A 132,854-nucleotide genomic window follows, 5' to 3' on the forward strand; every position below is an offset into this window, starting at 1 on the left:
TTTTTTTCCCCATTTATAAATATGAAACTGCATTATTCCTGAATGTCATGGAAGAGATCATCTATCATCATCCATTCTTGCTGGGCTTTTTTATTAAGCCATATACGAAAGTTTCTCTGTAAACTGATTTCTATGTGCTGATCAGCTGTGTGGCTTTGGCTGGAATATAGATAAGTGCATAGACGTTTTAACTTATGATGAAAAAAAGTCAAGCTTTCTAGGCTCTGTAAAAGCAAGTTAAAAAGTATCATCTGGACCATCTAGAGCTTTTGAACTGCCAAAGATTTGGTATTAAACATGTTTCTCTCTTGGCAGTCAAAGTCACAGATTACATGATCAGGAAAGTAAAAATTGGAAAAGTTTGAAAAAGGTGTAAGACACAAAGGGGAGATTTTCCAAAGGTATAGTCTGTGGTTGATGGTCCAACTATTATTAAATCTATAAGAGCAGTTTGCAGCTATTTGAAAACTCTTCTTCACATTTATTAATATTAAAACTGGAAGAGATTTCCAAAGGAAAGGCATACCCAGGGTCAGCTGAACTTTTAATGTTTGAAGCTGGATTTTAAAGCTGTATAGCTTTCCAAAAGCTTTGATGCTTGAAGCAGCAGCACTGGGCTTCATGCATCCTACCTGTATGGATGCATGAAGGCCGTAGTGAGCAGGCAGGGACCATTCAGACTTCTATTTATATGACTGGAAGCTCAGGGCACCAAATCATACCAAGCCCTAAGTTGCGTTATTGGATTACTCTGTGAGAAACCAGCCATACGTATAGTCTGTGCTACCCATGTCCTAATCCTGTTCCCATTTAAATCTGTTTTAAAATTCTTACTGATTTCAGACAAAAAGGACTAAGCCCAAGTAAAGAAGAGTTGTATGTATGGCTAATTGCACGTGGAGAATGGCAATATGCTGAAGCAAAAAGCAGTCACCAAACAGCTGCCCAAATCACTTGGGGTAGGATTTAACCATTAGCCATACTGTTTCCAATGTCATGTTTGGAGGCAAATCAGAAGACCCATTTATTTATTGACATTGTTCTATGCATTCAGACTCTACCCACAATAGAAAGAGGATAAAAGCTCCTTGCAAAGGACCCTCCAGTGTCCTGAAGGGTACAAAGACTTCTTGTCCCCCAGGGTACAAACCCTTTAGCATTTTGGCTGTATCAGGCATCTTCTTTTGACACGGCTCTAGCTCTGGGGAATGAGGTAGGTGGAGTGGAAAGAATGGGGAGGAAAATGGGGAAACAACAGGGAAACTGAGTGGGTGAAACGCTAAGGTAGGTGAGGGAAGGGAAGAGGAGGGCTAAATACAAAATAAAACTTTGAAACTCACAAAACATTTACCTCGCTTGGTCTCGTCTTTCACTATTGCCTTTCATGTCCTGATAGCAGGGCCCTGTGGACAAGGGATGTATTTTATGTGGACCCTACACAACGCGCTGCTCAATTCTGGCCAAGGATTAATACAAGTCAGTTATTGATGATAATATCTTTGTGCTTCAGATTGCCATCAACAACTTAGAGATATATTTTTCACAGGAATGTCAAAGGTTAAACTTGTCAGTGTTTAAGATCATTTGGAAGGAAGACATAGATAACAGTATATTTATCGTATTTCCAGTCACTGGTCCAAGGTCTTTTCACTCAGGCAGAATTATATTTAGGCAACTCAGATCACATCAGTTTTTTAAACCTTCACAGTTTTCATATTCTTTGTATGACAGAGAACTACACTGCCATATGGCCACAATGGATTGCTAGGACTGCAACACCTCTGCAAGAACCAGTGAAAGATTTCTCTGAGAATAGCTAAGCAGTGTAAGAGCAATCTTGAGCTACTGATTAAAAATTACAGTTATTCTGTATTGCACTATGTGAAACTGAAATAAAATTTGCTTGATATGAAGAGGCCAAGCACGTCTGAACAAACTTGTCAAGGCCTCTGTGGAGGTTCAATCCAACCCATGGCACTGGCCAGCAATTTGAAAATAGATTGATAGCCTCTGGATAAAACAGTGCTGTGATGTGAGCTAGTTCTGGTGGTAAGTATATAATCACTGAGTTCCTCCCGACTCACCTCTTAGCAGTGTAATTACTTGACAGCAGCTTGGCATAATAATCTGCTAACGATAATGTGGGATTCACCCATAGTAAACATCTTGCTTGCCTCTGTGCTGACAGAAAATGGCTTGAGAGATGTAAATGGTACATAAACAGACCGGTATCATACTGAGCATCACTTAGAAATTAGTGTTGGTATCAGCTTCTTAACTGAAACAGACACCAAAAACTGGGTTATTCAAGGGCACACTGCTATAGAAGATATGAATCTGTTCTAGCCTCTTTGTGCAGCAGAAATGTATTAGAAAACAAAGAACACTTTGATTTGGTAAAGCTTGTCCTCAAGAGGCTGCAAATGTTACAATGACAATTTTTATCCATTGGGGGTCTGGCCTAGATACTTTATGTAACTTTCATCATTTTTTTCCCCCTAAACAACTTGCCATGGAAAGGCTGGAAAACAAAAGAGTAAGTCAGAAACAGCATAGAATATGCTGTAAACTACTCCTTAAAGACAATGGTTCTGCTTTCAGATACATTTGTGCTGTGCCAATAGATTTCAACAGACGAACACGGTGTGCCCAAGACAGAACTGTTTTATTTTCAACAGAAAAGAAAGAGAGAGTAAAAAAGAAAATTCAATTAAATGAAGCAATAAAGTCAGAGAAGTTCTATTTGAAGAAAAATTGCAACATTTATCTCTAGCTCCACATCATCCATGAGTCAACATTTCAGAAGGTAGTTCTGTTCAGCTTACTTAAGAAAGAATATTGATGTCTACATTAGCGTAAGCACAAATCATGCGTTAGTAAATCGTTTACTCTATCACTACCTTCACGTTTGGAGTGCTGGAGAACATCAAGAACTCTAAAATGCAGTCCTTAAATAAGGGAGTGGGTTGTTTGTGCAGAATTTGACCACAGGCTGTTTTTGTAAATGTATCTGGAAGTCCTTATCTATTTATTTAAGGAAGGTGGCAAACCATGGGTAGATGCTAAAACCTTTACTCAAGCCATTCTGCCATTTGCTTTATGGAAACCTAACAACTCTGTCCCACAGCCTATAATGACTGGGCTGCAGTAAACTGGTTCAAAGCCAGCCTGATCTGTCACACAGACATTTGTTTTTTCCCTTCCAAGACAGTATGCAGTGTCTTGAGAGGAGATGCCTGTCTGTGATGTTCTCCTCCAGACATGCTCTCACTAGCCCACTTCTTCCTTGAAGCCTGATACCCCAAACTGGACCTAGTATTCCCCCTCAAGTTTTCCCAGTACTAAATAGCCTGGAGGGATTATCTCACGGGCCTCTTGCAGGCTATAGCTCCTATTTTTATGTCCAGATATGGCATTTGCCTCTGTCATGCTGACCTTCATGATGAATACTTTCCTGGATATGCCTTCATGAAAGGCCTTATTTGCTCTGTATTTTGAAGTAAGATATAATTGCAAGCTTGCTCACCATATCTGCTGTCGACAAAAGAAAAGGTGAAGGAGACACAGGAAGCCTCAGGCAGGATTCAGATCTTGTCCCTTCATCACAATTGGAATAAAATTATTCCCAAGTGAATAGAAATCACCGCATTAGTTTGGTTCCAAGGATTGTATATCAGTTTCAAATAAGTAGAGAGGATAATAACACCTAGACAAAAAGAGTTTTTCATCTGTAACTTCCTACAGATGGGAAAAGAAAAGTACTTTAATGCGCTGGGCAGAAGTGCAACAGAGACTTAAAATAACACCCAGTGAAAGTGGAAGACTGTGTTTCTAGATACTTTTAAAAGTAAGGCCCAGATGCCCTGAGACATTTGGTCAGTTCATCAATGCAGTAACCCGTGACTCCTGAAATGAGCTGTTTTATATGTGCCAAGTTTATATAGAAAATGCATTGACCAACTTTCCCAAACCATTAGCAATGAGCAATCTGTGCTCAGTTTTCTATGAGCGGTTCTCTTTTGGCCTCTCAGGGTTTTTGTTTCCTCTTAATGTGGCGTGTAAGAAGAGCTGTGTGCAATGAAGTGATACCACAGCTTCTAAGCTACTGGATAATCACTTACGAAAAATTTACACTGTTAGGTATGCCTATATTGAATGATTGAACTTGGTAATTTTCAAATCACATGAAGCTGAAGTACATTGACAGTGATGAGTGATACACACTTGTCAGCATCATTGTGCTGGTATATTCAGCTTGTGAATATATTAAGAATTGTGGATGCATATACCATAATACATTTGAATTTATAATTGCATGTTATATGGCTGAACTGATGTTTGCATTTCTGTCCAAGATAGTATAGAGCAATTCCAGCTATAGTAAGTGTTAAACTTTGTTCTCATTAAAGACAGCAGCTTCAATAGGAACTGAATTTGTCCTGAGATTATAAAAACAGTTTGATTTTGATAGTCTTTCCTCTTCCTTTTTATTATGTTTTCTTTCTTCTTAGAGATAACAAAGCTGGCAAAGCATCTTATTAGCTATAGTAAAGGTTAAATACAAAACATTTCATTTTTGAGAAATGATGATTTATTTTTTCATCTGGCATTATCTTTCAATCATCTTCTGATACTATCCTATCATTTAGATTCTAATTGCTACATATTGCACTAAGTAGCTTTTATCAGTTATGGATCAATAGGAATTTTAGACTTTGGACTAACGTTCTCTCTGATATTGTATATCAATGGCATTGCAGATGCTGATGTGTGGACACATGATTGTTGTAAACTGACCTGGGACCACTCACTCCCTCCTTAGCAAAGATGAAATGAGCAGCACTGGTTGCCTAGATAAAAAGCTGCATGCCTCAGAATCAATACCACTCCCTTCATTGTCGGAGCAAGGTGGCTTTTCGTAATGGGCAAGATACAAGGAGCATAAAATATTATGCTCCTAAATGATTCCCTCTCCTCTGTGCCCTTAACATATGCTCTTGATTTTGACTGTGGCCTTCTGCAATACAGACTATGACATATCATGGCATCATGGTGTAACCTGCCTGTTCGTACACGCTCTCTACCATCCTGAAAATAATCCAGCTTTAATGTTTTGTCCTAAATCTTGCAAAAACACTAGGGTTTCTTGATGCTTCAGGCAATCTGTCAGCGTTTTTTCACAGCTCCTGATGTTCTTTTTGGATGCTGGGCTTTCTCATGCCCATGGGGCACCTGCTTCCTCAGTGATGTTGAGCACAGTTTGCTCCAGTGAATAACCATCAGCCTAGGCTTAAAGTGCGAAGGATTGCTACAAAAGGAGCAGTTTCTCTTTATTTCTGAAATCTGGTGTGTCAAACAGCCGGTTTTATTACCAGAAGGTTAAAACGGGCTATGGGTTCATTTCTAAGGTGCTAGCCTCGTCCTTGAACAAGCTGGGTGCAATTGGCTGGTGCCTGGAGACACCAAGGAATATGGGGACTGTTGGGGCTCCTCCAAGCTCCAGAGGCTTCTCCTGGCAGGGCCCTGCTGGCCTCCCTCAGAACTGGGACTGCTGCACACTGGACAGGGCCATGACCACCACCTGCAAGCTCTGTTCCTGCTGAGCAACAGGGGCTCTCCGACCTGCTGCCCATCTGCTGTGTGTCAGTACTGGAGAGGAAGAGCCAGCCAACCCAAAAGACTGAGGCCCAAGCGGAGGCTGGCTGCTCTCACGTGCCCTCCGCACTGGAGCTGGCCCCCAGCCGACTCAGCGCAGGCAGGATGGGCTGTGCCTGGCTGCAGAGGGGCAACGTTTTTTTTGTCCTCTTTGCCTCCACACAGCTCTGCTCTCTACCTAGACAAAGTGGTAAAGAGGATCACGCCAAAACCCTCTTTTGTAAGAGGTCTCCGTGTCGAGAAAGCCCCGTTGCACAGGCTGAGGGCAGCTAGTGAGCTGGGGAATCAGCACCGCCGCTGAGCTCCTGGTCCCAGCTGTGAAGGGAGAGCTTTTGTCAGTGAAAATGAAGATGTCACATACACAGAAGAGTTAGTCATGTGGGAAAAAGGCTGCTCTAGGGATTAAAAGGGATATTTGCCCATCCACCCAGTTCAAAGCATGAGGAAGGGAGAGAGAAACTGCAGTTGCCCCACAGTAATGCCTTGGCATAGCTGAGGGAGCACAGCACTTCTCCAAGAGCGACCGCTCCATCGGGGGCTGAAGCTACCCCAGCTTTTTCACTGCCTCCACAGAGCTACATAACAGGGAGCCAGGATTTGCCAGGTAGTAAACCGACGTGAACAGATCTTTGGCAAATGATGGAGAAGCCAGGGCAGATGCAGCCCTGCGCAGACAGTGAGAGGCAGCCCCGCTGCAGCTGTGTCCTGCCCTGCAGATACCCCATACCACTCAGCACCCGGGCACTGCCGTAGGGGAGCTACAGCCCTAAAGAGCCCCCCCCTCCTTTTGTAAATCTGTCGCTGAATAATGCTTACGTCTGTGTTTTATGCTCTAGGCAAAAAGGCAGAATGGCATAATAAAACAGAGAGCTTAAGCAGTGCCCTAGCCTGGAAAATGGCCTGATAACAGTATTTTAAGCTACATGTCTAGGGTGTGGTGTCCAATACGCAACACACCAGTTTCTTACTGAGGCATGCCCCAAAGAGAATTCTCTGTTATTGCAGACCTAGTTTCATAGCACAGCTCAGCCAGCGAAACAAGTGATGGGACAGATACTGCTCTGACAGTGCCAGCAGACAGCTGGGCATTGGTGGGCAGCTGTTTGAGCAGGTGTCAGACAGCTCAGACCATGAGGACTACTGGATTGGAGACATCAGGTAGGAGCTGGGAGCTGTCACACTGCTGATTTGGGGGGGGGGGGGGTGGAGGGGACAACTGGCAAACTGAGGAGAAAGAGCCTTTGCTTTCATGTCAGGATACACCCACCCTGTGCACTCTAACTGGTAAGCTGTATTCGTTGCCTTTACTCTGAGCCAAGCAGACTGGCTGCATCTTCATATAACAACATATAACAAATGAGATGAGATTTTATCTCCCAGTTCCTCTTCTTCTCTCATCCAAACCCAACAGCTGCTGATTCCACTGCCTTTGCTGGAGCTTTGGATTTCCTGAAGAGGTTCAAGGTATTTCATTTTCTCAGTTGTTTGCCGTTGCCTTTTTACAGCAGCACAAGCTGTCTTAATGCTCTCAGCCCACTTTCCAATCATACTGAAGGTCTGTTTCAAAAAAACTTCCCACCTCATCCTAGAATAGACAATATCGTCTCTCCCATAGACCTGCAGTTACTGTCCCAGGCTACACAGCCCCCTCATAAGTGTGTTCCCCTAATGAGCCCTACAGTTCTGTCAATTCTACACTTTTCTGTTTAACGCCCAGCTCAACTTTTTGTACAGCACCATTAAAAAGAAAGCAAAGTGAAACAGTAACTGGCAGAACGCAGAAGTAGGTGGCAAACTGAAGGAACAAGTGGAGAAGGGTGTATAAGGGCTTTGAAGCACTACACCTAAGGCAGTCCCATGCACCAGCACCGTCCAGTCACAGGCAGGCAGGGGAGAAGGCCTGCCATGGAGTAAGAGCTGCCACACATAGGTCTATATCCAGTGGTCTCCTGTGCATCTGCTCCATGGAAACAAATTCATCTGCCAAAGTGTGATGTGCATGGAGTACAGTGGATGGCCCCACTGTTATAACAGTGGTTTCCCGAAATGTAAGTCTGCACTAAGTCATCTCCCAATTTACTGTTCTCTCTCATGGCAATGCAACAGCAAGATACATGCAGTGAAATTCCTGTATTATTCCTCAGATACGCTGTCAATTATATCACTTAGATATGCAGTAAGAAAGAACTAACAACAACAAAAAAGCAGAAAATTAGTGGCACAATTCAGTTTGACTCCCTGCTACATTTTCAGCTCATCACAACTCATGCATACATACTTGCAAGCAGGAGCAGAAGCACTCCCTATATGAAATAAGTTGATGCTTTTCTCTTTTCCCCCGAGGTGCCCCCCAAATATTTCACTGCTTGGGGACCCCTTGGTTGTACAGGCACTGCTTGGGATTTCAGGACTGTGCACAGCCTGAAGGCAGCCACAAGCTGGAGTGAGGAGCACAAGCAATTCCTGCCCCACGGCAGGGAAACGAAGGCTAAAAGGACTTTTGAGGAAGTCACCAGGGCATTGTATAAAGGGAAAAATATGCTTTAGGTAAGAGGGGAATTATAGATCAGCCAGCCTTGTTTCAGTACCCTGAAAGGTGCTGGACCCAGGGATTGTGCAACCAGCTTATCAGCAGAGATGAGAAAATAAGAGTGAAAGCAAATAGTCAAGATAGTACCTGTTCTCCACCAGAAAAGAAGAAATCATATAAAGGTAATAGACCTAATTTCCCTGCTGTGACACATAATAGGATTAGTGGATAAGGGAGAAACTGTAGATGAAAAGAAAAGCCAACAGCAAAAATTTTCAACATGTCATCATGTGACAGTCTCATAAGCAAATTAAGGAAAGATGAGCTGGACAAGAATCATAAAAGGCACCTAATTACTTAAAAATCAGGATCTATAGTTCTCAGTCAAGGATAGGAGCCATTTTAATTGGTAGCTTTCCTGGGCCCTATTGCATGATTGGGATATTGGAATAGAAAATCTATTAAAAGGTTTGTGCACATTGCCAAGCTGAGAGGACTTGCAAATCCTTTGAAGGACAGGATTACAATTCTAAATGATTTTAAGAAATTGGAGAAATGGTCTGAAATCAGTGCAATGGACTTCAGCTGAATGGAATTCAAAATGCTTTAGATTGTGCCACCTTTGAATCAAATGTAAAGAGACAAAATGAGAAATGGCTGAACAGGTAGCAATGCTATAGATAGCAGTGCTACCAGGAGGGACCAAAGTGGGTTACAACTTGAGTGTGAGTTAATATTGGGTCTTGTTGCAAGAAAATAGGTGTGTATTAGCAAAATATTGCACATAAGATACAGACAGTGATTGCTCTACTTATCTAAGTTTTCAGTTATATTCAGTTTTGGACATCATCTTTCAAGAAACACGAACTAGGGAGCATTTGGATGGCACCAACAAGAATAATGAGTTTTAGAAATCATGACCTCTGGGGAAGCATTGAATGAGTTTTGTTTGTTTTCCCTTGAAAAAAGTAAGATTGTTACAGGATTCTTACAAGAACAACAATGATCCCTTGTCTTTACTCCACAGGACACAGATATCAGAAGATATCAACTTACTTCATACCAAAGAAAACTAGGAAAGAAGCTTAGCTGTTAGAAAAAGCATTGGAATGAACCCAAGAGAGGCTGGGAATTCCCCTCTACCTTAGGTTTATGAGAGAAGGTAAAACGAACATCCCGGAAGGAGAGAGCAGGATTAATCAATATTGCTTTCAAGGAGGTGCCTAGGTGAGATGCTTTCTCAAGATCCCTTTTCTGGCTCTGCCTGCTGGAGCTGTCTGTGGCTGTTGGGTCAGCTGAGGTCATGCCATGCTCAGCCCTTCACCTGCGGCAAGACTGGAGCTCCTCTCTCAGTGTTTGGCAATGAAGGGGCTGATCTTGCAGGTACCTCCACGTAGACATGCTTGGAGCGGTTTCAGCAAAGCTCTGCTGGGAACTGGAAGCCCATGTCAGGAGCATGGCTGCAGAATCACATCTCAAAAACCAAACACACAAACAAACAAAAACACGAAAAAGAATCTGAGATCTAGAGTAGAACTAGGCTAATTCAAAAAGTATTAAGGTATCATCTGATCAATAACACTCAACCTAAAGTGAGGGAGGAACCCAAGCTGTATTTCCAGAACTAATTCATGCATTGATTTTCTCATTGATTTGCAATAAGTACCAGGCTCCTAGCTAGATTAGCAGAGGTATTTGGATATTAAGCTGGAATCATCTAAGTAGTTTCAGTACATAAATCCAATTGTTTTGTATGTATAGTTGGTTTCCTACACAACATGATGTGATCCCAAGAAGTCTCTTTGCACTTTTTGATAGTTCCCTGAACACCTTTGAAAATCTGGTCTTGTATGCACCAGTCATTTTGAAAGTGAGGTAGATACTTCAGATCACTCAGGCTTTGCAAGGTCTTTTAAAACATGGGCCTAAATATCCAGTCAGATATCCTATGTTAGGGCTACATGCAGTTTTCTTTCTTCCTAGGAGAAAAGGCTGTGACTTAGTGTTTCAGTGAAGTTTCTAAATATTTTTACAGCTTATCACCAACCTGTTAAAGGATTCACAGATTCTAAGCTACCAAAGACACTGGCAGGCTATAGATAGAATGACCAGCTGTATCATTGACAGCACATTCGGGAAACATTAACCAAAAGTAAAAGCCTTTTATAAGAAGGCCATAAAATGGTAGGAGTAATTATATTTTTCCCAAAGTTAATCATTGACTTGTTTATTTATAAAAACTTTTTCCTTTCTCTCCTACAATGAATAAAACCTATAAAAGGTCTGGCAATTTGGATTCAGTCTCTTCTCTTCGCACAAGACATGCATAAAGGCTGATGAGACAGAAGCTGATAAAGAAGCATACCTGAAGAAATCTACTTTGTTGGGAGGTTCTCAGCCCAGATAAAAATATGTTGGTCCACATCTGCCTTCTCTGTGGTCTGAGTATTGTTGTGACCCCACAGGATGTCACACAACAAGCCCAAATGTTTCTGACTGAGTTTAATATAAAAGCGGAAGATATCAGCTATGAAAGCTCCCTTGCCTCATGGAACTACAATACCAACATTACTGAAGAGACATCAGTGAAGATGGTAAGTGCTCATCCTTTCTGCTTTACTATTATTTTAAGAGTTTGGTGGTTGTATTCTATTTTATTCTCGTTCCATGAAAGTTGGCAGAAATTTGGATCCTACCACATTAGTAGCTGCAGTTTAGCTTCATAAAGGGAGAAGGGCTTGTTTTAGCACAATGATGCCTAACTCTAGGGCCTCAGACCCCTACTGCCCTAAGGCTGGTGCCTGGGCTGCCTTCACAGTGCATGAGGACAGCCGGCCATCTGAGGATGGACTTGCTCCAAACCATCACCCTGAGCCACTTCAGGGAGTGGAGAGAGAGCGCTATGCATTTGGCCTGTCTCTCCTAGGAGGAGAGGTTCTCCTAGGAACCTAAACCTAAGCTGGAGAGAAATACCTATGTCCATTCAGGATTTGCTGCTACAAACTTATCCTGGCATTACGTTTTGAAGGCCTTTCCTTTCGGAGACAGTGTAGCCCAGAGATGATGGCCTTCTCCCAAAGCTCGAGGTTATGTACACCCTGAGATAAGTATCTGTGGTGTAAGAAAACTAGATTCAAATCACACATCCACTTGAGCACAGACCTCTCACCTCTCATAAGACTAAACTAACCACTGGGCATTTTTTTACTGGTCCTAGCCATGTTCTCCCACAGAGAATTCTTTATCATTCTCTGTTGCTGTTTACAGCTTTACTTCTCACTGAATATGTAAACATTTTCTGAACATGAGCATTTTAAAAAATGTTTTCTGTTGCTCTTGTAGTGGTCTGTATCCATTGTACAGTGGGGAAAATCACTTATCCCCATTACTGTCATAGTCAGTGCTGTTAGCAGACTACCTGAAATAATGGAGAAAGATGAAGTGAGATCACAAATTTCTAAAAGCCAGCAGTCTAGTTTGTAGTACAGTAGTCTAGTACACTGGTTTGAAAGTCAATCTATAACTGCAGGAAAGGCTATAGCATTTGTACTTAGAATACCTTGCAACACAGTTTGTCTTGTCTTTAAATACCAGTTTCTGGTTATCCCAGTCAACCGGGTCTCTAGGAAAGTATCATATTTACCAAGAGCATTCACCCATGATCTGACTGGTTAGTGATACTGCCATACTGCAGCCTAGCATCTCATAACCTTGGAGCCCTTTACAAATGAACAACAACCACTAAGAATTTTATAGTTACGTGTATTTCAAAGTTAACTAGATTAAAAAAAAAAAAAAAGAAGGCAAACCAGAACAATTTAGAGCATAAAAACAGAGCTTAATATCCCACATCTACTTCTGTATAATAGTGTAAGCCACCCACTTTATGGTCATATAGCTTCATTAAAACATGGTTTAATTATAGCACTTCTTAATTAAAGCAAGAAGACTGGTTGCTGGAAGACATCCTAATGACTAATCATTGTCAATCTGGAATGCTTTTGAAGGCACCAGGTACTTACACTGTAACATTTCCAAACACATAAAATGAAAGCCTCATATAGTACTTTCAGCATTAATGAGAAGATAATAAAATACATGAGGAGATACCAGCAATAAGAAGCAATTAGTTCAGTACTCAGGGAGGATGTATTCTCTAGCTTGATCTCTTTAGTAGCACCAGTAATAACCCATTGCTTCCCCTCCTCCCTTTCTGCTGGAGGACCAGAGTTAATGTATAGTGTCCCTTCTGGCTCCTTGTCATGCATATAAATTGGTCACAAAATCCATAACTATTCCTCCAACTTCTCAACTGTTTCTTCTAACTAGGAGGAAATAACATCACGTTAACTTCTTTCCCCTGGCTTTTCTAACAAAGGAGCCTCTACTTCTGCTCCTAATGCACCTCTCCTGCTCTGCACAGGACAAGTAATTCAAAAACCATATTTATACAGGGATGCTGGTGCTCTGGGTGAGTTCTAGGCTCTTGCTCGCTGACTTTTGTGCAGTACTGAGCAACGGCGGTCCCTGGGGGCTGGTGCAGAAGAGGGGGCAGAGTCCATGAAGCTGCTGCTGGGCTAATGCCAATGCTTTTGCCCTCCCGCAGAGGTGTGGCACAGGCAAAGTGAGGTATGGGCCGGTCTGGAGGGGTGTGATGGCAAAGGGCTGGTCTCTGCAGCAACATCTCTGCTCCAAAGCCTGCAGCAGTGGGCAGGGGGTTCATCGCACACAGGGCTGGAAAACCCAGGAGCAGCTCTGGTGAAAGCATTGACCTTGCATTTGCACAAGGGTGACAGGTTCAAAAAGAGAGGAAAGGAAACTGCATCCATTTCATTGTTCCTGAAACCTTTCTAAAAGTCTGATGCTAAGAAATAATGTACCTGTGCAGTGTTTCCTACATGACTTTGAATGCAGGCCCAATACGGGAGGGATATTTGTGTTTTCTGGTACCTCGGCCAGGAGGGATAAATGTTACAGGTGCCCCCTCCACACCTTGGAAAGCTCTGGCATGTGCAGAATTAATGTGAATATCTCAAGGACATTGGTTAATTAGTATTGTTCTTGTCATCTTCGACAGGTGCCGATGAGCTAAACAATGTTCAAACACATAAAGGAAGAGGAAAGGATAAAAATGTTTTTTCTCAGAGATAGTCCCAAATACTGTTCTTATGGTACCGCTTTGTGCACTGAAAACTGAGTTTCATGTGTCACAGTATGCAATTGCAGCAGCGGCAAAAGCAATTTCATGTAGGAAATTCAGGTTTTGCATGCCCAATTTAAATATCTGTTTAGAGTCTTCCATGCCCACACAAAACTTTTATTTACCAAAACTTCAGGAGAAGAGTGGTATTTGCTTAATCAAAGGACTCAGTATCAATATCTTGGGTTTTGGCTGCTACTACTACTGAAGCAGAAATGGGGAATGTGATCTAGATCATACCCGTGGCTTGTATCCACATTTTGCCTGGTACAGGTGGAACAAAGAAAGCACTAAAGGAAGAATGCATGGTGAGCTGGACTAACAGGGAACACAGGTGATGTTGGATCAGTTATAACAAGCCTGTGGCGAGAAGACAATCTTATTTTCTTGCTGTTTCCAACGAAAATTAGTTATCTGGATGTGTGAATAAACTAAAGTCAAAGTTTCATGTGTTTCATTGCACAGTACAAGTACTGGTAAAACTTGAAATCTGCGAGCAGATCCCACAAACAAATTGTTCATCAGAAAGAATATTTTGGCCCAATAAATATATCAGGCTGCTGCAATCTTTCAGATGAGTAATTCAGACTTTATGTGAATTTCTTTTAGAATGAGGCGGGTGCCAAGTGGTCTGCATTTTACGATGAAGCCTCGAGGAACGCCAGCAATTTCCCATTAGCCAACATTAAGGATGATCTCATCAGATTCCAGATTCAGTCTCTCCAGGACAGAGGATCATCTGTGCTATCACCAGAAAAATATACTAGAGTAAGTTGCTAAACATATCTCTCCATTTTTTTTTTTTTTTTTTTTGCTGTGCGAGTTGAGCTACGCTTCAAAATACCCCTGAGAAAGACCACAGTGTCATCATGAATCTTTTTCTCATGATAATACTCTATCTCAAAATCAGTATGGAGAACATAACTTTACTAGGTGATTTTAGCAGTATGGGACTGGAGGGGGTGTTATTTCTGGCTTATGAAGTTAGGTTCCCACTTAGGTAGGCAGCTTTGCTGCATAATGCATGTGATGAATTTCAAGCTTACACATGTCTAACACTTGTCCTTGCACAAATGGCAGGATTAGTCATAAGAAGAAAAGAATACATGGGCTAAGCGCTTAGCTAAGTCAAAGTGTAGTGTAACGAACAGAAAGAAACAGGGGAAAGGACATTCAGTGAGACAAAAAGATGGAGATAGGGGAGGTATTTCTTTCTCTGTACGTGCCAGGTTATCCGACTGAAATTGAGGATGTGTTTCTACGTACCTTTTTCTCCTTGATGATGCCAGCATAAGATATCTCTCTACCTGCAACAGTTTGCCCACAGCCACTCGATCCAGGCTCTCTATGGGGCCCCACAACCAAGGGGGGAACACAAGGGTTGCAATAAGCACCAGGTGCACTGGCATTCCTGAGGTCAGAGCAGGCTGGCAAGCCGGTTCCACAGAAGTGTGTTGAAGCCCAGCATTTAGCAAGAGTCAAAAAGAGATCTGACATTTCCATTCACAAATACATGTAAAACGTATGTATATGGATAACAAGTGTCTGTGGAACTGGAGTGAGCAGCTATACAGATTCAAAAGGGATTTATAACCAAATGCTTTACTGTTTAAATTAGTTTTCTGTTAGTGGAGATCAAATTGACACATAGCATTGGGTTAGGATATGCTACAGTCCTGATTATGGAAGGATCCTTAGCTTTTTCTACTGAAATCAGCAGTTTTAACCACCATACAAGAAATGCAGCAGACTGGCTGGATCTCCTGTGTGATCCAAACAAGATTTATTTCTGAAAGGAGAGATTACCTGGGTGGGAATGCCAAAGGTTCATAAAATTATGTACTTATTTTAGAGCACAGTGGTGCACTGATGGCTTTGCTACTTCTGTTGAGGAGATACTTTCTTCAATACCCTCCATGTTTAGACACTTTTAACTTCCTAGATAAGTGGCCTTTGCACCTGAAATTGCTGGCTCTTATCTAAAAAAGTGTCTTTGCAGTTTGACAGAATTCCATAGGAATATTTAAATATTTTTCAGTGATATAAAATTTCCCTGTTTTCCCACTCATTTTAATGCTGACATAGAAAACTGTATCTGGTCATAACTATGCTTCCTGTTTGACAGCTCTAAATAGTTCTGATTTAAAACTTAAACATGGTGCAACGTAGTCCTAAAGGAAAAATAAGTATGAAAAGTTAAAAACATAAACGGAAAATAATAGAATATAATGCTATGTAGCGTAGCTTCTGAGATGGAGCTGAGTAATTTCAGACGCATTTGGCCTTCAGCTAATCCAAGACATGAAAAGTAACTTCTCTATAATAATGTATAAGCAGATCTTTAACTTCACATCAGGATGATGCGAAGTTAAAAAATATAAGCAACAATCAGCCTGGCAGCATCTGCAAAGGGATCTATCATTCGTTCCAACCCATAATCTACCTGGAAACTTCAGGTGGGTCCACATTCATAATAATGTATTGCTGAACTTTATTGTTTTATTGCTGCTGTATATTTGAAAGCTGTCTCGTGACAGTCAATGTTCATTAAATCCAGAGCTCTGCCTGACTGGATATTAAGGATCTGTAGATTATGTCATGTATCTGAGAGATTACCTGTCTTTTCCAGTTAGGTCCTGATTCAGTAATGCATTTAGGCAAATTCTTTTGTTAATCTCTATCGAGCTTAAACATATGCTTAAATGTTAAGCCTGTGGGTGAATCAAGTTCTTAAAGAATTAGCATAATTGACTGCTATTTTGTACAGAGCGTGTTTCTGATGGGCTATCTTGCATCTAACTTGCAGCTGAGCACTGTGTTAAATACAATGAGCACCATCTATAGTACTGGGACTGTCTGTAAACCTAGCGATCCATCTAACTGTTTGGTGCTGGAACCAGGTACAGTATAAACAATTGTCTACACTATATCTTTTATACTGCACATTCAAAAAGAGGAAAGCCCAAGAGTGGCTCTTGATTGCGAGAGAATAGGCTGTAGTTTTATTAAATAGATCCTACTATCTAAAGCTTAGTCATTATTTAAATGCACTTTCAGTTCCGAGATCTCCAGTGGGCCTGTTCCAAATGCAATGTACCATCCCCTAGATGCAGGAGATGGTAGGGCTGCTCAGCTTCTGTGATAGCCTACCAGTCATTTGGGATTTTCCTGCACCATGGAACTCTAATTTTTTCCCCAGTCACAAAAGTCTTGTTGGACTCAATGCATTGAGACCAATCCCAAGGACACCACTAATGTAAGGAAAACTAATCTAGAACAAGGTTATTTTAAGCGACTCATGATCTGCTCCACGCCCCCTAAAGTCAAAAAGTGGAAAATCTTAGATCAAAAAATGATACAATAAAAATATTGGATTTTTTTAATGTATCAGACTAAAAATTTTAGCTCCTTAGTTTGAGCAACTACTGCTTTGGCTCTTCTGCCTACTGTAAAAACAAAAAATTCTATTTTACTAGGCCTGATACTTATTTTTTTGTTCTGGTAGGTCTGGATGGTATTATGGCTGACAGCACTGATTATCATGAGAGACTTTGGGCGTGGGAAGGCTGGAGAGCTGATGTTGGCAGGATGATGAGACCATTATATGAAGAGTATGTTGATCTTGAAAATGAGGCTGCAAAGCTTAATGGTAAGTTGCTTTTTTTTTCTTCCTGGCTTCTAGAAATTAAGAAACATACCACAGTCTTGCACGTATTAGACAGGAATTCAAAACCCATGATTTTATACACAATGATGAGCATTATGCATGTATTTTGCTCTCAATGTGCATAGTTGCAAAGTGAAAAGTAGTTCAGACAGATGCCAAAGATCAGACAGAACTCTCTCACCAACTTGGGACAAAAGGTAGATGTTTTGTTGATACTTTTCTCAAACCCCCAAATGTATCAGTGCCCTTCATTAGATACTGGACTGCTTGTGACTTACGGACATGTATACTCAATTTATAGACTGCTGAGTGGGTCTCTGTATTCTTGATGACATCTTTTCCACTGGACTTTACCTCACTATACCAGCCATAGGCAGTGTTACATTTTTAAGTGTTCTGCTCTGATTGGAATGATCACAATTTTTTTTAGGCCCGAGCCAGCAGATGCAGCTGGTTGTTGAAAAAAGATTTTGCACTAAGGTAAACGTCTTGCGCTGCAAATCAGAGATCTTACAAATCAATGAAAATTGTCTTTTCAAGAAAAATTGGCATACTGCTACCATTTTTCTTTGGTGGGCTTCTAAAATACAGCATAAACACCTAGCATGAAGTGGCTACATCATCTGTCTTTTGGCAAAACAACAGCTGTATCACCTTACTCCTTGTTTCCTGAAAGTTATTAAGCTGAAGCTAGGGAGCAAGTATGAGAAATTATAGTCCATATGATTAAGCAGAGGGAAAAAAGTATTTTGGTGGAAAATCTCAAGCAAATGTGGGCAATGTCATGACTTTCTCTGCCAAAAAGACCTCAAGAAAGAGTGAGGAGGAGACCTTACCTATGAACCATTTGTTCTTTGGGCTTAATGGAGCTAAGCTTAGTGAAACTGGCATTTGACTTTCAGTCATGGTGTTTACACTTGTCCTAAAGGTTTGTTCCTGAAGGGCAAGGCTTTTATTTCATATCCACCATTTTACGTCTTCTTTGAGAGCCCCTTAAGATCCAGGCTCCTGCCCTCCCTCAGATCTTGAGGAACTCCAGTCAGGAGTGATGGTCTCCATGACCTCCACTCCAATTAGAATGACCCTAATTAGCAGATTACCATGATTGCAGTTTTCACTACTCTTGGAAATCTGTATCCCCATGCCAGTGGAACAGAGCCTTCATGGAGCACTCTTCTCCCTCGCAGACAATTCGAGGTACTATGTCCTGATATAACGTGTCCTTGTTTTATAGGTTATTCTGACTATGGAGATTACTGGAGAGCAAACTATGAAGCAGATTATCCAGAGGAGTATAAATACAGCCGTGACCGGCTGATTGAAGATGTGGAGAAGACATTTGAGCAGGTAGAGGCTCCATGTCAAACTGGGAAATAACTCTTACCTATGCCACAAGGTTGTATTTTGTGATGTCTACAGAGATGGGCTCCACATGTCAATGTTGTGAGGTAACATTAGACCTGCTCAGAACTAGCTGGTCTCAGTTTGTGCAGGGTTTGCAGATGCCAATGGATATTCAGGACATTTTTACTTCAGCTGCACTTCCAGGCAAGCCGAAAAGAAAGATGCAAAGAACACATAGACCTGTACTCTTTGAGGAAATGTCCTTCTCCCCTTGATCCTAAAGGCCCTAGATTTGTTGTAAAAATTATCTTCATAGCCAACCTTTTTGGAGCCAGGCATCTTTTCCTAAAGACCCTCGACAGCAGTTGTGTGTAGGAACAGTGCAACTTGGCCCTACACAGGGCCAAAGTCTGAAAAAGAAGGTATTCTGCAGAGCCTTGACTTTCCCCTCCAGGTAGTGCTCATGAGAAGGCATTTTTCTTATAGGATAAATAGCATCTTTGATACTCTAGGTCTAAAATTAGAAATGCTTGTCTTGTACAGAAACAAAACTTCTGGGACCAGAATCGAGGCTCAGAGTTTGAGCCCTTGGGAGAGGGGGCAAAGCTCAGTTGCAGGTTTCGGGATGCATTTACTTGACAGGTGACTTTAGTCAGAGACACACCTTTGAAGCTGTCTATTCAGGGGGCAGGAATGCGATAGAAGAAAGTAGTCTATTTCCTTCTCCTCCTCTCCTTGCAGATAAAACCTTTATACGAGCAGCTGCACGCCTACGTGAGGCACAGGCTGGAGCAGGTCTATGGCCCAGAACTCATCAGCTCAACAGGATGCCTCCCTGCTCATCTGCTTGGTACGAAAACGCAGCCTTATCACGCAAGCTTAAGTTGATACACAAGACAGGCACTTTTAAGGCACACAGGAACAGAGTAATCTGTTTAATCAGTTATTAACAAACAGATTACAGATGAGGAAAGGTGAGAGGAGAAACAGAGAAGGAAAGTACTTGCAGAGATATCACTGGTGCTTAGCAGCAGAGGCAGGCAAAGAGGGCACCCAGCACAAAACTGCAGTTCATCAGCACTTAGACTGGGACATTTCCCTCCATTCTGCAGCACTTTTCTTCCTTAGAGGTAAGAATTTCAGGCAGGTTTTTTTTCTAAATCCTATTCTTAGCTCTGGCGCTCCATGGCTGCTTTCAAAATATGCAACTTCAAACTGCCATTGCTGTAATATATATGAGCAGTCTAGCTCAATGACAGAGTAACAGCACAGATGTTCAGTTTTGATAGACCTTTCGAAAGGTGATCAGTCCTGAAACTGTATCATGCAAACACAGCTTATCTTGGGGAGTAAAAGAATCTTTGGTCTGACTGACCCATGGATGATTTCCCAGAGCTGCTCCCCTCCACTTCAAAGACATCTGGATCAGACCTGTTTAGGTATACAAAAATATCTGTTTATGTTATTAGAAAACTTACAGAATTGTCTGGCGCTTTTGAACAGTATAGAGTCAATTGTTTAAAGTGTATCTAATATTTTTCTCTTTTTTTTCAAGGTGACATGTGGGGTAGATTTTGGACAAATCTGTATGACTTGACTGTTCCCTATAAAGCCAAACCAAACATTGATGTAACTTCTGCAATGGTTACAAATGTAAGAAGTGATGAAACCATTAGCTATATGCATTATATAACAAATTTAGACAGTATAAAAACTGCACAGCACATAAGCCACTCTCTAGAAAATCACAGCTGTCCTAATGCAGTGAAAGAATTGATTTCTGCATCCATTTTTGCCCTTCTCTTAAATTTTCATTCATTTTCCACTCTACCTTTTAACTTTATTGTTCACCAATTCTTCTCCACCCTCTTTGGCTAATCATCTTAGCTCCAAGTCTATTTTTCTCAGGGACATCTATCCATTAAAGAGATATACTACATATATAAAAATATTTCATGATTTATAGAATTGGCTGGAATCAAATATGACCTTTGTCAGCCATTACCACAGTCAAATAGATTGTGTATCACATTTTTTTTTGCCTGCCTTGTTTATTTGGATACCACAAGGAAAGTGCAATGCTGTCTGTTATCTTTTGATAACTGCATAGCACCATAAGGTCTGTGTTTGAGATCTGTAGAGATAACAAACATAACAGCACCTTTATCATACCTAGGATGTGGGCAAAGACAACTGTATGTACAGTTGCCTAAACTTTATTGCTTTTGCAAAGTAGAATATAATCAATGGGATTTAGTTTCTGAAATGTGACTCTACCTAAAACCTACCCTCCTCTCATGGGGAAGGCTCCTTTCAAATATTATTGTAGCACGAGAGTGAATAGCTAAATTTGACTCAAACAGTTTAAATAAATTTGTATTCATCTGACTCCCTTTTCTACTGTTGGGATGCCCTAGTAGTCTTCACTTTCTGTATATGGAAGCATCACTGTGAGGAAGGGAAGCATTACTTACAGAGTTTCAGGGTAGACACCTGGATTTGTCCTTGTCCATGCATGTGCCTCGCTTAGGATTCTCATCCCAATTTGCCACCTGGGCTTACTTTGCAGTTGGCAGGTTCATGCCACATAAATATAGAGCTCCTGCTACTTAGAATGAGAAAAACTGCTGAATAACATTTGAAAATGCTCTGGACACTTTCATGCAGTTCCAATCTAATAAGCAACTCCTACAGATAGATTTGCCAGGTTTTATCATTCTGAGGTAGCTCTCCTCTCACTCATTTGCTAGTAATGCAGCTCTACTCTCTCAAACAAGCTGCCCCCAGCTGAAGAGGCTGAAGAAAGAATGGGATCTCAGATCTGAGGTGTTACTGACAGGATTTTTTTTTTTTTTTTTTTTTTTTTTTTTAATTTTAACCATGTTATCTTTTGTGCTTCTGGATTCTGGGTGAGGTGCTATCTTCTGACCAAGTACAGAGACCTCGTTTATTTGAGAGAGAATACTTAATGCTAGTTCTCAATAGTATTTACAAAATTGCCAGTGACGGACATTTACTTTCAATAAGCAAGATATTGATTTGAAGTCATTGAGAGACAAATATGAAATCAACTGTTCTGTTTTAAGACAGTTGCCAGAATAAATCTGATTTAAGTAGTTGTGGGAACAGGCTCCCTACAGAAGAATTGGCTAATGGTGGCACTGTCTGTTTTAGAACTGGGATGTCATCAAAATATTCAAAACCGCTGAGGCCTTCTTCACCTCTATTGGGCTCTACAATATGACTGAGGGCTTCTGGAATAACTCGATGCTTACAGAGCCAACTGATAACAGGAAGGTTGTTTGCCATCCTACAGCATGGGATATGGGGAAGCAGGACTACAGGTACTACAATTACTGTGACCCTTTCTTATACCATCTCTTAAAATATTTGTATTTATTGTAAAAGAGTGCAATGGCAAATTGCTGTTTTAAGATTTTTTTTCCATTTTTTTTATTTTGCTGATTAATAAGAGAGAATTGAAAGAAAAGAGAGCAGTGCAGACCTTGTGAGATTGTAAATCCACTGTACCATGTAACTTCTTCTGTGAAGATCTAAGGACTACTTTCAAATTTAAGCAGAGAAGTGATTGCCATTTATATAAAATAGAGAAATATTGACTATGTTGTAGGGCTTTAAAATAAGCAGAAATGCATGTACTTGTTGATACCAGTGGGATTTGTGGATTCCTACACATTCTACAACAAATCCTGAGATGGTAAGTGAAAAGCCTCTTGAGAATACACTTGCTGTCTTCAGTAAATATATCAGAAGTAGTAGAGAGCTTTCCAGAGTCTTATGAAAAAATAGTCAATTTCATATTTGGGTTAGGAGAGGTACTGCAAGCTCCCACATAATGAAGTATCTTGGGACAAATTCTGTCCCTTCTTGCATTCCCTGCAGTTAATCAAGGTAAGAGGCTGATCCACAGTAAATCCTTGGTTGAGAGCTGGAAGTGGTCAGCCTCACATCTGAGCAATCTCGAGAAAAAAGAAAATCTTATTTGGAAAGGAAAAAATAATTTCTTTTACAGAGTGGTACCTGCATGAGGGTAAAGTATCAGGTCTCACCAACATACAGTTTTTGTCAATGCTTTCTGCTTTTTAAGTCTGATGGTGGATACTCACTCGCATATGCACTGTGAGTTTATTTGCTAAGTTTCAGAGTGCAGCTGCTTCTTAAAAAACTGCAATATTTTCCTACTCTCAACAAAATTTGAAGGTGGCTTAAAGTATTTTGTGGAGTTCCTCTCCAAGTTTCCCTTAGAGGAGCTATACATCACGGTAGGAGGCAGATATTTGAGTTTTGCTTGGGGCGAGGGGTATTAGGAAGGTCTCGAGGCTGCTTTGCCTCTGCAGTTCCGGCGGGAGGTAGTTCGGGCAGCAGCCTGGCTGTGCCAGCCTCTCCCGGACTGCGAACGCTTTGCCCTGGGGCGCAGGATCAAGATGTGCACCAAAGTGACGATGGACGACTTCCTGACGGCGCATCACGAGATGGGCCACATCGAGTACGACATGGCATACTCTCCCCTGCCTTACCTGCTGAGGAGCGGGGCGAACGAGGGCTTCCACGAAGCCATCGGCGAAATCATGTCACTCTCCGCAGCTACGCCTCAGCATTTGAAAACTCTTGGCCTCTTAGAGCCAACTTTCCAAGAGGATGCAGGTAAATAAACCCATGACTGTTATGCATTCAAATACGAACACTCCCGTATTTTGTGTCAGGGTCAAGCTGAGTAAGCAGTTTAGAGGCTTTTGAAAATTCTGCCTCACTGACTTATCAGAAATAATACTTTTTTTCCCAAAACACGTCACAAAGTGAGGAACATTGATTTGCAATGCAGCTGCTTGATCTATAAACAAACTGCTAGCTCTTCATTACCTTCAGAATGGAATGATTCACCACAAAATCTTCGTAGTTCACTTAGAACAGTCTTCATTTTCTGTTGTATAAAGTCATAAGTATCTCTCTCTACCAAGGAATGTATTTAGCAGATCAAATGAGAGTAGAGCCTTAAGATTTACGTCTCTCTTTTATATGGATAATGAGCAGGCAACATAAGAGACACAAGCCCTCACTATAATGCAGTTTGTTTGGTTTCTCTGACTGTGTTCATCATTATAATGTAATACACCAAAAATTTCAGCACAAAATTTCCCAGACTCTGAACTGGAGGAAAATGAAGCTTAAATGCCAAAGGGCTAGATTATTTAACAGCTAGAATTGGATGAAAAAAGAGATAACAAAATTATATACAAAACTTCAGTGATATTTTCTCCTTTTTTTTTCCCCAACTGGTATTCTTCTTTCAATTTTTTTCCTTAGTCAAAACCCATAAATTCAACTGAAAGTAAGCATTAGCTGTAAAAGGAAGCAACTTGAGCTGTCTAATCATACACTAATTGCTACCATAACCATTACTTTAACTGCTTCTGTCTTCAGAAACTGAAATCAACTTTCTGCTCAAGCAAGCACTAACGATTGTCGGAACAATGCCTTTTACCTACATGCTGGAGAAGTGGAGGTGGATGGTGTTTAACGGTAATATTACAAAGCAGGAATGGACGAGGCAGTGGTGGCAGATGAAGTAAGTTTGAGAAACGAGGAGCATTTTTGCAGATGATCCTGAAAACCCTTCCCTTCCTAGTTACTCAACATACTGAGGTGCCTGTGCCCCCCAGTGCAGGGTCTATGTCTCAAGGAGTATCTATAAAGCACAATATAGTGCCAGTGTGGAGCAGGCAAGGTCTCACAAGCAGTATGTCCACGCTTCTGCTTTGTTCAGCCTTGAATAATTTACCCTGCTCCTCAGCAGACTTCAGTCCTCATTTCAAATTTCCACTTCTCCAGTGAAGACAGCCTGTGGTTTTTGCATTCAGGTCTTGAGATCAATACTGCCATCCTCCTCGACCCATGCCTCAAGACATCTTAGTAGCGTAAGTACAGCCATGCCCTAAGTGCCATCAGGCATATGGTCTGGTTTACTCTCCACCTCTTAAAGGACAGGTGGAAAGTCAAGTTCATCATGCTTGCCAGCCTAAGAAACATAAAGTTTTAGATCAAATGAATAGCTGTGCATGCTTCTCTGCTTCAGTTTTTCTCGTCATTTTAGAGTATTTTTGAATGTATGTTGTCTGAAAGAATCCAGACTACTTCTTACATCCCTTTTGCACTGATATTCCTACAGGCCAGGCTTTTTTTCTGCTTCTGATCTTTTTTAGCTACCACCTTTCTTGTTCAAGAAAACACAGTTCCCTCGGCAAGTAACATCCAGAGGTTTTTTTATGGATGATGCCTACCAGCTAATCTATTTTCAACTCCCTGGAGTTCAGAGTTAAAAAACAGTTTGCTTTGGATTGGAGTCTATCATTCCTTGGCAGCTTAACAGAAGTAAAAAACCACAAAGAAACCAAACAAACCCTAGACTGAAAATGGAGCCTCCATCAGCAAACAAAATCTATAATAAAACCTGATATAAACAAGTGTCCTTAACCACTGTAAAAATCGGTCAGCTTCTATTTATTGAAAAGTAGCAGAGATGTCAGAAATAGAGAATGATAAGCTGTTCAGGGAAGCTTACCACACCTGTTATAGTGGTACTGCAAAGCTCTCTGCTGGACTAAGATGTTGTTGTACAGGTCTATGGATAAAATTTTTCCATGTAAGCTTATTACTACTCTCAGAAATCGGGGTACGTGTTTGTTTCCATAGTACTATTTGGGAGATACACTTTCAGGAGAGGAAAAATAAATGAAACCTCATCCCCAGCCCAGTGGCACAGCAAATCACACACCTTTTGGTTCACCTGATCCCTGTCTGCAGTTACCCGGCACTCAAACACTAACCTTATTCTCTGACCTTGGGAGGGGGTCAAAGCATGTGTGTGAAGCTCATATCTTGTGGGATATTTCACACCACCGATTCCTCCCTGCACACCTTACTACAAGACAAATCCTTTCTTCATGCTTTGGTTTCAGCACAGCTTTTTCTCTGTGATCTCCAGCTGTGGATCAGTACTCATTTAGGGTTTCTGAGAGCTGTACTTTTTTTTTCAGTTCGAAGTGAAAGAGGTGCCCATACACATTAGACTTTATAGAGGCAGCATAGAGTCAGTTGATTTCTTTTCTCATTAACTGTTAATGAAAATCCTGTGTTTTTTCCTTCCTCCATCACCAGGAGAGAAATAGTTGGTGTGGTCGAACCAGTCCTCCATGATGAAACCTATTGCGACCCTGCAGCACTGTTTCACGTGGCCAACGATTACTCCTTCATAAGGTAGCATCATCCTTGCTCAATGTTTAATCATGACAATTTTGGGTACGGAAGAAGTACTGATTACCCCAAACACCAACTGGAGAGTCTGAAAACACAATCTTATTTTGTCTGAAGTCCTGACTGAAGGCCATAGATTTCAGTGGAAGGTTTTCTGTGGACATCAGGGGCTCCTCTATAGCAGTCCCTGAGCAGCTGGGAGGCTACTAAACTTCTTGTTGAGCAAAGAAATTTTCTACTGTCATTAGACTTGTGGGAGCACATCTGTTGCCTGTATGAGGTTCCTACCTCAAGGGGAGATAACACGCACCATACTGCTGTCATGCGGACTGTGCACATGCAGCCCTTGAGCAACTGACTCTGGAGGTGCCTCTGCATCCCTGCCACTTTGGCCTAGCAGCTCCACCAGCGTGGAGAGCTGGGCCGTAACCTTATTGACTCCTGATTTATGTGGCAGCAAACAGATTTTTGGCTCTTGCTGTATTTGAGCTTGGCATTTTGTTAAATCTCAGATAGTGCAGCCTGTAAATAGCAGCTGGTCTCCCTCCCTGATGTGCAGTTTCCCAAGGAGGAATGCTAACTGCCAGAGCAAAGCTTTCCAGAGGTGAAGGACTTGGGGGTTTACCTGCCAGACAACTAACAAAACATGTAATTTCATTCTCCTTGCCTCTCCTTTAGATATTATACACGGACCATTTATCAGTTCCAGTTTCAGGAAGCACTTTGCAAGGCAGCTAAACATACCGGTCCTCTTCACACATGTGACATTACCAATTCCACAACAGCTGGTCAGAATTTGAGGTAACAAAGCAGATTTTTTATATATATAATAAATCAGTGTATAACAAAGCCTTATTCATCCTTGAAAGCTACTGAAGTCAATGAGGTTACACTGAGAATGAACCTGTCTTAAAACTGTATTTTTTGGCTTAAAAGCATGTATCGTCTCATTTTGTTTTGGCAAGATGACTAAATTTATATCATCTGAGGATCTAGCCATCAAAGGTTTAATCTCCTGTTAATAAGCAAATAATTTATTTTTTAATAAGAATGATGGGATGAAAGAGAGAATTCAGAACCAAAGTCTTTTGATACTGATTACAGATTATTTTGCTATTGTCTAGATGGAACATGGAAATAACATAAATTATCTCTCCTTCCTGCACAGACAAATGCTTGAGTTAGGTAGATCCAAGCCCTGGACTCAAGCACTAGAAAGCATAACAGGAGAGAAGTATATGAATGCAACGCCTTTGCTCCACTACTTCGAGCCTTTATTTATTTGGCTGCAAAAAAACAATTCTGGCAGATCTGTTGGTTGGAATACAGCCTGGACTCCATGTATGTACTGTTTGTAGGTGATTTAAAAACACCTGTCGATCCTCACAACTCTTGACTAGCAAAGTCCCCTTCTCTTGTAGCTACTAAAGGCTGTTCTCTGTAGGAAAACAGGGGTAAGGGAAATGTACACTCAGAAATAAGTTTTACTCCTAGGAAGGCAAACTGGCTTCTGCATGACCAAAGCTGCAGAAATCAGTATGCATGGGATTTGTTACAGCCTCACCCAATATTCAGAAATTTTCTTTTTTCATAGATGTAGTACTAAAAATTTTGGACAGATATGCAGAAGGAGGAAAGACTGAAGGCTTGTAAGGCACCAATTGCTATAGCTATGTCAGTGTGAGGCTGGTGAGCCTGTCTGGAGACACTGGCCTCATGTAGGCACCACATAACCTGCGAGCCGGAGGGATTGCCAGAGCTTGGGGGGAGCAGGAGTAAACCAGTATCAAAAAATTAGTGCTATTTTATTTATTCTCATTTGCTATTCAAAGAAGGGAGCTCAAGAAGAGGAAAAAGAGGAGGCAGTGGCAAAATACATTATTGAGACTATTATGATGACAGAGGGTGTTGAATCACCCAAGTTATATACCCATAGTGTCTGTCAGTACTGGAAAGTGGAGTAAATCTGGTGTTGCTGTGTCTGAATCTAATGGTGAGGGCCACCTGTCCAGACACCAGCATCTACATCTGAACTGTTTTTTCTTCATGGAAGGAAAGAGGCATTTCCTTCAGGAGATGTCTAAAGGCCAGAGGACTGTGACCTAGATGTGCTCTTTCTTTCTATCAACTCCAAAGCAAGACTGGGATGCCCGATGGCTCAGATGTAGATGTTTGCAGTAGGGATGGCTGAAGTGAAGCAAAACGAATCCCACCCAGCCAGCCCAGGGAAAGTAGATGGAGAAACCCTGGCTGCCCTAGTGTCACCTAGGGACTAACTTTGGCGCTGCAGTTCTGACATGGCCCTTGCTTCTCTTTAAATCAGATTCCGACAACGCCATCAAAGTACGCATCAGTCTGAAAGCAGCACTGGGGGACCAGGCGGTAAGTACGTTTGCACTGTAGCATTCTGTGTGTTGCTCGGGCAATAGAGACACTGTGTTAATGGTTTTGGAAAATAAGGCAAGGTATAGTTGACTTTTGTGACTGAGGAATGGCTTCAGCTAAGATGAAGCATTATCATGTAAAGGATGTCTCATCTAAGCCCGTGGTCAAGACTCCCTCTACAATTAGTGGACGGACCTCTCCAGAGGGTGATCTGATCCATTTTAAGAAAGATGGCTTAAACTGAGTTATTAAAGCTGAGTTTTTCTGTGGAGGTGCTGATCATTTTTCATCTGCTATTGAACATGCCTAAAGGGGGCCTGTGTACCTGAAAAGTGCTATATTTTGCCCATCTATACTAACGTATCTAAACAGAAGATGAAGCATCTACCCATACATTTTTTCCTAATTTCCATCATCATGGCTATAGTGGCTACCTTCAGAAATCATTATTAGAGTAGATGCTTCACATTTAAATGTGGAGTGAAAACAGAGGGATTGAACCCCACCCCATATTCTCAAATGCTCTTGGTTTCACATTGAGACACTTCTGTCAGCATTCCTTTGTAGATGTTTGTTTGATAATTTGCTATAATCTTTCCCAGCCCTGAAAAATTCTTCTCTCTCTCTGCAATCCAAGCCTTATGCAGAGATATCTTTATTATTCAGATTGTGGGGGGCAGTGCAATAAGCCAATGGTCTCCTTGGGTGCATTAGGAAGAGTGTTGCCAGCAGGTCGAGGGAGGTGATCCTGCCCCTTATTCAGCCCTGGTAAGGCCTCATCTCGAGTGCTGTGTCCAGTTCTGGGCTCCCCAGGACAAGAGACACGTGGAGCTACTGGAGAGAGTCCAGCGTAGGGCTACGAAGATGGTCAGAGGGCTGGAGCATCTGCCCTACGAGGAACGGCTGCGAGAGCTGGGCCTGTTTAGCCTGGGGAAGAGAAGACTGAGGGGGGATCTGATCAAAGTCTATAAGTACCTGAAGGGAGGGTGTCAAGGAGACGAGGACAAACTCTTTTCAGTTGTCCCGTGTGACAGGACAAGAGGCAATGGGCACAAATTGAAGCACAGGAAGTTCCACCTGAACATGAGGGGGAATTTCTTCCCTGTGAGAGTGACAGAGCACTGGACCAGGTTGCCCAGAGAGGTGCTGGAGTCTCCTTCTCTGGAGATCTTCAAGGCTCGCCTGGATGTAACCCTGTCTAACATGCTCTAGGTGACCCAGCTGAACAGGGAGGTTGGACTAGATGATCTCCAGAGGTCCCTCCCAACCTTGCTAATTCTATGATTCTATGAAATGCTGTGCTACTTCAATTTCAGATGAGAAGATGAACTTTCATTCCCAAGAGCTTGTGTATTTCCCCCAATTATGCCAGCTGGCCCAATAAAATATATTACAGCTACTCCAAAACTCATCAAGACAAAAGATAGCTTTTAAGATTTTAAATAGAGCATTGACTCAGCCCATTTGTTTAACCCAGACACTTGGTTAAAAATTTGCTCCTCATTCTAGTTGTGTCTCTTTATGCTAAACTCACAGAGGCGGCATAGAAGGCTTAAGAGCAGACACTTTGTTCCTGTTAATAGCTGTTTTCACCTTGCAGAACATCAGTAATTTTCCAAGAGTGAATATGTCATGAGGCAGGTCATTTAGATCTGTTTGTAGAAGCCTATTGGATTAGCAAGGACACAATACTGTGGGCTCATTTTTCATATGAATTGATGCTCTCAATTCTATCACTCTCTCCCATGCAAGCCCTAGTGGCGTTTTATTGCTTCTGAGACCGCTGAGTCGAGTTAGATACAATTCAAAACTGATATCAGCAGTAGGGAAAGGTTCCATATTACAACACATTTATTAGTCATTATGGTTAATGTTTAGCTTAATACCATTTTTATGCCTGCCTTTTGCCATAATAGTCTTTTGTTGTGCAATTGAGCAGCTGTAAAACAATCTCATACAGATTACTTAATTTGAATTATTGTATGGGCAATAGGTTCCTAAACCTTGAAGTGGAAGCCAGGTCTTTTCTTCTCCACATCTCCAAATTGCAAGAAACCTTTTCTGTTGCGTGGCTCTCTCCCTTGCTATGAATTTCTCTTAAGCTGAGCTCCCAGGGACATGATTCTGAATTGCTGGTATGCCAGCAGCGCATAAATATACATGCATGAATTGTCACAGAGAAAAGCAGGGAAAACCTCAGGCAGGACTCTCAGCTTTGGTACACAGAGCAATATGTTTTGGCTGCTTTATCTGCTCGCAGTGCACGAAAGCCGGGAATCCAGTGCGACTTGTTTGTTTAAGATGTATTTAGAGCTGTTTTGCATGATTAGAACAGAAGAAAGTGTTTTGAGTAGGCCAGCAATTTTTTTCTTATATCTGCTATTCAGCACTGGTTAGGCTGGAAAGGGAAAATCACCCCTCTTACTCAGAGAGGGAGCTTTGTTCGGAGGGGCTCCTGCAGCACATGCGGCCAGGCTGGAGATAGCTCTCAGCTGCATGCCTTGGATATTAGCAGCAGGGTGGTTTCAAAAGCATAAAGTTCTGGCAAATTAAGCACCAGGACTCATGGACGGGCTTGTGCCAGCTGTGCTGGAGCATGCTCTGCCTCAATTACCCTACTAGTCATTCTCAGGCTGACAAGATTAAAGCAGTAGCCTTATTTCTGGCTGTTACACAGGCACATGATCACCAGCTGATGAGGCTGAAACCCCCTTAGCTTTGCTCCAGCTGGATCTCTGTGAGCTCTGTGTGCCATCCCAAGGGGAACTGTCAGAAGACCCCCAGCGAATCCCTCAGTGTCTACCTTATTTAAAATAAAGGGTTGCAGGAAGGGAAAGCCCTTCAGCACCGTTTGGAAAGGGGAACCTTTTGCAAACATTAACTCACAGAATCTGCACTGGGTCAGTGTCATGTGTGTGATCATGCTGTAAAAGGCTGGCACACAAGGTAGTGTTTTTAGGAATGGAGAGCAATCAAATTTGGGGCATTTGGGTGTATTTTAAAAAGGAAGATCTTCTTAGACTTAGAGGCCAGCCTTGCATCACCTTTCAAGTTACACATGGGATCTTGGAGGGAACATGCTGTAACAGAGCACGGCCACTCAGGAAACTTCATTTCACCCACAGAGGCAAAGCAGCCTCTGTGACAACTACCACCAAGTTAGATTTCAGGGATGACTAGGGAAAGCATGTGGGTAGTCATTACTCAAATGCAGATCGGAAGCCAGCCAGGTACTTCCTATCCACACTTCTATTACGCCTAATAAGGTTATTTATAAAGGCACTTGAAAGGCACACTGGCAATTAAAATACATTATGCTTAAAAAGACAAAATATACGCTACACAAAGAAATGATTAAAGAGCCAATGAAGCTGCTAAGTACAGAAAACAGAAGTTGAAGAATCAAACTCAGTTAGCTGCTAGTAAGAAAAATTATACCCTCCAGAGCCTAAAGGCACTGGGGATACAGGAAAACTTGGAAAAAACCCACAGCAGCAGAACAGGCTGTGATGGTGAACACTGCCAGCTGCTGGAGAAAATAGCGATAACGCCCAGAAGTCTCCAGCACAGGGCTTTGGCTGACTTCTCTTAAGCAAACCAAAGCCCAGTGCATTTGCCAGGGCGAACCAGACTTACAGCTTTAACCTTTGCTCATGGGAAAAGCTGGACCGGGCACAGCCTCTGGCATCTGGGACTAGCGCTGGGGGGCTGTCAGCTAGGAGGGTCCCTGGGTCACCTGCCCACTCTCCGGGGGCCCGAGCCAACACAGACTGGCAGAAGTGGCTTCATTTTATTCTTTACTCCTATGTATTTCTATATCTTCATTTTACATTGCTCTCACTAGGACAACAGAGTTGAAAAATGTAGCTGGATTTTATACCAGTGCTTACAGCAGAGCCGTCTACCACACCTACCAGAATGATATCTGAGAAAGTCAGGAATTGTGTAAAACTATTACCAGCAAGAGCACTTACAGGCATTCCTGCTAAAGAACCATAAATGCAATCAAATCTAGGCCCTCAGGGCATAAAAAAAAAAAAAAAAAAAAAAAAAAAAAAAAAAAAGAAAGAAACAGAGTTCAGGAAGGAATTTTCCCTTCGTGCACACACGATGTTGCACAACGGACTCGGGTGCATTATCAGCTCCTGCGGTCGTTTTTGCTTCCTGTACAGCTTTCGGTTCAGGCCCCAGAGAAGCTGGTTTTTTACTTTTGTGTTCCAGTGTAGATAACTGTGGACTCATAAGGCAGGCAATTATGAACCTGCACAGAAACAGTTCATTTTTTATATTGCCTATCTAGGGAAAAACAACAAATACCTGCCTACAGCAGAAATACTGATACAAGGAGCTCTAAGCCAAAAAAACCCACAGCAAACCAAAACAAAAACAAAACAGAAATTGCAACTCCCCACACAAATGAATGAGCTTTTTGCAATCCCCTCAAGGAAGTTTCTCTTCCCATAAGGGACAGGTCTACAAATAAAATTATGTAATTTTAAACAATATCTAGATTACAAAATCTTTAGACTTCAAACAAAAGGTACAATAATTAGTAGGAATAATGCCTGAGCAGGAATCCTCTGAGACTGATGATTTGACCTTGGGATCAGCTTTCCATTTTCTGAACAAGGCAGACCTTTTCGAGTTATACAAGCTCCTCAACTGAAGTGGGATAACTACTGCTAATGCCATTTATGTAATTCTCTGCAGCTGCCAGCTAAGCTGATGAGGAGCTTGCTCTGATGAAAGCCCCAAAAGTCGGAGTCTTGGATAAGTAGAAGTGTTTGTGGGTGCTGCAGCCTCTGCAGTGCTAGGAACAGGAGCTGGCTGCTGGGGCTGTTTTGGGTATCTCCAGCAGCAGCAGCTCTATCCTTTTGCCCCCGCTGAAGTGGCTGCTCTCTGGGGTAAGTGGGTGACCTCACACCCACCAGAGGTCCTGCTGGGCCTTGCACTCACACCTGCTGGCTTTAAGGGTCTTCCCTGTTTTTGTCTCAGTGCTCCCTGCCTTGTCCAGTGTTACCAGCTTTGCAGCGGTGGCGGCAGAAGCAGCTGTGTGCCAGCATGGTGGTTGTCCTCGCTCATGGCCTGAGCTACCAGCTCATGCTGCTGCTGAATTTCAAAGTATGGGCACTGTTATCATGGTGACCCCTTTATTATTCTCTCTTTAAAGCTCAGACCATGAGTTGCAGGAAGTGTGACAGGGCAAATGTTGCTTCTGCTGCCTTTGCTGCACACCAGGTAAGGAGATAGGCTGGGACTACACATCTTCAGTGTCCCCACCTAAAGCCACCAGACAGTACGGAGGGACACAAAATGCACTGCCTGGCACTGGGAGCAGCTGCTTAATTTTCCTCCTGCAGAGCTCGCAGGCTAATGGACTTAACAGCCTTGAGGAGGTTCCTGAAGGAGTATCAGAGCACAAGTAAATAATACTTAAATACATGCCTAGCATTGGAATTACTGTTTCTTTTAAGAATGATTTCTTAGTGTCAGATAATTTGCCATATAATTATTACCTGTGATGGAAATCTCTTGTGCTGTTTTTGCAGTATGACTGGGATAAAAGTGAGCTCTTCTTGTTCAAGTCATCCATTGCCTATGCTATGAGAAAATATTTCTCAAAGATGAAGCATGAAGAAGTTGACTTCCAGTGAGTTGCTTGCTTAACTATTGTTTCTAGTTCACTAGTGGTGTGAGTTGGTGGAGTTAAGTGAGCCTTCTATTAAACGTAGCAGGGACGGTGATAACAAACAACGTCAAACACTGGTTGCGAAAGGTGAGGTGTCAGCTTCCTTATACATTGTCTTTTCTCTTGTTTAACTAGTCTGAGGTTTACGAATAGCTGTGCTAAAGTTAAAAACTCCAGCACACCCAAAAGGCTTTGTCTCCTTCTATCTAACAGGGGTGAAATTGAGCCTTGAAAATTTCTGCCTGATATCTGCATGGGAATATCAGGGAAGATGCATCAGTTAGAAATAAAAAAGTATGTCAATGTACGCATATGATACTGAATATCTGAGGGGTTTTAGGCCCTGGAAAGATGAACTAATTGATCATTACACATTAAAATTCCATACAGGCAAACTAATCTTTTCTAAGCCTATTTACAAACATAAAATGTATCAAACAAAAATGATTTTGATATGAAAAAATACCATTTTTGTTAGGTCTCTTGGACAATTTTCAGAAGCTATCTTCTTAAACTCTATGATACTGCTTTATGGAACATCAGTCACGTAATGTCTAGGGTTTATTCCCAACAGAATATAAGGAAGAAGGATTTTTTCCCCTGGGTATCTCACGCATTATCTCATACATGAGCCTTACCCCAAACACTCAAAAGACAATTCCTCTAGCTTAGAGAAGATCATGAGCCCTGGAAATTTTTGCCAAGGTTTGTCTTTGATATGGGGTAGATGCTCGCTACTTAAAATTACTTATCAGCACATATAAAAAAGAAATTCTGATAGGAAAATTGATCTTATTTCCAAACTGAGTTCACAAAAAACATCCACTTAGTACAAAGTATCCCTCCAACACCACTTGTCAAACACAACTGTTCATTTGCCTGATTTCAAGCCAATGGGACCTTAACAATCAAGACACGTTTCTCTTCTGTTTCTCACTCAGGGTTGCAGACATCCATGTTGGGGAGGAGACACGAAGGATCTCCTTCTACTTTACTGTCAGCATGCCGGGTAATGTCAGTGACCTTGTTCCCAGAGCTGATGTGGAGAATGCCATCAGGTGAGATTTTGCTTTCTGGGAAGAAGATGTGTAAGGATGGAAGGAAAACTTGTGTTCAAGTTTAGCTGAAGCAGTAAGGATGATAAGAAAGTGAGCTCTGCAGCTCACGTGGAAATATTAGGATGGGAGAAGCTGTTATGACAAAAAAGAAAACAGTCCATCTATCTGATGGTGTCCTGGACAGCAGCCAATGTAAAATGCTTCAGGGAGCTTGTAAAACTGTCATAACATACCCAATTGCTTCATACTTTGCCAGGAAATATTATTGATCAAACTTTAAACAAGAACTATCTTATATTCTGAAATACAGGGCACAGTAACTTTGTGTGCATGTGCATGAATGTGCATATGTGAGTGAGTTTTTCTTCATCTCATTAGCGAAAATTCAGTGAAAGAATTATTACTAGAAAAGACTCCTAAATGATATATTAGAAAGCAAGCCAGACATGTTTGAATATGCAGAAAGGAGAGAATAAGCTTGTTCCCAGTTAGAGGTCAATGAAGAATTCTTTTATAGCACAATATGGCACCAATGTAAGTTATGACTGCAGAAATGATTGGTAAAACTGTAAATCTTCAGATGGTCACAGATAATGTAGACTGGGCATGATTCTAAAAGTAGAAGCAACACGAGATGGGATTGAAGAAGTTACTGAAGAAATTGGTGAGCCAAGGAGAATAAGGCTATGAAAGTCTTTGTCCAGTTCAAATTCAACAGCAAAAGCAGAAGTTCAAGGAAAAACAAGACACAAAAAAGACTCCAGGGAAAGTGTTTTCAGTGAAGTGAAAAAGACAAGAATGAAGATTGTGGGAGACTGTAGGAGGGAAATAGGTAAGAGGAAGCCAAGATGTGGTTTTCCATCATATCTCCAGGAAACTTATACGTAGAGAGAATGAGGAGCAAAATGCAGACAGTGAGATCAGAAGACTGTTTGCCTTGTTTGAATAAGCTGTAGTGGGTATAAGAGCTTGTACAGTATCTGAACATCTCACTCCAGCTGCAGAAGAATAAGGATTTGGATTACAGCCCATGTCACCACCATCCCAGGGCGGGAAGAATATGAGTTTAGCAGTATCTACTGAACAGGCTTTTTAGCCCAGCAGTTCAGTGGAAGCTTGGCATACTGGAAAGTTAAAAACATGTGAATATTTTTTTTCTCTTCCAGTAAACATATGTAATGCTTTGAATTTGCTCTTCATGGCAGAATGTCTCGGGGACGGATCAGTGAAGCTTTCAAACTGGATGATAACACACTGGAGTTTGTGGGCATACTTCCAACCCTGGCCACACCTTATGAACCACCAGTGACTATTTGGTTAATTATATTTGGGGTAGTCATTAGCTTGGTTGTCATTGGAGTTATTGTCTTGATCATCACTGGACAGAGAAATCGAAGAAAGTGAGTAGTATTTTTGATACTGTGATCATGACTATCAAAGAAGTACAGATGATTGAATAGTCAGGGAGCTTACAGATAGGCTGCCAAAGCCAACTGAAGCAATTTAAGGAATTACTACTTATTATTCCCTGCCCCTCCACCCATATCCACAGTATTTGCCAAAGGTACAGCTCCCTATCTTTCAGGTGCTCCAGTGCAACACACTGCATCAGCATCTTAGTGCAGTTTCCCCTCCATCAGCAATTTAAACTAGGCAGCTGGACTGTGTGGCTGCAGAGAGCTGCAGCATGGGCAGGCTTCTGCCAGCAGTGCAGTGAGGCTGATGGAGCACTGCTGGGAGCACAGTACCCTCTCCAACAGCAGAATTTGCCCATATTCATCAGCACCTGCAGTCTTCAATTATCATGGTAGAGGTTGTCCAGGAATGCCATTTTCCTTAAATATTGTTGCACTGACACCAATATAGTTGGGTTGGTTTTCTATGTCTCGCAGTTAATGAAGTTTCTAAAATGTAGTGGGTTTGCTAAAGTTTTCCGTAAAACCAACACGATTCATTTTGGTATAACTGTTTTCAGTTAAGAACAGTAAGAACTTGAACAAAACAGGGGCTTCTAACACAAAAAGAATTTTCGTTACAGGAGGGCAAGAGAAAAAGCAAGTGAAGCAGAATCAAACTCCTCTGTGAACCCCTATCACAAAGACGGTGAAAACAACTTGGGTTTTGAACTATCAGAACATACCCAGACAGCATTTTAGAAGATATGTGCATGGACTAAGGATTTCTCATTTTTTTTCATTTCATTTTTAATAATGGTGCCTAGCAAGGACGAAAACAATAATAGATGTCATCAAACATGATGGGTTCTGGTATGCTATGGATCTACTAATTCACAGGCAACAGCAACTTGGTGTCATTTGCTGTTTATGTGTTAACTAGATAATGTACAAAAACGCAAGACATACATGCCCTGTGGCTTTTCTATGAATTATGCATATCATAACACATGCAGTTTTTGCTGCTCTTCATAAACTTGCTTTATCCAGCTTCTCCTTTTTTTTTTTTTTTGCTCTATAATGAGGGACAAAATCTTGGAACTATAAAGTTGTATTTAGATCAAGAAAAGCATAAGAATAACTCACATACTCCTGATGCCCGTGAGGAACACCTTGATCTTTCTGGATGGAGAGCTTAAAACTGTATCTAATGGAAAAAAAAATGACCACTGGAAGAACCTTTGTGATGAAGAACTCAATTTGGTATGAAGTAACTGCAATTTTTGCACTTTTAGGAAATCTGAATCAATCCAAAATGGGTACTGAATGAAGACAAACAAGCACTGGAACTTTGTTAGAAATTTGCAAGATAAGTTATTTTTCCAACTGTTTGCTTGATAAGTTTTGTAGGAGCAAATAGTCCAGCCCCCCTCAAAAAAAAAAAAAAAAAAAAAAAGAAAAAAACAAAAAGACCCAACCCACTTTGTGTTACATTGCCATCTAAAAATGGAATAAACTTCCTTAATATTAAATAATCTTTTTTTTTCCTCCATATCTCAACCGTTGCCTTCACTATTGGACATCCTACAAATAAGGTCCTAAGCTCTTGAGAAGAATTTATGTAGTGTGTAAGCAGATCTATAAATTGCTGTCCACAGATTAGTTTTTGACATAATTTTATTGACTAGTGTAGAGGAGCTCTTTATATATATATATATATATATATATATATATATATATATAAAATTTGTGCCTATGGGTTTGCACATGTGTATATATGTATACATAAAAAGAAAGAAAACACACAAACAGCTGACTAGAAAACAAGAATTCTGTTTCATGGAAAAAAATGAACATTTCATCATTTTGCACTGCTACAAAATTCAGAGCTCTCAAAAATTCAGAACAAAGCAAATCAAGAAAAAGGTCCTCTCTTCTCTTTCCCCCAATCCAAAATGAGTATAAAAGCTTTGCCTCGTACATTGAGCGTCTAGTCTGCGTGCTTCTAATTAGGAAAGATGAATCCCCTATAGTATTTTACTAAGTAGGGTGTCATGTCATGACTTGTCCTAGAGTCTCCTTTTGATATCTTTGCACCCAAAACTATTGTTCTGCCTGTCTCTAGTCTTTGCTTTCATCAGCCAATATATTTTATGCAAACTCTCAGGAGTGCAGCATGCACTTTGTGCTGAAAATTCACAAAACAGTATGACAATTTAGAAGAAAGGTCAGTTACAAATCTACAGTCTTAGCACTTCTTTGTAACCAGCTATAAAATTCTCTCAGTGTTAAATGTAAAAGCTCCAAATCGTGGAAAAGCTAAGTATAAAATTTAATGTCTCCACTAAATTCTGAGAACCTGAATGTGGATTCTTTCTGCCATGCAATGAGATCCTGAAAATGGTCTAGCCCTGCCTCTGCTATGTGTTAGTGCAGGAGGCATACAGACATACAAAATGTCCTTTGACACAACGTAAAATGGGGTTACCACACTGTAGAGAAATCAGGGAAATGCAGTGCCTATGTGAAATGCAGGTCATAGGGAACAAAACTTTCCACAAAACAAAAAGATTGCAGAACATCTTAGCAAGCAAAGGCAGGTGGAAAAGACACACAGTTTGATGTTTGTCTGCTGCATTTCAAAATTCTGATAAAAGCATTGGCCAAATCAGTTTTATTGTGTTCCTCCCTGCTTGATTCTACCAGATTCAAGCAGATGGTTTTGGCTTGGCTTTCTCTGACTTTTTATCCAAGCCGTTAATTAAGACATTAGCCCTTGTCATGTGGAGAAGTCACTGTCACAGCTCCTGTCAGAAACCTTGGGATGGAATTTAGATACCTAAGCATAGATACTAAACTAGTACCACTTTACAAACTCTAATGTATCCTGCCCAGTCTCAAGCTGCTCTTGGAGTGGTGGCAGTGGAAGGTACAGATGTGCTGATGTGACAAATGGCAGAGCTTCAGTCCAGAGAGATATGCATAAACTTGAGGACTGGGCCAAAAAACAAAACAAAACAAAAAAAAAAAAAAAAAAAAAAAAAACAACCAAACAAACAAACTCATGAAGCTCAACAAGGAGAAGTGCAAACTTCTGCAGCTGGAGTGGGATAACCCCATGTACTGGTACAGGCTGGGAACAGAGCAGCTGAATGGCAGCCTTGCTGAAAAGGCCCTGGGAGTGATGAAGGACACTAGGCTGAATATGAACCAACCACACGTTTTACCATGAGTGAAGGAAATCACAAACTGGGATTGATTAGGAGGAGCACAGCCAGCTGATTAAGGGAAATCTTTATCTTTCTCTACCTGGCACTGGTGAGACCACACCTGGAATAACATTTTGGGGTCCCAGTTCAAGAGAGAGTGGAGAAACTGGCTAGTTTGCATGGAGGACTCACAGATATGGTTAAGGACTTAGAGCACATGATCTGTGAAAAGACGTTGAGGATGCAGGCTTGCTTGAGTTAGATGAAAAGGAGGCTAGGGAGGAATCCAGCAGCTGCCTACAACTACTTGAACTTGGCGTAGTCTTCTTTGTTGTTGCCCTTCTCTAGTTTGCCAGTCTATATTATAGGGGGCAGTGGATTGAGGTTTGGATGTTCAGATTAAACCTGAAAATGTCTAAGTAGTTTCCCTAGGTAGTGCAGCACTGGAACAGGTTGCCTGTTCCAGGATGTGAGAGCAGCTGTAGGATCTCCACCTTTGGAAGTTTTCAGAGCTCAGCTAGGAAAAGGTATAGGTGACCGAGTGTGAAGGTAGTCCCACTCTGAGCAGCAGGTTGGGCTAGATGACCTCCAGAAGTCCCTTCCAACCAGCATTTCTATCATTCTGAGTTTTACAGGTCCTGTGCTGTGCCTGTGACCATGCCAGTGCAGATGTTCTGTACATGCTGAAAGCCATGAGATGTCTACTCAATCCCACTCCTCTGGACAAAGAACCAGTAGCAAACAAAGGGCTAAGGCTTGCATGAAGAACGTTCACCAAATGCAAGATGCATTCTTAAACTTATGGGCCTTCAGAAATTGTAAAAAGCAGTCCAATATACTGCTGAAAACATATAACTGGACTATCTTGAGTTCATGAAACACTCTTCTAATGCTCCACATTAGAATGTATCAGAGAATACGATGTAACAGAGAATACTCTTAAATTAGATAGCTCAAAATGGTAACCAGATGGTACTAGTCAGTTTGTAGTGCCTTAGACAAGAATCTAAAGCAATGAAAATTTTTCTTCCAGTTGTCTACACCACATACCTTGATGCCATAACATCTCCCAACCTTAGTCCTTTGCTGAGCTTCTAGGATAAATAATTCAGCTACTTGTGGTCTTCCTACTTTTGGGGCAGTAAGAGAAATATGCAGTAACAAAAGTGGAAGCAATCAAGTAATGAAATTAGTCATGCCAGCCTTCTTCAGATCTGTTGTTAAGATTAACTTTTCCATTAAGACTAAGCTTTCCTTTCAAAGCGATTAATTCTAAAAGCTATGCTATGAATGAAACAGTTCAGGATTGTCAACATGTAAAACCACTAAAAAAGACAAAGATGTTAGAAGAAAAGAAATAAAAAGATAACATTTGTATTTAAAAAATCAGCTCTATGCATTAGCCCCAACAGCACCTACACCCTTAGCACCCAGTGTCCCACATCCCACTCATGTTCTGCCTTTCATCTACCTCAGCACCCCTTCCCCTGGCTCTGTGCAGAGGCAAGATCATACTGTGCCTCTCCTTCAGTCAATGCAAAGTCTCTCAGGTCCCCCTAACCCTGTGTAGACCCCTATAGTCCTTTGTACAGCCTCAAATGCCATTTTCCCTCAAAGACACCCAGAGCTCCTCTTTACATACATAGCCATGCTTAGCAAAGGAGCACCTGCTTGGGCTGGGCTAGCTTCATTGTGGGGAGTGAACAGAAATTACTTCGACTCTTAGAGAGGTCACATATTGAATTAGCTCAAATATAAGGAAGATTTTTTTCAGATCTTACTTTATTTAAGAACAAATCCCCCAAAACTCTACATCAGCATTTTGCATGGATGGGTGTCTAAGTTTAGACTCCTTTATTTGTCCTTACACTTTCCGAAACTGGAAGTAGCTACACAGCTTCAGGTGTATTTTGCATCTCTAAATTTATTTAAGTCAGTATTAATTAGGGAGTGCTATGTACACATGAAAGTCAGATACTTTTACTTAAGAACTCAGTGTTAATATCAGGAGCTCCTCGATAGTGAAATATTTGGTTAAACATTATATTAATAGCATTTTCAGTTCTTTTCAAATTTTTGCCTGTCGATTTTTATAGACATGAGCAAAATTTATCACTGATGATTATAATGACCACGGAATTCTGGATAGAACTTTTTTTTTTCTTTTTTTTTTTCCATTTGTAAGTCTAGCAGCAAGCTATAGCACACTATAGTAAACACTATCCATGTAGCTAAATTGCAAATATCTTAGATATGTAGTTTAGCATGAATTTCAAATCAGAAAGATACCCTGAAGGCCCAAACTAAAGTCAATAGTACTAGTATGCAAATGGATAATTTACTGATAACAATTTCTAAGTAATTAAAGGCAAGACTATAACTATTCATGTTGCTGTCACTCACAGCATTTCTGAATTTTTTTTTCAAATCGTCTTCAGGTGACTGCAAAAGAAAAACACACTCAGATGAGTTGTGATAGTCAGGAAACCTAGCAAGCATGTATTTCGCTGCTTACATTTCTGGTTAAGGCCAAATAATGATGGCTTGGAAGCACTGAAAAAGTTTACACCATTGCTGTATACCTCAGTGTTTGAGAAGTCCTTTGAGACAGCGCTAACAAAATGAATTATATTCTTATACAGTATCCCTCCAGGTGCTATCTCCTGCAGAATATCACAAAAGTTTTCTCCACACTATTCTTGGCCAGCTCTTTGATTAAGTTAGAATGCTAACACAGAATAATAGCGGTGACTAATGTCAGGCAGATTTCAGATACAACTTCCTTACAGAAGACAGGTGCTACGGAACGAATACACACAGTCATTTGTTTATGAATGTTCTTCTTCAAGCCCTGTCTTCTTCTTTCAGTGCCTCAAAAAATGATAGGAGCTGATAAAAGCTGGGGCGCTTTTCTGGTTGCTAAATGTAGAAAAAAAAACAATGGATATAGTTAGTTAATACTGCAATTGTTCAGGAACTGTAATTTACGTTACTTTTTCTTGATTTTAGCATGCAGAAATTCAGAGAGAGAATGATACCTATGGAGTAAAGAAAGCTAGAGATACTTTTTCTATCTTCCTTATGTTGTGAGAGTTTAATTTTCTTTATTTGCAGTAGCATATTCTCTAATAGAGGTGAATTTTCTCATTTTTCTGAAAACTATATTAAAAAATCTGTCATTACTGTAATTTCATCGTATTATCAATCAAGTGCCAAAGGCTTCTTGGTCACTGGTGAGAAACAAGTCACAGTCTACAGACAGCTAACTAAAATTCAGATGAAGAATAACAATAACTCAGGACATTTTTTTTGCCGAGCAGACACAGATCTCTAAAAATAATATGATCATAACCAGTATTTGACCTACAACTGCTAAAAGACCTGGAGACAGGATAAAATAAAAAACCCTTCCCATTTTAAAGGTGGGGATATTTCATGCTATTTTAGCTATCTATAAAGAGATAGAGGGCTCATTTAAATTAGTTGTTTAAGATCCCCATACAGGAAGAAGAGATACCTTTTATTCTTTGGTGGCTGTCTAAGATAGAGCAGGCAAATGACCATGGAGAGGTATTGGTTTCTGTCCTGTAACAGTGCTAGGAATCTAGACAATTAGCTTAGCTCAGTATCCAAATTTTAAACACCTAAAAATAGATGAGTAGAATCTTGTCCTACATATTATGACCATACTGAAGGCTATTTTAATGTTATTTACTTAAATACATGGCTCTGAAGAGAAGTGAATACATGGTTCTGAACAGAAGTGAGCCCTATTTCCTGTGCTTTCTCCTCTTATCGCTAATGAGGTCCTGAACTACACTGCTATCCAGAACGCACTACATACAAGCAATGGCATTTATAAGAGGTATTTTCCACTATTAACATTTATTCAGCTGTCCATGATGACTCCTATCCATTTTTATTTCTCCAGGTTACATGTACAGATATACAGACCTCCTGCCAGCAGTTGCACATGATCTGGTAGATGATGTCAGAAACCAGCTGTGGTCTATAAAGCCGGAATCCCTGAGAAACTTTCTCAATCACTTGCATGTTATCATAAAGCTCATAGGGTTGCCTTCCAAAGGTGAACACTTCCCACATTAAGATACCTGCAGTAATATTCATGGTAATGGAAGACAAGATATAGAAGTTGAGAAATGCAAGAGAACCCTTTTTTTCTCCAGAACAAGGCACTCGTGTAACACGTAACCGATCAGATTCTGTATAAAGAACATTGTCTTGAGAAGTGTAAAGAGATGGCTAACAAGCGTCATCCTGTACTCAACTGTAAAACAGTTCTTAGTGTAGTAGAAGGTGAAATCAGATGGTGCTTGTAAGAAATGGACTTAACGTGGACAATAATTGACAACAGCTAAGACATGGTTATCCATGGACAGTATTTTTTACAAAATGCTACAAACATCTCCCTATATATGTATGTGATAGACAGAAAGAGAAAGAGAGAGTGAGAAGGAAGGAAAAAGGAAATGGAAGCTGTAAGTATCTATGTTTTTATAGAATAAATTATAAGAAAGTTTTTACTGATATTTTGAAGTGAATGGGTCATGTACTCCTTTGGTATAAAAAAGATTTCCAAATGCTTTCAGTGTCTACTATGCGTATGGGATTATCTGGAAACAACTGAAACACTGGACAATATAATTATCATTAATTCATAATGACAGATTTTCAAAAAAAATCATTCTAACTGAACACATGACAATTGTGTCAACTGTAAATAAAAAAATAGTATTTCATTATTTTGCACCTATTACATAATACTAACAGTAAGAGTCTTTTTCCTAGAAGAAATTTATTGGACTTTCGACTTTCCTGCAACCTGAAGACTGGATAACTGTAAGATAACAATGAGATCAGAGTAAAATGGTACCTGGGTCCCAGCTTTCCCTAAGAGAATGTTGAAAGGCACAATCATTTGTTCTCAGACATCTGCTTTTGGATGTGAATACAACAGTTCAGCTCTTCAGCTCTCCAAAGACTCATTAGTTAAAAACAACCAAACCAACAACTGATTGATCCAGCTCTACCCTACGTTCTACTTTATCAATGGATAGTGTAAAAGCGAGAAGAGACTGTCTAAGTTTTCTAAGTTCTTCTAAACTTTGCTTTTGCATTGAAGTTAATACCAATACTGAAGTTATTAACACCTGGAGACAGGATTTCATCCATAAAAGCAAAAAAGAAAAAAAATATCACTAGAAAAAGCCAGCTTTTGATGTAATTGGTATACATTATAAACAACCTGTAAAGGGCATAAGTAAGTTGACTCACTTCCATTAACAATACTGAGAGACTAACTGAAGTTAAAAATAAGAAGCAGCAGCATTTTAAACACTTTCATCTGCTTTATTCACCATTGCTCAATGCCGATTTTTACAAGAACAGTGGATTGCCAATCTTTCATAAACCTGATGCCTGCTAAAATTTTTCTACTGGGGGAGCAGACCTATAAATGTGTAATTTAAGCTCATTGACTGACAAAAGGTTCCCTTTTTTCATTACTATTTGCAGGCACTCAGATGCAGTAAATAGACTCCAGGAATTTGTAAACATAGTCTGAAAAACACTGAACTAGAAATTCAAATGTCTGAATTTCCTGGATAGAAAGAGACTTGTAAATACATCTTATTTCTTCTGAGATACAGAATCCCAGCTAATAGATCCTCTCCCATAGCTGGCTCGTGCACAGAGTCCATTCTGACCTCTGCAACTCACAGAAAAGCTCCTTTGATTTGGGCAGCACAAGTTTATCGTCTACACCCAAAGATCCTGTTTGATCTCCACTGCCAACAAGTTACTCTGATGCACCACGTTAAATGCATACAAATCAAATAGTAAACAGGTCAAGTTTCTATGTACCTGAAAGAAAAGCAGCAGAGCTAAAAAAAAAATCCTGAGAGAGATAGGACTTGGATGCATAAAAATATTGAACAAGATTATGAGCTGTAACTGCTTTTTCTATTTTTCCAGTGTGTAGATACATAGCATTTCTGCTTAGTAAGCTAAGGAAATTCAAGCCTGATTGCATAAGCATATATATTTACATGAATATGCATACACATTTATATGTCAAATTCCATACATACCAAAGGCCCATACATCTGACTTGCTGCTAAATTTGGTGTAATGAAAAACTTCTGGTGCTGACCACTTCACTGGAAACTTAGTTCCCAGTGAACTTATATACAAGTCATCCAGAACATACCTACAAAGCAAAAATCAAAGTTGTGACTGAGTTATAGTGATACACCACTGTTTCTTCCTTGTATACTAGGCTCCTAGGAAAAACATGGACAGAATCCTGTATTTCCAAAGGATACTGGATAGAGCATTAGCTATAACTTACAGAACAGATGATTGCTATGAACTTATCAGAGAAATATTACAGAATCGTAGAAATGGGGGTTTTAAGGCCCTCTAGCCCGCCTTCCTGCTTCAAGCGAGATCATCCCCAACATCACGTCAGGTTAGCAATGGCTCTGTGTACCAAAGACTGACAAGCCTTCAAGAATGGTGATTCCCAAATCTCCCTAAGTAACTTGTTTCAGTGCTACACTACCCTCCTGGTGAAATAGCTGATTTTCTGATTGTCCAGCTTGAACCTTCATAGCTGCAATATGTGGTCAGTGCCTCCATCATAGCATCTGACACTGCTCAGAGTGATGCTGTTATCTTTGTATTTGCAAGAAGTTGTAGCCAGCCTTTAGGTACACTTTTGTCCTCCTCTTTATGAGACTAAGCAAGTCCTGCTGCTACTCAGCCTCTCTTCAGAGGATGTATGCTCTGGGCCACTCATCCTCTATAGCTTCTCCCCACTGAGGTTGCTGATGAAGATATTTGGCCCACAAATATCTACAAGGGGGACATTATAGAAATAATTTTGTATACACAGCAAACTTTGGAATTTCTTTAACAAACATAAATAGTGAAATGTCTCAAATGGACTTGGCTTTCAAGCATTAACTTTTGAGACAGCAGAATGACTTTATTCCAGTGAAAAGCCCATAGTGGTTTATGGCTATTAATGCAAAGGAAACACGAAGAGCTGTATCACACCCTGTGGATTAACTTTACTACTAGTCAGTCACTAGCTAATCAGTGTCAACAACTAGTCAGTCACTAGCTAATCAATGTCAGCAAACTATATGTACACTGACTGAAGCTTCACAAAGTTGACAGTTCCTTTACTTACCTAGTCATCCCAAAGTCAGATACTTTCACAGTAAGATTGCTGTCGACTAAACAGTTCCTAGCAGCCTTTAGTAGTGAAACAAGAAAACAAGTCAGTAGAAAAAATTCAAAGCTGAAGAGGTAACATTACAATATGGTCTTGTTAATTTGCTAATAATTATTTCTGTCCAGTAGCATTTGAAGGAACAATGAAATTCTCTGATTAAGGCATTTAAGTTTGGAAAAGTAAGGGCAACTATCTCTTATTTATCTTTTTGACCACTGATTGAAAAATGTTATTTACCAGTTTCTCAGCTTACGAAACAAAGACATTAAGGGACCAGGAAATAGAGATGAGCATTGATTTAAGTATACCCAATGCATTATAAAAAGAGTGGAACAATTAAAGATGATTTAAATAGTCTGATTTAGAGATAGGTCAGTATGAGCCTAGTTCTATAAATGATCACTTATAAACATTTATCTAAGGCTATCTTCTCTGCTAGGATGGTTATTAATCTTTGTGATATATTTGTATCTACAGTCTTCAACTTGTGGTCATGCTCAGGCATTTTTTTCTGTTTTCCCATGGTGTACAATCAGCTTTCAGAAACTGATTTTTATATTTACAACTTGAATTTTGTTACCTAAATTTTCTGGCATACGTGATTTTTGAATCCGAGTGGGAAAATTGGTGAGTTAGAGGATTAAAAATTTGGCTTACATATACAAAAAAATGTTTGAAAGTGTCAAGAAGACAGCATTTAAAATGCTACCTCAAGTTACAGCAGCCTCACTGGAAAATTAACCAAGTCATAACAACCATAACATAAATTGTCACAAAATTTCCAATACATTTTGTGTAGTGCTAGAAGGCAAAATATTGCTACCAACTCTGAAACACAATGCTCCAGGAGTTTGAGCGGGTTCACTTTTTAAAGGCCCATAAATACCTCCTTATTTCCCCAAAGCCTTCTGCCACTACTCTTGAAAGCTAAGTTTTGCATAAACTTTGGTTCCAAAATCAATCCATCATCATAGGACGTGACCCCTCCCCATCTAAAATGACTTGAATTACTTGCCTGAAGTCAGGGGCAGATAAATTCCTAAAAAAGAGTTAGGCCGCTACTGACTTTGAGTTTGATCCTGTTTACAATGCACGAAAGTAAATTCAAATGTCCCCTGGTGGTTTTCATGCTTGTTTTATGAGAGAAATAGTTCCTATCTAGATAAATCCTTAACTCATTACAAACAATCTAAGTGACCAAGATTTTTAAAGTTACACTTCTTTGTCCTGGACAGAATATTCTATTTCAGTGAACTAATCTTACAATTGAGTATGTCTGTGCTGCCAAGTGATGGATAAACCTTTGATATTTATGCCTACCATAAATGCAGGTGGCACAGTGTGCAGTGTGCAGTCCTGTCAGGTCTGAAGCAGAGCATATTAGCTTGTGGTAGTGCTGAGCTGAATGTGGCTTTAATGATATTAGTCCAGAGCTCTCTTGTACTGAGCCAACCAGATGTTCCAGTTTCGCCGCTGGGAGCTTTTTGGAGCAAGTGCCAAAGTAGCCTCTCTGGCTCAACCAGGGGGGTAGAACTACCGAGGGTTAGACTATCCTTCTTACCCTGCTCTACTTCTCCTGTGGGATAGCTTACCAAATCTCTGTGTATGAACTGACAGCTCTCCAGGAAGGCCATAGCATCACAAATATCATAACATATTTCCAGAAGCTGAAGAGGTTGCAGTTCCTTCCCATGACTCCTTAAGTAGCTAAGCAAACAGCCATTGGCCATATATTCCGTCACTAAATAGATGGGATATGATTTCGAGCATATGCCGTAAAGCCTAACAAGCTTGGGATGATTAAGTTTCCTGAAATAAATGAAAACAAAATAATCAAGGAATAAAAAGATACTGTTGTGCATTTCCATAAGTTTTGTTCTTCAAATACTAATACAGCAACATGAAAGAAATGCTTGAGACTGTACACAATTCCATCTTAGACTTTAAAATGTTCCTTTTCAAGAAGAGATGAGTTTTCCTCAGCTCATTACTGTGGAACTCAGTATCGCTGACAACCAAAGGAAGACTCAGTATTGACAACAACGACAATTTTGTAGTCAAAATCTGAAATGGAATGTATGTATCACTGCAAGTGTGCAACATAACCGGTGTGAGAAAATACATCTCAGCTGGTGGGGTAGACCTTACACCTCACGGTTTTCTGCTGAAACTACATAGCAAAATAGGTTCAAATTCTTTGGATATCAGCTAGCTAACTGACAGGAAATTAGTGCATTCCTTCAGGATATGAGATATCCAAAGTATTGTCAAGTTCAAGTGCTTCAATTTTTATCTCAGAATTTCATGAGAAGTGCTAACATAATTATCTTCCTGGAGTCAGAGACAAAAAACTGAAGTCGAATGTTCATATTGCTGGCATTTCCCAGTTACTCATCTATATTTTGTTCCCACTTGCAGAATGACAGGAATGTCTTTCTACCCATTTCTGTAAAATTGCACTTTTAAATAATGAGGCATAGTTTTAGGTGACATATGCAGAAACTCTAAAGCCGTGGAAGAGATGTTAACTGAAAACCTTTTGTAGGTGATTCTACCAATCTTTGTAAAATGTTTTGATAGCTCTTTAAATATCCTATGTGGATTCCTATTTAATCTGTGCCTAAGATATTCAATGCTAATTAATGATATTTTTAAGAGGAATGTTTTTTTTCTGTGTCTGCTATATATTTCTGATTAATCTTTGGAGAGATCACTGTTTGAAGATAATTAAGAAATGACATAGCTTACATCATGGTCTGAGCTTCTTCTAAGAATTCATCTTCTGACATCATTCCCTCTTTGATCATCTTTATTGCCACATCATATTGTCCCTTCCACTTTCCCAGATGCACCACTCCAAACTGACCGCTCCCTAGTTCTCTCAACAGTACAATTTCTTCTTGTTTCAGCTCCCAGATTCCTAAGGGGACAAAGGAGATTCCCTTTAGCAACAAAATAGACGAATACAGGCACTGTATCCCCTAGATGCAATGTTGTCGTTTTCTCTATAGAGTGACAGGAAGCAAGATATCTGTTGCTCAGCTTTGTGTTTGAGTTACAAAAGGAGACTATATTCCTACAATGTTATTTGCTACTGCTTGGTTTTAGCCTTATAACTAATTTTGAGGAAGATTTATGCATCAAATGATGATATATTTTCGGGCAACGGATTGAAAAAGAAGTGATTGAAAAACAAGTTATCGTTGTGCTAGGTAACATGGTAGAGGGAAAGAATGGCCATGACACAGAGGTGCTGGGGGAGGGACCATACAAGGACTTCCACACCTGAGACAAAAAAGACCTGTATGGAAAGGAGACCAAATCTGCCAGTGCCTTCACATTCATTCACCTTGCCCTAGAAGTAGGCTAGCTGCACTGGTAGGAAGAGAGAGCATGTTTCTTAGAAGCTTGAAGTCTCAGTGCTCTTCTGGCACAAGAGAAAAATAGAGAAGGACCTGAACATCTTGCAGGGTTGGAGGCTCTGCACTGCCTCTTGCATGGAGAAACTTAAATGCTCACCATACAAGGAGCTCAAAGTTTCTGCAACTTCCTGTTAGCCTGAAAGCAGTAAGATTCATGATTTTCTTGGTGGCCAAGACATCACCAGTTTTGAAAGGAAAGTCATATTCATACCATTTCCTAATGAGACTGTGGCTGGGACCTTATTTACTTGCGAAGACACTGCATGCCGGAGCCTTGTCACCATACCTACAAAGAAAACATGTTACAGATTGTGACATATAAATGACTTTTCTGAAACAAAGAAAACACAATAAAATTAATATCTCCTCCCCACTACAACTGTCCAGGTAGTGAAAAAATTTTCATAACTACATAACTTCCTGAGACTGAGAATTTCCTTTATTTAATGCTAATCTAGCCAAGGTATTGCGAGAAGAGATATTACTAGATCATAGGTACAGTAAAGCAAAGCAACTATATTTATTGTGAAAATGGCAAATTAAGCCATTGGGGATCCCCAAATTATCCCCAAAGATAAGTTTTAGTATTTAGAGTATTCAATATTGGAAGTATTGGAAGAAATTCACCATAACTCTAAGAAGCCCAGTAGTCTAAGGCAAAGCCAATCAAGTACGAAAAGTGCACAGGATTACCGGCCGAGTTGTGCTGGTGGTAGTGAATAAGCTTGGGAATTGATTCAAAACAGTAGTTTTCAGCGAGATAATACTTGTTTCCAGTGTTTCTGTGCACATGGTAATGTTTGACTACTCCTTTTTTACTTCTGAAAAATGCCACAAATCACAGTACATGTCAGAGTCAGAAGGCAATATTTCCACCTTTTCTTCCTTTTTCCAGTCAATACCAAACTCCCCTTCCCTTTCCCTTTTCCCTTCCCTCCCCTTCCCTCTCCATTTCCCTTTCCCCTTCCCTCTCCATTTCCCTTTCCCCTTCCCTTCCCTTCCCTTCCCTTCCCTTCCCTTCCCTTCCAAACCCTACCAAACGGTTCCCTACCAGATTCCCCTTCCCTCTCCCCTCCTCTTCCCCTTTTCCCTTCCCCCTTTCCCTTTTCCCTTCCCTTCCCATTTTCCCTTCCCTTCCCTTCCCTTCCCTCTCACTCCAGAGTGTCTTCTGTTCTCCTAAATTATGTACCTCAGTTAAACGCCTATGTTTAGAGGAGACAATTCTGGACCTCCCTTCCCCCATTCAAGGAGAAAACAGTTTATAACATGTAGGAGTTCACACAGCTAATATGATCTGAATGTGCATGAGGTTCACCTTGAACCCAAGGAAAGATTTTGTTGTTGACCAGAAGTAGCACACCCATAGCATGCTCATAAAAATGATACACATCCTTTGGATACTCACTCAGGAGCCTTGCTGAATACAGACACAGTATACATTCCTGCTTGGCTAGATTTTCGAACCATAAAAGCACCTTCTTTTCCCTAATGAAGTAAGAGAAAATGTTACAAGAAACAATGAGACTGGGATTCATCTCAGCGAACTTTAGACTTCCACACTGTAAAGTCTACACCTGAGCTACTGATCTACGTTCTCTAAATAGTTAATGGAGAGGAGACATGACTCATCTGACCTCTTTTAAAGGACTACATTAGGACAAGATGAATTATATTTTAGAATTATTTATTTCTCTCCTTTAAAATGGAGGTCTAGGTAAGGGGTTGAGATATCCCACTGTAGATGCTTAAGATTAGGTAAATTGTACCCTAGCCCAGACATGAAGCAAGTGGTTTGTAATTTTGTTTTGGTGTACAGATACTGATTTATTGTAGGGGTGATGGAAAGGCATTGTTAACCTCTCCTTCCTACTGTTCCTCCCAAGGTGGTATGTGTTATATCACCCAGGCACTGCCACACACATCCCATCAGGATAACAGCTCTATTCACTATATAACATGTTAGACTGATATCATTTCCTATTGCCAAAGTATTTCTGAGTGATTGAATAATTACAGAGATTTTCTCTGATCTCTATTATATTTGGACTATTTCTAATATTTATGTAGCATTCTAGTCCTAATTGTCACTATCTACTTTTACTTTTGTTAATGGTTTACCATACTGGGATGGAAATACTTGCTTTCAGAGTTTAACAATTACACCTTTCATGCGCTAGAAAGAGCTAGCATGGAGAGGAAAGCAGACATTTAGAAACTCACATACAGGCCAGGTTCAAAGGAAACTTCATGTCCTCTTAAAATTAACTGGATTCAGAAGTATCCAGGACCTCTTGGGAAGGGGACATAGAGAGGTTACTCCTCCTACTGACTATTTCTCTCCAGTGATTCACCACACTTAACATTTCACTCCTGAACCTATGGTATAGGTGTAAGGGAAAGGACGCTGAGCCAAGGCTCCCAAAGAGATGGAATCCGTCAGTGGATGGGTGCCAACTGGACAGACTGTGAAAAAGCCTGTAGCTTCTTTACACCGTACACCCAAGCCCAAAGCAAAGCTCAGTTGATTCTCCTGGAAAGGTACATGAATCTGCCCTTGTGCAGTCATCTCCTGTAAGGACCTATACCACTGACTAGCCCTGTAGTGACATCTGTCCATGCCCCTAGTCAGCTGCATCCAACCAACACTTGGCAAGTTTTTGCTCAAGGTTATCTGCTTGTCTCAGTGAACTCCTTTTACTCAACTCAAATACGTCATAAGTCCAACACAGAGAACTCCTCTAGTCTGGCCTGTAGAAAGAGCCACACTGAAAAACTCATAAGCAGAGCTTTGTGGGGAAATGCACAGTGTGTGGCTTTGCTCTGAGACTATTTTAGAGGTGTGCTATTTGTTCATCTGTATGTAAGAGCTGTAAATCCATCCAGACGCTTTCAGAGATCTACTTATTGCTGCCAAGCACTCTGTTTACAATACTACAGCTATTTGAAGAACATCAGCATCCTCTAGCTACATAGTACCGCAAAGACAACAGACAGAAATATTTCCAGTATGGCTGTTTGTATACAAGCGATAAAGGATATGTAGAACCTTCTGTTGGAGCAGTTGCTCAGACTGAGCACGGGAGATATTACCAGCATACCAACTGCAAGGAGAAATATTGGGCATATCATTGACAGGCAGATTTCTCAACAAGGCAAAACACAGAGATGAAAAATGCCAGATACAGTAAATGTTTTTGAAACTGCTTTTAAAAGCCAGGGTGTAGAGGTGGTATTTTTCCTGCACAGGTGGTTTTAAGCCATGGGATAAAGGGGAAATCATTAGTCCCAATCTGCTTTACCTTAAAATATCTAGGCCCTTATCTGAGCCCATTCTGTGATTTTAACTTTCTTCAGTAACTCCCTGTAGGAGAATCCCGCAGAACTTTAGAGCTTCCAGCCCTACTAGAAGTGGTTTGCCTGTTCCCTACGGACCATGACATGTTGTCTCCCTAAAAGGTTTGTGAGCCGCATAATTCTCCTCTAACCTTTGAACCTTCTAGTTCTCATAACACTTAAGTAAACAGAGAGTTCTCAAATGGAGGATAAAAACCAGACATGCTATGTCAAATCAGTTAAGGGAGCTCAACTGAAGTCTTTTTAACAAGACTTCACTCTTATGAATCATCTCTTTGTTAGGGCTTAAACGCCTTTTATTGTCTGAAAACGAATATATTAATCCCTTCTGTATCTGTGGGTGGTGATGTTACTGATGACCTTAAACTGATGACAAGGCCTATAATTACTATCAATATTTTGAGAGCTGTATGTAGGACCCCATTTTTCTAGGTACAGTGTACATATACGGTGGTTCTTATGAATACATATTCTGCATACTCACTCATGCTTAGCAATACTCTGCTCTTCTGCTGATGAATTCTCACTGGCACAAGAGTTTTCCCTACAAAGATGAAATATTATACTTAAGTTGCAAAAAAATAGTAATGAAATTTGTTTTCCTCGGGTTAAAAGTCATAGCATATATAGTTTGTTTGAGTAATTGTTGCTATTGTGTCATGGCCCAAGGTGAATACTTAAAAAGCTGAGGATATATTTGGTACTCTGTTTTTGTTTGTTTGTTTTTGTTTTTTGTTTTTTGAAATGATTAAAGCTTACAAAGCCTTTTCCCTCCAGTAGCATGACACAATGTACTGGAAGGCCAAATAGTCTCTGCGCATAAAGGCAATGAAACCACATATGTCTTCAGTGAACTTATGAAGAGATCGCATCTATTTCTTCAAAAATTACATGGGAAGATTTCCAAAACTGCACAGCTCTAAACTTCTCACATAAATGTTATTAGCAAGAAAGACAATAGAAAAAGAGAAAGCAGAGAAAGAGGCCTCTAATATAAGCTCTTGCAGAGAAAAATAGTAATGATTCTAGTTTATGTTGGCTTCTACAGGTTACTCTAAGAGTAAGGTTTTTTTAAGGAAATGCCTGAATCTTATCCAGCAGTGTTTACTGTGAAAATGTTGGTTATATTTCTGTGAAATTTTCATGCAAACACTTAGAAAGATGCTCAATGTTTACAAGGTCATGCCATCTAACTGAAGAAGAGGGATGTATCCCTTGGACAAACTCAGATTCTATTGCATATGTGCATATGAGTGTTAGTAAGCCTTGTATTTTCAAGCTGAAATAAGAGTATCCAGAGTGAAATCTCAGTCCCATTCAAATCAAGGACAAGTTCCTATTGATTTAAATAAAACCAGGATATTACACTGTTTCTTGCGTTAATGTATTAATCACGAAGACGAAGTTGTTTTTGATTCTATACCTATACAAGACCTCATGCAGAGTGCTCAGAAAGTTATTAAACAAGCTATAATAAAGCAAAATATTCCAAAAATGTTACCTAATCTTTCCTAGAATGGTAAGAAGAACATTTAAGCAGTTGATGGTTGCACATGGATTTACCTTGGCTCATCACTGTTCAGAGATAACTTTCTCAAGTAAGAGCTTGGTACGAAACCTTCGTTCCTGCAAAATAAACAGTTCACAATTCAGCTGTCGTACATGATTACACCTTAAATTTGGTCACTTAAAATAGGAAATGGGATTAATCACCTAACAGAAATGTTCACTGTTAAAACATTTCTGTTTCTCACATACCATGCAGAAAAATACAGAGGTAATTTGTTTTAGAAAATTACATTTCAATGACGCTAGTCATTGAAATGACTTCTTCCTCAGTGATTGGCTTCATCATATGGAAGATTGGAGCAGCTGTTCGACAATATTGTTACATGCCATCTCAGTTGTTATGATGAAGGATGCCAGTGACTAATGAGTGCCAGCAGAGTATCCAAGGTCAAATACAGACTTCAGAAAGTCAGTAGATAGGCTCAGCACTTTCAGACCCAATGCCAAATGCAACTGAGAAGCTATGTTAACTGAATACAGACAACTCAACTACCACTTAAGTCAGCTGTCAGAATGGCATGTTGGACCTAAGGTACGGGGCTAAGAGGTATTGGTATGTAAAGGAGTGGGCTGCATACTGCATGCTGTCAGAAAAACAAATGTGGGGAGTAAATTGTATGTTTGAATCTGGATAGAAGCAGAAATTAAGTGCTTCTTCAAGAAGATCTCAGTGGAACCAGAAGAAAACTGAGTATCTGATATCTGAAACAAGTAACCGCCTGCTCTTTGCTCCTGCTACATTCAATAAAACAAGATTTTCAAGTAGAATTTTAAGTTTTTACTATGATGCATATGTTATTTGTGCTTACAGAACCAATACAGCAAAAGTGCCAGTTTCTGAAGACAAAAAAAAAAAAAAAAAAAAAAAAACTATAAATGTTTCCATTTCTCTTGATACCTCTCTACTTCCTCATTCATCTTAAAGTGCTTTACTCAGGTTCTCTGAGCACTCTGCCTGCATCATGCTTATATATAGCCATATACATTCCAATGCATGCGTTTAAGAGAGTATCATCTCAGACGAATAACGTATTACTATCTTTGAGCTGCTGGGGTTGCACACTGCTTTCTTCTCCCAGACCAGCATGCTGATTCTGTGACTTATAAGATACAGCTGCCTTATATAAACCTAAGATTGCTTTCTTTGTTTATATACTTGCAGATGTAAACTTAATCAATGAATTATGAGTGGATCAAGTAATTTCACTCTGTTCTAACTCACTTTGGACATCCTCTAGCTCAGAAATTTTTCCTATTTCCATTTCTATCAACTACATAAAATCAAGCTCAGCTAGTATCCATTATGGGATGGATAATGAATCTTATCTCTTTCAGGCAGCTCCTGTTTGTTACTCTGCCTTTGTTTCCAGCTTACTCCTGAAGTTGCTTCTCATTTAATACATTGAGAAAAAACTCTCTTTTCTGCCCCAGCTGGATATTAATGAAATGCATCTTATTTTAAACTGTTCAAGGGGATTCTTCTGCTTGTGGAACCTTAAGAGAACAATTTAGCTCTTTTATCCTATGCAAGATGGAGGTGCCCTGTGTGTGTGAAAAGGCATCAGTAAAGCTGGTGAGGCTCTAAAATGAGAAGTGATTCCTGCTTCAACAGTTCTCACTTTTATCCTGTGCTGTCACTGCTTTTGCAACAGTGCTAGTGTTGCACTAGTCTAAGGATGATCTGTGCATACAAGAGAGGCAACATTTGAGAGGAGAGATTTTATCTTTTTATTTGCTCAACCTAAATAGTTGAAAAAATGAACAGCTTCTGAGCATACAAGCCCTTCTCCAGGCACACATCAAAATTAAGGCCATTGGAGGCTATTTCAGCTAGTGTAGTAGAGAGTGACTATTTTAAATCTTACCTGGCAGATAAAGATGGTAATGAAAATGGAGCTGTACATGGAAAATGAGAGTTCTGGAACAAACTTAAAAATCTACTAACATAATTCTAAAATGGATACTGAAAAGTACCAAGACTGCTTGCAGGTTTGTCTGTGAAGATGCAATATGTAGAAGACCATGATTACAGAATTCATGTAGGACAAACTTACCCTTCCAAATCCCTTACTTGCCACCAGTCAGAATTTTCTTCTTTCAATATATAATATTTTTTGCTTTTAACAAGCTGAATAGTTGATTTTCCTGTGGGTTCATAGTTGTACTGAGCCAAAGCCACATTCAGGACTGACTTGTCTGGTGATAGCACCCGGGGTAGGCTTCTACGCTTCTGCTTTTTGAAATAAAATGAAATGGAGATGCAGCACAAGGTATACAAGAAATAACATGTGACATGCACACAACCATTTGTACCTTTAATGTGCATAATGATTTTAAGCAAATTAAGCTAAGCTAAGAAGGTGTACATAGCCAAGCACCTTTTCCTCCATCCATTTAGAAACACATTCCTGAAACTGTTGTCCACCTTTTGAGTCAGATGAGAACAGAACCAAGTCTCACCATTTACAATGACACCAGAGTGGAGGCTGACACTGCTGTAATAGCAAGCTTTCAGTACCAGGATTAGGTAGTAAATATGGCTCATATCAAAAGCTTATCACTTATCTGAAGGTCATACTATTTAATGGATGGTTAAAATTCATGTGCTTTAGACATCACATGACTAAACTGTGTTTTTTTTTATAACTAAGTGTGATGACATCTTGTTGTATCAAAAGATCCTATCACAGTATTTTAAAACAACTCCTTCTGATTTTTATTTTTATTTTATTAATAGTAATGTTACCAATAAACAAAACAAACTTTACCTAACTGTTTCTGAACTGTTGCTCTGAAAGCAAAAAGCTACACTGATTGTAAATTGTTCTCTTTCTTTAGTTTGGCTAAAATGGCAAGTATATCAAGAAGCCCACTCCTTGATGCCAAATTTTCCCTCTGCAAGGTTAAGCAAGTGCAGGTATGTAGCTAGGCCGTTCATCTTACCTACCTTTGACCCTGGTCTTCAGGTGAGATATGTCATCCTGCAAAAATGCCTATCTCTTATCACTGACTCTTGAGAAAGCCTACACAACTAACTTAAACTGGATACCTAGCATTAAAGTTAGGTGACATCAATCTATCCAAAGGTAAAAGAGCAGCTAACATTAAGGCACTGAAATGCACTCAGAAACTGAGAAAAGATCATCTCTGAGGAAATCCAAATATCACAATGTTTTAAGTACAAGGAAAGCTACATATGAAATACTGACAGCAAAGGATGGTGGAAAATAGACAGTACTTAAAAGGGACTCTAAATGGCAAGTATTTGTAACTGAAAAGCCCTACAGAGTGACAGCAATGCCAGGGAAGAATGACAAATATCATCAAGCAGGCTCTGAAGTCCAAGCAACCCTGGCATCGTATGTTTGCTTTTTCATTTTTATGGGCATTATCTACTTAATTTAAACAAGGAAAAACTAAAGAGGCAAGTGAATGCCTGAGCCTACGGAGCGAGAAGACACTCAAAATCTCTTCTTGTAAGCATGCAATTTCTGAATGTGATCTCACCAAGTCCTAGTGGAGAAACTCATTGTTTAAAGCCATATCACAACAGAATCCTCCACATTTGTCTGGTCTTAGATCTGTTTCTCATGAAGTATTATTACTCGAACTCAATTAGGCTAGTTACTGTTGGTCATATCTTAGTTCAGTGGAAGGTCTGTGCAAAGTGAGCTAATAGCTTATGGCCTGAATTATGCACAACTCAACTCTTAGGCTACTTGTTTGTTTTGTGGAATAATGACAGAACTAGATTGCCTGCATTTAGCAGGAAGATGGAGAAAATCATAATGTGGAGAAAAAAAATCTTTTTCTTAAAAGCATCTAGTGGCATCACAGCAAGCTGAGATTCAGTAAACAATGTGCTTCTGAGGCACCTGTGCACCTCTGAGATATGGCATTGGCAATTTTTGATATGAAACTGCTCTTTCTTAATTTCCTATGTTTTGCTTATGGAATGATCAATGTCGTATACCGATGGAGCTTTAATCTTTTTGTGTTAAGAGAAGAAAGGGCAAAGCACTGGTCAAAGTAGACAGTAGAACGAATTCTGATCAAAGAAATGAGGTTTGCTCTGTCTAACCTGCCAGGTGAAAGAACCAGCCAAAGATGAGCACATCAGAGTTGCTTGCCTTTGAGATTTACTGCTAGATGAGTATTTGCCTGTTCCAATATTTCAGACAGACTCCACTCATAACCTGCTACAGCTTAATGTCCTGATTCATGTGCACATACAGAGCTTTCTATTTCCAATGCTGGCTGAAAGCCCCAGTTCTCATACCTTCCTAATAACTGAGGGGAGCTTGCTACTTCCTTTACTCTGGCAGTGATATTATCTTGGTTTTCATACTAATGACTGTACCACTGTAGGTGACAGTCTGAGATCCAAGTGTGATGTGGATAGAGGGAACAGCCACTATCTGCATAACTGCTTTCCCACTGTATGACTGGAAGCATGTGCTGGATCACTTCAGCTTCTATTAACCTTGTCTAATATATCAGCATGAGAAGATATGTAAGATATGTGTGAGTACATGGTGGACTTCTATCTGATCTACTAAAGCTGATTTACACAAACTATTTGTGATTGCAAAGAGAGCTGTGGCCAGGTACCAGCAGAGGTGAAAGTGCTTCTGTGACTGAAAGCACTTACTGCTACCACAGCATAGGAGAAATGCCCATTGATTCCTATATGCACATTTGTGACCATTATTCTTTGAAATGGTATCACACTTTAGGAACTAGTTCTTCTGGGTCTAGAGACCTAGAGATGTAATGCTGAGCTGAGGAGAGGAACAGAGACATCAAAGGTGCCATATGTGAAGAGAAAGCAAATGTCAGTAGTAATTTGAGGAGACAGATAGAGAACAAAACTTGCAGAGGCTGGGAAGGTGAAGGACATGAACTGAGAGGCAGGTGGAAGGAAGGCTGCAGAGCTCAGTGGTATTTCTGACCAACCTGAGCAGATGAAAGAGGTAAAGTAAAAATACGTTGAGAGCTTATAGCTGTAGCTGTAGAAGTACATGTGGACTGTTCCTTATCATGAAAAGTCAGTATTAGCTTTCATAACCTAATCTGTATTATGCGGCTTGGAGAAATGAAGTCAAGCTGTTCTGACCAGATCTGGTAGTTATTATATTTCCATTTATGGAATCTGTTCATGTCTCTGCTTTTCAAATTTCCCTTTCAAAATACTTTCTCAGAATTCAAGCAGATAATCAAAATAAATCATAAAGGCCTTGCAGAAGCTAGTTTGTGCACCAGCATATTTGCATAGCTGATAATCTCTCCAGACAGACAAAGCATCTCTTGATGGGAGTCAGACAAGACAGACCATAGTATTCAAAGCAAGTTACACTGCTATGTGCCCACAATGTTGTTATTTTGAAATCTCAATGGCAGAAAAAAAATGTCAGAAGTGTTGTATCACAATCATAGCCTGTAATCTTAGCCTTTTTCCAAGGCCTTATTATTATTTTTTAAAGCTCCATTTTACATCTCTTGTGATTTTATCTTCTGTTTCTTGACAGTCTGTGTGTTTCTTAGAGCCCTGGCAGTTCATGTCAATTGTTCATTTTAGAATCCCAGCTTTCTTTCTTCTCTTTTTTTTTAAAGTTACTTTGTGATTAAGAGAGAGAAGCTAGGAGATGTGTCCAGAATGTATCCTAAAAATACACAGAACAGAAGGCAAATAAAAAGAAAGCAGGAATTAGAGTTTTTAAAGTCTCATATATTTAAAGCCAGTCTGGTTTATTTTTGGAGGAAGCTGGAGTAATGATTTCTGTATACATAGGACAAACCATACTGTTAGTCCTGTTTTAAATACATAAAACATTATAACTTAAGCCACTTTGTTGTCTTTTATTCTCTTGTCATTGTTATCTTCTCTCCATCTATGTATCTCAATAACCAAGTTGGGCGGTTGCTGCCCTCATATTTCTACAGGAAGGCATGGACAACATAGCAGCAGGTCTTCCAGTCTTGCTTTTATCTCTCTCTCTGCCAACTACTGCCCTTCTTCATCCAAAACCTTTGTGCAGTGGCTGAATTGGGTGTAAGCAATGTTTTTTTCACATCCTGGTGTTTGGTTTGTCTTTTCAGGTCTACATCCCTATCTTTGTCAGAAGGACACAAAGGCCCAGTGGGTGCTGGAGAAACACCACACTCCTAGGTTTCTGTCTGATACAGGGTCAAGCTATAGCCAGGAGTGCGTAAAGAGCTCAGCCACACTTCCCAGTTCGTTAATATAAAGGCAGTCTCTGTGGAGTTTGGCTAAACAGATATTCCCTAAGCAGGTCTCCGTTCTCTGTACTCAACCCCAGTACAGCGTATTTTAGGAGCTGCCTGAAATAAGTGCAGTTCATCCACCTTTTCTCACTCTTAGCAAGCAAGCATGATATTTGTTCACATCTTCAGTTACCACATCTTTTCTAAGTACTTTGAGCACTATTTGCACTGGGGGGGAGGATGGAGGGGGGCTGAAGGTGCTTTTTGGCATCTCTAAGAGTGAGGAGTTCCTAAGCACCAGAGAGCTAATTTTGATTGCATTTCCCTGACTCCACTGGAAATAGGTTAGTAAAATAAAAGATGTCACTACAAGGTCTGTAGCCGGTATTGGCACCAGCATGTTAGTGAGTTGAAAGTGATTGAGACTTTCCCAGTTTTCCACTTACAGAACGCTGAAGAGGGAGCTATATCCTTCCTCATTCTGGTGGACACAAGGATGCTGAAGCTGCAGCACAGATTAGCACAGACAGGTTTAGATCAGCTTCCAGTGAGTGGCTGTCTGCAGTTCTCCATCCCTCCCCACCGCACTCCCTACCACCTGGATCCTGGGGGTTTTTCTCTGTAGGGAGACATCAAAAACTTCCCACCTACCAGTGTCTGAGGGACTGGAGGCAGTGGTTTCACAGACTTGGTTACACAATGTAGACCCACATCTAGCAGAGGGGAAGAAATAAAAAAGAAAATATGAATTTAATAAGGCTTTGCCTCTCAAGACCGTCTCACAAATCTACAGTGTCAGCAACAACATTAATACATGAAGCATCATGACAATTGACATTTCACCTTCCTGTTGCACAGATATATTTTAGTTTTGTATTTTCCAACCCTTTTGTAATTCAAGCACCATCTCCATGTCTTTTTAAATCCCATCTACCGTAACTTTCATCTACACCAAAGTAAAAATTAGGGGAACTTCAGGGAGGATTTAGCTCTATGGTTTTCCCAGTTGCATTATCTTACTTGACTGTATACAGTGGAGAATATTGGAATGCTTCATTTTTATTTTAGCTTTTGTGATAGTTTCATGGACACTTGTAGTCCACGGAGCAGAGATTAAGATATACTGCTTTCAGTTACCCAGAAGTTAAAAGACTGAGGCTGTCTGGAGTCTTCCTCGCACAAACAGTCTGCCTGTGCGCCCTGCCCCTCTGTTAGCAACCTCAGGAACTCAGGAACAGTTTACAATAGACCCAACACAACATGCCCCATGCATTAATATCTCAAACAGAAGGGAAGTGCTCAATATACAAAAATTCTCCTTTTAATTGTTGCCTTGCCTAACATTATAGGTGACAAGGAGACATTTCCTTGTCCTTGCAATAGACTGGGGGTTTCATGGCCTTATTTGCACATATAACAAGTGGTATTGAAGCTGTGTGAGCCTATTCAAATTACTGTTACAAATCAGCTGACAAACTCTCCACATTATTTAGTGCTCTATATTCATGGAACCTATATGAACAGTAGATAAGCCTGTATCATTAATTTCAAATTTCAAAAGCAAATGCTACATTATGATAGGCAGTCTCAAAGAAATAAATCAGGTTCCTAACTGTTCACACCTGCATTCTTGAATGTGTCCTTTATTTTGAGTTACACCACATGTTTGATGGTGACTGTAAATGCTCAAGACCAAATTTCAATCATAACTGAAATCAGTGGATCAATTAGTGCTCTACAGCTCTAAATAATCAAGCTTTAAAAGACTGAAGCCCAAATACTAAGCTACTGTTGTTCCCTTTTATAAACATGGGCTTTTACTGTTAAGTGTGCATGCTGACACGAGGAAATTCACTTCTGAAAATGCAACACGTGGGAGGATACCATTTTACAAATGTTCCCCTTTCAGTCTTTACAGTAAAAACTAAAGATCTTAAATAATTGTGACTAAGCACTATAAAATGCTTTAGAAATGTATATTCAAAAGAAGAAGAAAAATCATGTATGCTGAAGGCTACCTTTGATTCAACAGAATAAAAGAAAAGCAAGAAAAAGTAAATAGAAAAATTAAAAGTTAAAAAGGAACCTCTATTTTATGCTATCATCTTAGCAGACTCCTGGAGTCTGCATTCTCAGTTACTTTGTGTTCCTTTCCAGACTGCTGGGGATGTAACTTGTATTCATTTACGGTTCTCATTTCCATTCTTTGTTTTACCATGTTTTTTCCCCCTAATATTGCATTGGCAGGAAATGCACAGAGATTGTTATTTAGAGCTAAAGCTGAGCTTGGTACTTCCTAAACATTTGCTTCCTAGGACTATCCATTGTAAGGAAAAATCTAATTTGCAATTTTCTTCAACTAAACTTATTTCCCAGCAGTGTTCAGTTAATAAAGCTAAAATTATTTTTTAGCTACCCTCCTGAGTCAGCTGTTCCTATTGTAACTTACTTCCTCTCACTGCAAAATTCCAGAATGTATCCAAAAAAATCTTCTGAGGAAAAAACAGCACATGGTTTAGAAAAACATCCCTCACGTGAATATAATCATATATGAATAAAATACATCTACTTCTATTTAGTTGTAAAATTGCATTGTTTTATGCTGATTCATTCACGTTCTTGTGCTGAATTTCAGTTGTTTGTATCTGTCAGGTTAATTGGACTTTACCATCAGAAGTGTCTTAAAGCATAATGCTACAATTTAGCCGGAAATCTTAAAAAATAGGAGAAAAATATATCCTCTGTTTCATTTTGTGGGTAAAAGTGTCACTAACTTTGTGATCAAACACAGTAGATATAATTTATTTCACTATTTCCCCCAGCTGTACTATAAACTACAATGTACAGCTGCTGTGATGTTAATGTTCTTTAACACATACATCAAAAGGCAGTGGTAGATCAGCTTTTACATTCATATGACTTAAATAGCCACATGGAATTGGCAATATTGTGAAAAGCATCACTGAGACTAAAAAAGAAGAAATAAAAGCATATTACATTTCTCCCAAATCGTACATCCAGGGGCTGCTTTACACGTCTGGTTGCAACAGAGAAACTTCCCATTGGTGAAGAATCCTTTGTGATACTTGTTTAGTAAATCGGAATTGTCTTTAATTTCTGGAAACCACAAAGAAAGCAAAGAGAACATGAAAGGCTGCACAACTGGAATGCTCCTTGTGATTAATAGAGGCTGCCACACTAAACCTTGGGGCCCAGGAGCACTTATCGATTCATGACTCTAGACACACATCCAGGGCACATTTTTTCCTCTATGCAAGGAAGAAACCTAGGTCTGAAATCCATATCTACCATAGCTTTCTGTGAGAAAGAAGCCTGGGGAGTCAGGAATGAGGTACAGTATAGTCCAGTCAGTAACCCAGCAGCCTAAGAAGGTTCCAAAAGCTATGATTCAAAATCACGGATCTTTTAAAGATTTCACTAGTGATAATAAAATAAACGAAAAGAAAACATTTTCATATCCGGAAATATGCAGACTGCTTTCCTAGGGCTATCCATTTTAAGAAAATGATATTCAGTGACACTCAGTATCAGAATAAATACTCAGTGTCCCATTTGGCAAACACAAAATAATGTTTGTACATTTATTTTTTAAGCGTACCAAAAGGGAACATCACTTCACATAAACATTCATTTATATTAAAACCACGTCTTTGCTCTAGAGAAATGGCCCAGTACTGCTATCACTGGGCTAGTGATATAATAGATCTGCAAGCCGTAAGAGATGTTTTGGTTTCAGAGGATAACAAAAAGAAACATAGAATGTGTAGACTGAGACTTTGAAACCTGAGTGCTTTCAGCTCTGCTGCAGTGAACCCTTCTAAACACAAGTTTTCTGAACATGCGCGACAGCAGCTCAAGGACTGGTGCAACCCTTGGCCACAAGCGCTGGTTACACACTTTCAAAAAGGCCTGCAGGCAGTTAGACTATTTGTGCTGTCATGCACTTCATGAGCATTACAAAAATATATCACGTAATTTTATTTTTCACCAATTCATTTTGAAAAATTTTACTGCCGTGCCAAACATTCCTTCAAAGATTTCTTCAAGAAATCTCCTTGCTTTCTAGAAGGATCAGTGTGACTAGCTTGCTGAATCCTTCCAGTTCTGCTTTCTGGTCCACACTAATTATGCTAAATTAATGGACGCACTCTCACTTCTGTGCAGGCAAAGGGAGAGTCACAAACAGTCAGGTAGCTCATACATAAGCTTACAGGTGAAATTTGAGAGGATATTTATTCACAGCCTACTGCCAAGTCCAATGAAATAAATGGAAAGAACTTTGGCAGGTTTTCTACAGGTTGTATATTCTTGTTTCTACAATGGACAAGATGTGTAGGGCTCTGTTTTATTAAATGTGAGGTTTCTGCCTTTACTGGAGTTATGCAAGGATGCAGTATTTGCCTACAGCTTATGCTCGGCAAGATTGTGATTTTGTTCCACCTAAAACAAAAGAGATTTCCTTGGGAAAAAAAAAAAGAAGAAAATACAATGGAAAAAGCACTGGCATTATGGTTTATCAAAATGGCATTTATACAGGTAAGTGCTATACTAACCAAATTAGAAATGGTTGTGCTCTATTAATCTGCATTGGTAAAGACAATTCTGGAGAAATACAAAAATAAGCTTTATTTTGGCTCATCTCTCACTGAAATTTTTAATCTCTAAAATTTCTAATCAATTCTTGAAAATACTGAAGTATCTCAACTGAAGTAGAAATGAAACTAAAAACAGATGACAAAGTATTGCAGTAAAATGAGGCAGCAGGAGCATTTTCCTATCTCTCCTAATATAATTTGAATTTTTACACAGAGGAATAACACAGAGGAATAACGTTACCTTTATGCAAAGCTGCCAGCCATCGGTTACGACTCTCTTCACTAGCTGCATAAACGTACAGTAGTCCATCCTTGTACACAATCTAGAAGAGGTGGGGAAAGCCAGCATGGTGAGAGCGCACTGCCCAAAAGCTTGATACGGTGTAGGAGGGGAAAGCACTAGGGGATGGGAACCAAAGAAGCAGGGTTTGCAGGTCCATCGACATGAAATGCACACAACTTAGCAAGGTTTCTCAGAGACCAGTTACTGTACTGCCACTTCATATAAATACAAACTTTATATGCACTAGCTCAACCAAAGCGGTCTGTGTCCTTGAAAACTGCAGAAACAAAGAACAGTATGGTATATATTTCTATATACCTGTCTCATATGCACAAAGACCTGACAGCCCCCATATATACTCTTTCCTCTTGCAATTTCTCTTGATTCAAATTCCAGCCTCTTGCTTTTGTTAACATAGGGCAAGACTAAATGCTCATCCAGGCTAGGATCCTGTCCCTGACAGAGCCAATAACAGACGCTGAGGCAGAGTATAAGTGCAGAGCATCTGTATAGTGATCAGGGAATCCTAATCAAGAAGTTATGCATTCATACTTAATAGCCCATGACAGATTTTTCCTATGAATTAGTTCAATTGCCTTTTAAATTAAATAATTAGTATCTACACCATCTTGCACAAATCCGTCCTAGAGCTTAGCTACAAATTAGGATCAACAAGCTTCTTTTGTTTGTTTTGAACCTATCTTCTACCAGCTCCCTTTAATGCCCAACCTAGTAATTATTAACATCTGCTTTGTTTTTTTAATCACTGCTTAGCACTGGGGTGATTTTTTTCAGTGAACTATCTCTTATAACCGAGTTTCTCATCCTGACTGGTAACAAGTTCAGAAACTATTTTATACATATATATATGTGTGTGTGTGTTATATGTATATGTTATATATGTTATGTGCATATGTGTGTGTTTATGTTAAATTGGGGTAGCATTTCCCTCGGGGCACTGCTTTTCAGTCATTTGAACTGAATTTCAAATGCTGTCTTTTTTGCTTTTGTTTGTTACTCTGAAGAGGCCTCATAGTTAAACGTGTACTCCCACTGTAAATACACATGACCAGTCTGCCTCCTGTCTCTTTATTTAGCTGGATGGACAGAGCTCTGTGAGCTTTTCATTTTAAGTCGTTTCCAACCTATTAGTCATTCTCAAGGCTCTCCTCTGACCTCTCTTCAGTTTACAACATCTTTCTTGAGTTACAGTCACCAGAACTAGACACAATATTCTCCTGATGGTCCCAGCAGTGTCAAAACAAAGGCAACATAGCCTTCCTGATTTTACTCGGTACGTGCCTGCTTCCATGTCCGAGGATACCATCAGCCCTTTTGGCTGCAGCATCACACTGGGAATTTATGTTCGGCTGTTACGATCCTGAAGTCCGTTTTAGAGACGCTGTTCCCCAGAATAGACTCCCCCACCCTTTAACTACAGTACACATCCTTTTTCCCATTTAAATGAATTACATGCTCCCAAGAGAAATACACTAATTCAATATACACATGCCATTTAATGCCACAAACCAGGGGGAGGGAGAAGGCAAAGGAAGACAAGAATGACACGTAGGATTAGGCAGGCAGTGGAATACTAAGCCTCTCTCTTGAGGTTGCTCTTGGGCATGGTAATTATTGCAGGGCCATGAACTAACATATCTTCAGCAGCCACGTTAATCACTTCTCCCGGCAGCCTGCTGCACGCTTGCACTTCCACTGTTTGGCAGCAGCGCTCCGAAAGCAGAGCCGTAGCCACTTTTCACATCTGCATGTCCCACCACTCGTGGAACTGGAACTGATGGAGGCTCTGGGAGGAACCCGAGCAGGGGAACGGAAACAGATGGCAGGCAGCAAACTTGAAGTTATGGTTTTCTCAGCACATTTGATTCTTGAACGCGTAGTGCTTTATGCAGCTGCATCTTCTGATACGTGCACAAGTTACTGTATATGTGCAATTGCTGAAGGCATAGCTTTGGATTTCCTGACTGTGGCACATTTGAATAGTAATCAGTTGGTTAGAAGTCAAATCCTGCACTTTTTACTGAGGCATAACAACCAAAGTGGAAAGAGACAGTGAGAATTAAAATAAGAATTTTTAAGTGCTTAATACTGCCTTTAAGATAAGGTATAGAGATATATTCAATATATTTCAGATCATACTAAAGCAAACCAATGATGTAACTATGTACATAAAAGAAACAAGACTTCATCTAAACCCTACTGCAGGCAAGTGAAAACATTTCTGCAAAATCACAACTTCAGTAACAGGGACTGATTTTTCTGTCTGCTATAAATATCTACAGCACTCGGCATTAGCAGGCATCATCACCCAGGAGAGTAAGTATCAGTGTAATCAGTAGAGGCTTTACGGTGAGTGGAATATTTCACAAGAAATGTGCATGTAATGGATTTCATGGCTAACCTGAAATGGATATTGTCTCGCAGGAGGTGTTGATTCCTCAAGATTCACTGTTTCAACACATCGGATTTTCTTAATATCAATTGACCCCTTTTTCCTTCCTCTTTTCTAAGGGGGGAAAAAAAACAGCAAAGTGTAACCTAAGATTAAGAATCATTTCGAACACAATCTAAAGTATTTCAGATTCATTACTCTGTGCAATTTGATGTTTCAAGCTGCATAAGCCAGAGTTTCAGACCTGTTAAACTTCATGAGAAAGGTATGAAGAAACCTCTCTGGTGCCTCACCTGCATCCAGTATATGGCTCAAGTACCTTTTAAAGTCAGGTACAAGAATCACAGGATGCAGCCCTACATGTGAGAAAAGATCTGCTGCAACTACAGGATTACAAGCCAGAAGGGGGACTAGTAGCAAAAGGATAAAGAGGAAGTAAAGAGGAAAACACCTTAAGTGCAAAATAGGAGCCTGGTTGTTGTATTCATAATTTTGTTAAGGTAACGGAGCTTATTCTCACAAGGTTTCCATGCAAATTCCTAAAGGAATGTAGCTCACAGGAGGAGTCCAAACACATTAAAAGGAGCAAAAACTTTAAAGCAAGTTGCCTGGGACATATATTTGCATGTCTGGAGATCTTCTGAGTGAAAAGCTATCCTTCTGTGATATACAGTCAGTTTTTAGGAAACAACGATAGTTTAACCATCTGCTTTGTGCAGCTGCGGGATAAAATTCTGAACTAATCATGCCTGTCAAAAGTAACTGCTGAAACTGGTTATTTTCATCAGTGCAGACAGAGGTATGAATAGGGAAGGCATCCCTATTCAAAACAGTGCTTAAACATACGCCTAACGTTAATTACCTGCCTAAGTTTTGCTGTCTGTGGAGGGACTCAGACAGATGCTCAATGTTTCAGCTTAATGGTGAGAGCTGTCCCTAACACCGACGCCCCTAAGCCCGAGGCTAAATGCTCTCCTGAACTGAAACTGGGATTTGGCACCCTGCAATTTTTTAATTCTGCTTGAAATAAAGTACACCTGCTGTTCTAATACATAGTATCTAATCAAGTCTCACAGAAAAAAAAAAAAAAAAAAACAGAGGAATTAGGTGATTTTGGAAAACCTTAGAACAGTGTACTTAAGAAAATGATTTCTTACCTCTTTGTCATATTCATAATAAGAAAGAGTTGCTTTTGTCAGAACAAACAATCGTTCCTTGTAATTAATTGGTGAAATCTTTTTCTTCTGTTGTGACTTCTTTAAAAGAAGCTCTTCGAGAATTGATTTGTTGTCCATTATATTTCCCTAAAAGAATATCACAGATACTTTATTATTATTACTAAAAATAACAAAAACAATTACAGCAACTGCAATACTGTATATATTAAGAGCTGTCGTACATAAGAGCAATATGTACGATAAATATTTATAGTAATATATAGTTACAAAGCATGTGTTTAATGATGCTTAAACAAATAAGATCGATCAGCTGATTCACTCAATAAAGCCAGTCATCATATAGGAAAAGTAAGTTAAAATATGCTGCAATTCTAAATAAGGCATCTCTGTTATTTTATTGTCTGAGTATTTCTCCTTTTAAAGCCAGGCGCTCTTTCTGGCAAAGAGCACAATCTACTTCAAGTATAAATGTATTACATCTGCAGCATAATATGGAAGTCATTAAAAGCAGCAAAGACAACACAAAAAGAAAAGAAAGTCCTTCTATTTGCAGACCACAAAAGCATATCTAGTGTTGATGAATGGGTTTTCTGAACTGGAAATTTCCCATTTCTTTCTTTCAACTGAAACAAATGCATGTTTACGGAACAATGACATGTAAAAAGATCAAAAATTAAAAATGCTCTTGCACCAACACATGCACATATATATTTTTTTCTTAGTCTTGCTAATCATACAGCAGCAAGTGCTAAGCAGGTTGAGAGCCTTCATATTTCTGTAAGATGAGTATGGTTTCAGATTATCTTACCCAAATATGAAGACGGTATGTCCTTTGGCCTGTACGCCCTGGAGCTCCGAGGGAGCGTGTTCCGCTAAGCTACACGCTTCGTTGTGTCCCTGTTCACTACAGACAGCCTCGCAGAAAGACAGTATTTGCATGACACTTATCACACCCCTTTCATATGTCCACTGAATCTAATCTGCAGCTAGAAATGAACAAATACCTAGCAGGAACAGTCTGAGGACAGGCAGGTGGACGTGACTGAACGTTACTTTGTCATGGATGTTGGGGTAGGGGAAGGCTGCAAACACCTTCCACCAAGTCCCTTTTGGACAAGTCAGCGCATGTTAGCGCTACTGGTCGGTCAGTTTTAAGGTAATCTTCTCAAGTCATGTAACATCTGAAGGAGACACAAGTTTCGGGCAGATAAAGGAAGAAGTGGGGATATAAACTTGCAATTGAAACAGCTGTTTTGATGTATGGGAAAGGAGTATCCACTTTAGGAGTTTTTTCAGACACTACAGGGTAGGACTTGTCCTGACTGAGTAACTAGTGCACAGTTAGGAGTTAGTTCAGTGTAGCTTAGAGAATCTGTTCTTGCAATTAAAATATTGGGTCTGATAGAAGACCTAAAAATGCTGTTATTCTCACAGTGGCGCAGTAAGAACTGTTTTTGCAACAGCACCTGACTTTGTTTCCTTATACTGGGAAATGTCTAATCTTCAGCTCCAATCTATTCAAATCCATGGAGCTCCTAGGGATTCTGAAGGCCAGAAAAAGGTGGATGAGATGGAATTTCAGCTACTTCATTTTAAAGTAGCTGTATTATTTGCAGGCCCTTCTTTTGGGATTGTCACTATAGGATCTTTACAAAATTTTGTAAATATCTGTTGCTTGAATTAATCTGAAATATTACCAGAACTCCCAGGACTGATAACGCTGGATTCTAATCTACATTGGCCCTAACACTATGACAACTGAGAGCACAGAGAATCTGCTAAAGCCTCATCAAGTGACTACAATCTAAACTTTGAGTGCTTTAGAAAAAAGCCCAAGTGCTTCCATTACTATTTGTGGAAACACTCACAAAACTAGCTCTGGTTTTGAAAAAGTTGTGCCATGACTGTGTGCCAAGGTATGAACAGAAAAGAAAGGACTTGCCACAATATGTAATTTCATTTAATAATAGTACCTCATATGTTTTACTTTGTACCTTGCTACTTCTATTTGTAAATAAACAATATAAAAATATAATAAAATGTTTTAAATATAAATTATTAAACAAATAGTAAACTCTTAAAGATAAAGGTGCATTAAAATATTTATTAAATTAAAATAATAAGTATTTATAACTTTAAAAGATTTATTTTCTTAATACAGAAAAAACACATTCCTTTCCTATAGTAATTAGCTGAAGATAACATTCTGTTAAATTTAGGAACTCAATGGCTCTGTATATTCCTTGCATAGTAAATGATATATTGGATCACCTGGTGATCTAATACCTTGAATTCTACCTTGTTTTCTGTGGACCTGTAGTAAGCACATGATTTACTCTTGAAGATGTAATAAAAGGTATAAGCTAAGAAAAACACTTTTAAAACTGGTTACATCCCTTGGTTCCTCTAAGCCAGAAGACTGTTTATTTGCTTTTGATGAAGCAGCTGTTTACACCGCAGCATATATGTTACTCCATTACTGGAGTGTCTGGCTCTGTTTAAAAAAAAAAAAAAGTTTTCCAGATTTTGATTTCTCATTATGATTTGAGATAGAAAACAATTTCAAGCTGTAAAAAAAATCTTGACAGCTAAACTATTTCCTGTACAGCTCGATCAGACAGCACTATTCTCTTCTTCGTTGAAGAAATTACAAAAGCTGAAGCTGTGCCAAAAGAAATGTTCCTTTTTTTCTAGCAAGATTATAGTTGCAGGAATAAAATGTGCTTGTGTTGCAGCAGGACTCCAGTTGTCTGTAGTAATACCAGCGTCAAGTGACTCACTTGGCAAACCTGAAAAATGTTGGTGTTTTGATGAAAATAAATTTTTTATTTCTGCTATGTACAATTTGAATTGATCCCCAGTTTCCCTGAAAAAAGAAAAATGAACTTTTGCAGAAGGTGTTACTTACTGAAAATAGCTGTTTCCTTTTTTCATGTTGCTGGTGTGTAAGATCATTAAGTAATCCCCTCCTACACACGGTTGTTGTATTGAATGTGATATTAACATTTATTTGTTATCAAATATAAAAGGTAATATGGAAAAACACAAAAGGTGAACAGTCTACTGCTTCTCATCTTCATATGTAGCTCCAGTAGCTCCAGTTTACTTCATACAAGATACCTATTATTGTGTTCCTCAACCTTCCCAGGCTGCTGCTGCCCTCTACAAAAACCAGAAGACTCTGGTTCCTTCTATTTAATGCACAGGAATGAATCCACGAGGCTGAAAGCCCACATTCGTAGGCCTATAGGACTGGTATGTTCTGGTGGTAGATGCTTTGGGGGTTGACAGGAAACGCTTGACCTTGAGGCACAGGTGCCAAGGGGAGTGAGGTTTGTCTTAGCTGTAGATCTAAGGGCATTCTGGAGCTCTCAGGACAGCCCGTCAGTCCTCACCTCCGACATGAAGCCATCACAGACCAACAGCTTTAAGTATCTTTTTCTTTTCTTGTCCGTATTTGATCTATTACTACATCCCGCACGCACTGACACTCGTAATACTCAAGCTCACCCCCGGCCTGTGTTTTGCCTGTGGTGCAATTCCTCACCCCCCAGACCTGAGGGAGGGGTGTGCACGCGCGCGTGTGTGTAGTAAAGGAGAGGCTGCCTTTCCTCCCGCCGAGCCAGCCCTGTCCCCCGTGTTCGGCGAGGTAAGCTGGCAGAGTTCAGGCCAGCCTCCCCCGGCAGGGTAGTACCACCCAGTCAGTGGTAACATCGCAAGGGTGTGCTTGCAAATACACCTTTGCTGCTAGTGCTGTGCGCTGGGGTGCGTGTGTGTGAGAGATACGTAACCATTATCCCAGCAGGCAGCTGCTGCTCTGGGCACTTAATGGTATGTTCGTAATTGGGTGTTGCACGTCTCACGCCATCTCTCCCCTGCTCCAGTAATCTCCCTCTTAATGCAGTGTAGTCAACCCTTCTTTGATTGTCACTGCCTTTGTGTTGCCCTGACTGCCCTTCTTCTATGAGCAGGCACTTGTGCTGACTTAATGCCTGCTTGCATGAACCAGCAGAAATACACTCAGTCATGCTGAAGGGATGGTGCTTTGGTGTACAAAGTCATCTGTGCTGAGTACAAATTTCTACCTACTTTGAGAAATGCAAGGTAAGCTGCCCTTTCTCTTTGGTGGAAGAAACTCAAACCCTTCAACTGTGAAATGTAATTTCTCTCTGGAAGCAAAAGAAAAAAGCGGTATGGAATTAGCTATCGGCATTTGTTCTGTGTGATTTGAAGAGATGTGAAAGCTGTAGAGCACTTCGATTAATTTTCCATGCTTGAAATACGTTTGTTGTTCCTAATGGTCGTGCTTGTGCGTGGGGATAGTTGCATCTTCTTTGCTTCCTGTAACACAGTGACAAAATGTAAAAAGTTTGTCTGTTCCCCCAGCTGGTTTCTAAAGTCTTAAAAACCACATGCTTTTTCAGAAAGAAGGCTGTTTGGATGCAGATTATCAAAACTGTACTCAGCAGGAGCAGGTAGAGGGGGCTAGGACATCCTGGAGACTGGAAATCTGTTTTCTAGCATTAGCTATATTTGCTCCTTCCTTCTCTGGCAAAATGGTTTGGATATGATAGTCACTGATCAGTGTTTCCTAATGATAGGTTTTAATTTAGCATGCAGGCTATAAGGTACTCTGGCCCAGTCACTGACACTGTTCTTTCCCTCCTGGTATCCTGTATCTTCAGAAGGGAAGAGTGAGCCTTTCACCAGAGGAAAAGCTGCTAGCATGAGGGGAGGAATTTGAGATCTTTGGTTAAAAAAACCAACCAACCAACCAAACAAAAACACTATTTGCAAGGAGGTTAAGGGGTAGTTTTGGCTCATTTTCTGCAATGCTGATGTTTAGTTCACATAAAGCTGCTGGGTCCTCATGCTGCTGCCAGGTGAATGCAATGGCCGTGACCCAGCCGCCTGCTCCGAGCAGCCCCTGCCATCGCCATCTCTCCCTGCAATGATGTGGGCGAGCGGCGGCCGGGGGCTTCTGCTGGGCTGGGGGCCAGTGAGCTGGGACCACTCTGCCCATGTGCCAGCTGCCAGAGTGGCACGAGGGGAAAGTGGAAGCGTGGCCAACTGGGGCACGGGGGAGCAGGCTAAGGGGAACTGGCAAATGGGGCAGGGAGCGGGCTGCTGGTGGAGCAGCAGGCGAGGGCCAGCTGGCTGGGTGGCCAGGAAACACGGCTTTGGTAGCAGCAGACGGGGCTGCGGGGGGCAGAACAGGGTTGCATTAGCTTTGCACGCTGGTGTCTCTGACTCACCTCTGTCATCTCCAATTGATAGGCTCAGGTAATAGCCAAAAAAAAAATCAATAATAATTTCATAAGAACATTATACGTTGTAACACCTTGTTTTAGTCTATTCCTGTCTGTAAAACTATTTCCTCCCCTGCCATCCTCCTCCACCTCATGGTCTTTTTCAGTGGAAACACGCTACAGCTTTCTGTCATCCAGAAATTTCATAAGCACATGCCTGACTCTTAGGAACAGCGTTATTTGCTCCGATGGAAAGGCCATTCAGCTGAGTGTCATGGCTGTGAGAGTAGCCAGGAGCAAGAGAGCGCAGGAGGAGAGAGTACTTTCCTGAACCTGAACTGTCTGAGGCTCAGGAACTTATATTCTTAAGAGCTGCATAAGCTCTGCACAAATACTGAAACTTAGGGCATGTAATAAGAATTGGCTCCAGGTTGGTTCCTGGGAACCTCACTCAGCAAATGACTGCGGGATAAACGAGTATACTGTCCCCTGTATCCAGTTCTGTATCCAGTCCATACTGCTTGCCTTAGTACCCATTATTCCATAAGATATTTCTATGGGATGCTATATGTTACTCTACTTAACCTAAATAGGTTACATCTATGGCATTATTCTTGCTTTTAGTACTTTTTTGTAATAAAATAATTCAGTACATTTTTTTTCATGTAGTGCAGCATGGTTGTATTATACTTCTATTTAGCTCCACATTTTGATCATTTCTCAAGACTTCTCATAATATTAAGGTCAAATTGCAGTTGCATGCTTCAACTCTTTAATCTTCTTTGTATCCAAAGCTCAGCTTTTCCTTTTATAAATACAAGTTTTCAGCTATAGGATACCAAACCTCAGCATTATTAATAGCAGATGAAAAAGATGGATGCCAGTAGAGGGACTGGCTTTTATTTAATGTGTTTCAGGAGAAGCCTAAGGTATTCTGGTGCCACTATTAGATGCCTAGAGCTAGATTCCCCCTATTCTGCCCTCTGTAAAATGGACAGCCTTTGAGGTCAGGCCCTGTTGTCGATGTCCATCCCTGTCCCCAGAGGAGGGATACCTGTTAGCATGAGGGCAGCTTGTTTAGTGACTTTCTCTCAGATCAAAGGGGAGAGACTAATTTTGACATTGTCTCCAAATTCTGTTAGAGAACAAAACCACAGCCCAACCAAGATTCTGGAAAGGATTTTGTTTTGTGATGTTATGTCTGGGGTTTCATGGGTTTGGAAAATGTTACTTCACTAGGTGAAGGCAATTTAGAGTAGAGAGAAGCCAGGTCAGCAGTACAGTCTGTTGTACTTTCTGGTGGAGAGCCGTTAAAGTATAACATGTGTCATCATGCTGGCACAAATTGTAACTTAGACTTAGGGTTTCCATATAGATTTAAAAATTTAGGAAGGATGCACGATGTCCTGTCTTTCAAGTGAAGTCATCCAATACCAGGTTCTTGGCTGATGGAAACTAGCAATGCTCTACTTGCTAAGAAACCTTGAGCTGATTCATACTGGTTGATTATCTGAACAGCTTTTTACAAATGTGTCTTATGGGTGTCACCAGAAAACTGCTGCTCTGTTTCTCTTGACATGCACAGTTACCTGTTAAATATTGTTTAGTATGGATGAAAGCATTCTTCCTCTCTTGTTTTCTCTCTCTCTCTCTCTCTCTCTCTTTCTCTCTCTCTCTCCCTCTTACTCCATACTGGAGCTGGTTGCCCAGAGAGGTTGTGGAGTCTCCTTCTCTGGAGATCTTCAAGGCCCACCTGGATGCAACCCTATCTAACATGCTCTAGGTGACCCTGCCTGAGAAGCGGGGTTGGACTAGATGATCTTCAGAGGTCCCTTCCAACCTTACCTGTTCTGTGATTCTGTTAGTTTTTCACCTGTTGCCCCACCACGGCCTTTACCTATTGTTTTATTCTTTCCCATAAGCCTGCCCTCATTTGAAAGCTTAACAGTCAAGTAGTTGTGTAGTTTTCCCAGGCTGTGGTTTGTAACTGAACAGGATCCCCTGCCGCGTGGGATGTTTCCAGAGAACAGCAGGTGGGCAGCGACTCAGGCAGCCAGTGTCCACACGTTAGCATTTTTCATGCCACCACATCTCAGCCCCAACTGCCCAGCGGGAGCTCTGTTGGTGCTCACTTAGCGAAGGATGGCCAAACACCACTTCATTTTGTGGAAATACTGAACCTTTTACAAGCTGGCTCTCTTGCAGGTTCTGAGGGAGTTGTTTCTGTTAACTGTTAACTGTTTCAGCTCAGTAGGCTCTGAAACAACCCAGGTTTTGGAAGAAGAAGAAATGTATTTTCTTCCAAATAAAGTAGATGTAGAGAGTGAGAACTATTAATTCTGAAACTTCCAAGGTGTGGGAAGACTAGCAGAAACAATCATCTCTATTAGTTACTTGCAAATAATATTAACCTTGCTTAATGAACCATAGAACTTGTGATATTGAATGTTTTGATAAACTATCCTTTATCTAATCTACCACATTTGAAGTAAATTTATTTAGTTAATTAAACCACTTTATAAGCACTACCCTGGTATTTACAATTGATGATTAAGGTGAGTCTAACACAAACACTGAAGAAAAAGCCATCATCTGAAATGGACAATCAATCTATTTTTAATATGATAAAAATGTAAATATGAATAATCTGAACACATTTCTGTTAAGCCAGGTGGTATTTAAATACAGGTATTTATGATGCATCCTCTCGGTATTCATTTTAGCATGTCATATTTAGACTAAGGGATGGAACTATTTCCTGATCCTGGGATAATGAAAATCACTGAAGGAGAACAATTCAAGTACATGGGAAAAATAACCATATTTAACGTAAACTTTTCTGTCTTCTAATTTTAAAATTAAAATGGTGATTTAAACTACTACGTATTTTAGCCCTCATTTTCCAAGGAGAATGAACTGTAAGGTCTTGTGTATTCTACCTCACAGTATAGGGCATATGAAATATTTGCCATATTCTATATATTGCATTTATTCTTTTGTATGTAAGGTGGCAGTCTGATTTTGCTACGTACAGCTATCCATCTTTCCCCCCAGAAGCCCTCTTGTTCCCTTGATGTTCTTGCTGTGCAGTTCTGGCACTGAAAACTACAGAGAGTCAGAACTGCTTGTTTGGAGAGTATAAAAACAAAGCTACTTTTTGGAGGTGTACCTCAATCACACATTTATAAAATGGACATTAGTGGTGTATAACCTCAGGTCCCTTAAAATATGATCACTTGTGTATCCAAATGTATGCATTATGCTTACTCTGGTTTAGGATTAGTCATTTATTTAAAATGCATCAGCCGACTTTTATTTAAAATGGTGTGCTATTCCAAAGGGTGACAGACAGCATTTTTATTTGTTCATGTTAGATATGAAGTTGTCATATTCATGTTAGATATGGAGCTGTCACAGCTGACCCCTGCTTTGAGCAGGAGGTTGAATTAGTTTACTTCCTGAGGTCCCTTTCAAACTAGATTATTTTACATGTCTGCTTATGGCATGAGTAGTCCCTTTCGATCGTTGTTGCAAAGAGCACTAGCAGTACACCTCACAGGAATAGGCACAAACCTCCTTTCTTGTTCAAAGATCTCATAAACCATATGCAGGCATGAGAGTTTCACAGATTTCAGAGTACCATTAGCACGATGCTATAGCTGAGGGCCAAACTTGGCTTCCAAAACCCTTAGTAGTACTACATCACTTGAAAGGAAGTAGTCTAGTAATCTCACATTGTATGAACATACATTACTACTTCCTGACCTGAGCTTGTTCTGGAAGTGACACAGACCTGTACATAAAAGGATGACCTGTCAGCCTGATGCAGTGTTCTGTGAGCGGTGACCACAAGTAAAGCTAACGATATCAATTTTGTGTGTGTGTATATGTACACACATACACATAATACCTATAATAGATATAGATATGAAATAATATAGCTCTTTTCACTGTCAAACAGTCAAAAGTTAATTAGTTACCAAATGATCCTGAGTTTTAAAATAATTTTGAATTCTTCCTTGTTCATCTTCAAGTCACTTTTTAAAGCTTTTCTCCACAGCCTTGGAAGTTGGTTTTATCTTAAATGAGAACCAATATTCTCATGTAGAAGTTTGATTTCAGGACCGGAAGATTTAAGTAAAGTACCAAATATTTTCACGTTGTGCTACACAGGTTTTAAAAGTACCTTGTTTATGGCAGACCTATTTACATTTGTAGTCACCAGCACAGGCTCTGTGCCAAAAAGGAATTCTGCTGATAGTAGAGTGAAATCAAATTAAGGACTGTCTGTACCAATTGTGTGTGTGTGTGTATGTATATGTATATGCATGTTTGGGAATTAATGGGATGCATTCAAGGGTGCTAAGAGAGTTTTCTGACCTCATTGAAAAGCCTCTCTAAACAGTTTTGAAAGGTCACAAGGAGAGAGAGTCACAGACAACTGTAAAAGGACAAGTACTGTGCCCATCTACAGAAAAGAAAATCTAGGAAATTGCAGAATGCTCAACCTCACTTCAGTCCCAGGGAAAATTATGTAGCATCTTCATGGAAGTTATTTTTGTACACATGAAGGACATGAGGGTGGTTGGGACAGGGCAAGACATATTTACCAAGGATAAAGAGTCCTTGGCCAACCTCCTTGCCTTCTATGATGAAACAACTCAAAGTCGAAGTGACAGAGACAATGGGGAGTAGAGTTCCTCAAGGGAGCTGAGACTGATAGCATTCATGTTGTATATATTAATATAAACAGTCTGGATGATGAGATGCCTCACCAAGTTTGTGGATTACACCAAACTAGGAGAAGCAGATACATAGAAAGGAAGAACCACCTACAAAAAGACCTTGATAGACCTTAGGCCAATGAGAATTACTTGAGGTTTAATGAAGATAAATGTAAAGTGCAGGACCTGGGATGAAGTAAGCACAAGCAGTGATATAGGCTGAGACCCGATGGGCTGGAGAACAGCTTTGCAATCAAAGTCCGGAGGGGGGGGGGGGGTGTTTCTAGTGGGCAGCAATGAACATGACCAAGCAGTGGATCATGGCAGCAAAGATAGCCAACAGCATCCTGGTCTTCATTAGCAAGAGTAGATGAAGGAATATGCTTATGCTATTCTATTTGGCACTCATTAGGCTATACCTGGAAGAGTAAAGCTAGCAGATCAAGGAATGCGATCACGCCACTCTATTCAGCACTTGCTAGAATATACCTGGATTAGTGTGCTTAGTTTTTATTCCTCAGTTTGAGAGACATAGAAAGGTTGAAGAAGGCTGTTACGGTGGTTAGAGGACTAGAGAACTTGACAAACAAAGATATACTGAAGGAATTGGGTTTGCTGAGCCTAGAGAAGAAAAGAGAAGGCTGGATAGGGATGGTGGGGACAGAACTAGTTACAGTCTTCAGATACCTAAAAGATATTTCTAGAGAAGATGAAGGCACACTCTTCACAAGGATGCAAAATAACAAGGCAAGAGGCAACAGGGACAAGTTGCTCCAGTGGAAATTTTATCTGAATGTAAGAAAAAAAATCCTTCATTGTGAAAAACTGCTAAATATTGAATTAAGCAGCCCAGAGTCATGGTGGAATCTCTGTCGCAGGAATTATTCAGGACTTAATATAACCAGGGCCCTGAATAACCTAATTTGAGGCCCTGCTTTACCACTGGAGCCTTGACCCCATGATTTCCGGAGTTCCCATCTGACCTAGGCCATTCTGTGATTTTTGAGCTCTCACCGAATGTAAGTCATCTTTCTCACAAGAGCCAGCAGATGGCAGTGTTCAACAGCGGTAGAAGCCAGCTAGAGGTGGTAAGATCTTTCTGTGTTCAATACTGGGATAAACACGTATTAAAAACTAATATTATTTTAGGGAAAAGCTTGTAATTAGAACCACTCCTACTTCAGAGAGGTGTCTTGAACAGAATGTAAAAGTTCCTTCCAGAATCAGTTTTGTATAAAAGGTGTATTATGTGTTTAGGACCTGTGTGTACGCCCAAACACTACAGTCTTTTGACCCGCTTGCCTTGCACAGTCAGCCCCATAGACTAATGATGCCCTCCTCCTGCCCCCTCTTCTTCCGAGGAAGACCACTGACCTCCTAAGGAGGCACGTGTGAGCCCCCTTATAACTTGCACATGGGCAAACTCTTGACAAAGCCTTTGCTCTTGGGCTTGTCAAATGATTGAGCAGACATGGACCCTCAATGTGCAAGAGACATTACAGTTTTGTCCCCAGAGAGGTGCATCACCAGTCAGCAACAGGTCCAGAGCATCAGACTCCAGGAACAGCCATCTGGGAAGAGCCTTTCCCTACTTAGCTTATAGCTCATTCCTAAGCTCATTTCTAAGGTGCCCTTAGGAAATGTGGCAGGGAACAGGTTACAGTGTGAAATAATTGTCTTCCTGGGCACAGAAACAGTTGTTTTAGATGACTAGGCTCTATATAACTTCACTGTGGATGTATTATGCTGTTGGTGTTAGCATACTCAAATATAATCCATAAATATATCAAAATGTTATTTCTATTGATGCAAAACACTTCTGTTTAAGCACTATTTGCATAGGTAAAAGGAAATGAATGAAAAACTGAGTAATTACAATGTGCCATGCCCAATTGTATCCAGTACAAATGAATGTTGCAGCTGGAAGGTTTTCCTTAATTCTTGTCACCTTGTATGTATGCACTACCTTAATCTCAAGGAAGACCTCAAGGAAATGAGCACAGATACAGAATATAAAAGTTAATAACTCTACTTGCAAATGAAAGCATAGATTTCAGCTTAGAAATGTTAGCTGAGGGAGGATTGGAGTAACCATTTATTTACCTTTTAGTATTGTTGATCTTAGTTTAAAAATGAAATTTCTCTGCTAATTATAGGACAGAGATGCAGGTCCAAACTTTCAAAACAATTTGAGGATGCTTAATATGATGAAGTAGTAGTATTTTTATATGAATGTTTGGGGAGACAAGTTATTGGAAATGAGCATTTGATTGACTGTGACAGTAGACTGAATTAGATGAATTGTTTAAAAAAGGTTTGCAAACTATTTTCAAAGGATTTAATGCTTCCCTTATAACAGAGCAGTCAGTGTATTCATTTTGCAGGAGACAGGGAGGACACATTTTCCTCAAGTAGTTTCTTTGCCTGATTTGGGAGAGGAATTTGATTCATGGTCTTTTGTTTTCTATGCGACTTGTTTTGCTGTAGGCTATAGGGGATTCAGAGTGGTTTCTTCTGCTCATTGAAACTGCACTTCTGAAATATTTACTGGATTAAGGACTGAAACCAAAACCTCTCCAAAGAATTCCTTGATCACTATGGCACCATTCATCTTTCTTCTCTGTCCCTCAGTAATTGTCTAGGTATTTATTGGTATTGGTATTGGTCATAAAGGCTGAACTTAATGGATCCCCACCTTTGCTTACAGGGAGGACCAAATACTTTAGTTCAAACTTATACCCATAGTGTGGCAGAGAAGGGAAGTGAACTGCACTCTCACTGCAAGTGTGCTAATACTATGCTGCAGAGGACAGAAGAGGGATTGTGGGACTGTTTCCCTGAGTTTACAACTTCAGCCTTGTATATTGTAAAAAGTGCCCACAATGACCAACTTAAATGGATTGCTTTCTCTTGAATATCATTTTTGCCAAAAATTACCACATTTTAAAGCTTTTTATTTACACAAATGATTTTTTATTTTGGTTCAGCCACAAAAAAAGGGTTCTTGAGACCTGGAAACACTGTAACTGCATTGGTGTGGTGCTTCTGAGCAAGACTAATTAGCCCCAAAGCAGTGTGGTGCTGATGTTACACTGCTGCTGCTCTGGAGCTAATTTCTTGCATGATAATTTGGGTATTTCTATGTTGTACTCTATTGCACAGTGTAAGGGTGCCCTCAGTTCTCTTAATCTCTTTTGTCTCACCTACTCTTTCACCTTGAAAGACCGCCTTTCCTCTTGATGTTTGACACTGAACTGAAGTTAGAAGACAAGGTGGGGATTCAAAATGGAGGTAGTTAAATGTGTTGTTGGAAATCTGCAGAAGCAGAGGTTGTGTAATGGCCAGAAATGAAGGCCAGAAGGAGAAGGACAGAACATTTCAATAGAGCTTCATCAGGCGGGAAGAGTCTGTCACTTGCACACATATCCTGGACTCAGGAACTCTTTGCCCTAAGGGTGTTGGAATTTCGGGAGATGTATTTGTTGCCAATCTGTTAATGAACAGCACTGAGACTCAGTCATAGCAGAGTCATGTGGAATCCCATATGGTTATTTTCAGTCTAAATTCCCTTTAATATAAAAATAAAACAAGTCTCAGAGTGAGGACAGAAGGGAAGAAGGAGGGAAAATAGTCTACATCCCCAGAAACATGATGCAGTACACAGGAAACAAGCTCACTGTAGCTACGTAGCCACAGAGACCACAAGAAGAGTGTATCCTTCCATCCTTCTGTAAGGATGGGAGAGCAGAGGTACACAACAGCAGCACTTGCTTGGGGAATAGCAAAGAACTTGATTTCCTCTTCCACTTAGCTATACATTTTTATCTTTAAAATGTGTGAAATGACAAATTAATTCCAAGTGCTTGGATATGCTCCCCGCTTACTTGAACCTTTAGATCTGAGTTTCATGAGGTCAGGATATTGGTACTACTTTTATAAATGATGGAATACTGGCACTTCCTAAATTAAAAAATGCCAAAGATCTCTGAATTGGGATCATGGTGTCTTAGTGCTAAGCAAGCAATAATCACAGAGGTAAGCAGACAGAGCACTTGCTCCTAAAACTGCCATCAATTCTGTACCATTTAAAGAATTCCTATTATTGTCCAGCAAAACATGTTGTCTTGTTACTTGAGTGATTCTACTATTTTTGCAATACTCCTTTATGAAACACAATTTGAAGAGTTTTTTTTAAAGCTTGGATTTCAAGTTTATGGTATTCATGTTTTTCTGGATTTTCTGCGCATGTTACCAATCATCTTTTATCATTTTTGTTGACTGACTCTGGACTATGTCAATGTCCTTTCTCTAAAAGGCTGCCAAATATGTAGCAGAGGATTACAGATGTTTAAAAGAACTGGATTTACTTCTGCCTTCCTGTTTATTTGTAGCCATTTGTTGGCACTGATGGTTTCATGGATCTGTCTCACACCTAGATCCTCAGTACCTGTTTGTGTAATACATGGGGCTCAATTTTAATAGCCTGTGCGGTCAATTTAGGAAACAATTCTGGAGTTAGGTTTAAGCTCCAAATGAGACTCGTTAGGTACAAACCCATACAAAGCAGAGACAAGAAAACTTGCTGAGTATTGTGCAAATGACACAGTCACAGGGTGCTGCATGTTGTTGTTTATGAAGTTTAAAAGAAAGTGCAGCCTCCCACTAGCTGGATTATTTGCACTTGAATTTTGTTTGTGAATTGAGACTGTTACATAATGGCTTTGCCAAACCAAAAGTATGTTTGCATTGGTATAAAATCATCCTCTGAAGGGACTCATGGCATATTCTGTATTGCAGATGTTCCAACCAATGCATGCAGTTAGTGCTTAAGAGGATAAAGACCTTTATGACAGATTCTGGGCCAAATCTGAACCTTGAGGAGTCAAAGTAGTGAAACTATGAGCAGATATACCGACAAGGGGCCAACCACTAATGTTTCAAACTTTATGTTTCAAACTGTTTTTAATGTTTCAAACTGTTTTCAAACTCTGTATGTGAGAGAAGTTCTGCTGTGTAGATATATCAACTTTATATGAAGATTTGCAGAAAAGCAAAATATTAAATGGTAAATATCAAGATTTGGAGATAAAAGCAAGAAAAAATCTAGGAAGAGTTGTTTGGGTTTATTTTCAATTAGCAGAATTTATATTTGACTTTTGTGCTTTCTTTTCTTCAGAAAGACAACTTGGTGCATACTTGAGTTTCCAAATTGTAATTCTTACAGAACAAAAATGCTAGCTCTTTGATACCTTCGTATCTGAACTTTACAGATTTCACTTAAGAGGAAATTTTTCAGTTAGGGAACAGAACCAGGAGTCTGTGGAGAGAGAAGCTTTCATTATTGACTGATCTATACACTTCTTAATACATACGCCTTCTGCGAATGTACAACATTTGGAGGGAGGGAATAGCCTTGGCTATAGCTACCATGGACTTTGATAATAATTCCTAAAGTCTGAAAGGTTTTGTGGTTTGCAGGAAACAGTTGTTTCAAACAATGATTTTCTTAGTGCATCAGGCTTTCAGTTTAAGCCAGGGACCTTGTGGAATATACAGAATGAAAGGTCGGAAGATGATTTTGATTCTTCTCCTATACCTATTCCATCTCCAAAAATCTGAACTCTAGTTTAAATCTATCTTTATAAAGCTCTAGTTTTGGAGGCAACACATGTCAGAGATCTTGGTAACATCTAAGCAAAATGTGCTTGCATTTGGAATCTAGATCAAGGCCTGGAATTTAAGTTCTCTGGGAGTGCTGAGCTGCTTCTCAATCTCCTGTATCCTGAAGCAATGTCTTGCTTAAACTTCTTGCATGTTTGCACAGTGCAGAAGTAGCTCTGTGTTGGAGACATTACTGCCGCCTGTGTTGAGGTTGGTGTGCCTCCTCAGCACACTGCAATGCAATACTCGCTAGGGCCTTGTGTACTGGAGTAGTTTACTGCTAGTCATGGACAGTGGGCATGCTGTGAGGGAGGCAGCACTTACCTTCTTCCGCTATCCTACAATTACACATGTAACTGTTTTCTAACTACATGACAGTGCAAAATTTAGGAAAAAAAAACAAGTCTGGCCAAAACAAAGCTGGATGAAGTTCATGAATATTCAAAAAGATCAACCATTTCTAATGACATTTCTTTTTCTGCATGAGCTTCATTTAAAAATGGAAAGCTGCAAGATACTCCAGTTGCTTTATCCTTGGCTGAGGCAGTCAGTGGCTCACTTCTCCCCACTGCTATCCCCCCGGCCCTGTGTCAGCTGGTTCTCACGGGACCACCTGCTGAGCTGATTTGACTCACTAAACAGCAGAAATGTCTTCGCTTTCTTGCCAGAGTGTTTCCGTGTGTTGCGGGAGTTACCCCAGCTTATGGAGAAATCTGATAAAGAATGTTAAAGCTGGGACAACCAAAGCAAGAGGGAACTTTTACACTAGTTCATCGTTTCTCACAAAACCGCGTCCTTGGAAAAGAATAGCTGACGTTCTCAAACTTCGTTTATATGACTGTCACCGCTAGTGGCAACAGACCACACATAGTTTTGTGGCTCTAAATCCTAATTAGCAAGATCCCAGCTTTGTTGTTCAGAGAAGAACAAAACGGTTTCACCATAGTTCACCTACTTCAGCTTCCTGAATGCTTAAACTAAATGCATACTCAGCTATGCCTCTGGTTAGACCAACCGGCAGAAGTAAACGAAGAGCAAACAAATACTGTATTTTTGTATTGTAAAGACTGATATATTATTAACAAGTGTTTAAAGGGTAATTAGATATCTGCAAAAAGCCTAAACTTCAAATTATGATTTGGGTGTTATTTTTTTTTAAAGTAAACAGTTCCACAGTTTGCCTGTTTATTTCATGTGGGAAGCCAGTGACTTCTGTCTTTAATGGGTGTATATACATATAACATGTGTGTAAAGTGTGTTTATGCATAGAGAAAAGCACTTCCATTTTGAGTTACGTTCACATTATACCGACTTAAGGAGATTGATCTAGTAGAAAGAAATGAAGCACAAACTGAGGGATAGCAACCCTGTGTTTTATGTAGTCAAATGCAGATGCAAGTGCTGCAGCTGTTGAACTTTGTATGATCATGAATCAGTCCAAGAAGTCAAGAAGGCATTAACAGATTAGTAATTTCATGCAACTTTTTTCCTTCTAGATAAGTTGAGTCATCAGGGTTCATATTACATCTTTCAAATAACAATCACTATTTTTTTAATGTGAAATTCTCTTGATTCCAGGGCAGGACTACTGGAAAACAACTAGTATTGTGAAATTCACATTACTATGGCAAAAGCTGTTGAAGCTCAGAAGGAGCGGATGTCCAGGGCCAAGGTTTTGATGGCTGTTGTGATCTGAGGATGAGCTCTGGAGAGCCAGAAGCCTGGCTGAAGCTGGCTGAGCTCTCAGGAGTGAGTTCTGCTCTGTGTTTTCTTTGGAGACAAGAAGTTCTTGCCTTTTCCATTTTCCTAGCTGCACTTTCCTATTGCTGCAACCCTCTCAATTGTATTAACATAATTGTTTGTGGTCTGTGCTATAAACTTGTGCATACGAGCTAAAAAAAAAAGTGAATTTTTCATGAGGAGGAAGGAAATTGTAATGTGGGTCAGGAATAAGGAATTGAGGACTCAGGAGGAGAGATGGGAATGAGATGGGTCTTTCAGAGGTTAGGATTGCCACTAAGGAAAGCAAATAATGCAACCACACCTACGAAAGATTTAGGAAAATCATGATCTGACGGAACTTTGAAACAGATTTTTTTTTAGGTAGTTGCTGTCTGCCTGCTTCCTCCTTTTCACTGTTTTTTTGGGAGGAAGCACAGGGACTGAACATCTGGGGAAGCTGGGAGCCGAGATACTGGCCTGGTAGAAAACCACCTCAGCCAGCTGCTCTCTACCTCATTGCCTTGTTTCAATTCCTGGCTGAACTCACTCTTCTCAGTGGAAGTTTTGTTTAGTTTGAATCAACAATTTCTGTTACTAAAATATCCCTTTGAAAGCATTTATTCTAGTAAATCTTTTTAGGTGATCATGATGTCCTCTTTTTCCTCCTTGAACCTCATCCTTAAGCAGAGGGGCCTTCCTGCTTCCACCCTTTGCCTGCTAGCTCTTTCCCGTCAGTGAGGTCTCCCTAATCCTTCTGGCTTCTGCTCTTTGCCTCCACCTCCCAGCCAGGCTTTCTGGAAGGAAAATGATGTCAAAGGAGTATTAGCGTTAGACACATTTGCTATATTCCCTTCCGTAAAAAGAAATCTAACAAACTAATCTCATTTCGTTTGTATTCTGAGCCTTGTGATGTTTCAGTGGAGTAGCAGTGGGGGTCTGTAGGAGGGCGAGCGTAATGGCAGCAACCTTTTGCTGAAAATGTTGCTGTGTGCAATGAAGAATGAAGATTGTTGGCTTCAGCACAACAGCTTTTTCTCCTTCCTCTTTCGATCCCTCTGAGATGAATCTGGTTTCAAATTACCTTAAAAGACTGAGGCTTTTTTTCACTTGACACTGCCCCAAACAATTATGTTCCACTGGCAAAAGTACTCTTCATTCTTTAGCTATAAGTAAAGTGGTTTTTGCTCCCCCTTCTCCCTCTTTTTCAGTCTGGCAGAATCTCTCAGACTAGAAATGATGATCTGGTTGAAAACACAAATGTGTGGGTAAAACACAGCGTGTCTGAGTTACTGCAGACGCAGTTATCCTATTTGTGTCAGATTTGGTATCATAGAACAGAATTTGCACGTAAACCCTTCAGCTATTTCATGAATGTCTCTTTTGCGAGATTAAACTGCCATTCACTGCAGAGAATGCTACTTTAAAAAATAAATACTTTTTATGATGAAGAATTGGCTCTGTGTGATGAACTTTATATAGCGCTTTCCTTAGCACAAAGTTGGGAACTGTTTCATAGGTCTTTTACTAACAAGGCTAAATTGTGATTAATTCATTTGTAATTTTTTTTTAGTTACACATTGCATTTTAAATTGTATGAACATAGCCAGCGGTAACAACACTGCAGAGTTAATAGCTGGGGAGGATCAATGGGTGCTTGGTGTCTTCCTTCACAGAAAATAGTGTTGAGAGTCTCTCTCTGCCAAGGCCGAGATAATACTCGTGTCTCACTGTTGGATCTCTTCACCACTGTTTTAACCCAGCGGTATTTCAGCAGGAGGTTCAGAATCTCCAGTACAGAGGCTTGATACCTTTGCTCTTTTCCTGGGCTTGTGGTAGCTTTCGTCCTTGGATGGGCAGTCTCTCTGCCAGTGGCAGCTCTTTGAGATTCACCTTAAAGAGGGGATCCAAGCGTGCGTTACATGTTCCCCTAACTCAGGCTCCTGGGAGTTGCTTTCTGTTGAGCTTACATACATTACCTGCAGGCTGATATAAAACCCAAGCCAGGTCTTTAAAAAGAAAGACTGCATAAGGAGGAGTTGTAATGAAAAGTCGGACGCAGGTTTTATTGTACCTTTTCGTAATGTAGCAGAATTAAAGGGTGAAACATAATCTGTTATGGTGCGCTGTGTGTAATCTCTCCAAACAACTTTCCTCTCAGTTTAAGGGCCTGATACAGCATCAGTTTTACAGTGGTGTAACACTGCTGACTTTTTTTCACTGTGAAGTTTCAGTGGCATAAAACTAAAGTACTGTAATGGTAAATTAACCCTTATGTTTAAAGGAAAGCTCTCCCAGTGCCTTGGGGAAATAATGAAATCTAGGTTTTAGGTGACTACTGATTAAGCCATCCAGGGATCAAAGAAAGCTTGTATTAACTAAATGTGTCCATGAATTTAAGGACAGATAATCTTCTTAATGAGAGTAGAAAACTAGTCATTAGGCATTAGGTTAGATCTTATTATAAAATTCTAGAAGTTTAAGGTGAAGGACTGGAGTGTACTAAAAACAGCAGAAGAACGAAGTGGAAATTACCAGACTCTATGTAAAATAATACATCTCCCACAAAGATTGTACTTCATTGGATGTGTAGTATATTACAGACATCATAAACCACAAAAAATTAACTTTAGAGAGCTGAAAATGTTAGCAATATTTCTGTAATTGAGTTATACATTAAGGAAGCTTGTTATATATCCAGGATAAATGTTAGAAATCATTCAATTTGAAGGTCTTTGAAGAGAAAGGGAGAGGGTTCAACTATAACCTCATACATGATTTGAGGAAGAATATTAATGTGAGTATAATTCTGAAGATGGATTTGCTGTCTGTAAAATTTGATTTTCAGCAACCTCTTTATGCAAATGTTCAAACAAAATTGTAACTTTAAAATATTGCCATACAATAGTGTATGAAAAAAATCATGGCTGCACAATAATACAGATATTTTTGTTGAAGTGATAAAAATTTCTGCAGACAGCCTGCAAAATATGCTTTTCCAATAGTCTGTAAGAACTTTTCTTCTTTCCCTCCATCTATAAATATAGTATTTTTAGGAACATGCTCTGTGGGTCAAATTCATCTATAGCATAAGTCAACCTAACAGTACTTCTCTACTCAGTGCAGCTAACCAGTGAGTTCTGAAGCTGGTTCACCCAAATTTAATTTGCAGTTCTTAGAAGACCACAGAGTGAATGTTTAGAGCTGGTGGAGGTGGCCAGACCTGTACACTCATCTGCAGACATCTCGGCAGTGCTTGCCTCAACATATCATTGTAGAAAAAACTGACTGTGGCCTGTGCTGTGGTGTTTCTCCTACTGGTTACCTCATCGACTGCAGTCTTAGTGAAATGTTTTTTATTTGTGTTGCCATCACAGCAAAACTTGTGTGTAGGTTTAACGTCTTATTTCTTCTGCTGTTTCTCTTATCCTAGAAACAAAATGGGTGGAAAAAAAAAGGAAAGTGCAAAGATGTAAGAATGTAGAAGGCAGAAAAGATGGAAAAGTTCATTAAAAAGGGAGAGAAGTGGGATGCAGAGAATAAAAAGGAATTGTAATTTTCACATGGGAACGATACAGATTGACTTTAGCTTTTTGCTGCAGTGGAATGAACTTACTGTTATACCACTGCCTATTTTATTAAAATAATGTGAGCTATTTGGCTTTGTGATTTTTTTAAACTTAGCTAGTAGTTGTTGCATTAATCTGTATCACTTATTCTTCAAGGTAACTTACCTAACAGATAGTAGTTTTATGGCCTGTGAGGATTTCTGTGGTCGTATCAGTAAACTGAAGCCATACTATCTACAGGTAAGGTCATCTTCACAGAAAGGAGTAGCTGATATTTTTGAAGCTCCTTCTGCTTTCTGACATGAGTTGATGAAGAGTCTGAAATAACTGCGTTGCTTTGTTACTCTCTGCTTTGTTGCGACCGCTGCTGCACTCAAAGTATTGTACCCTGCCCTTACGACTGTAGCATGTTTACATTCCAGGGGAGTTCCCAACATGCCATGTTTTACTGAGAATCTTTAGATCTGAGCAGCTTAAATCTCCACCAACAGTAAATAGTCGTGCTTTCTTGATCTGTTCAAGCTGATTAACATTTTAGTGGTATTTTTTCTGTGTAGCTATTCAACACAGAAAATCAACAGATAGAATAGATATGAAGTGATTGTTTACCTAATCTATCTTCGAATCAGATGAAAACTTCAGCCACATCAGTTTGTCCCATACAGTCCCATTCCAATATTTATTTTCCTCCATTCCCATTTCCTCTAACATGCTCCTTCCTGCTGGAAGGGTGCAGATGTTTGTGATGCCTTTAAGACTGTGCTTTCTGTCTGTCTCACACTGTACTTCGTTAGCCTTTTGCTGCAGGCCTTAGCTTTCTTACATTGGGGAATGTTTGGTGGCAACACTTCCCTGCTATGCTCCTGTGGTCCCTTGCATGCTAACATTCGGTGGCTGAGATATGATTTTGTGTAGTCTGTCAGTCTTTCCATCTTTTTTTATTGAATAAGATGGATAGGTTTTTATGCAGAGACATTTTTCTCCAAGGGATCTAGCCCATGGTCTGCAAATCTGAGTCAGCGTGAGGAGCTCGCCGAAGATGGTAGAGCCTCAGTATCACAGGACGAAAATGAAGCAATATCAAGACCCTGTAAGAGTGATGTAATTGCATCCATCATTTCAGGGGAGGCACTGGGGGCAAAGGTAAATTCCTGAGAACACTGAGACAGCTGGTAAACATGTGCAAGTGATTTGTGTCATGTAGAGTTTTATCTATCAGACATTTATAGACAGGTTTAAACATGACTTTTCTCTCAGTTTCCTTATACTTTAAGAGTAGAGATTATCAGAATTTTTAAAAAACATTTTGTGGGTTGCAATTTTGTCATAATTGTTCCCTCTTGTCATTTCTCATTAGCAAGATATATTTCTTGTAATGCCTCATTTTATTACAGTTGTTCGCTCATATGATATATTGTAAGTCATGTTTATGACAGTTCTCCACTTAGAAAGAAAAAAATCTTCTGTGCATGTGTTTTTAGGGGAAGAGTTTCATCAACATTTCTTTGTACAGGGCTTGTCTGTACAGCTCTGACTTGCGTGAACAGACTGTTCAATCCACTGGCACTACTTGCTGAGAAGACCTAGTTAATGTCAGATTAGAGATCTGTAACAAATAAGAACCAAATGATGCATTTATAAAAGGCAAGTAATTTTTCTTTGACATAATTCATCCGGTCAGAGGGAGGAAAAGGGATCCAGTCTTGCTGACAGAGGGTCCTGTGGGTGTAGCTGAGCTAAATAGTTCAGAGAGAAGAATAGCGTGAAAAAACTAATCACAGTAGATCATTTGAAAAGGGCTTTATGCTGCTCCTATTCTCTGAAAACACACGCTGTCTACCCTGTAGTTTAGCTCCTGCAATTTTTGTGCTGTTGGGACTGGGTGTCAGAACAGGTCTACAGAGCTGAACGGTTGTTTGCTCTTGCTGTCCTGGTGCAGTGATGTTCTCCTGGCATGGAGGAGCAGACTGCTGGATACAGGTTACCAGGAAAATGTAGTAAGCAAACTGCAAAAAGAGAGTTCTGCATGACATCATACTTTGTTGTCACTTAAATCCAAGCAAAAGGGCCAGAATGGCAGCCTTTCAGTCCTTTTCCACATGTGAGAGCTGATGGCACAGACCACTGGGAGTCCCAGAGGAAGGTGCTATTAACGGTATCATAATAGCGAAGGTTATAGCCTACTGGCGTAGCTATATTAAGAGAAGCATCACAGCTATTCTCCTTTAAGGCTCATTGCCACTAATCCCCTCAACTTGACAGATGTATTGTCCCTCTGATAGGCAAGCTGTTCCTGTAGCTTGCAAATATAAAACTTGATGATCATGTTTTTGTTTCTTTTTTTTTCTTTTTTCTTTTTCTTTTTTTTACACTAACCAAAATCCAGACGTATTTGAATTTGTATTTGATAATTCTGGCCTAAAGAGTAGAGCAGTACTTCACCCCTTACAGAACTGTAAAATGGTTAAGATTGTTACTGCTCCAGAGACTGCCAGGTCCACCCCCTCTGCTCAAAGCAGAGTCAGTTAAAGCAGGTTACTCAGGGCCATATCCAGCTGGCTTTCAAATATCTTCAACGATGCAGACTTCACAACTTCTCTGGGTAAGTTGTTCCAGTATTCAGCTTCTTCTTATGTGTAAATGAAATTTCCTGTTTTTCAGTTTGTGCCAGTTGCTGCTTGTCCTGTCACTGGGCACTACTGAGAAGAGTTTGACTCCACCTTCTTTACACTTTCTCATCAGATATTTATATGCATTGATAAGATTTGCCCCGAGGCTTTTCTTCTCCAGGGGGAACAATTCAAATTCTCTCAGCCTCTTCTTGTATATCAGAAGCTCAAATCTGATAATCATCTTTGTAACCCTTTGCTGACGTTACTTCAGTAGGTCCACGTCTCTCTTGTATTGCAGAGCCCAGACCTGGACCCAGCACTCCAGATGAGTCTCACAGGGGCTGAGTGGAGGGGAAGGATCCCCTCCTTCAACCTGCTGGCAATGCTTTGCCTCATGCAGCCCAGGATGCTGTTGGCCGCCTTTGCCATGAAGGTGCATTGCTGGCTCACATTCAATTTAGTGTGCAGCAGGATCCCTGGGTCCTTGTCTGCAAAGCTGCTCTCCAGGTGGCTGGCCCCCAGCCTGTCCTGGTGCAAGGGGTTATTCCTGCCCAGGTGCAGGACTTGGCCCTTCCCTTTCCTGAACTTTGCAAGGTTCCTCTCTGCCCATTTCTCCAGCCTGTTGAGGCTCCTCTGAATGGCAGTGCAACCCTCAGGAATATCAGAAACTCCTCTCATGCTTGTTTACATGGTTTTGCTTTCCTTAGCAAGCATAAATGCTCTTTATACACAGTGTAAAGATACATATTAGTGTTCATAGCAGAGAGTCTACAATATTTTTCAGATTATAAATGAAATATATTTCAGAAGTATATGTTCCTTTCAGCTGAACCTTATGACAGATTTTCTTTCTTAATGCATCCTTATAGCTCCTACTAATGAATGTTATGCAATCAAAAAGAGCTGTATTATTTGTTTCTTGTTAAAAAATAGAAAACAAACCATTTTTTCCAAATGTCTGTTCAGATAAGAACTGAGCTGGAACCATTTCTATGGGATACTAGTGCAATTTGAAATGACAAAATTGAAATAAAATTTTAAAAACATTAAGTCCACCTGCACATGTAATTTTCCATCCTAGTAATTTTTTTGTAGCTAAGAGTGCACCTTGCTTTGAAAGAATGAAAGAACAATGAAAAGTGCCTTTATTTCATATTTTACCTCTTGTTTCAGAACAATTAAGGCAGAGAATAATTCAATCTTCATTATTTATTCATTCATTATTTTTGTGACTTGAAGAGGTTTTGAATGGATATGAGCAGGCTGTTTATTCTTATTCATAACTTTAGTGATAGAAGGCAAAATTTTGTTAGGGTTTTATAGCCTCACAGATTTCACACTGATGGATGTAGGAGTATATGAAAAAAAATCAATAATCTAACATGCAAGGTTTAGATAAGGAGAGGTCATGCCTTTGTGATATACAAGAATGTGTCTTGTCAATGAAAACTGAGCTTTTGTCTTTACTGTGAACCAGCAGGATCTTTTAATCAGAGACGGTTAAGAAGGAAAAATAAGCAGCACAGCTTGCAAGGCAGGTTCCAGCTGTCCACACAGGGAGCCCCAGAGCCCACCCTCCTGCTCCTAGCTTCAACCCCGACCTCAGCCTCTGCATTCCTCTCCTTCTGCTAAGCTGACGGACAGCGCTGAAGTAAACCAAGAGCATACAAATGTTTCAGTCAGAAGTACATGCCTATCTGGCAGTCCTCAGCCTGAGGGGACTTAAGTTCAGGTGTCCATTCAAGGAATAGCTTCAGAGGAGAGAGTCTTCAGGGTTAGGAAGGAGTGTCTGTGCAAAATAGTCAGGTGCATAAGGCGATAACTCACCACATTATTCTCTCAATTGAATTCTTCTTTTGCCTCCCTTCTTTCCATTGCATCAAGCTGAAACTTTCTGTGCCTAACTTTTGGAGCCCTAAATAACTGCCTTATCTTACTTTTCTGCTTCTTGTTCAGTGAGGATGAGAGTGAGGTACTAGTCAGACAAATTATGTGCTCAGGATATAAGTTTCTTCCATCAGAAAGAGTGTCAATTTTGTACTTTTCCCTTAAAGCATATAGGGCTCTGTAGAAATTAGTTGAACATCCAGAGCTTCTATGTAATAATTGGAAAAAGTTGCATCCTCCCTCTATTTCAGACATGTTCTTCAAACAGGATAAATTAACTGTCTAGGTGCTTCTCTTTCTCTACTACTTTTACAGAAAGTCATGCAACAGAAACTTTTACACAAAAGCATAGGCTGGACATTAGATAGCTGACGTTAGGCTGAATAAATCCCACTGTAAATAATGCAGTATTGGAGGAAATAAACTCTATACATACTTAACAGCGCACCTTAATCATCTCTTCTAGTAAGTCTCTACTTACAAAAGAATGCCACAGACAGTTGTGTCTCCACAGCAGGTGCAGACAGACGTGGGCTTCTCTGCCCATGACAAGTGTGAGTCAGATTGGGTCTGGAGCAGGAGGGATGCACTATATAGCACAGTGCTGTGCTCAGACTCAGATAACCTTTTCTTCACTAAGTGTGTTTGCTGGTATCCATATCTGTGGCCACAAGGCATCTGGTCCATAACTGACTTAATTTGACGTATTTACAGTGGGGGCAGAATTCACTCATAACTATCTGCATTTATTTATTTATTTATTTATTAACTGTTCTTATTTGTTTCTGATAGGCAGATACAAACTGGTACGCTGGGAATTGTGAATCAGAAAGGATTCCATTTTTCTGTTGCAAATAGCTATGCAATTGATTGGTGTACAAAATCTTTTCCTCTCTAGTCCACAAGGCACAGTACAAATGTGCACACAGCAGAAAAAATTCACACTTTTTAATGGACATCAAGAGTATTATGAGTGAAGGGATTTTGGGGGATTGGCTTTAAATAAAATACTAGCAGTTCCTTCTGAGGCATTCGTTGTATGAATAAGGTTTCTCTTGGGCCATTTTTCACAAAGTGTTAGTGTATTTATTTATTTGTTTGTTTGTTCTGTAGCCCTATTTCTTTTAGCTAGTGGATGCTGTCATATTACATGCCTTCACCCTGAAATCCACTTGTTTTGTATCAACTGAACAACATGTAAGTACAGTTATCAAAATCAGTAATTAAAAATTGTAGAGCATTGCTTCAGAGCACAGAGCTCCAGCCATTCATTGGTTCCCAATTGTAGTGAGGCTGAACTTGCTAAAATCAAATACTTAAAAGATGGATGCACATCATTCTGCAGCTAGAAAACATTCAACAAGAAATTCCTCCATATACAAAAGAATTGCTTGATATGTAGGTAATTATCTGTTGTCTGGGAATTACATGCTGATTTACCTGAAGTGCATGAAATAGATTGTATCTTGCATCCTAAATAAAATATTTACCTGCCTACAGCATATTTAGAAATACTAGGGATAATGAAAATAAATAGCTCTCTGCTGCTCCACATTTGTATCTGGTGCTGCAATACATATGAATTTGCAGTAAGGTTGTGCCATCAGAACAGTAGAAGCCAGAACTTCTCTGTAAAAGATGCAGTATAGGAGTGGATGCTGGATTACTTCTAAGTGAAAAAGTTTGTAAGCTTTTCTGAAAATGTAAGAAAAGAAAAGATAGGCCTGGATTCATTCCAGCTTTAGCCCCTCACTAACTATATTAAGTGATGCCTATGTTCATCACAGGCTTTCTCAATTAAGAAAGATAGGCAACTTCAAGATGCAGTTCAGCCCTGAGAAGTACTTTTTCTTCATTGTCTAGGTAGAGTGATCTTAACTTTAAAACCTCATTTTGGTATGGAACATGAGATGAAGAAGATGCAGTCCTAAAACTCAGACTTGCACATATTCAGGTCATATGAAATGCTGTGACTGAATTTACTGCAAAAATAACACCTTTAGAGCAAGCTAGCTGGAGGAAATACTTGATGTCTTCTGTGTTACTTGTAGGTGATTGATGAGGATTCCTTTAACAACAGAAGACTCAAATAACCACAGAAAGACTGAAACATTCTGAAGGAACAATAATTTTTGGAATGAATGATCCCCAAGCACGAACCCGTGTCTATACTTTTTCTGCAAGACAAGTTCTGCAGTTTCTGCTTCATCTTTAAAAATATACATTTGAGGGCAACTTTTCTGAAGCAACAGTTTCAGCAGAGAGAAGAGGTGTTGGATAGAGTGGGCTAATCAGATGGTACAAGGAGATGGTGCTAAGTGAAATGGGTCAGACAAGTGTGGCATATTTTTTAACTGCTGTAATCTGTAAAAGCGTTTTAAGTTCAGGTTCATGGTGAAGAAAGGAAAAGAGACTGTTATAAGGTCAACAGAAGAGGGTCTGAGGATTTTGATTCCTTCATATGCTTTAGGAAAGAAAAGTAGAACTGAGTAAGGGAAGGAAAATTGCAAGGAATGCTCTGGTAGAGCTTGGGGCCTTGGCTGTTTTAACTAGATAGTCATTGCAGCAAGCAGTCCTACGTGCAGGTGTCTGTGCAGCTGTTGCCTTGTAGAAGATTATGAATCAGAGGGCTGGTCATATTAATGCTCATAAGCACTGGGCTCCAGTGACGGTTTTCAAAAATATAACCAAGCTTTTTATAACAATTTTTATGAAAAAGCTCCTCTCTTTAAAGCAGTAAAATCAACTAGCCAGGCTTAAAATTCAAAGTAGTGAACTGTCTTCTAGCCAAGATGCAGTGAATATGTAAAGATCACCTCATTAGTTGTGGGAATAGACAAATGGTGACTAAAAAGACAAATTGCAGGATCTGGGTCTATTGCTACATTAAGAATGTTGGACAGATATGAGCAGTTGCTTGCCAAAATCTCTGTTTTGACAGAAGAGCAAATCCAGCTGCTGGGAGTTGGATGATCTGGATGATCTATGTTTAGGGAAACAGCCTGGGACAATAAAATCCATTGTATTTAAAGGGTAATTTGATTTATGATGTTTTTAATTATATTTTCACATTATTTTTAGGAAAGGAATTGCTCGAGTATGTCTTTTGCTTGTTGTTTAGAACCACTGGCTACTTGTAGATCGCATGCTGAATATCTCACTCCATTTCAACAAAATAGAATTAGCAAAAGATTTAATGTAGTCTGGGAATTCTTTGTTTATAAAAGATTAACAAATCATACCCAAAACTATCAGTAGTGGGCAAGATTTTGTTTTTCAGAATAGTGGGTGGTACTTAAATAGGTTGGGAGCAGTGTCTATTCTGATTCTAAGAGATAAGAAGGAATCCTTCAGTGCAGACGAAAAGTTGGCAAATTGCACACTGATAAAAGTAGTGCTTTTTACACCAAATATGTAGTTTGGCTTTGGAACTCATTGCCATAGGAGCTTGCTGATACTGAGAATCTAGCAATATCCATAAAGGATTGGACAGGATTACGGGGATAATAAAAGCATTTAGAGTTGTGGGAGGTTTTGGTTAAAAAAAACTCAGAAAGGATATTAAACTGCATCCTTCCGGGTTTGAACCAGCCTCTATCAAAAAACAGACAGAATGATACTTAATCTTTTTGAAATGGGATTTCATACTTTTCCTCTGAAGTATCTTGTGCTTGCTGCTGCTTGTAAAAGGTGCTAGCCAGTTGACCTTGGACTGATTCTTTTAATAATTAATTTTCTCTATATTTCTGTGTATTTGTGCCATTTTTGCGTACATTTATTTAAAATGACCCCAAAGACAGTTCAAGGCAGGAGATTTGAATCTTTATTCTTCTAGGACATTTATACATGACTATGTAATACCTACCATGTTATGTTCATGTTAGTGTATTGTTGTTTGCCAGACCACTGACACCGTAAACCAAAAAGCAGAGCTCATCCCATATAGAAAGCTTACGGTGCTGTAAAACCCACATGGCTGTCTGGGTTGCTTCAGGGTGATGTTTTCCTCTCTCCCTACTTCTAACAAATTCTTGAAACGTAATTCGCTCCCTGTATATAATTGTTCCATAGATACTCAACCAGTTTCTTTCTTAGTAATGAAAACAGCCATGGAAACATTCCATGTGAAGCATAAAAAGCTATAGTAATTGATTTGATCTCTAAGATGGGAGGTTTCTGAGAGTCGCCTCAGGTGTAAGTTTGGTCTTTGAGTTGTTCTATATGTTTTTGCGGATTTTAAAATGCAGTCAAGTAGAGTGTGGGAAAAGGGATCATGAAGTTGAATAGACTTTGCTTCTATGGACTTTCATTACCTATCTCTTTCTCTGCTTTCGCTGTATCAGTGGGGTTGTTATTAGCATGCTGCACAAACTGTTATCAATCCTGGCTTATTAAAAATTGAAAGCAAAAGTTATTGCCTGGCTCTTCTTTGTTTTCCAGCTCCTCTTCCTGTCTGTTCCTTAGAGTATTCACTGTGTCTGTCTGGCCAAGCTCTTCTCCTGAATTTCCTCTACACTTCTTTCCCTGCCCTGTCACTTAGGGAAATCCTCCCCCCTCACTGTGAACGCTGCAGACTGTTGCTCATTCTCAAATTTCTGTCTTTCTGCAAGTCACTCTGAGACAGTCCGCAGCAGCTCTTTTACTACTGCTGTGTGGTCTTGCAGGGTGCGTTCAGCTTGTGTTCACAGTGGTCTATCCCCTTAGCCTTTGGTTCAAGGTGAAATAGTCTACGTGGAACAGAGAATCCAGGTCTGCATCCTTTTCTGAAAGAGCTGGATGCCTGATACATCAGGGGCTAGTTGTGGGTGCCTCAGCCTTTCCTTGAAGTGCAGCCTTACTGCAGTTAAATTCTCACCATAGAGCATGAGCCAAACAGTATTTCAAGGTACTCTTTGGCTCTTTCTCCTGAGATATAGGAAGGACTTCACCTCTGCCTTTGAGCAACAGGCTTTACATTTCAGTGATAGATAGGAACAGCTCTTGACCTATATCTCCCACAAGAACGAGTCTCAAAAGGCTGTGCTAGACCTGTCAGTGCCTATGAGACTAGTGCCATGTTGCAAGAGGCTAGAGAAGGAAAAGTATTTTGGTTCACCAGGCTGAAGAAGCCAAGTGCTGGAGGATATACCACTTCTATTTGTATGTCTTCGTTGTCAAGGAATTCATACTATTTTGCCTCATTTCTTTTATGATCTCATTCTGTTACTCCCAGTTTCTATATCTGACTTAAGAAAATAAATAACAGTACTACCAGCCCTCAGCATTCAGAAATTCAGAATCAGGTCTTCAAGCATTTTTTTAAGTTAATATATGTTATAGTTTTGCATACATTTGCAAGATTTTCTCCCCAAAAATGCATTGAAAAAAAATCTTTAAATATATATATATATGCATATATATATATATACACACTGTATAACTGTGTAATTTCAGGATCTGGAACATTAAAAAACTGTAAATACCATTCCAGTTTTTAACACTAGAAATTGGAGGCCAAGAACTGAGGACGGACAGCAGCAGTGGCAGAAAGATGTGAATAGCTGGGGCATAAAGCCATGTTGCTGGTTCCTCGTCCAGTGACAGAACATGTGCATGATATCGTTGGTGATGATGGATGTGGAGAGACAGGAAACTGGAGAAATCACAATCTCCTTAGCTTGCTTCCCTCTCCCTGCCACTGAGTGCCCCTGCAGTACCCAGTAAGTCCATGGTGGGGCAAGGAAGGAGCAGGGTGTTCTCACTAGGTGATCTCTGCATGTGGAGGTCCAGAATGCATTTGTCCATCTTAGGTACCACATTATACTATGAAGATCTCTCTAATTTGCTGTTTCTTACTACCCATTTGTGTCATTCACTGTTACCCTATTGTATGGATCAGTTTTTAGGATTAATCCGTTTCCCCAAATGTGTAATTCTCCCAGACGTAGTTTCACCAAGCTCCCCCTGCCTCTGCTTTTGATCGAAGCTGCTTTGTATAATTTCTCCCTTCTGAATGGTTGTTGACATTCCTCCCAGTTTGGTAACATCTAAAGATTACATTAATGTGGTATCTCCTTATTTCTTCTGATACTAAATACATATTTTAAATAAAACCAGATTTACCACTGATCCCTAAATCCTCTGTTAGCTGTCTCCCCTGACCTTTGTACATAGCTATTTTGTCGTTAGCCTCTGTTTATGTTCGTGGAGTTTTTCAGTCCACATGACTGTTTTAATGCTAGCCAATTCACATCAATTTTGCAAGTGACATTTTGTAAGACAGAGTATGAATGGTTTGCTATAATTCAAGTGTGGTATTTGCTGCATTCTCTTGGTCCACTATGTCTTCTACTTCTGACAAAAAGCAGTCATGAAGAAACAATGAATGTAGTGCAGAAAGACAGAAAGTGCAGCTGAGTTTAAGATGTGCATAATCAGGAACTCACTGAGTAATACAGTAGAAACACTGTTCATAGCTGAGGCTTCCACTTAATGCATACATAAGGGTTTTCCTTCTGCTATTTGTATAAATGTACTCCATCTGTGTGAACTACTGCAAATATTCCAAAATAGTGAGTACTCTGGGGAGATTTATGGTTCCCCTTACCAGATGGAGCAAGTATATGTTTACAGAAAGGGGAAGAAAATAGTGTAACTGAAGTTCCAAAGATCACAGATGGATGTTGACTAGAAGAACTTTAGGCTTGATGCTGTATGACAGTTTTCTGAAAACACTGAAAGTTGAATTATTTCACCTGACTTTAAAGGTCTTAGCTATCACTGGAGAGAATAAGGGTTTTTCTTTTGAATTTTAGATTTCTACTTTAGCTTAAGCTGAATCAGGCCTATTGACCTCAGGAAGTAGCTCAGATGCAGATGTGTTTCTTTTATTACAACTGCTTTTGATCAAATGAAGTTGCTTCCTAATGCTATTAGAGAGAAGGAATCTTAGTTGATCATTTTGCCCTGTGCCATGCCAGAGCAGAGAGAACAGGAAGGCTCTCAGTTCTTGTGCTCCAAACATTGCTTTCAAAAGGTCACTTTCCTCATTAGGTGTATCTGTTGGTAGTATTACCCCAGTTGCTTCAAAGTGCTAGTCAAACCAATTCAGCCTGTCACATTTTATGGAAAAGATGAGTAGCAGTCAAATGCCTCTTCCTATGCTAATGAGTGATGCATGGCGTGGAGGTGTTGTTGTTACCACTTCTACCTCCTCCTTCACAGAAAGCTCTGAGATAAGGCTGGAAACCTGTTTCCCCTCATGCTTGTGCAGGACTTGAGACAGATCTGGAGCTGCTGTTGCCACTGCTGAAAACGTAGTTAAAACATTTCCCATGGCACATAAGCAGGTGAACCAAGATTGGGAACTCTGTTCTTCATGGCTTTGGTGGATGCCATTAAAATGAGCTTAAATTAGTGGTAAAGAATATTGCCTTCTCCAGCTCCATCCCTTCTGGAAGACAGTGTTAGTAGGTATGGCAGGGTTAATGTGAGGGTGTAGAAAACTGATTTTTGTTTTAAAGCCAAACTTCTGATGCTATTTTATCCATCTGAAACAAAACCTTATTGCTTTCTATCATCTGCTTTGCCAGTTTCTTTAGGCCATAGAAGTGTCCTCCTGCAGCTTATAACAAATCAAATTTGCTTAAGCAAATCAAAATGATAGTTCTTGCAACTGCATGTTTCCAACAAAACTTAGCCATTTTTTTTCAGTGCAAGTGCCATAGGAGACTTTTTTGCCAGAAGATAGTTTTTGTTTCGACTCTGTTTATAAAAGTGCACATGGCACTTTGCATTTCTTATAGTTGATAAGGCCATTGCAAATTGTGGTTCACATTTTGACTGTTGTCTGAATGGAAGGACTGAATTAATGTTTATTAACTCAGTCCTTCTGACCAGTCATCACTGGTTAATATCTCTGAAAATGAGCATCACATTACCTCTGACATTAACTTATTCCAGGCACCCTTGTTGTATGACATAAGGCAGCCACATATAGCTCTTGCATTTTTAACCCCATTTATCTATTTTGCAGAGATACACAGTTCTGTGGCTTTATTATCTGTATTAAAAATAACCTCTATAGGAGAAAGAGAAAATAAATGCACATTGAAATAATATTTCCTTGCCTATTACTAACATTATAATCAAATACTTTTCATTTTTTAATAGAATTCTGCTAAATGTAATTGTTAAACACTAGCTTATCTTTCTTACTCTGCCACTGTGACACTACCCTTACCTATGAGGAAAGCACAAAGCACCTAAGGTATGGGAACAGCTCAGTCCTCACGATCTTGTTGTTCGGGCTGACAGCAGATTTCCAATTCTAGTGGCTGAGTGATGCAGATGTTTTTCCCACTGTGACTGAGACTTCTATTTACCCCAAATATTCTATTTTGTAAGCTACTTGATACATTTTTGATCAGAGTACTGGGTCATTGACAGTTATTCACTATTATTTTTTTATTGGATTTTTGCATAGAGAACTCAATCAGATGGTGGTGGTCATGTATGCTAGGTGTTATGTGCACAAACACTATGAATAGAGAGTTCTCTGCTCCAGAGAATTTAAAGCTTCAGTCTTTTGAGTTTCAGCAGTTTTAAAAAATCTGGATGCAATCAATTGTGAACAAAAAACCCTCAAAACTCAGCACCATTGCTTGCTGGAGCCAATGTGAATCTAAATCAGGAAGTAGAAAAGAAAATACAGCAATACAGCTCTATGTTAGAGATCCTTTAAGAGTGAGAAGAAGTTTCAGAAGTTAGGAAGTACAGTGGAGAAGGATACAAAGGTAACATGAGTTTGTTTTCATTACACTCTCACATATATTTGCATTTATTACCTTTTTTTTCAAGATAATACTAAGCTACATTTATGTCTCAGTCTTTTGTCATCTGATTGTAGCTGTGTGCAGCTACACACCTAGTGGCTCTCTTCTGTACCATCTGCTAAAATGTTTGTTTTGACTTTAAGGAAAAGTACCCTATCTAATCTCTCAGACTATCTAATCTCTCAGACTGTCATAGTTCAACTTCATCTCTTGCACTGTATAATAAATAGAGAATAAGACCATGATTTTGCAGCAAGCCGTTTTACTGATCCTTCCCTCTCTTGTTCCACAGTCCCCTGGATGCTGATGGGGTTGTTGCAGAAAAAAGGAGGAGTCTGTACTGCCAGATCTTATTCATGTGGTTGTTGAACCTGGGACAGAGCACAGTAGAGTGTGTAGATATATAAAAATCTCAGACTCGTATTTGCGTAGACTGTTCAAATTTCATGTTCCTACTCCCTCTCCAGGACCAGATGCTTGTTCTCGGTGGGTGTCTTTAAACCAACGCAAGAAAAACAGCAGCTGCCCAGCCTATAAGTAGAGCATGAATTCTGGTATGTCTTGATCACCTTTGACAAATGGCCATAGAAGGGTGGACTTTACACCCAGGCTCAGTAATTTGCTTGTTCAGTCATCTTGCTGTATGAAGGAAGAACAAAATGAGACCTAATAAATGTTTGGGCAGGATACACATTTTTATTAGATTAACTCATCCTTGGAGAAAGAAGGAAGATTTTGACCAAAGCATAGCCTTGTTGCAGAAATCTGACTACAAGAATTGTTTCATTTTTTTGAGGGTTAAACCTCCAGCATGCAACAGAGTTGAACGATTTGAGAGACTGACCCTACAGAAAGACAACACACAGGAAGGGGTTACCACTGCTGTGAAGTTTAATAGTTCTGAATTAAACCAGTTCATTTTCAAAGCAGGAAATATACTACAGTGCTGACATTTACTGCCCTCTGGCAGGAATGTAGTGGGTCCATATGGTATTATTTATTTTTTTTCTCCCTAATAAAAAAGAGTTACCGTCTCTTTTTCTTTTACCATTTCTTTGTCTTTCATGCACAGTCAGCCAGTAATGGGGGAAAAATGCCTAGAGAACATCATAAAGTAGGGGAAAAATGAAGGACAGTACACTAGGTCTTTATAGATAAATAGGTGTCAAGTAAGCCAGATAATTAGCAGAACGGCTGGGTATAGAGTCTAGTCTCTTAATCTGTTGCCCATAGTGCTTGCTTCAAGAACCACTCTTTTATTGCACTGTCATTGCAGCTTGCTATTTTATAAAATATCCTCACATAGGCTTCATTGAAGAAATAGTCATACAGAGAGAATATGCAGAAAACCAGATAAATATTGTCAATAAAATTAACTTGGAAATAGCCATTGTCAGATTTTCCCTATATTATCACCCCTAATTATATAAATCACTTTATTTGAAAAATTTAGGAGTGAAATTCTGGCCTTGGTGAAGTCAGTAGATACCTTGCCATCAACAGATGAATTAAGAGGATATTCTGTATGTAATGTCTGCCTGAGGCAAATGAAATTCAGATATATCTTGATTGTTTTAGAGCTAAACTCAGAGTTGGAACCTAAGTCATGATTCCTGGTTATAGAAATGAAGTTTCTGGTTTTTCTCGTGCCTGTGTACAGAAGAGCATTTCCTACTTCTTTGGCATTAAACTCTGTAAGAAAGACATCCGTACCCTGTAACTGGCAGAGACTCTTGTTTAGTAAAAAAGGAACGAGGTAATCAAATAGTGAGTAAACCAGTTGATTACTCATCAGAACAAGCCTAGTATGGCACATAAAGAAGAAAAGTGTATAAATCACTAGAACAAACAGCTAGGTCCAAAATTATATAGAACAGCTGGACATAATAGGTCATTGCTGCCTAAGGTATTCAGAACCCTGTTCTGAGCTTCAGTTATTTCAAACTCTTCTGATATTAGTATATCAATGCAGAGTACATGGATTAAAAGAAATCCTGCCCTTTCCAAATGTCCTCTTTTTCCATTTTGCCCTGAACACATCATTCAGGATTCAGGAAATTCAGGATTCAGGATTTTCTCTCATGTGCTGAGGAACACCTCTCCGTGGACGTATAAGAGAAAACCTGGATTTCACTGTTCATTGTGGACTGACAAGTGTCAGTCAAATGCTGTGTTATGTTAACACACCATTAATGTTGTGACTGCATTTGTGATTTTTCAGATTGCCTTTGAACATAAGCAGCTTGACAGAAATCATACTAAGACGCTAGGATTGCACTTCATGCCTATCCAGCCTGCCTACTTGCTAGCCCCAATTAAAGCAAAACATAAATGCTTTCAGGAGCCTTCTTCAATCATTGACTGATTAGCTTCATAGGTCATGGTTGTCATCATCCAGAACTACTAATTTATACATGTTAACATTACTAAAGATTCCTGAGCCCATCCTTTATAAATCATCTGTTTACAGGCACTTTTAGAATGATTCATTGTTCTGGATGTGTTTCTGTATTTTTGTGCATTTCAGAAAAGACCTCAGAATCTTTGGCATTTTTTGACATATTCATTTTATTACCTTTACAAAGCTTTTATCTTTTAAAACGTATTGACTTGTTTTTAATTGCTTCTCCCATCTATCAAGACCCCTGAAAACACATTAAAATAATATCTGTGGTAGTAAAAGAATGGTGAAAAAAGGAAGAAAGTCTTAAAAAAAAAAAAAAAAAAACTCTTTTCTTTTGCAAAAAGACAGCTTTGCACCACTCAGACTATCTTTCTAAATATTTGACCTCTGCAGCATGTTGTGATAGAAACTAGTTTTGGCATATTTGGGACACAGGCTCAAGGAAATACGCAATTTGCTGGATCTTGCTAAGAACGCCTTGCTGGCAGCTCCTCTTATACAGGACCTGTGTATTCTGATAGTTTCAGTTTTCACAGTATTATGTAGGAGATCTCTCAATATAGATAAACTTGGGATCAGCTTCAACCTGGTAGGTCGCAGTGGGACATCCTTGAAGCACCAGCACCAAGTAAACAATCACATTTAATTTTGCAGGCAAACTGGTGATTTCTTTGCTAGCTTCTTTTTTCCAAAGTAGGATCCTTTTGTGTTGCAGAAGGTGTTGCAAAAATGCCATCTGAAGGTGACAAACATACGGTGAGACCTTCTTACCTATCTCTTTGCAAAGGGTTGCTTTTGAGCAGGAGTATTGTATATTTGTATCATTTATTAAAATAATAGAACTAATAGAACCCTAGGTGCACTCACTGTTCATTTGAAGATAATTTTTTAATTCTGTTACACTTTGTTTATCCTTCAGTGGTGATATCTAGAAGTTGTTTTTCCACAGTTGTTTCAACTAAAACTTGACCAGTTGTTCATTTCAGTTCTAATTTGTTTCTGTGTTGGTTCACATGTATATGAAGATAATCAAAACAGTATTTTCAAAGATAGTTTACTGATCTACTGATCTCCTTCTGAGACTTTATGATAAATCAAACTCAAATTAATTATGGATTGGCCAGTTAGTCTTACTGCATATTTTTTGTATCAATAACTAGAAGAAGTACTTATACATACATACATACATACATACATATATATATATACAACATATGATTCACAAAATGATGGCTTTTTGTGACTAGAGGTTGCTTGGAAGATAAAAGAGAAATATTTTAGTCTCTCTTTGGGTGCATTAATAAGTATATGTGTGTGTGTGTATGAGTGTGTGTATAAAGATATATATATATACACACACACACACTATATATATATATATCATATGTGTCCTAAAACTAAATGGTTGTGCTTTTTGTGCCTTGGAATTTTTATCTTAGTCCTGTTAATATTGGTCAAGTAACCTAATCTCAACTGTCACATACTTTTTTAGATGTCTTAGCAGGGAAACTATGAGTTGATCAGGCATGGAGACTAACCTTTCACCCTTTGAGGTGGTCCTGTCAGAACGTAAAAGAAGGTGCGTAAGTGGATTCGTGTGTAGAAGCTTATGTTGTTGACTGTCACTTCAGTGATTTCCATGAGCATCACATTCTCACAGTTCTCACAGTAATACAGCTCTGTGCATAAGTGAAACACATTTATTTCAATACTGTTTCTGTATCTGCCTTCCTTTTCGTTAGCTTTTCAAACTCAGGTTTTCTGCTGCATTCATATACTCAATGCATAGTAACGTGATATGAATGTAAGTAATGAAGAGCAGTGTCCTAACGGTGTTTTAAGCACTAATGGCTAATAAGCTGACTGTTTCCTGGCAGTTAATGGCCATCTGGAGGAGTTCTTAATCCGTCTGGCCATTAACTGCCAGGAAACAATTGGCTTAGAGGTTATTATTGCTCTTACAAATGAAATACACCTTTTTCCCCCTCACTTTCTTCACTGTCCTGTCATATATGACTTGGAATCCTTAAATGGTCTCTGTGAACATTTTTCTTGACTACAGAAATTTTCTCTAGCTGTCAAAGGGGTTTTCTGCATTTCACAGAGTCAAAAAATGTGATCTTTGCGTCAAACAGCCTATAACCCGAGGCTGAAATCTTGCGTTTGTATCTACCCAGGAAGAATCTTGCATTCACATGAAATACTATTCAGCTGAAATGAGTTCTACAGTGAAAGGGAAGTTTTGATCTTTTAGATACAGCTGTTAAGAGTGTTATCTTGGCAGCAATCATATCTATTGCTAGAGGAGATAGCAGTAAGTAACAGAAGAATAGTATGCAGGTAAAAATAATGGTTACAGTGATTTCCTGTGTTATAAGAACATAAATTAACATTGCTAAAACTATGAGTTGCTGAACTCCTCTGTCTTCAGCCTTCATTTCTTTCTTTGTCTGCTATACTTTAGATATGTTCTACTGCAATATTTTAAAAACTTTCTTAATTTTGACTGAATTCCTTAGGGAAATCCATGTTCCCAAGTCCCTCCAAAAGAATATGCTTTGCCAGGTTGCCTACAGCAAACAATAATAGCTTGACATTGTACTGAGTCCACTGCCTATAATGATGGCATGGCTCACAGAGTTGTGATCAGCAGCACAGGGTCTAGTTGGAGGCCTGTAGCTAGTGATATCCCCCAGGGTTCAGTACTGGGTCCGATCTTGTTCACTTCCTCATCAGTGACCTGGATGAGGGGACAGAGTGCCTCCTTAGCAAGTTTGCTGATGGCTAGGAGGAGTGGCTGATACACCTGAGGGCTGTGCTGCAATTCAGAGAGACCTGGACAGGCAGGAGAGTTGGGCAGAGAGGAACCTCCTCAGGTTCAACAAGGGCAAGTGCAGAGTCCTGCACCTAGGGAAAAATAACCCTAGGCACCAGTACAGGCTGGGGGTTGACCTTCTGGAAAGCAGCTCTGCAGAAAAGGGTCTGGGGGGCCTGGGTCCTGGTGGACAACAAGTTGACCATGAGCCAGCAACATGTCCTGGGGTACATTAGAAGGGTGTTGTAAGCAGGTCGAGGGAGGTGACCCTCCCTCTATACTCAGCCCTGGTAAGGCCACATCTGGTGTATTGTGCCCAATTCTGGGCTTCTTAGTACAACAGAGGGCTGGAGCACCTGCCCTATGGGGAACGGCTGCGAGAGCTGGGCCTGTTTAGCCTTGGGAAGAGAAGACTGAGGGGGGATCTGATCAATGTGTACAAGTACCTGAAGGGAGGGTGTCAAGGGGACGGGGACAAACTCTTTTCAGTGGTGCCCAGTGATAGAAAAAGAGGCAATGGGCACAAATGGAAGCACAGGAAGTTCCGCCTGACCGTGAGGGGGAATTTCTTCCCTGTGAGAGTGACAGAGCACTGGCAGAGGTTGCCCAGAGAGGTTGTGGAGTCTCCTTCTCTGGAGATCTTCAAGGCCCGCCTGGATGCAACCCTGTCTAACATGCTCTAGGTGACCCTGCTGAGCGGGGAGGTTGGACTAGATGACTTACAGAGGTCCCTTCCAACTTCAGCTGTTCTGTGATTCTGTGACCCAGTTGTCTTACTGGTTTCCTTATTCCCCTATCCATCTGTGCTGATCTTTGTCTTAGTGTATGGTATGGCCATACATATTTGCACAGGATATGGCACAATTGCATATAGTCCATGCTGGAGGACATAGATGTTATGTTAATGCCAAGATGCTTGAGTAAAATTGGGCCTGAGGCTTTAAGGATTTAGAAAGAGCGGAGAGGAATTAAAAATAGTGTATAGCTGTGGAAGGTCATCTTTATGTTTGGTACATGGATGCTGCAAGGAGGCAAAGAGGAGAATGTGAAGGACTAGAAGGATGATGGGGTGTAGAACAAAAAACAGAAGTAGCTGAAGCAAGGTGTCAGAGGAAATAAAGTTAGTATGTGAATCAAACACAAACACAGATGATTATCAACACACAGTTTATTTAAACAAAAGTTATTCTAGAAGCTGCATTAACTAGATCTGAGTGAGACCCGTAGAAGCAGCTGTTAGATGAGTGGATTTGTCCAGTACAGAGCATTTAAAGAAGCAAAACTGGAGAAAACCTTGGCTGATCCCCAACTAAAAATCTCCTTGACCTCACAGCTTTTAATAGTCCTACAATTACGAACAATTGTATCTGTTCCAGATACAGTATCTGGATGCAAACTGATTTCTCCATTCTGTCAGGAAACAATTGTTCCTAGGAGAAAAACAACAGGGAAGAAGACTAATTCTTTTTTTTTTCATAATGTCTTAAGATATGATGTTTCATACTTTAGTTACAAATTGTAATTGGATGAGAGAATTAAACACAATTGGAAATATACTATAGAAATTAATAAATAGTGCATGCTTGCAGAATATCATTAAATGAAAAATGTCTTTTAAAATATCATTGTAGAATACATTTGAAGCCACATGTTGAAAGAATTTAGGACTGCTTTGGTATGCAGAGCTCACTCCATTTCAGCCTCTCTTCTTTTATTTCATTTTTTTAAAAATTGGTTAGTTTGGAAATAAATTGGACGTATACAAATTTTAGTAAATCGATTTTGATGTGTAGAAGGAGAATTAAGTGTGGATAGAGCATTTTTTTCTGTCACACTTGTGCTAGAAACTACAGTGTCTGCTGGGGCAGCTGCGATTTCAATGGGCTGCATAGCTTACATGTGGGAATGGTTTCTTCTCATAATTAAGAACACGTTTATGAATAAAACCCAGGGAAGGAAGGAAAGAATGTTAAGAGTGATAAAATTAATGACTTTTCAACGGAAAGTCTTTGAAGAGCATGCAAAATAGGTAATTCTGTATTTCAGAAAGGAAATTTAAAACTTCAGTTTGGTTCTGATATGTGTGTTTGTTTTCTTTAATACTGAGACTGTGGATTTGGTTGCAGTGTCAAACTGCTTGCCAAGGGCCAGTTTGTGAACTGCTTCAGTCCTTATGTATGGAGCTGTCTAGTGGAGGTAATAGAGACTGTATGAGTAAAATTGCAAAAACAAACCGAGAAAAGATGAAAGAGCTTCAAGTTTTAAACTTGTTTAATACTTATATTTATCTTATTTCATACTTACATTTGTCTAGAAGCACTGAGTAGCTAATAACTCATAAACATATACTTAAATTAAATTTATACTTGATTTAAATCCACATTGTTCCCTTTGGCCAGGAAAAGTGAGGCATGCCATCTGTGTGCTCTCATCTACAAGTTCTTCAGAAGGCTTTTCTTGTCACGTCTTTCCATTTTCCTGGTAGAAACTGAGAAATCCAATGTAAAATTTGTTCATCCTGAGGCTGAATTAGTAATTTTTGAGGAGCCTTTTCATTGTGGGAGCACTTTTGGGGCAGACATGGAAAAGCCATCAGTGAGCTGGGGAGGTTGTGTTGTCTGAAGTCCACTGTAGAAGCAGATTTCAGAAGCAGAAGACTGCAGTTCCAAAGAGGAGATAGGTGGAATCTAGGTACCTGAAAATTGGTACCTCTCTCTTTTTAGAGTGTATCCAGATTTGTCTCAGTTTTGACAGAGCCAAGCAGCTCTGTACCTATCTTATACCTGAGTCTTTTGGGGGTCTGTGAACCAAACAATTATCTGAGAATATAAGTGGAAGATTTGATCCTTAAAACATTACCAGGATAGAAATTACAGCAAAACTGTGTAGATTATAGTAAAACAGGTTCTCTCTTAAAAGCGTATCATCTTTGCTGTGGAGCAAGACTGATGTCTTCTTTTACCCTTTCTGAGCCAAGGAATCTCATGTGCTTTACTTGAACAATCAAACGGCATCAAGGGAAAGAGTGGAGAGTTTTTGGCGCTCTCAACTCAATGTATGATTTCGTGTAAAAGTGCTGTCTGTGGAGGATGTGGGTGCCAATTCCCTCTGGCTGAAGAAGGGATTCAACTGGGTAGTCCAGCAACTTGAAGGAGCGCGGTAACAATTAGACTATTATATATGAGGGGAAAGGGAGTGGGGAAACATCTGCCACCTCATTTGCTCCCTGTGTTTGAAAAGAGAAGAATGCCACCTTTGAAAGAAAAGGATGAAGGAAAAGCTGAAACTTTGCACTCTGAGATGTCTTTTTCTATAATTACTCAGCTGTAGCATGGGTGGGTAACCCGATGTAGTGTAACCCAAGCCAATAAACACTCTCCTGTTATCAAGGCTGCGTGAACACCGGGTACAGTGACAACTGATGCCAGTAAGTCTTAACAGTCTGAGCTAGCACATCCACATTCTGACTTTCAAATGGAAAAGACAGTAAAATATTAATGGAAAAGTGACATTTTTTGTTCCTTGGTTCAAATTAATATTTAGAGCATCTACATGTACATAATGACACAAATGCTTATTTGCGTATTTAGCTGTCACTACTGGTCATATTTCAATAAGTGACAAAATAATCAACATTGCCTCTTGTGCCCTCTGTGATCCTGTCAAAACAATGCTGGCACTTCTTCTGTCAGGTATAGTTTCATTAGCTTCAAATTCAAACTCTTACACAGGTGTGCAAGGAATTAAAGCCTTTATTTTCAAAATATCCTTGGCAATGCGACAGAAGAAATCTGTTGCCTGCATTCCCACATCACTGTGGGAACCTGGGGTCTAGTCTGTGAGCTTAATTAAGGAGCTGATAGCTTATATTTACAAGCTTTATTACTGCAGGGCCAGGAACCATTCTGAATCCTGACTTATTTTACTTTGATGCCCTGATGTAAATGACCATTGTATGAATTGGAACTGGAACCTAGAGAGGATGCAGAGTTTCCATCCCTGGAAATATTCAAGACCTGACTGCATGTGCCTCTGAGCAACTTGCTTTAGCTGAATCTGCTTAGATGATGCCCAGAGGCCTCTTCCAACCTTAATTCTGTGCTTCTGTGATTTATTCTGTGTTGTAAAGCTGATGTTCAATCTAATTCCTCTTACTTTTTCCTGGTATTCTTTTTTTCTTTGTTCTCCATTGTGAAACTTCCTTTTCAGTGCATATGGATTATGCTCAGATATCAAACACCTCATTAAACCTTTAGAATGATATTCATCTACCCTAGCCTTAGAAGTCCTTAGCAGAGGCATCCACTGCAGACCTGGTCACCCTAGCTGCTCCTTATATCAAAAGATTTTTAGGGTATGATTCACAGGCCTATTTTTGCTGTTTATGTTAAGATAAGATGAATCATCCTGTGACGTGTGTGTTTATCAACTATAAAGGGACCCCAAAGTGACCATTTCAGATAATTCTAACTATTGGTACATTTGGAGTTATTTTGTTCAGTTTTTTACGGTGTCCTTTTCAAAGTTTAAATTATCATTTGTGCTTACCTGTAGTGTCTGACCTTCATCCATGGAAAAAGCAAGGTGTGTGCAATATATAGCCATTTTGTTATTAGAAGAATGAAATAATATTGTGTTATTTTTAATAACTTCTCATCTGTTGAGTCTTCAACATCCAGAGATGTCCAGCCTTTCTGAGATGTCCTTTATTTTTCTATAGGCATTCTTTTTCCTCTAAAAACTAGGCTGGAATAACACTTGTTTTCGAACTTTGAAATATAAAAAAACCTTGCATTATAGCTTTGGAATACACTGGATATATTTATTGGCTGTTTGTAGTGTTCGATTAGGCATAAACTTCACAGAGCATTGTCATTATGAATTCTAAACTCAATTTACTTCCCTTTTATCCAATGTGTATAAATAAAAAGTGTACTGCAAGCAATTTCTACAGCAAGTTATCTATGAAAAAAATGCTTTGTTACTTTGGTTCAGTGATCTCAGGAAAACTATCACTGCTGTTTTTTGATAAAAAATTTGGTGAAAATGACAACTTTATCCTACTCCCAGCAACTGCAATATGGTCAACTGCAAGATTTGGTTAGAGAAGTTGTCACTGTTTGGTTACGGAGTCCTTGCACTCTATGCTGTCCTGTCCAGGCAGAACACACCATCTCTGTTGAAAGATAATTTCTTGCAAATGTCCAGTAACCATTGTGCAGCCTGTTAGTCAGGGAGCTGTTTGGTCTGTTTGTGGATAAGAACTTTCTGGTCAAAGGTAAGCGTAAATAGCTGAGATCAGTCAGCAGAGCCCAGGAAAGATCATGCCTGTGATCATGTGATATTTCAACAGGCTCTGTTAGCACGGAAGAAGACGACGACCATTTTCCTTCTTCACTATTTTCCAGGCAATTACGCCCAGCTCTGTATTCGCTTTTCATTTTAGCCGTTTATCAACACAGTACAATCTTGTGAAGCCTCCTGTGGTGTCTGGGACATCCCATGAAGAAACACATAGTAGAGTAGCATGGGAATGAAATGGTAGTAATTTAGGGGCTTCTTAAAAAGTTGCATTAGCTTTGAATAGCTTTTAGACCCTTTGGTAGAACTGTTAAGAAGAAATATAGTTCTCTGTTATATTCTGTAGTATCAGTCAAATCCATCATGAGGATTTTTTTGCTTCTACTTATCTATTAAATTCAGCAGGCCTTTGGAAAAGGACATGAGCTCACAGCAACTGTTTCCAGGAATAATCCCTAAATTGTTAACTTTGAAAAGAAGAGAGCTCTACCAAAAATTGCAAGGTGATCAAATCCGGCAGCAGCTTTCCACTGAGAAAAAGGTGATGGAAAATGTCTGTTAGCATTTAAATGTCAGCAATCTTCTGCTTACCTCTTAACCCTGTTCAGTACAGCTGAATGGCTTGATAATGTGACAGTCCTTCACAGTAACTAACTTGTAACTAACACTTTTATTTTGTTTTAGAGAGAGGAAATTATCTAACAACCTCAGGACTGTTAAATAATGCTTCAGGAAGTTCCAAAGAAACTTCATTATTTTCCTTTTAGGGAGGACTGATGTATATTTTGGATAACTTAAATGTCTAACTTAAATGTACTTACACTGTCTTTTCATTTGGGGGAAAGGAGAATGAAAGACTTTTCCGACGTACATCTGGAATTGCCTCTTAACTAGAAATGCTTCCAAATATTGGTAAGCCAAGTAAACACCCACTGGAAAAAAATATTTTACTGCATTACTATTCCTGGTGGATATTTTTATTGGTTTTATTTATTCAAGTTCTAGCCACATCACTTGCATGGATGAGATTGCATAATTGCCATTGATTTCTACACAGAATGTTTTTGTATAAAACAGTGTGATGTAACCCTTTGAACGCCAGCATTTTCCATCTTGCCAGTGAGCATCATCAGGCCATGGGTGGTGGTTCCTCTGGTTTGTCTGTAATTTCTGGGGACAAGGGTAGTATTTCCAGTGGAGGGTAGTAGTGCTTAAAATTTGATTTAAGTTTCCCTTGATCTGCTTCAATACTATGTGAATGGTGGTAGCACGTGCTTGCTATAACTTGATTTAGCTCCTGCTTACTTTAAACTCTGTGGAAGATCAGTCATATCTCCAGACATGCTATTAATTTCTCTTTTTACTCTGTTTTCTTCTGAAGAATCCATAGATACATAAGTACTTACATAGAAAAATGATCTTATGGTAGAGCTGTCAAGCAGAAAGGAGATGAGACTTTTCTCCATGACCTGCCCTTTCTGTGACGGGACGTTACAGACTTCCACTGAGTGCAATTGTCTGAAACATGCATAAGGAGGAAGTATTTTAAATATTAACTTCAAAATGTTCCACCTCACCCAAGTGTCCCATCTTTTTTTCCTATTTGTTTTCTTGACTGCGTCTTGAACTTTTTCTCCATTGCCATCGTATAGTTATGCAACTGACATTATAATTTCATTTGCTACAGCCATAGTGCTACTGCTGTAGAAATCTTCCTCAACTACTGCTCCATTTGTCTAGGATATTGCAACTAACTTCAGAGGAACAAAAGAAAAACAGCTGGTTTTGGATAATGGTCCTACACACCTACACAAACTGAGTGCTTTGTATTCCAGTAATATCTATTGCTATTTGTATTTCAGCAGTCACATCATACTTATGTGAAAGTGCCTTCACATTCTTCTGCTGAAGTTTGGACTTGCTTCCAAAAGGTTCCTTCCTTATGCAAAAAGCCATTCCTCCATAAATCTTACTGAGTGAAATATCTAACCAGTACCTATGCAAATGTTTCACCTCTGTTGGAAAGAGAGCTCTCTTCGTACTCTCTGATCTCTGTTTTCATGCTACCATATTTAGCATTTAATTCTGTAATGGAACAATTGATTTCTGAAAAGCTTTTTAAGATATGCTTTGTATGAAAACTGTACATATGAAAGTTGTTCAGTTAAACTGTCATTGAAGTAATGCTGTTTGTAGAACCTGACTAGCATATAACTCAATATTTCTTCAAGTCCTGTTAAATGATAATGATAATTCTATTGAATAAATTCAGTGGCTCACTTAATGGTATGACCTAATGTGTGAGGTTAGTATATCATGTAAAAAATAGCTTTCATGTTTGTAAATGAAATGTTTTGAAATGAAATGTAGAGAGGAAATGTTTTCCTCTCTACATCTTTCTTAGCCTCGTGCACATACAACAGATGTACCTGAACTTCAAGATGGACAATGAGGTCAAACACATATAGCTTTCCTAAAGGTAAGAAGCTTACTATTTTGCAGAGGAGGGGAGGGAAGGGTGGGGAAGAAGAGGAACAGAATACACTGTGTATGATTCTTCACAGAGGATGCCTTTATGGCGTGAAAAACATCTGCTTTTGCAATGTTCTACATACTCAGTGTTTGAAAACGTATCAAAAAAGGCAATAACCTGTGCCCAAATTCTGCTTCAGGTACAGAGGAGCACAGTCGTTGATGGGAGCTGGGTTCCTCAGCATAAGAACAGAGCATCTCTATTAATCTAAAATATCAGTATAGGACAGTTCAAATTCTACTGACTGAAATTTGACAGGAAATGGAAGATGAAATCCCAGCCTGATATGCCTGATTCTGAGGTGTTGAGCTGGAGAATGAGAAGAGCCTGATTACCATCTGGAGGTGACTTATGTGGAAGGAACTGGGAGCCTCAGAAGAAAAAGCATGGATTAACAGTGCGGCTAACTATGTAATATTTTCACTTCTTTCTTGATGGTGAAAGATCAAAGTACAGCAACAAGAGAACTGAGCTTCTTTACCACAAAGGATGATGATCTTTGTGAGAGAAGATACTCCCTAGACTTTGTGTTCTCTATAGAAAAGCAAGTCCTTTTATATCTAGGAATAATATTTGAGTTGTCTCATAATTCTCACTCTCAAGTGAGAATTAACATCTTCTACAGCTTTGGTGGAGGAAAGATACTTAATTAGTGCTGGATAAGCTTAACACTTACACTTTTTGTGATGAAAAAAAAGAAACAAAAGTAAAATCGTCAGCTATATAGATCTATAAGTGAGGAGGCATTCCAAATACTTTCATAGATTATCCACTCTATTACTTTGAGGGCAGATATTGGATATTTGGTGGAAAGAATTAAATGGTGACAGCTCAAACAATGCTATTTTTCCAATGGTATTTCAAACCTCTTGTTTCATTTCTGTTTTGTTTAGCTTCTGTAGGTTTATTGATTGTCAAATTGCAATAGGAAGATGAATTACAGACACTGGAGGTAATCAGATATTTTCATGTATAAATTTACTACAGACAAACTTTGAAACAGAAACAATGTAGGATTAAAATGTATATCCACTTCACAGTGGCTAATAATGAGTCTACATCTTGATTTCATTTCTTTTAGAAAACTATGCTTTTTAGAGACCATTACTGTGTAGAGAGTATTTTTCATGCCAGTCAGTTCATAGTAGCCTGCCCATGAGCCAGTTTCAAACAGAGGGACTGAAGGAGAGAACTGACAAGCAGCCTGATTCTGCAAATTTCTTGGAAACATGCAGGGATGGAGATTCTATCAGAGCCCTCGACGGAGGGGGAGTGCAGCGTGAACTCTTACTGTCCCCCTAAGAGTGGATAACGCAGGTGCTGTAAAACTGTGGGGAAGGCTGCATTCTGAATTTGCACTTCATCAGCACCAGAGAAGTCACACGAAGTGAATGGAAACCATAAATGAAGAGCAGCACAAATCCAAAGGAGACTCGTGTTTCCAGGTAACAACTTGTTTTAATTGCCTAGATGATCCCTTTAAGCTAAACACATGTTGGAGTGAAGCAGCTGGTCAGTGACTTCTCTTTTTCAGAAAACAGATATTTTTGTATAGCAAAGAGCAACTGAAGCAAGGCCGTGGGTTTGGAAGCAGTGCATTTGACGTCGCTTGTGAAGAATCCAGGGCCTCGTCCTGCAGCCCTCAATCGTCTGATAAACCCTCCACTTTGGAACAGTTCCCCACAGATCACGGGCTAGTCACATCAGTCAAGGGCTGCCCTCAGAGTTGGCCGAATCTCAATGAATTGGTACCATGTCTTATGCTTAGAGAGGAAGGTTTGATTTGTTTGATAGTTTCTTGGAAGATTTTTCTGTGTGCTCCAGTTGAAACTGTTATTGTTTGCAACGTCTTGAAAAGAAGCTGCATCTCAGTTCTTCTTCGTATTCTAACTTTACAGTTGGAGTGATTTTTTTTTCTTTTTTTCTTTGGGTGTTTTATTTCTCTTGAAAGATATTCTGCATGTTTGTTATTTTGATGGTGGACCTGGTGTATTGAAGGGGAGAAGGATTTTGCTTTCCGTATGTCACAAAACCTGTTTCTAGAATTGGAGGGGTTTTTAATAATATTTCTTTGAAAATCTAAAACCATGAAAGAATTCCCCAAATTTTTAAAATAATTGTGGGAAGAATTTCCTGCCCCTTTTGGTCTGAAATATCATATCATGTGATGAGTTACAGTGACAGATGACAAAAACACAGACCAAAGCAGAAACAAATCAAGGTTGGTTTATTTCCATTGCTCGAAGTAAGAGAAATACAAAATCATCACGCAATCACAGACAGAGCAAAGGTATCAGGTCCTTTCAGTTTTCATAATCAGCAGCACTGTTCATCTGATAGGCATGGAGAAAAGTTGGAAGATGTTCCTTTAACCCGAAGTACCTTTCTAAGAATAAATCCTGTGGGAGGATGCATTAATGTTCTCTAGGGCAATACCATCCTCAGAGAACTGAATTGACTTAACATCCTTCAGTCACTCTGGAGAACTGTATCAGCCAACAGGACTGTGTCAAAACCAACAGAGTCTGCAGTCCAGCTTGAGGAGCAGAGTGTGTGGCATCCAAAATCAATTTGTAAGGTAAGCATAAAAGGAGTGGGTTAGACCTGGAGTAAACAGATGTTCAGAAAAGAAGAATTAGGTGGGAGATTTAGAGTCTATGGTGTTACTTAGAAATCAGACCTTGGGAGTTAACTGCAGCTGGAGATAAGCTGTTATGAAAGGTCATAGGGTTTCCCCAAGTATGCATTTCTAGCCTTAAAGATGTGGGAGCTGGAAAAAAAGTTGGAAGAAAATTATTGAGGTATACCTTTCATTTTTAAAAATGATAAAGCGGAAGCAGAAAAGAATGTCTAACAGGAAAAAAAACACAAGGATTTGGAAGGCATAGAATAAAAGAGATGAAATTTTTGAGAATTTCAGATAATCAAGCAAAGACTTTACGTTTCTGCTACATGTACACAGTACTAGGAAGTTAAAGGATTTTTAGCACCAGAGATACTACAGTTCAAATATATGAATAAAGTGTTGCACAGCTGCACTCTGGAAGAGCCCTTGCCACTTTTAATTGCACTTCTGTATTATGCCAAAGCTACTTCATTTCTCTTTTCCTCGTAAGCGAATACTGAGAAATACAAATCTCCTCCTGCCAGTTTCGTTTAGTAAGGCCGCGTTCCTGGTGCTGGCTTCAGAATTCACTCCTCTCTGAGAGCCGGCGGGGGGGGGGGGGGTCTCCCACACGATGGGCACAGGGCGTTCTGCAGCATGAAAGACTGTGAAGGGTCTTCTGTCATGCACGAAAATATGCAATTGTATTTTCATACATACAAAATCTGAGTCATGTGTAAAGATGCTAATCACAGCTAACCAGTGATCAAGTCATACCTTGTGTGAGTAAAACAGTTTACGCTGGCATCTGCTTCCCCGTAGTCAGCTTTCTCTTCCCCAAACTCTCTTCCTCCCCTTCTGATTTTGTGGGGTTATATGAGAGAGCAGGTTGTCTGAGGACGTGGTTTCAAGTAGAGGTGTTTTTGAAAGCATATGCGTGATCTGTTAGCAATGGTGGTTAAAAGACGCAGTGAATTGTTGTACAGTTGTCTGTGGATGACTGAAGAATGGGGAAATTTTATTTCAGTAGAGATTTCTCATATCCAAGAAAATTGTGCTGGGTTGGACAATGTTACTGTGGTGAAACGAATCTCAACCCTTTCCTGAAGGAAAAGGCTTAGTAGTGTAACAAATATTACAAACTTAGTGCTAATACATAACATTGAAACTACCTGTTTTCTGACAGGCTCAGCTGTCTATGCAGAGACTACCTTTCCACATGCTGCTACAATGCTGGTAAACTTACACTCCAAATTTGCTTTCTTTTTTCCCCCAGCCAGACGACACTGATAAATAAGCCCCAATTATCTGCATATTCTGGGACTGATGCCCAGAGCGTGTGGGGAGGGGGGTAGATTTTTGGTAACGATTCTCTGCAGTAGTTCACAAAAAAGCATTATTAAAGCCTTTTGGGGAAAGCTAGAAAATGCATAGCCTTTGGAGGTAACTCCAGAGGGTCATGTACTTACAATGCAGTCTCTTGATGTTACTCTGAGACTCAAAAATAGCTCAGACTTGCATGACTGCTGGGGCAAACACATCCAGGTGCATGAACAGACAAGCCATACTGGCTGATGTTGGCTGATGTGAGAGCAAGAAGTGATTTTTAACTCTTTTAGTAGAGCACACTAAATCTGTATCTTATTATAGCTTTATATCCTATTTGAAGGCCTCAGGGTTGTTTCTAAGAAAGGGCAAATGCTCTGCAGCTGGCAAGCAGGAGGGCAGCAAACAGAAACAGGTACACAACTTTGCTGAATTTACACAGGGGCAGGATCAGAAGTAAAATCTTCTTGCCTGGCTCCCCTGCCAGCAGAGGAGATCAGCAGAGCTATCAGATGATTTCTTGGGCACAGCAAGTGGAGGGAATGTAGCAAGTGTGGTCAGTATAATTCAGTGGGGTTCCTATCAGCTGACAGATTGCAGATTTGCTCCTGATACAGAAACAGCCCCCCAAAAAGGAAGTATGTTAGCCTGATAGTAGTGAGTGAATGTTATAAATACTAGTGAATATTATAGTTATACATTACAAAATATATATAGTCAATGAATATTACAAACATGTATCTTTCTCACGGTCATATTCTCACTGAAAAATTTGACACTTTTATTGCAAAGTTGAAATTTTGGTAGCAATATCAACTTGACTGCATTAAAGAGAAAAGCATAGAGCAGTGTGGGAAGAATATCACCATACTTAAGAATTTGATTAGTAAGGAAAGTCCCTTTAAAGCCTTCTAACATTAGAAAACATAGGCCTATTGTGGAGTTTTGAGGTTTACCAGATGTATATGTGAGATGCAGTATAGTATCTTCAATGGCAGTATTATACATCTCAAATAGTAAACCACAGCTTCTATTAAATGTAATTATTTCTTGCAGCAGTATAGCAGCATAGTTCAAAGCAGAACAGAAGCTATTTTCTTACATTTAAGTACTGCAGCCTGCGTAATGAAGGTGTGGCTGTCAGGCGATGATGGAGGAAAGGTTCTGAACATGAAAGGAAGATGTTATACTGAAAGAAAGAGAAGGAACCACATAGGGAGTAAATTGATTTACAGAGAAATCATTTGCTAGAGGTTAATGCCACTTGATAGCTCTAAAGGGAGAGCTAGGCATAAAATCTTGAAAAACAAAATTGGCCAAATCTTTAGACAGGGTAGATCATGCTGCCTGTATTGAAGCAATATTAGCAGGAGATCAGTCTCATGATCTTTTAGAGCATTTCCCAAAGAAAGGAATCAGTATTGGTAGGGGAAAATATGCTCCTAGTCGAGCAAACCAAGCAAGCTCTGACAGTAATGCAGTGGAATTACTGTAAGGAGAGTAATAAAGTACATACATAGAGTTTTGGCAATTATGTTTTAAAGTCAGGGAAGGAAACTGATAAATATCTATGATAAGGAAAAACAAAGCAGATTTAAACACTTCCACCCCAAAGAGATTTATGTGTGCTTTTGGTATACATATATATATATATGTGGATATATATGCATGCGTATATATATATATACACATTCAAAACAAAGGTAAAAAAGAGATTTATTTGAAATTATTTAAGGGACAGAAAATATGTTTAAAATCCTAAGGGACTTGCAAAAAAATTTTGGAAGACTTCATTTCACCTTGGGAAAAGAAGGACATGTGGTTAAAATACTTAAATTCAGATGAAGCAACAAACCCAGATGAGCTACTTTGTGAATTCCATAATAAGCAGATAAGCGATCTGTTTGGTTATGTGGCAAAATAATTTAAAGTATTTCTAAGAGAATGACATTTCCTAGGCAGTTTAAGAGAAGCAGAAGAAAAATAAAACTGAAAAACACTCTGATTTTACTACATTGCTATAAGTCTGAAGGAGTCGCTTTTAACACTAAAGAAAGGAATCTGTCTATACCTGACCTGGTTACCCTAGGCTCACCTTAGAGTCAGTGGAGGGTCAGTAGGATCTCTAGCACATGGTCATCTCCTTTCCAAAGCAGATGTGTGTGTTTGGTCAGATAAATAGCATCCTGAAAGTGCCTGTCTTTCTCCACTGACTACAAAGGGAGTTTAGAGTGACAAGATTAGATATAAACTTCTGTATAGTAGATGTTTAAAGTTAGATGAGATGAATCCCACCCTAGGTACTAGTAATCCCCTTTGATATGATGTGATTGAGGTCAGTGAAAGGAGTTTCGAGTCAGACTTCAGATTTTTGATGCACCAGATTGCTAGCTTCCCTGCATCCCAAGCTGGAAATACTGATTTTAGACTTGTTCCACAATACTTATTCAGCATGTGCAAACAGGTGTGCAAACATATACAGAGGAAAACATGAGAAGAAATAGCACATACAGAGCGGCAGTTCTCTAACAGGGCCTACACATACATCCCCCCCACCCCAACACACACACAACTGTACCCTTAACTCTACCTTTGATGGAGGTGCTAGATTCTCCTGAGGAAGTTGGTCATGATCAAAAAGTATCTTGCTTACTTCAAGTAAGTTGTAAGATAGCATTAAGAATTCCCTCAGTCTGTTACACTGCTTCATTTGTATCTGTGATGCTGGAAGCCAGGAGAAAAGACCCCTCAGTAAATGTGGTGTTACTACCCATCACTCAGATGGCAGCTGTACCTAGGGGCTTGTAAACATTAACCAAAGAGGCCATCTGTGTCTGAACAGCTCACTGTCCAAATGCCTGAAGTAGCTCAGCCCAGTTCAGTGCAGTGAAGCTCTCTATAAGCTTATTAAAACTCTGTATACTAACCTTAGGGTTTTTTATCTGACAATTTCAATGAGGATGTGCATTTTTTTCACACCAAACCTGGCCTGGCAGTGGGTATATTGGTAAGTTTTTTTACTGAATTCTCCCTGAAGCTCTCCGGAAATGACATTCTTGCAAAAGACAAGATGACAAGATTTGCAAATACCTAAGATCTTTCTCTTAACAAAAATAACAAAAGTCTGTGACTGAGCAGACCAATGTGTCAGTGAAATGACAGCTCACCATCTGCTTTCATTTCCTCTTCAGTCTTTTTTCACATACTATTGATACTAATATGTTTTAAACAAAAATGCCCAAAGCACAGGTTTATATTAGAAGACAATTATTTACAGGTTCTGCATCACCTGTCAGATCTGTTTTACCACATACTGGAACTGATTTAGGATGAAAATCTCTATACCCCTTTATCTCAGCAGACCTCCATGCCTGCATGCTGTTATGGGGCTGCGATGGACCACCCATGGAGAGCAACGTGGAGAAGAAAAGCTTTGCCCTTGTCAGTGCACTTCCTAGCAAAACGCTTCTGTGTTGTATTGTGGCACTCGACGTTTTGGTGCTCCTGCTCTTTCACAAAGACCAGCCACGCACGCGGATGGTGATTTCAACTGTGAATTATGGCTGTGTGGTTCACACAGCCCACTATAAAACCAACACCCATTTAGGTTGCAGTGCTCTAAGCCTTCTGATATCCCTGAGAGTGGAAACCAGATCATGATAGAGAATTTCTATGTCATTTCTGACTCTACTTGTTTAAGAGAGGATAGTGGGGCAATATGTGGTTGAGGTAAAGATATCTGCAGTCCTTTTCCATACCCACACATGCATAAAAGTAAGTAGCATCTTCATAACAGCTTTGGTCTGATGTAGTAAGCGGATGATTAGAAGAACACAGGGACATTTTTATCTCTTCTGCCTGTTCATGCCTGTAACCCTAATTCCCTTCCTAAGACATATGGAACAAACCATAAATCTTTTCAGTACTTCGAACCAAAATGAAGCAGCAATAATCAGTATTCAAATACATATGTTGTAATTTAATTGGACTACACTGTGGGGCTCAAGATACTAGCAATTAATTGCTCAATCCTCAGCATGGGGGGAAGGGAAACATGCCCACAGCAGATTAAATACAGTAGTCAACAAAAATCATAGTTTATGAAAAAACTACAATTACACATGAAAGCTAGCCTTTCCAGATAGTGTTCCCTGTGTTTAGTTGTGTTTTACAAATGTTTAGACAACCTAATCAAACCACATTTTAGAACTGCTGTTTTCAGTGAGACCCTTATGAACTGTACTGTTAGACTTGGTTAGCATTCTTGGCCCCAGTTAGCAATGGAAAATATTTCTTATCTGATTTGGCTGTATTTATAAGTTAAGGAAATTTAAGATGTATCCTGTCTTTCAAAACTTATATTTCTTGACGTACAAAAAATAATTGCACTGGTAAAGTATCAGAAAATCACCCATGAACATTTATGTGATTGTCTTTGATGCTACTCTGCAACTCTTTTGTAAGTGTTCTATGTGTAAATAGCAAAGTATTTTACATATAGAATCTAGGTTTACATAGCTAGGGTTTTTTGCGGTATTGTAAATGGATGCAAATGTTGCAGGCTGTAGTCAAAGCTCCACCATTCAACATGAAGCCAGAAATTGACAGAGCAGCAACAGGGCATAGGAGCTATGTTTGTATTTATATGCAGTGTGGTTAATAACTGCTGTTTCTATCCATCCTTTAGAAGAGTGAGGGAGGAAAAATGATTCCATATAAAGTCAGAAGCTCAATTTTTTGGCAATCTGGTACTAGTGATGTCTCAATCAGAATTCTCTGGAGGGACCAAGGAAAGTAAATTATGCAGGAAGTACATATGTTCCTTATTAAAGAACATTGTTGATATATGCAAACTGCAGATTACTTCATTTAAAATCATATATGTCACCCTGGAAAATAGTACTCAAGGCCTAAATGATGCTGATATGACAGTGAGGACCTCATGGGATGGTTCCACAGTGATAATGAAATGTATGCCATAAGATTATAAAGGCCTTATTTGAACAGGACTATTTACCTTCTACAAACTTTTTTCTTCATCTCCTGTTCTCACTCCCCCCTGCCTTTTATTTATTTATCATAGAATCATAGAATCAGTAAGGTTGGAAGGGACCTTGGGAGATCATCTAGTCCAACCTCCCTGCTCAGCAGGGTCACCTAGAGCATGTTAGACAGGGTTGCATCCAGGCAGGCCTTGAAGATCTCCGGAGAAGGAGACTCCACAACCTCTCTGGGCAACCTGGTCCGGTGCTCCGTCACTCTCACAGGGAAGAAATTCCCCTCACGTTCAGGTGGAACTTCCTGTGCTTCAATTTCTGCCCATTGCCTCTTGTCCTGTCACATGGGACAACTGAAAAGAGTTTGTCCCCGTTCCCTTGACGCCCTCCCTTCAGGTACTTGTACACATTGATCAGATCCCCCCCCAGTCTTCTCTTCCCCAGGCTGAAGAGGCCCAGCTCTCGCAGCCGTTCCCCACAGGGCAGGTGCTCCAGCCCTCTGATCATCGTTGTAGCCCTACGCTGGACTCTCTCCAGTGGCTCCATGTCTCTCTTGTACTGGGGAGCCCAGAACTGGACACAGTTTATTGTATATTAGAGTTCCTCAGCCACTTTTTATCCACAGTCTATGCAGCAACAGAAGATTTTGGACCATCCTTCATATCCAGTATTTGAGAACATGCTAAATGCACAGAGCTAACTCGAAGGTGGAAGGAAAAATAGCCTTTTTCACTTTATAAACATTTTGGCTGGATGTTGAGAAGGAGAGACTCTGTGTGTATTTGAGAAAGAAAGAATTCCTGTAAGGATTTTAAAGTGATTTTAGAGAAGTAAAAATATTTCTGAGTAAAATCAATTTAAATAATGTTTTGAAATAATGTACTGATTTCAGAGTGTGCAACTCAGTTCTTAACACTTCTTTTCATATTTAAATATCTGTTTTATTCAAAGTTCCTGATGATGCTAAAGAAAAAGTAGGACTTCATCACACAATATGTGATGACTGTTCAGTTTGAGAACAAGGTAAATCTGCCCTAATAATTGTAACCTCAGAATTATTTCTTGATAAGACTGCAAATGAGAGTTGTTAACATCATTGTTGTAGTAACTGTGGGCTCATCATCTTCCTTACACCTCCCTACATCTCCCTTTTAATGCGTAAATTTAAGAACAGGCTCTCAGAATTTATGGTTCAGAAAGAGTCTAAAATGCTTGTACTTTTGCTGATTGCTAGATGTTGTTTTCTTGCATTTCATGATAAACATCAGTCCCTCACTCTCTGCATTAATTGCAAAGTCTGGATTGGAAAGGGGATCTTTCTATTGACTTCAGCAGGAATAGAGTTTCACCTGGGCTGATCATTCCTTTTAAATCTTGTGCAATTCTGAAAATTTAAGTTGCCCAGGATAAAGTCTTTTCAAAAATTCTATAATAGAACAATAATAATAGGACTGTAATTAAGATACTAACTGCTCTCCATGTGAGTTTGTCTTGAATATTACCTGCATATCGTCTGGTGAGACTATCATGGGGACATATACTATGTTTTCAGGAAGCAAAGTAGACATCCTGGCCTACTGTGAGTCTTGATTAATCTACATCCTGTCAGAATCTTCTTACCCTCTTTCTGCTTTATCACCTCTTTTGCTATGTTCCTTTTCCTGTTTTCTTGAATCCCTCTATCATATTCAGAACAATAATGGGTAGGTTGATACGCATGCTGGAGAGAGAGTCTTCACACAGAGTCCAGTGTAGTGGAAAGATTCACAAGTAATTATCTGTTGAAATGTTTTTGCTGTATTTGCTTTGATCCCTCAGTATGGCAGAAGACAACTAAAAAGTAGGACTGTCAGTGTTGCTCAGATCATAGAGCATAGAGAAGAAGATGCAGATCTGCACAAAACGTTTTTAATAGCATACCTTTTCTAAGCCTCAGCTAATCTCTTGGACTACTTGTGACTGCTGGATAAAGAACAAAAAGCTCTCTTCCTGAGGCCAAGAGACTTACATCCACACTGTTTCAGGCCAACCTTTCAAGCTAGAATTTAGAAGTAGATCTGCCGAATCCTGGCTATGTAGTATTTAGATAGGCAGCATGTCTTTTAAGCTCCGTGTGATGTTCCTGTGGCTTTGTAACAATTATCCCTTTTTAATGACATTTTTAACATCATTATTATTAATGGCTTAATTATTATATGATGATTATCCTTTTAGCATGAAGCCGAGGATGTATGCAGCATGTTTAGGGGCATGGCAGGAAGACACTGTTTGAAGGTGTATGTGAAGGTGCATGTTTGAAGGTGCAAAGCTGGCTTGAAGTCTATCAAAAAGCTCTGAGTGAGGGGAATCAGTGAATCCCCTTGCTACAGTTGTATTTATTGATAGACTTCTGAAATGAACTGTCACCAGAAACATGCCTAGGTGTCTTGGAGTGAGCTAACTGGAGTGGTCCTAAGCAGGGCCAGGAAAGAAGGTCCTCCCTTGAACCGTGCACTAGGGTGAAGAAGCAGAGGTCCAGTACTCAAAGTCTCTGCCTGCCTCTCTTTGGGATTTAACAATGCAGAGGTATCCTCAGTTGCCAGTCAATCCTGAGAAGATTGCTGGTGGGCTTGCAAAATTCCAAGCCTGAGACCAGACCAGAGAGGCATTCCAGGCCTGGAATCAGAAATGTTCTTTTTAAGACAGAAAAAAAAAAAAAAAAAATGAAGTGACTATAGAAGCCTGTGGGAGACAATGTAGTTGAGAGGCTACGTTTGTACTACTAAGCCTGGGAATGTTTCCAGTTTTTAGGTTCAGATGTGTCCTAGTCATGTCCCAGCTCTGTCGTTGTGAGACAGATGTATATGGGACTCCTTTCTTCCTGTACCCTGGTTTCTATGGAAAGGAGAACACCATCAGGGGTCTGTGGAAGAGTTGAACTGATTTGCTGATATTAACCTAAAATGTTTTCACTACTACAGAACAGAAAAAAGAAATAAAGGGTGGCTATTCATACTGTGTGTTAAAACCTGCTTAGTGTCTTTTATAGAGCAATGACAATTACTTTTGGAAAATCTAAAAATATTTTGCTAGGTTTTCAGCTGTCTAAGATTTGACATCTCTCAGATAAGTCTTGGTCTTGTCCCGAAGAGTGTGCTGTCCAGCTGAAGACATCACAACGCAAAGGAACAAGAGTTGAAGATTTAGGTACAAAAAAGGGATCAGTTATTTTCTGCAGTATTTTAAAATGCCTTCAATATTTGATATTAAACCAATTATGTTTTTCTAACCTGTTACAGCAATTATAGATTTCAAGAAGTTTTTTAGATATTAAGTTTCAGTTTCCTTAGGACTCATGTCTGCCTGTTTTCTTTGGATTTTTTTTTTAAATAAACATTGTTTCAAAATCTAAATAGTGTTCACTATTTATTTTATAAATTATTTTATGAAAATTTCTCCAGTGCATGTGAGATTTACCTTAGCAGTTGATGTGAATTTAAGAATATGTCATTATTTTACTTGGTACTTGTCTTTACCCCTCCTTTTTTTTTTTTTTTTTTTTTTTTTTTTTTTAAACAGCAGAGATTTACTTGCCATTCCTTGAAAATCCTCCTGACCCTAGAGGATTTTGTTATCAATAGCTTGGCCAAAAGACAGTGACAGAGGCTAAAGTTACTGGTATATTCATCAAATACCACCAACAGAGTAATTCTCAGATGGATAAGGAGATCTGAGGTTAAATCTCAGAATCGTCCTGATTTTATGAAATACTCATTGTAAAACCTTATGGTATATATGGTCAGCTGGATTCTTATACCCCCCAACACCACGAATGGTGGGTGATGCATCAGGCTTTCTGCATTAACTGAACACTCAGTGTCAAATGAAGGGAAGAGCAGGCCGCAATCTGATCTGCACCAGAAGTGCAGATTTGCATTTCTGGTTTGGCAGGTTTGCGTGGAGTCTGAGAGCAGCAGGCTCAAAGGTGAACGCAACCCAGGGTGTCTTCTGTGCTTCTTCAGGACTCTTGTCCGTTGGAGAAGCATTGGTGGCACCTGGTGTTACGAACCCTGATGTCTGCTCTGGCTGTGCATTTAAGACAAGTAGCTTGTTTCATATAGGTCACTGACCAGATGATGATATTCGTTGGGTCTTAATGCACAGGCAAACAGATCTTGGGCATGAAAGCTCCTTACAAAAGCCTGTTAGGCAGCCCATATTTTATTGTGATTTCTACAGAAAATGCAGGGTGAGAGTGACAAATTTTGTTTATGTTAGTATGTATTATTGATAGCAATAGGATGTAATAAAGATTGGAAGTTGGATTTCTTGGAAAAGCACACTAGTGTTTTTGTGTTTTAAGTGTGAAAAATTCATCCATTAGAGCCAGAGCTGTACTTTGTAATATACACACTTTATAGTATACATTTACTTCTCTAAACATCCACAAGAGAGAGATCATTAATTATCACCTGCTGATGTCAGGGAGCTGATTTACCCTTTTATTGGCTTAGGGTTTGTGAATGTTAAAGCAGTAAAACCAAACATAAATAGTAAACATGCCATCTCCAAATTTTAGCTTGTACTATATGGATATTCTTTTCAGATTACCAAATTGTTACTGTAAATTGTCCTCAAATAGATATAAGGCCTGAATTAACTCTCAGGACTTTGCTGTCATTGTAAACCTCTCTGTGCTTTCTCTCAGGGTCAATTCTCTGCAAGGTCAATGATCCTTGTAGTTGGTTTGAGGCCATTTTTCATACAGCATATATTGCTCTGTGGATGTTGCTTCAGGGGAGAAGTGAGGAAATTACTTTCAAAAAACAGGTGTGTAAATGCACCCTTCTATAGTTAGCCTCTTGCTCTCATACCTATCACAATGTGGTTTCTTTTGTTCAGGCACCATAACGAAATTTGGTCGCTTCGAATTCCTTTGTTTGTTGGTCTCTGCATGTTCTCTCTCATCTATTAGTTGCCTTTCCTTGTGAAAATGACTCCACTGAGAGCGGTGTCACAGTTCTGGCGAAATGCTGGGGGATGCCAAATGTTCTATTGAATTTTTAATGCTGAAAGGCCCTGGAAAAAACTTCAGTGCTTTTGATGATGACAGGAAGAGACAGGAAGGTGAATACAGGCAGCTTTAAGCTATTTTGTGTTTCTGGCTCAGGCCCTGCTAACACTTCTCAAGAAGTTCCTCAATGGCTTGGAGAAGCAGGATATTGTCACAGGGTACTTTGCCCATATGCACTGGGTCAAGAGTTTGAGCCTGGGCCACAAAAGTGTTCCAGATGGCTGTTTGTTTATCCCAAGGCCTCATCTCCCCAGGAGGACACTAGAATTAGAAAGTAAGAAGTGTGTGAGCCCTGGAACTTGGCCAGGCAGATGAACTTGAGGCATTCTGTATTACTTTTAATGAAAGATATTTTTGAATAGGCTAGATATGATTAAATGGCAAAATTTTTAGGTAAATATGATCAGTTGAGAGACTAGGTTTTCTTCTGTGGTCCTACTGTGATGGATTAAGTCATACTTACAGTCTTACTGAATGCTTGCTTATTTTGGTGGAAGCTAGGCTGATGTTTAAAATGCAAAAATGAAATTTTCAGTCTTTCATCTTCCACTTCTATTTCAAAGCCTATCTACTTCAAAGAAGTGTTTTGATGATTTAGGTGAGCTTATGCAGGAGCTTTGATGATGTTCTTACAGTAAGGACCACTTCAGAAAATATCCCTGCATTAATTCAGTTTTCACTGAGAAGGCCTGTAGTATGTTTTTGTTATTTTCAGCTCTGAAAATGCAACAGTTCCTAGATTATGTGAATATCCTTTCATTTAATGGATGTTTTATGATGCTACTGTAGTCACAAGAATGACATATCAGATCTTCGTAATGTCCTGTAGCTGCTCTGCTGCCACTGTCTGTCCCACAGCCACTTGAGTTATATTGCTATAGGACTCTACAGAACTGGATAAACAAATTGAAACATTAAAAGAACATCAGAGTGCAAGCTGTGTTGTTGCTGTTTGCTGCGGAAATACCTAACATTTTGTTCTGACTGAAGAGTAATTGCCAACTGGCCCTACCTTGTCCTTAGCAGCAAGACTGCAGAAGTCTTCCTGGTATATAGGAAGAACAGAGAAGGTTCTTTAACTTGCTCAAGACTTCACTCACAGATTGCAAGGTTAAGGATATTGATGCCATCTGCAGCCACATTTTTCTTCTGAGAAATTACAAGTTTGATGTGATACAATAAATGTCTATTCAGGTACACGAGTTGGTGCAAGCTGCATATAGCCTTAAGTCCCAGGGTGATTTAGCAACAGTGCTGTGTATACTTAAGCAAATGAGGACCTATTGTTATCATTTCCTCCTTGACAAGAGTCCAAGAGTTCATCTGTTTTGCTCTCAATACTTTCAGAATTCAGCAGTCTGGATACTCATTGTGCTTTGCAGTTATGCCTCCCTTGCCTATTATACAGTAATGGGTTATGAAGTGCCAGATTAAATGTAGGCATTAAACTATTGACTTTGAAGCCATACTCTTGGTACCTGCTTCCTTCATGGCTGTGTTTGTGAGCTGTTTCAGATATCCCCCTTGAACATGTAGCGATCCTTCGGCATACTTAGTTCTTTATCAGCAGCCAGTGTTTTAGAGTCCAGTTAGGTGTCAAGGATGATGTCTTTCTCCTTCCTCCCTCCCTCCCTCCCTTCCTTTCTTTTCTGTCTGTCTGTGTGTCTTTCTCTTTTTTTTTTGCCTTTATGTCATTCCTCTCAGAAAACTTGTGAAGTCTTTTGTCTTGCTATTTAGCTTGCCTCATTTCTTTGTAGAAAGAAAGTGAGGATTTAGAAAAGTGACAAGCAAAATAAAGGGTTGTGAAAGCCATTACATGCCTCTGTAATTAAAGTTTGATTACCTTTCCAGTTGTGGCCTCA

At 39.7% G+C, this 132,854-nt stretch overlaps 2 protein-coding genes across 2 annotated transcripts; one reads left to right on the forward strand and one right to left on the reverse strand.

The window, feature by feature from the left end:
- Positions 1 to 10,596: 10,596 nt before the first annotated feature.
- On the forward strand, positions 10,597 to 36,956 carry ACE2 (angiotensin converting enzyme 2). The gene is made up of 18 exons (XM_062574407.1): positions 10,597 to 10,779; positions 13,995 to 14,153; positions 16,192 to 16,285; positions 16,891 to 17,034; positions 18,287 to 18,399; positions 19,138 to 19,246; positions 19,952 to 20,049; positions 21,571 to 21,740; positions 22,835 to 23,061; positions 23,839 to 23,983; positions 25,573 to 25,671; positions 26,347 to 26,469; positions 26,837 to 27,009; positions 27,992 to 28,050; positions 33,603 to 33,703; positions 34,684 to 34,800; positions 36,006 to 36,200; positions 36,839 to 36,956. Exons 1-18 carry the CDS (start codon positions 10,597 to 10,599, stop codon positions 36,954 to 36,956), a joined length of 2,427 nt encoding a protein of 808 aa, XP_062430391.1.
- A 5,291-nt stretch (positions 36,957 to 42,247) lies between these two features.
- On the reverse strand, positions 42,248 to 69,844 carry BMX (BMX non-receptor tyrosine kinase). The gene is made up of 17 exons (XM_062577616.1): positions 69,704 to 69,844; positions 68,556 to 68,660; positions 66,092 to 66,173; positions 64,232 to 64,351; positions 61,886 to 61,947; positions 57,064 to 57,242; positions 53,925 to 53,984; positions 53,133 to 53,187; positions 51,492 to 51,571; positions 50,780 to 50,907; positions 50,298 to 50,372; positions 49,413 to 49,584; positions 48,257 to 48,473; positions 46,620 to 46,684; positions 45,514 to 45,632; positions 43,358 to 43,515; positions 42,248 to 42,322 (listed from the first exon to the last, which is right to left on the reverse strand). The coding sequence occupies exons 1-17, from the start codon at positions 69,839 to 69,841 to the stop codon at positions 42,248 to 42,250; spliced, it is 1,890 nt and encodes a 629-aa protein (XP_062433600.1). The 5' UTR covers positions 69,842 to 69,844.
- Positions 69,845 to 132,854: the final 63,010 nt, after the last annotated feature.

The sequence above is a fragment of the Rhea pennata genome, chromosome 1 (genome assembly GCF_028389875.1).
Source record: "Rhea pennata isolate bPtePen1 chromosome 1, bPtePen1.pri, whole genome shotgun sequence".
NCBI classification, from domain to species: Eukaryota; Metazoa; Chordata; class Aves; order Rheiformes; family Rheidae; genus Rhea; species Rhea pennata.

Bases quoted from the DNA above. Each gene is read 5' to 3' on its own strand.
- ACE2 (XM_062574407.1), top strand. From the start codon at position 10,597: ATGTTGGTCCACATCTGCCTTCTCTGTGGTCTGAGTATTGTTGTGACC. The intron at 27,010-27,991 runs GTATGTACTGTT...TCTTTAAATCAG, and splicing joins GAATACAGCCTGGACTCCAT to ATTCCGACAACGCCATCAAA. The intron at 34,801-36,005 runs GTGAGATTTTGC...TCTTCATGGCAG, and splicing joins GATGTGGAGAATGCCATCAG to AATGTCTCGGGGACGGATCA.
- BMX (XM_062577616.1), bottom strand. From the start codon at position 69,841: ATGGACAACAAATCAATTCTCGAAGAGCTTCTTTTAAAGAAGTCACAA. The intron at 49,585-50,297 runs GTATGAATATGA...TTGTCCCCTTAG, and splicing joins CACAGTCTCATTAGGAAATG to GAATCTGGGAGCTGAAACAA. The intron at 45,633-46,619 runs GTAAGTAAAGGA...TTTGCTTTGTAG, and splicing joins TCTGACTTTGGGATGACTAG to GTATGTTCTGGATGACTTGT.